General features: G+C 42.1%; 1 protein-coding gene across 1 annotated transcript in view; it reads left to right on the top strand.

The window, feature by feature from the left end:
• Positions 1–136,379: 136,379 nt before the first annotated feature.
• The window catches only part of LOC126298063 (nuclear factor interleukin-3-regulated protein), a 13,327-nt gene continuing 5,527 nt past the window's right edge, over positions 136,380–144,179 (top strand). The window contains exons 1-3 of the mRNA XM_049989382.1: positions 136,380–136,556; positions 138,462–138,931; positions 141,080–141,402. Of these exons, the coding sequence (XP_049845339.1) occupies positions 138,482–138,931; positions 141,080–141,402 (773 nt within the window). The 5' untranslated portion in view covers positions 136,380–136,556; positions 138,462–138,481. The remainder of the gene's footprint in view (positions 136,557–138,461; positions 138,932–141,079; positions 141,403–144,179) is intronic.

The raw sequence follows: 144,179 nt of genomic DNA, 5'->3' as shown, positions 1-144,179 counted from the left end.
TAGCAGCCATCCATACTGACGACCGCATCATCGCAGCACAAGGCAATACATTTGGACAGTGACCTAAACGCTGTTAACAGCCCTAGATGCCCTCTCTACGTGCTGTGGAAGGAACTAACTTAAAACGAACCAAATGAAAACACAAACATATGCTTTCCATGTGAGGAAGAGGGATGCAAGAACGTGCTTAAAATTTTCTGGGAAGGTAAAACACTGGAACACTGTGCTTCTCCAAAATACCCAGGAGTTACACTGAGCCGCACCTTGTCTTTCAAGCAGAAATGTCAGAACACCAGATGCAAGTGAATGTCAGAAAGAATATTAAGAGTAAATACACAGGGTGGACCTGCGTAGCCAGAAACTGTGAGAACTTCTGCATTAGCTTTTTGCTGCTCTAAAGGTGAATACGCGTGCTCTGTATCGTACAGATCCAACCATACGAAATCAGTGGATGTGGCTGTCAATGAGACATATCGTATCCTTACAGACTATTTACGGTTCAGTCAACTTGAGAAGCTATTTCGCTGAAACTGCTCCTATCAATATTCTACATACTGCAGCAACTATAAAACAGAAGACCAGAGCAACAGTATCCCAAGATCATCCTCTGTTCAGTAGCCAGTAAGCACGTCAACGATTTCTGTCGGAAAAGAGTTCCCTGAAGACAACTGAAGAACTCATAGCACCACCACAATAAATTACAAAAGCGACGGGCAAGATCTAATCATCTGGAAAAATGGACGATGCGCGAAGAAAGACTCTCCCTTAACCTGTCGGCATACGAAACACGCGTCCAAAAGTTGAGCGTTGAGCGTGCCGAGTTTCTGACGTCATAGCTTGGAACGGCGCGTTGGGAATTCTTTCCGAATGCACAGACCAATATCTAGCATATCTGATGTTTTGAACGTGCGTTGGAACGTTGATCAACGAGAGGGCATAACGCCACTGCGTCACATGCATGACATCTCCCTTCGGTACATAATTGTGAGGTGCGATATTGGTTTTCAGCTGAAACCCGAATCTATATTTGCCATTTCTGTGCACCAGGAGCTATCGAAATTGTGTAATTCATTGTAATGATACGGCGAGAAAGGTCAAATTCGAGGTAAAACAATTAAGCTGACTTGCGTATTATCGTATAATGAGAGAATGCTATTTGAATGTAACGGCATGCTGAGGATCAACTAGAACGCATCGTTCTTGGTACCGTTTGTTATAATTAAATTCCAGGTGGTAGTATAGCTACGATTGAAGCTTTCAGGACAAACTTAGGTATGGTCATTCGAGATTCATAATCACTTTGCCGGCTCGGTAGCTCAGTGTGCACGGTCAAAGGGTTAGCTGCCCTCTGTAATAAAAAATAAGTAAAAAATAAATAAAAATATAGAAATTGAGTGAGTAGGTCAACGACGAACTTGAACAGGTGTCATGGGACTTACGCTCCAAACAAATGCAGCGGACAATAACGAACAATATCGCATTAAAAAAAAACCAATGAATAGCGTAACAGGTTCATGGAGGAATGAATAGTGTATTGGTGGTTCGCGTCACGATACATCCAAATATTTTTGTCTAACTTTCGCATTTTTCATAGGTTCTGATACTTTATTATGAGCTGAATATAAGTATGTACCATAATACTCGATGTTATGTAAATATAAGTATGCTCTTTTTGAGTAGTGAGTTTGTTCGATTGGGTTAATTTACATGACACCTTGACTACTTGCAGTAAGATATTTTGCTCTTTTTTTAAGTTTTATAATTCACATATTGTAGAGATTCTCTACTAAGTAGTAACAGTGATCAAGTAAGAATGACCTTAGGGTTTTATTAAAAAGTGAAAATGATGACAAAATTTTCATTTTGTGTGGAGAACCACTGTAAATTTGTATCGCACTATTTGTAATGGAACTTTTATAAATCAGTTTCTTTACTGACTGGACGTGGTACTTTCCTGTCTCACGGATGTTGAAGTTTTTATTTATGTATACTACAGACAGCGCGCCCCCCCTCCCCTTCCATGAACCAAGGACCTTGCCGTTGGTAGGGAGGCTTGCGTGCCTCAGCGATACAGATAGCCGTACCGTAGGTGCAACCACAACGGAGGGGTATCTGTTGAGAGGCCAGACAAACGTGTGGTTCCTGAAGAGGGGCAGAAACCTTTTCAGTAATTGCAGGGACAACAGTCTGGATGATTGACTGATATGTCTTTGTAACATTAACGAAAGCGGCCTTGCTGTGCTGGTATTGCGAACGGCTGAAAGCAAGGGGAAACTACAGCCGTAATTTTTCCCGAGGGCATGCAGCTTTACTGTATGGTTAAATGATGATGGGGTCCTCTTGAGTAAAATATTCCGGAAGCAAAGTAGTCCCCCATTGGGATCTCCGGGCGGGAATTATTCAGAAGGATGTAGTATCAGGAGAAGGAAAAGAAAAATTCGGAGTAGGAATTAAAATCCATCGAGAAGAAATAAAAACTTTAAGGTTTGCCGATGACACTGTAATTCTGTCAGAGACAGCAAAGGACCTGCAAGAGCTGATGAACGGAATGGACAGTGTCTTGAAAGGTGGATATAAGATGAATGTCAACAAAAGCAAAACGAGGATAATGGAATGTAGTGGAATTAAATCGGGCGATGCTGAGGGAATTAGATTAGTAAATGAGATACTTAAAGTAGTAGATGAGTTTTACAAACTTCCGCATGCTAGAATATTTTTAGGTAAGCAAAATAACTGATGATGGTCGAAGTAGAGGGGATATAAAATGTAGACTGGCAATGGCAAGGAAGAAGTGAAATTTGTTAACATCGTGTATAGATTTAAGTGTCAGGAAGTCGTTTCTGAAAGTATTTGTATGAAGTGTAGCCATGCATCGAAGTGAAACACTCACTATAAATAGCTTAAACAAGAAGAGAATATAACCTTTGAACTGTGATGCTAAAGAAGAATTCTGAAGATTAGATGGGTAGGTCACATAACTTATGAGGAGGTGCTGAATAGAATTGGGGTGGAGAGAAATTTGTGGCGCAACTTGATTAGAAGAAGGGACATGTTCTGGGCTATAAGGGATTACCAATTTAGTATTGGAGAGCAGCGTGGAAGGTAAGATACGTTGATGGAGACCAAGAGATAAATACACTAAGCAAATTCAGAGGGATGTAGGTTGCAGTAGTTACTGGGAGATGAAAAAGCTTGCACAGAGTAGAGTAGCATGGAGAGCTGCATCAAACCAGTCTCTGGATTGAGGACCACAACTACAACAATAACAACAACAACGACAACAACAACAAAAGACAGAACAACATGACTAGCATATGGACATGGGTGGAAAGTTCGTTTCAATAGAGCTGGTATAGGAATTTCACGCCTATATATTTCGTACACGAATAGAGTGATTTAAGAGCCAGATACAGCCAACAACTGCCTCTGGAGCGGGTGCGATCGCGTAAACCACGTTGGGCCCACGTACCGTACGCACAAGTCCATTGTTTCTGAGCGATCAGGAGCACGTTGAACTCGGCACGCTCAACGTTGTCGTTCGACACCACAGCCCGTGTGCCGACGGCTTTAGCCACACGGAAGAACGGGCTAACCGGGAGTCACTCAACCAACTCTGCTCTTGTGTTAGAAGTAGCAGAGATGAAGTTACAGTGTAGAGTCTGTGTTGTGCGAACATGGAGCTGAGCAGACACCAGCACAGCACAGTCTCGTGCATCATGAAGGAGTCAGCGCAAACTACGATCAGTGTATCTGAGGTGGCAAATTTCCGGGCTTCTGTCATGTAATATTAGTAATGACTAAAGTTTGTTCTTAGTTTAGTTGAGCCTTATGTATCTATATGTTTTTTGGCTTGTGAGACGCTAAATGATAAATAAATGTTTGTGTGTTCTTTCTTTTTCTTATTTATCATCTTGTCTCAGTTTTGACAAATTTTCGTTCCTTTCCCTATTCGATTTCAAGATTCTTCTGCTATTTCTTCTTTTGTCCCGTATCAGCTAAGGTCGGAATGGTTATTTACAGATTTTTCATGATTAATTTAAGGGGAGGCCGGAGACCCTTCCTGTTGCCACCCTGTTACACCTCCTCCTCCTCCTCCTCCCACCCCCGCAACCACGCAGGATGGAATGTACGTATCTAAGCCGCGCGGGATTAGCCGAGCGGTCTATGGCGCTACAGTCATGGACTGTGTGGCTGGTCCCGGGGGGGGGGGGGGGGTCGAATCCTACCTCGGGCAAGGGTGTGTGTGTTTGTCCTTAGCATAATTTAGGTTAAGTAGTGTGTAAGCTTAGGGATTCATGACCTTAGCAGTTAAGTCCCATAAAATTTCACACACAAACACACGTATCTAAATCCCACTTTAATGTGAAAGTGAGCGAAAGTTTTCTAAACGTTTTTCAATAAGGTAAATGAGGCGAGAATCGATTGACAGCTCAGTATTCACCTAGTGGGATATGCGAAAGCACCTAAAAACCGCATCCGGGCTGCCGGTACAGTGGCCCTTGTGGTCAATCCTCCGGGCGATTCGATACGGGCTCAGCGCAACTCCCCGCCCCGGAAGCGGCGCTTAACACTCACGGCTGTCCGGGCGGGCCCTATTCGACTTGTGGATTGCTCCACAGGTGACTGGATTTGGATATTATTCTTCTGTGAGAACTCTCGCAAGTCATCTCCGTGTGTCTGTTTTAGTACCGCCATTATTTCGTTAATTTTTGTTCCCGTTTCATTTTGGTCTTGTAATTCAACATTCTGAAAATTATTCCATGTATACCTGCGAATCGTTGTTTCCTTCTGTGCTTCTGCCTTTCTCGTAAGTTATTTAATTCCTAATTACTTGAAGTTACAGAGTAAATGATCACTATTTTTGACTGAAACGCGTGTTTTTTCAAAGAATCTATGACACTGTTTTCGGACTGATATTTCTAAACCGTATTGTTTGACTTTTTATTACAATGTAAAATAAATAAAGAAGTAAACAGTTTCGTGAAATTTTCGACTTGGTATCCTGAGACCCCAACATGTTATTACTAATGATCTACTTGATTAATATTGGTCATAAATTAATCGCAAGCTGCGGAATCGTGAACTTCTACATTTTCCCCCTTGTTTCTATTTTTATTTTTCTCGACGTTTCTCTTGTAGATTTTCAGTGTATTGGAAATGTCACACCCTAATAAAATTCACGAAAAGCTATAGAAAGTGATTCTCCTCCCTGACATTCGAGGGAGAAAGTTGTGGTGTTGGTGCTTTGTTGCAAGTAGCGCGATGCTAATAGCGCAGCGCCTATTTCGAAAACATCGGCTCTGGATGCGCGCCAGCGCTGTGAAGGGCAACGGCCGGGCCAGCCAGCTGCTCGCCAGTCGGTACCCCAAACCCGGCTCCGTGCCCTTGACCACTCACCACCTACACATATAACTGAAGTTATGACGTCTGACAACACCATGACCGCTTTTAATATAATAAATCCCATTTTAGTAATTATTTGAAATCTTAAGACAAAATCCCAAGCGAAATGAGGATTAAAGATGCATATTTACGAACTTCCGCATGCTAGAATGTTTGTAGGTCAGCAACTTCTGTTAATCAGTAAAACGAAAACCACGCCAATGTTACAAAATTTCATATCTGTATGCGCTGTAACTGTTCGTTTGCACTAGTCTGACATGGTTTTTGCATTTTCAGGAATAACATTTTGATTATCTGCTACGATTTGCTAATGAGTTCAGGCCCGAAACTAGGCATCAAGTGATAAAGAAGAAGTGAAATTTGCGACTTTAGCTGGTGTTATGTTGTACTGAAAAAGCATATATTTAATTTTTAATATCTGTATAATTATTCTCAAGCTAAGTGTAATATTTTTCTTTAATACTAATTATTCTGTGCATATACTTCAGAGTGTTTACTTATTACGAAGGTGAACTTTGCTTAATGAGAACGCTGGAGTATGTTACCAGCCGTGTTGCAATATGAACATAGCTTTTGTTGAATTTCCAGTGACAACGTCCGTAGTTTTAACTGAATCTTTTCACTGATGACTCAGTGCTCCACTCAGTTATTAGTACTTTATTACTTCATGACGTTCTATGTATACTTTCTATTTGCCAACTGTCATTCTTCGCATTTTATTGTATCGCATTACTTTCAGCTTTGTACTACCCTATTTTTTTTCTTCTTTCACTAGGTACTGAATCTGTGTCTGAACTGTAATTCATTTCTAAACCAGTGACCTAAATAAAATGTGACCTAGACGGGGTCTGCCTCTTGTCTACATTTTACACTCATCACGCACAGAAGCTCTTGCTTGCTTATTATCTACCCTTATTCACGAATGTAGACAACTAAGCTCCAATATGTGTTTTTGAGAAGTGAAGACATTCACTAAAATCACTCTCAGACGATCGCTTGTTACTACGGAGAAGAAAGGTCTTAGAACTCCTCGACCTTTAACAATCTCTTCCTGTAGTCACATTTTGCTTTGAACAACGTAATCTGTGCATTCACTACCAGGTTACAGTACCTAATCCTCCATGCGATTGATCTAGTGTGCGATGTCGAAAAATGTAATTTTTTGACACGTATAGTGGACATCATTCATAGTTCCATAGGCCAGATTTTTAACTGGCTGTTCGTACTGTAAGTACGTCATCATAATTTCTAAACCCACTTGTTTATAGGCGTGACACACGCAAGGAAGAAAGGAATACTCCAGGATGTTGCTAACTGCTAATTCAGTTAAGCGTGGCACGTCTGCCCGAGAAAGAAGGGCAGTCTTATGATAATTGTATTGATAATTCAGAAACGACTACACCTTCAAAGATGTGTTATACAGAAAAGACCAGCAGATTGTTTGTGATTTTCTTTCAATTTCTGATAATTCAATGCAATAAACAGCTGTAACCATGATAAAAATGGTTCAAATGGCTCTGAGCACTATGGGGCTTAACCTCTAAGGACATAAGTCCCCTAGAACTTGTTGTTGTCGTTGTTGTCTTCAGTCCTGAGACTGGTTTGATGCAGCTCTCCATGCCACTCTATCCTGTGCAAGCCTCTTCATCTCCCAGAACCTACTGCAACCTACATTCTTCTGAATCTGCTTAGTGTATTCATCACTTGGTCTGCCTCTACGATTTTTACCCTCCACGCTGCCCTCCAATGCTAAATTTGTGATCCCTTGATGCCTCAGAACATGTCCTACCAACCGATCCCTACTTCTAGTTAAGTTGTGCCACAAACTTCTCTTCTCCCCAATCCTATTCAATACCTCCTCGTTAGTTATGTGATCTACCTATCTAATCTTCAGCATTCTTCTGTAGCACCACATTTCGAAAGCTTCTATTCTCTTCTTGTCCAAACTATTTATCGTCCATGTTTCACTTCCATACATGGCTACACTCCATACAAATACTTTCAGAAACGACTTCCTCATACATAAATCTAAATTCGATGTTAACAAATTTCTCTTCTTCATAAACGCTTTTCTTGCCATTGCCAGTCTACATTTTATATCCTCTCTACCATCATCAGTTATTTTGCTCCCCAAATAGCAAAACTCCTTTACTACTTAAAGTGTCTCATTTCCTAATCTAATTCCCTCAGCATCACCCGACTTAATTCGACTACATTCCATTATCCTTGTTTTGCTTTTGTTGATGTTCATCTTATATCCTCCTTTCAAGACACTGTCCATTCCGTTCACCTGCTCTTCCAAGTCCTTTGCCGTCTCTGACAGAATTACAATGTCATCGGCGAACCTCAAAGTTTTTACTTCTTCTCCATGTATTTTAATACCTACTCCAAATTTTTCTTTTGTTTCCTTTACTGCTTGCTCAATATACAGATTGAATAACATCGGGGAGAGGCTACAGCCCTGTCTCACTCCTTTCCCAATCAGTGCTTCCCTTTCATGCCCCTCGACTCTTATGACTGCCATCTGGTTTCTGTACAAATTGTAAGTAGAACTTAGAACTACTTAAACCTAACTAACCTAAGAACATCACACACATCCATGCCCGAGGAAGGATTCGAACCTGCAACAGCAGCGGTGGCACGGTTCCAGACTGAAGCACCTACAATCGCTCGGCCACCTCAGCCGGCGTAACCATGATATTCTGCTTTCTGTGGAGTTCTAAAGGCAACGCCATCTGAGGCCATGAAACAGAAAACACACTACAATATTGTCCGTCTCACGAATTTCGTCTAATCACTTTTAGATGAACTTTCAATAATTCATTATTATTCGGTACTCAAGAATTGATTCCTTGAAAACGGCGATGTGTTGAGTCAAATAAGATGATAAACAAAAGTCGGAATATTTTTTAAAAGAGTTTCGTGTTCCTTAGCACCACTGTGTGCAAAGAATTATCGTTTACACCTTGTCTATGGAAGGCGCTCCACCATTTTAAAAAGTCATTCAAACATAGTTTGTTCTTTCAGATAAGAATAATTTTATATGTTCCATTTCTTCATCTGTACACGGAAGTTCTGTGATCCGAATTAAAGTACATTTTAAAATCTGAAGTTCAACTTCAAATTGTTGTATTTTATATCTTACTAACTGAATGTTCTGATGAAAGATTGTTAGATCTGTATGAATTCTAGTGCTACTTTCCCTAGTGGCTCCTTACTGATTCTGGTGCCCAATAAGAATGCTTCTTGCTTACGCGGATCCTATTCGTTTTGACCTGACGGGAGAAGAGTCTACACTAATGAGGAGATATTTTAAGTAGGGGTACCTTTTGTCTGGGTTTGTTGTAAGAAACATCTAGTCCTCCTACTAATGACTATAAATGTACATCTACATTTAAACCCCGCAAGCCACCCAAAAGGTGTGTGGCGGAGGGCATTTTACGTGCCACTGTCATTACCCCCCTTTCCTGTCCCAATCGCGTATGGTTCGCGGGAAGAACGACTGACGGAAAGCCTGCGTGCGCATTCGAATCTCTCTAATTTTACGTCCCTGATCTCCTCGGGAGGTATAAGTAGGGGGAAGAAATATATTCGATACCTCATGCACAAACGCACCCTCTCGAAACCTGGACAGCAAGCTACACCGCGATGCAGAGCGCCTCTCTTGCAGAGTCTGCCACTTGAGTTTGCTAAACAACTCCGTAACGCTATCACGCTTACCAAATAACCCTGTGACGAAACGCGCCGCTATTCTTTGGATCTTTCTCCTCTGTCAACCCGACCTGGTTCTGATCCCACACTGATGATCAATACTCAAGTATAGGTTGAATGAATGTTTTGTAAGCCACCTCCTTTTCTGATGGACTACATTTTCTAGGGACTCTCCCAATGAATCTCAACCTGGCACCCGCCTTACCAACAGTTTATATGATCATTCCACTTCAAATCGTTCCGTACGCATACTCCCAGATATTTTACAGGAGTAACTGCTACCAGTTTTTGTTCCGCTATCATATAATCATACAATAAAGGATCCTTCTTCCTATGTATTCGCAATACATTACATTCGTCTATGTTAAGAGTCAGTTGCCACTCCCTGCACCAAGTGCCTATCCGCTGCAGATCTTCCTGCATTTCGCTACAACTATCTAATGCTGCAACTTCTATGTATACTACAGCATCACCCGCGAAAATCCGCATGGAACTTCCCACACTATCTACTAGGTCATTTGTATATATTGTGAAAATCAGTGGTCCCGTGACACTCCCATGTGGCACGCCAGAGGTTACTTTAACGTCTGTAGACGTCTCTCCATTGAGAACAACATGCTGTGTTCTGTTTGCTAAAAACTCTTCAATCCAGCCACGCAGCTGGTCTGATATTCCGTAGAAACAGTTTCAGGAAACAAGGAAAGAACTGCTAAGGTTAAGTAAGGTAACAAAAGGACAAGGTCTGAGAGTTTAATTGAGCACACACACTCACTCACACACACACACATACGCACACACACACACACACACACACACACACGAAACATGTTTCCGCTGGTGCCGAAGTTAAGTGTGGCCTGAGACCCACCCGCTATGCTTTCACTAATTAGCTAAACCAGCCTCCCCCTCACAGTCCTGTTTACGTGTATGCCTTGCATTGTGAAGTCCCATCTGTCATTAGGTGCAGCTCGTAGCAGTTCAAGATGCCTAAGTCAACCGTCATCAGCGCAATCCTCTTCTCTTCGTTAATACAATTTACAACACTATTAAGATTTGGCCGATCATGGCGCCGAAACAATTCAACAAAGTGCGCACTGCTGTCACAAGTGATGGAAGCGATATCGTTCGTGTCACCACCAGTATCACACGCCCAGTCCCTATCCAAACGGTCTCCTGCCCATCCCACGACTTATACCTCAGCCTACACAAACGCCATAAGTCCTCGGTCGCTTTACTCAGTCCTGTACTAGGTTTTGAAATGAAAGTGAACTGCTACTCTAACCCTAGCATTTCCAGTACAGTAGCTGAACGTCTATACCAAAGCAACGGCTACTATATAGTATCAGTATTTTCTTGTAACATTTTCCACACTCTTTGGCTTCCCAATCACTGCGTGTATCCTACAATTGCTTCTACCTGAGGCACCTCTACACTTAACTTCAGCACCTGCTGAATAATGTTTCGTGTCTGTCTGTCTGTCTGTGTGTGTGTGTGTGTGTGTGTGTGTGTGTGTGTGTGCACAACTAAACTCTCAGACCTTGTCCTTTTGTTCCCCGGCTTTGTACAGGGTGTTTCAAAAATGACTGGTATATTTGAAAGGGCAATACAAACTAAACGAGCAGCGATAGAAATACACCGTTTGTTGCAATATGCTTGGGACAACAGTACATTTTCAGGCAGACAAACTTTCGAAATTACAGTAGTTACAATTGTCAACAACAGATGGCGCTGCGGTCTGGGAAACTCTATAGTACGATATTTTCCACATATCCACCATACGTAGCAATAATATGGCGTAGTCTCTGAATGAAATTACCCGAAACCTTTGACAACGTGTCTGGCGGAATGACTTCACATCCAGATGAGATGTACTGCTTCAGCTGTTCAATTGTTTCTGGATTCTGGCGGTGCACCAGGTCTTTCAAGTGTCCCCACAGAAAGAAGTCACAGGGGTTCATGTCTGCCGAATAGGGAGGCCAATCCACGCCGCCTCCTGTATGTTTCGGATAGCCCACAGCAATCACACGATCATCGAAATATTCATTCAGGAAATTAAAGACGTCGGCCGTGCGATGTGACCGGGCACCGTCTTGCATAAACCACGAGGTGTTCGCAGTGTTGTCTAAGGCAGTTTGTACTGCCACAAATTCACGAAGAATGTCCAGATAGCGTGGTGCAGTAATCGTTTCGGATCTGAAAAATGGGCCAATGATTCCTTTGGAAGAAATGGCGGCGCAGACCAGTACTTTTTGAGGATGCAGGGACGATGGGACTGCTACATGGGGCTTTTCGGTTCCCCATATGCGCCAGTTCTGTTTGTTGACGAAGCCGACCAGGTAAAAATAAGCTTCGTCAGTAAACCAAATGCTGCCCACATGCATATCGCCGTCATCAATCCTGTGCACTATATCGTTAGCGAATGTCTCTCGTGCAGCAATGGTAGCGGCGCTGAGGGGTTGGCGCATTTGAATTTTGTATGGATAGAGGTGTAAACTCTGGCGCATGAGACTATACATGGACGTTGGCGTCATTTGGACCGCAGCTGCAACACGGCTAATGGAAACCCGAGGCCGCTGTCGGATCACCTGCTGCACTAGCTGCGCGTTGCTCTCTGTGTTTGCCGTACGTGGTCACCCTACCTTTCCAGCACGTTCATCCGTCACGTTCCCAGTCCGTTGAAATTTTTCAAACAGATCCTTTATTGTATCGCTTTTCGGTCCTTTGGTTACATTAAACCTCCGTTGAGAACTTCGTCTTGTTGCAACAACACTGTGTTCTAGGCGGTGGAATTCCAACACCAGAAAAATCCTCTGTTCTAAGGAATAAATCATGTTGTCCACAGCACACTTGCACGTTGTGAACAGCACACACTTACAGCAGAAAGACGTACAGAATGTTGTCCCAAGCATATTGCAACAAACGATGTATTTCTATCGCTGCTAGTTTAGTTTTTATTGCCGTTTCAAATATACCGGTCATTTTTGAAACACCCTGTATCTTACCTAACCTTAGCAGTTCTTTCCTTGTTTCCTGAAACTCTGCCGGAAGGAAGAAGATTTCCCTTCCTGTTCCTTAATCAAATTATTCCCACGGAAAATCGTTCAGTTCCAGAAGAGAAAGCCTCACTGGCATTCCTGATGATATCCCTGCTGTGTAAAATAATAATGCACCCCCATCCCCTCCTCATGCCACCACTTTCCCCAAGATACTCAGTAATTCCCATTTCTCACTACCCTACTATAGCTTCCGTATCTCCCACTCATGGTCACAGAGTTTAAAACCAAAAATCAAATAAACAAGAAACCGTGATCTCGCATCATCATGTAACTGAAAGAGTTCACGAGTTTAGTAATCGGCTGTATGTAAACAAATGACAATAACGGCACAAGAAATTCTTTTACCACCTTTTCTTTAGAAGCAGTATGACAACAGAATAAATTAGTGTTATTATTTTGAATTTATCACTCCGAAAGTCAAGCATAGATAGCAAGAATTGGAATACCCAAATGATATATTCCCAGACTAAAGCTTTGAGAACGGTCAGAAATGTACTTGTTTGATAATAATAGATACTAATGAGTATATTTGTTTCAAAATATACATTCTAATCAAGAACCAAAATCGCTTAAACAACTTATAATTATGCACGGCAGTACACCTATCCGTCTCTCTCGTCAGCAATCTAGAACAAAATAAATGTAAATTTTCTGTAACCGGATGCACATGCATTCGTAGTTCTGAAAATGAAAATGAAGAGTCAAGAAAAAAGGAAACAGTAGTAACTAAAAAAAATCCAATATTCCTAGAAGCGTATACATATGTTTTTAACACTGTAAATTCCCAAATTTGCAACAATATCAGCAACTGAGTCCGCCTTGATGCCAAACACATTGTTATTTGTTTACTGATCTATTTTCCCAAACTAGTTTTAGAGACAAATATCACAATCATCAGTCGGTCAATTTAAATGTAAAACATGCAGAAAATAGCACAGTTATACATATTCAGTAACACATTATTACATTTTTAATGTTCGTTTTTTGAAGTATAGTTTTCTTTAGATACTTTCATACTACCTTATTTATCGTATGTTATATTTTTCAAGACGTTTCCAATTCCATGTGATATTTTGTTACTGTGTGTTAGTGTGTACCATCTGTCTCTTTTTCCTGATGGAAAAAGACACAGATGGTGCACACGAACATACAATAACAAAATATGACACAGAATTGGAAACATCTTGAAAAAGCAAGCGATCCCATAACATTCAGAACAAACAACACAGTTCAGAGAAGACTAAGACCAGTCAGAAAAACCACAGACAAATTCAGGAACACTGGAATATATCAACTAACATGCAACTCCTGTCAGGCACAATAAATAGGAAAAACAAGCAGAAATTCCCGAACGAGGTACACAGAGTACATGAGAGCTGTAAAGAGTGACAGCACACATTCAACTTTCGCAGCACATCTAATGAACAAAAACCACCCCACTAATATTGAAAACGATCTACACATTCTGAAAAACAGCAACAGTTTGTATCGACAACTAAGAACAGAAGAAAATTACTACATACAAAAGGCTATAGTGAAAGGGAAAAATCTAATAAATGATGACACAACACTTCGAAACAACACACTGTTTACTGCTCTGAGAGAACTGACCAAGGACACAGAACAGAAAGCACACACGTGAAAGAACCACTTCCCCATCACACACAGACACATAAATAAGGAACACAAGTTGTCGTAATTCCTCTACAGTTTTCATAGCCTTCTCGTAACATTAGATACACTTCTCGCGACACACGCGAACAGCAAGTTGGCGTAATCTTCTTGATCATAAAGTACGAAAGTTTTATTTTTCTGTGTACAGAATCAGTTACATGCCGTCCAAATAACGTTAGTACCCAAATAAGAATTTTGCACAGAGCACAACTTAATCATAGCTAACACTTGGTTTAAGAATCATGAAAGAAGGTTGTATACGTGGAAGAACCCTGGAGATACTAAAAGGTATCAGATAGATTATATAATGGTAAGACAGAGATTTAGGAACCAGGTTTTAAGTTGTAAGACATTTCCAGGGGCAGATGTGGACTCTGACCACAATCTATTGGTTATGACCTGTAGATTAAAACTGAAGAAACTGCAAAAATGTGGGAAATTAAGGAGATGGGACCTGGATAAACTGAAAGAACCAGAGGTTGTACAGAGTTTTAGGGAGAGCATAAGGGAACAATTGACAGGAATAGGGGAAAGAAATACAGTAGAAGAAGAATGGGTAGCTCTGAGGGATGTAGTAGTGAAGGCAGCAGAGGATAAAGTAGGTACAAAGACGAGGGCTGCTAGAAATCCTTGGGTAACAGAAGAAATATTGAATTTAATTGATGAAAGGAGAAAATATAAAAATGCAGTAAATGAAGCAGGCAAAAAGGAATACAAACGTCTCAGAAATGAGATCGACAGGAAGTGCAAAATGGCTAAACAGGGATGGCTAGAGGACAAATGTAAGGATGTAGAAGCTTATCTCACTAGGGGTAAGATAGATACTGCCTACAGGAAAATTAAAGAGACCTTTGGAGAGAAGAGAACCACGTGTATGAACATCAAGAGCTCAGATGGCAGCCCAGTTCTAAGCAAAGAAGGGAAGGCAGAAAGGTGGAAGGAGTATATAGAAGGTTTATACAAGGGCGATGTACTTGAGGACAATATTATGGAAATAGAAGAGGATGTAGATGAAGACGAAATGGGAGATACGATACTGCGTGAAGAGTTTGACAGAGCACTGAAAGACCTGAGTCGAAACAAGGCCCCCGGAGTAGACAACATTCCATTAGAACTACTGACGGCCTTGGGAGAGCCAGTCATGACAAAACTCTACCAGCTGGTGAGCAAGATGTATGAGACAGGCGAAATACCCTCAGACTTCAAGAAGAATATAATAATTCCAATCCCAAAGAAAGCAGGTGCTGACAGATGTGAAAATTACCGAACTATCAGTTTAATAAGCCACGGCTGCAAAATACTAACGCGAATTCTTTACAGACGAATGGAAAAACTGGTAGATGCAGACCTCGGGGAGGATCAGTTTGGATTCCGTCGAAATGTTGGAACACGTGAGGCAATACTGACCTTACGACTTATCTTAGAAGAAAGATTAAGAAAAGGCAAACCTACGTTTCTAGCATTTGTAGACTTAGAGAAAGCTTTTGACAATGTTGACTGGAATACTCTTTTTCAAATTTTAAAGGTGGCAGGGGTAAAATACAGGGAGCGAAAGGCTATTTACAATTTGTACAGAAACCAGATGGCAGTAATAAGAGTCGAGGGGCATGAAAGAGAAGCAGTGGTTGGGAAAGGAGTGAGACAGGGTTGTAGCCTCTCCCCGATGTTATTCAATCTGTATATTGAGCAAGCAGTAAAGGAAAAAAAAGAAAAATTTGGAGTAGGTATTAAAATTCATGGAGACGAAGTAAAAACTTTGAGGTTCGCCGATGACATTGTAATTCTGTCAGAGACGGCAAAGGACTTGGAAGAGCAGTTGAACGGACTGGACAGTGTCTTGAAAGGAGGATATAAGATGAACATTAACAAAAGCAAAACGAGGATAATGGAATGTAGTCAAATTAAATCGGGTGATGCTGAGGGAATTAGATTAGGAAATGAGACACTTAAAGTAGTAAAGGAGTTTTGCTATTTAGGAAGTAAAATAACTGATGATGGTCGAAGTAGAGAGGATATAAAATGTAGACTGGCAATGGCAAGGAAAGCGTTTCTGAAGAAGAGAAATTTGTTAACTTCGAATATAGATTTATGTATCAGGAAGTCGTTTCTGAAAGTATTTGTTTGGAGTGTAGCCATGTATGGAAGTGAAACATGGACGATAACTAGTTTGGACAAGAAGAGAATAGAAGCTTTCGAAATGTGGTGCTACAGAAGAATACTGAAGATAAGGTGGATAGATCACGTAACTAATGAGGAGGTATTGAATAGGATTGGGGAGAAGAGAAGTTTGTGGCACAACTTGACTAGAAGAAGGGATCGGTTGGTAGGACATGTTTTGAGGCATCAAGGGATCACAAATTTAGTATTGGAGGGCAGCGTGGAGGGTAAAAATCGTAGAGGGAGACCGAGAGATGAGTACACTAAGCAGATTCAGAAGGATGTAGGTTGCAGTAGGTACTGGGAGATGAAGCAGCTTGCACAGGATAGAGTAGCATGGAGAGCTGCATCAAACCAGTCTCAGGACTGAAGACAACAACAACAACAACAACCCAAATAACTAAATTAACAGCCCAGTATACACCAAAATGGATTCCACAACACTATCGCAACCTCAAGTGTACATTGTTGGCATACTAAGCTCACCTTTTAGTGTTTGTTTACTAACAGTCGCTCACATAGTTTCAGAAGACATGATGTACGCTGAGAAAAAACGACAACAGAAAAAAGTACAGAAAATATGCCCCAAACAGTGAGAGTAACTCTTACAATCATGCCATAACATACAATAAATAAGGTAGTATGAAAGTATCCATAGAAAAATATTTTTCACAATACGAACAGTAAAAATGTAATAATGTGTTACAGTGTTTGTACGTATAACTATGCTATTTCTTGCATGTGTTAGATTTTAAAAACCCACTGATGCTGGTGATATTTGTCGCCGGAACTAGTTTGGAAAAATAAATAAGTAAACAAATAACGATGTGTTTTGCATCAAGGAGGACTCTGTTTCTGCTGTTGTTTTCTATGCAAACACGGACCAAATGGAAGAGTCCCAAGACAAAATTATTGTCTAAAATTTGCAATTACGAAAGTAAGAAGAACATCATTACCAATAAAATTTTACTTCTTTTCTTATTACTGTAGTAATAATTTCTTATTACTGTAGTAATAAGACAATCACAGACTACGTTACGTACAAAAAAAATGGTTCAGGTTTCTTAATAGAGCTATTCACTTTTGATGATGAAATTTTTGCGCCAATGGAGTCAAAATTTAATAAAACTGGAAATAATTATTAATATGGAAATCTTGATTTTTATCCGTAAACAAGCATTTTATTCTGTGTCTACAGCAGTTCCCTACAACAACGGACGTAACTCATATAAAGCATTTCATTATGATGTGAAAATGTATATACGTGGGTAAAGGAACTCCTAAAGAAATTGTTCCAAACTTTTATAAAGCACTGTTGTAAAATTTGTTCCTGTATATCTTTTTCTTATCTGAGGGTCATTTTCATTCATGAAGAGATTCAATAAATTGTATGAAAGTAATTACATTGTTTGAAGCTTACTTTAGTGACCGTCGACCCGCTTCAGTCAAGTTTACACTGTCATAGTCACCTTGCAGGCTGTTAGATGTATCAGACAATTCTTGAATGAAAATATGTTATTTGTTGGAGATGGGATAACGTTTTATCTGCCTTTTTTTGTACTGTAAGAGGTATTTACTTCACATATGTTATTTATGCATAATAGACGGAAAAAACATTTATAACATGTTTGTTGGTGTGCACTCCGTGTTGTTCTCACAGCTACATTATTATACTATTAGTATTTCATTTCCAAGCCAAGAGCTGCCCTAGGAAATTTTTCCATAGACCATTGATGAGTGGAAATATGGAAAATTTTGTTTCTTTGTTCCCGAGACCAGCAATTACCCTGAGAACAAAAGTTACCATACTTGGCTGTTAGAAAAGTATAGAAATATATTTTTATCTATAGTTTCAGTTGTCATCAATATGTGCATTCAAAACTTGGAACTCTCTGCCTTGTTCACTGACCTCTTTCTATCTGCTACTTTTATCGATGATCTTTTTTCCATGTGTTATACAGAACTGAATATACTGCATTTCTCTGTTAGTAATGGATAATCCCATTGCAGAGTGACACTAATTCTATGAAAAATGCTATAACGATTTTCTGGTTTTTCTCTATCTTAAAAGTATATGTTATAACTCTTGAGTAGCCCGCAAAACTTCTTATATGTGTTGCCCCTGTTTCATAGCTTCCATTGTCCATTAACGTACAGTGGCTCATCCGTCAAACAGTTATACAGAGCGAGGTGGCGCAGTGGTCAGCACACTCGACTAGCATTCTGGAGGATGACGGCTCATACCCGAGTTCAGCCATTCGGATTTAGATTTTCCATGATTTCCCTAAATCACTCCAGGCAAATGCCGGGACGGTTCGTTTGAAAGCACAGACGATTTCCCTCTTCATCCTTGATACAATCTGAGCTTGCGCTCCGTCTGTAATGATCTCTATGTCGAAGGGACTTTGGTATCCTTCCTTCTTACGAGTAGTCACGATGCCATACAGCCGGCCGGCGTGGCCGAGTGGTTCTAGGCGCTTCAGTCTGGAATCACGCGACCTTTACGGTCCCAAGTTCGAATCCTGCCTCGGGCATGGATGTGTGTGATATCATTAGGTTAGTTATGTTTAAGTAGTTCTTAATTCTAGGGGACTGATGACCTCAGATGTTAAGTCCCATAGCGCTCAGAGCCATTTGAACCATTTGATTCCATACATGGCTGAAAACTAGAAAGTAGTGTTTGTGATAAATGTCGCATCGATGTGAAGCTATTTTCAGACAGAACACTAGTTGAGTAGCCAGCCATGTTCACCTTCACAGGAATTGTCTTTCGCGTAAGGTAATGTAGAAAATTTCAGACAACTGTAAACTTCACCCATACCCCACTCACCTCAACTACAGCTAGTGTTTTAACAACTACACTATGATGGTTTCAATGTATAATTGCCCATTTTCATCAAACACTGCTTCGGCTTTCGACAGCATGTATTGAGCATTCCCTTACAGTTTCACTTCATTGTGAAATCGTGAATAGTGGAAGCGTTCGTTGTAGCCGGGCTGAAATCTACCACACCGATTTGCTACACCGAAGACACATAAATGTTTTGGAAGTCCTGAATTTCACCGAAGGACTCATTCCTATAATTGGTTCTTTGTTTTAACTGCGGATAACATCCATATGTACCTTATGACACAAAATGTAAAGCATGCTAATGACGTGCCGATAATCATTTTTGGGGTAGTAGTCGTGTGGATCGCTATTTGTGCTAAAAACACCACTTTTGCTTCAGTTAGGGGTGGAAAGAGATTTTCTGCTTTCCTAGGTACGAGAACACCTCATTTTTGCGTAAGACTAGACCGTCGCTTGCATTAGTGAATACACGTTTGGGAAACATTTCTGGCATCAACTTATTGCTGCTACTCCTTTGTCCTAGACAATTACAGTAAATTGTACCTCGAAAAGTCTGCGTGAAAGTAATATATTATTATAACTGCAACAGCGAACTGATTATCTAAATGAATTATCACTTTAAGTTGTCAAGTATCTCGAGATACAAGTAGCAGATCGCGGAACACGGAGCAGAGTTCATTGCGATAAGTAACTCACTTACGTGCAACAAGTAACGTACATGATGTGAGAAAATTATCACTTGGCTCAAATTTAAGGCATCTGCTGCGGTCATCATGTATTACGAAATTGGTGCTTGGTTTCCAGTAAACATGACGTAATGAAACTTTTAACGGTGGCAAGTATCTGATAAAAGAGAGAAATAGAATTTAATGATTTTCTTCTCAAATTGTCTTATTTTTGAGTAAAGCACACATCCTTGTCCGAAGAACCAAGATACTAATATTATTCTGTGAAATGGACGGTATAACAATAATGCGATGGATTTCCAGTAAGAAAGTTTCCCTGTTTTATATAAAAAAAATTACACACAGTTTATCATGTTGAAATAATTTTACTGACGTTGTAAAATGCTTCTGCTACTGTTCTCCATAGTCTCCATGTTTTTCCTAGCTTTTCGGTAAACTGACGCAAGTTTTTCCGGACTAGTGTTGCACAATGTCGGGTTCCGTGCTCGTCATGAAGAATCTGTGAGCTGCCATAGCAGAAAATCGCCCTGGGCTTTTGTCTCGCAAAATTCTCTTCCTCCATGACAACGCCCGGCCTCATATAGCTCGAATGAGTGTGTTTCCGCTTACTCCATATTCACCAGATATTGCCTAAAGTTATTTTCTCATGTTCCCTCAACTCAAAACTGATCTTGGAGGTAAGCACTTCAACACCGATGATGAAGTGGCATCAATAGTGGACAGCTGGTTACGAGCACAGGACCCGACCTGGTACAGCGTTGGTTTGAAAAAACTTGTGTGACGTTACCAAAAATGCTTGGAAAAACCTAAGAACTCTACAAAAAAGTAACAGAAGTAAATAAAATTATTTACCAATGATACATTTAGTATAACCTTTTTTATATAAAATAGGGTAACCTGCTTGCTGGACGCCATCATATTTTCAACCATGAAACTCATCGTAATTACACACATTGACTTCTTTCCGATACATCAAGAGGTAACTTGAGAACTAATCACAATGGGAGATTGAATTTCCCTCTTCTCTTTCTTGCCGCGCTGTCAAATTATACTTTGAAAGCATTCGTTTCTGTGAGTCAATGAACTCCACCGACAACCGACATGGACATCCATATCGCTCTCACGACGTATTTCACAGTGTGATGCAACAGCAAATAGCATCTTTCCAAAGCCGACATATTATTGCGACAACAGAATCTTTGTGTCATTTCTTGTGTTACGTGTATCCGAAGATAAAAGCCAAACTCTTGCTTGCGGTTACCACGTGTATGTTTTATATAGTAATGGATGATTATACGAGAGCTGCACCGATAGTAATGCAAAACTTGTTACAACTTCCCTATTGATTTACTCGAGTTGATGAAATTGCACATGTGGCTGGAGTAACTCCTTCTGTACAAAATAGTCTCTATACTTAACATTCTTTGCTGGAAGCTATACAATCGCTCTCTACAGAACCCAGCTCTCGAATCCTCTTTGAGAAAGTATTCTCTAAGTGCTTACGTATCATTCGCTATTGATAGGAATAATGCTGCTCTCATCTTAAAAATAATGTCACTACAACTGTCTGAGTTGATCAGTGTATCTTAAATTTCTTAGCCCTTTGAGAATAGATGTATCAGCGTTCGACGGATTCGTTCTTTGTTTGCAGATCACTACTATGATGCGTTGTTACCTCTTGTGTCACCAGACGCAAAGAGGTGCCTTACTGGCCTTGAACACTTCAAGTAAATCAGAACACCTTTAATTTCTTACCATTCAAATCTGTCGTCAGATGACATAACTTTGTTAAGAATTCCCATGCCCTAAGATTGCCACCACCTGTGCGGCACTGTGAGCACACTTTCCAAGGGGCGTTCTGTGAGTAATGCAAGACATTCTTACTCTGCCAGTTTCGGTTAACAAAATGCAGAATTTGTTGTGGGACATAGTGAAATATTCCCGCTTCAGCTCTTATAGAGACATGAACATCCGATAGGTGGCAGCGCTATACGTTGCCTTCAAAATTGCGTCTGTAACAGAGGTGCGTTCCAACCAGAGAGTTGACTTTATTTTGGCGGAAAACCGGTGCATCGCAAATATTTATAGGCGCCAGCAGAATGTCTACGGAAACCTGGCAGTGAACAAAAACACAATGAGTCGTTGGGCGAGGTGTCCGTCATCATCGTAACAAGGTTGCGCAAAACTATCTGCAGCGTTCCGGCGGGCCGCACACAGCTGTGACTACTGCAGTGTCGGAACATGAGGGCACTCTCATACGAGGTAATCGACGGATCACAAACAAACAACTTGCTACTTAACTGAACGTCTCTGTTGGTAGTACTGACATTCGTCCACTAAAAAGTGTGTGGCCGCTGGGTTCCTCGCGGAATTGCATCTGCGTTACGATGTTAATCATGACAATTTTTTGTCGAACATCGTCACAGACGATGAAACATGGGTCCGTCAGTTCGAACTAGAAAAAAACGGCAATACATGGAGTGGCGCCACACCACCTCTCAACATGTGGTCCAAATGGCTCTGAGCACTATGGGACTTAACATCTGAGGTCATCAGTCCCCTAGAACTTCGAACTACTTAAACCCCACATCACCTCTCCTCCGAAGAAAAAGGTCAAAGCTGCACCCTCAGCCGGTGTATTAATGGCGCGGTCTTCGGGGACGCAGAACGAGTTATTCTGTTTGATGTCCTCTTTTATGGTGCAACGACCAACTCTGAAGCGTATTCAGCTGCCCTCAGGAAATTGAATGAACTACTTCAGCGCTTTTGTCACGAACTTCTCCTTCTATATGACAATGCGAGTCCTCACATAAGTCTGTGCACCCAAGAGGAGGTCACAAAGCGTCACTGGACTGTTCTTCTTTATCTACCCTACAGCCCGGATCTCGTACCTTCCATCTGTTAGGCCAAGTGAAGGATGCAGTCTGTGAGAAGCGATACGTGGGTATGGGGGCTGTTACTGATGCAGCAAGACGTTGGCCAATCGACCAGCAGAGTTGTAACTCGCAGGAATAAAGGCCTGTCCAGTATTATGGCGTAAGGCCGTCACATTGATCGGAAATTGTTGAAAAATAGGGTTTTGTAGCCCAAAGAGTGGGGAATAATACGGAGTATTGGAATTCTGAATACAACCAACACACTTTCAGAAAAAAAGTGTTGCATTACTTATTCAACGCTCCTCGTAGGTGGGCAAATAGGTCACCAATTGTGACTTATCAGTCGGTGACAATCTATTCGCAGTCGATTTGTCTCCCCATGCACTGTTTCTATTTAAAGTTTTTTCTGTAAATTTTATCACCTACCTGTGCCTGTTACTCTTGTCGGTCGTGTTGACAGTGTATGCAGTCTGTAGGCTCCTGCGGACGTTGGACAATTTACGCCTCTCCTTCGACAAAATACAATGCCATTGCGCTGCTTATGTCTGGAGTCCATTACCAACCTCCACAAAAACAGAAACTATTGAAAGAACTGTTTAGAACAGGGGCAGTCACTCCATTCACAGATGCAATTTGCATTATGTGTATCAGTTAATAAACAGGCATGGCAAGTGTAGCTTTAATTTCAGAACATCTCACATAATAATAATAATAATAATAATAATAATGAAACACATAAAAATTTCGTTTAATGCCCGACTTATGACAATAATTTCAACTTGCCACGTTATCTTTGATCACACTCTGGGAAATGATGGTCACATGGAAAGCATCTCAAGGGCACTGGTCTAAATCTACAGTCCAGACAGAAGTGAGACTAGTCGGATAATGCTAGTCACCATATCTATATTACTGTGATGTGGGCAATATGGGACATCTTTAATTTTGCAGTATTGGTATTTTCCATGACATATTACGTATATAAAATATACGCTAGCCAAATACGCAAACAGACAAGGATACGCAACTAGAATTGCTCGAATACGGAAGGAGCCTAGATCAAATTTTCTTCCGGTCATCCTGATCGACATTTTCTATAATTTTGTTACATATGAACCTTTACTGTCTGTCTCATCAAAGATGATGTGATATCTATATTCGTCCTCAATGTACAAACACCACACACACACACACACACACACACACACACACACACACACACACACACACACACACACACACACATACGCACAATAGTAGTAGGAGTAATCCATCGAACTACAGACCTATATCATTGACGTCGGTTTGCAGTAGGGTTTTGGAGCATGTACTGTATTCAAACATTATTAATCACCTCGAAGGGAACGATCTATTGATACGTAATCAGCATGGCTTCAGAAAACATCGCTCTTGTGCATCGCAGCTAGCTCTTTATTCGCACGAAGTAATGGCCGATATCGACAGGGGATCTCAAGTTGATTCCGTATTTCTAGATTTCCGGAAAGCTTTTGACATCGTTCCTCACAAGCGACTTCTAATCAAGGTGCGGGCCTATGGGGTATCGTCTCAGTTGTGCGACTGGATTCGTGATTTCCAGTCAGGAAGGTCGCAGTTCGTAGTAATAGACGGCAACTCATCGAGTAAAACTGAAGTGATATCAGATGTTCCCCACGGAAGCGTCCTGGGACCTCTGCTGTTCCTGATCTACACTCCTGGAAATGGAAAAAAGAACACATTGACACCGGTGTGTCAGACCCACCATACTTGCTCCGGACACTGCGCGAGGGCTGTACAAGCAATGATCACACGCACGGCACAGCGGACACACCAGGAACCGCGGTGTTGGCCGTCGAATGGCGATAGCTGCGCAGCATTTGTGCACCGCCGCCGTCAGTGTCAGCCAGTTTGCCGTGGCATACGGAGCTCCATCGCAGTCTTTAACACTGGTAGCATGCCGCGACAGCGTGGACTTGAACCGTATGTGCAGTTGACGCACTTTGAGCGAGGGCGTATAGTGGGCATGCGGGAGGCCGGGTGGACGTACCGCCGAATTGCTCAACACGTGGGGCGTGAGGTCTCCACAGTACATCGATGTTGTAGCCAGTGGTCGGCGGAAGGTGCACGTGCCCGTCGACCTGGGACCTCACCGCAGCGACGCACGGATGCACGCCAAGATCGTAGGATCCTACGCAGTGCCGTAGGGGACCGCACCGCCACTTCCCAGCAAATTAGGGACACTGTTGCTCCTGGGGTATCGGCGAGGACCATTCGCAACCGTCTCCATGAAGCTGGGCTACGGTCCCGCACACCGTTAGGCCGTCTTCCGCTCACGCCCCAACATCGTGCAGTCCGCCTCCAGTGGTGTCGCGACAGGCGTGAATGGACGGACGAATGGAGACGTGTCGTCTTCAGCGATGAGAGTCGCTTCTGCCTTGGTGCCAATGATGGTCGTATGCGTGTTTGACGCCGTGCAGGTGAGCGCCACAATCAGGACTGCATACGACCGAGGCACACAGGGCCAACACCCGGCATCATGGTGTGGGGAGCGATCTCCTACACTGGCCGTACACCTCTGGTGATCGTCGAGGGGACACTGAATAGTGCACGGTACATCCAAACCGTCATCGAACCCATCGTTCTACCATTCCTAGACCGGCAAGGGAACTTGCTGTTCCAACAGGACAATGCACGTCCGCATGTATCCCGTGCCACCCAACGTGCTCTAGAAGGTGTAAGTCAACTACCCTGGCCAGCAAGATCTCCGTATCTGTCCCCCATTGAGCATGTTTGGGACTGGATGAAGCGTCGTCTCACGCGGTCTGCACGTCCAGCACGAACGCTGGTCCAACTGAGGCGCCAGGTGGAAATGGCATGGCAAGCCGTTCCACAGGACTACATCCAGCATCTCTACGATCGTCTCCATGAGAGAATAGCAGCCTGCATTGCTGCGAAAGGTGGATATACACTGTACTAGTGCCGACATTGTGCATGCTCTGTTGCCTGTGTCTATGTGCCTGTGGTTCTGTCAGTGTGATCATGTGATGTATCTGACCCCAGGAATGTGTCAATAAATTTTCCCCTTCCTGGGACAATGAATTCACGGTGTTCTTATTTCAGTTTCCAGGAGTGTATATAAATGACCTGGGTGACAATCTGAGCAGTTCTCTTAGACTGTTCGCAGATGATGCTGTAATTTACCGTCTAGTAAGGTCATCCGAAGACCAGTATCAGTTGCAAAGCGGTTTAGAAAAGATTGCTGTATGGTGTGGCAGGTGGCAGTTGACGCTAAATAACGAAAAGTGTGAGGTGATCCACATGAGTTCCAAAAGAAATCCGTTGGAATTCGATTACTCGAGAAATAGTTGAATTGACAGACTTGAGAATTGTACTAAGTACCTCGGTGTAAAAATTACGAACAACTTCAGTTGTAAGGACCACATAGATAATATTGTCGGGAAGGCGAGCCAAAGGTTGCGTTTCATTGGCAGGACACTTAGAATATGCAACAAGTCCACTAAAGAGACAGCTTGCACTACACTCGTTCGCCCTCTGTTAGAATATTGCTGTGCGGTGTGGGATCCTTACCAGGTGGGATTGACAGAGGACATCGAAAGGGTGCAAAAAAGGGCAGCTCGTTTTGTATTATCGCGTTATAGGGGAGAGAGTGTGGCAGATATGATACACGAGTTGGGATGGAAGTCATTACAGCATAGACGTTTTTCGTCGCGGCGAGACCTTTTTACGAAATTTCAGTCACCAACTTTCTCTTCCGAGTGCGAAAATATTTTGTTGAGCCCAACCTACATAGGTAGGAATGATCATCAAAATAAAATAAGAGAAATCAGAGCTCGAACAGAAAGGTTTAGGTGTTCGTTTTTCCCGCGCGCTGTTCAATGAAACCTCTGCCAAGCACTTAAATGTGAACTGCAGAGTAGTCATGTAGATGTAGATGTACAAGATATGCTACGTGGGGCAAAGCGAGCCTCAGTGCATTTAGTTAGTGTGAGTTGCCAACATTCAGAGGCAGGTATACATTCAGCAGCAAACCTATTGTTTCCTTTTAATTGACAGGTCCTTAACCTATTGTTCTGCTAAGTGGATTATAACCCCTGTGAGGATAATTATCTCTCTGAGAAATCTCCCCTGCCCCATCCCCCTCCTCCTCCTAACCCCTTACGAAAACTCCAAGTGTCCCCCCTTCGCCAGCCGCGGTGGTCTCGCGGTTCTAGGCGCGCAGTCCGGAACCGTGGGACTGCTACGGTCGCAGGTTCGAATTCTGCCTCGGGCATGGATGTGTGTGATGTCCTTAGGTTAGTTGGGTTTAAGTAGTTTTAAGTTCTAGGGGACTAATGACCACAGCAGTTGAGTCCCATAGTGCTCAGAGCCATTTGAACCATTTTTTGTCCCCCCTTCCCCTAGCTGATACAGGTACGCATTCAGGCCTGAGTTATTCGAATAGCCGCCTCCCATTATCAGTTTGACTGAGTAATTAGTTAAATTGATAAATTAATTAACCCTCCATCTGATAAACCCCCAACTCCCCCTTTCCCCGCCCAACTGCCAGGAAATTGGCGGCTCTTCGCTAGAGAGGAATGATCCCATGACAGGAAATTCAGTTTGTAGTGATTGGATCTCTCATGCTGATCATTCTCTGCTGTTTGGAAAGTTGCAGTTTATGTAAAATACATCGAAAAAAAGTAATTAAATCGATTGCTTTCTTTTATTCTGATCATGCCAGGTACATCGTCATGATACAGTCATCACATGTAATTACACTATTGAAAACCTTTCGATCGCAAAGCACACGCCGTGAGTCGTCAAGGATATGCTGGCCCACACACGCCATATGCACAGCTGCTTGGGATCCTGCAAAGTGACACATCTATCAGCAGCTGCGCCGCACACCAGTGTCCAGGAGTGTGCACTTGGGCCTGTGACTGACAGACCGGAGGTCACGCTAATCCTGAAACAATGCATCAGGTGGCGTCGACCCTTTGATATTGATAACTGAGAAATACCTGTCAAAACTCGTACTCTCTCTATCCCTCTCTCTTTCTCCTCCTGTAGCCTGCCAGTGCTGGACCTGCACGCACTGTCAGTTGTGGTCCAACCAAACCACAAACAAATTAGCGTTTACCTGGTAAGCTGCTGTGAAATACAGATGCATGGGAGAATTCCTACCAAGGCAAATGCCTAATTGGGAATCAAAATGGTTCAAATGGCTCTGACCACTATGGGACTCAACTGCTGTGGTCATTAGTCCCCTAGAACTTAGAACTACTTAAACCTAACTAACCTAAGGACATCACACACATCCATGCCCGAGGCAGGATTCGAACCTGCGGCCGTAGCAGTCGCACGGCTCCGGACTGCGCGCCTAGAACCGCGAGACCACCGCGGCCGGCAATTGGGAATCAGTCCAGAACTACTGATGAAGTCATAGAAGCTATTTACGACACATACACAGACACAGACATACGGAAACAGAGCAAATGCACTGCAGCTGTAGAATGTGTGGTTGGAGGTGGCTGGATGCATTAGTTTATATAGTGCTATACTATGCTACCCGACCAGAATAAATAGTGAATTAGCGCTAGATGTTGGCAACTGTACTACATTTAGAAGCAGTGGCATAAAAGCGACATTTCCAGATTAGTGTGACATCCGGTCTGTGTACCTGTGTCTGCAAGGGGGAAGGAGGAAGGTTGGACTTTTCCTGAGGAGTTGGAAGAAGGAGAGGGATGGTGGTGGTGGGGGGGGGGGGGTTGTTTCTCAGAAGGACACATTATCCCTAGGGGGGTCATAATCCACTTAGCAGAACAATAGGTTAAGGACCTGTCAGTGAAAAGAAAACAATACGTTTGTCTTTGAATACATACATCCCCCTGAATGTAGGTAACCTGCACTGAAAATACGAGCTAATGCCCACTTTGCCCCACTATTGGCTACGACAAACCACATCTAGGAAGGCTGACCAGAAACCCACAATCAACATCTGTAACTTTGTCATGAAAATCATTAGCATCGACAAGGGACAGCCATATCTCATCCACAGTTCACTGTTGGCGTACAATGTTCAATATTCGTCCTCAGTTTTTCACATGAACTATGCAGTGGACAGTTTCTAGATGCTTTACTGAACGGACTGTATGACATCAAGACAATCTGTTTTCAGATGTCTGTTTGGAGCACAAAGTTGCAGTTATTCCTATGTCCTCGCTATTCAGCAGCAATTCTCAGTGAATTTTTATCATCGGCGGGAAATCTAATTAACCCAGGGCCTACTCATAATCAACGAAACAAGTACAAACACTCTTATGACGAACGTTAGAATTTCGGAAGACGCACATTTATAAAAAACTGGGTGTTACTCATTCCATTTGCATTTCTGGATTCTGTTTGTAAAGAACCTACGTCGATACGTCGCATTCTGTGAATTCAGATACGAATGGTACATTTGAAGGTCTCATGCTAGTGGTGCTTAAAGATTATCAAGCAACAGCAGCATCATTTGACAGTAACCACGACGATTTCTATATCACTGGCATCAAATCAGTGTTGTAACATTTAAATTAAACAATATGTTGATTCAATCTTTACGAATTTTTCTGCAGTTAGCATTATCTGTCCTCGTTTCAAAGCAGCGCCTTCTCTTGGCTGCCAGGACGGCATGCAGCGTTTCTTGATAAAATTCATCGCATTCAGGAGCAGTGGGATTTGAAATTCCTTCCAGTCATTTTGACTGGGATTTATCGTGGTTTCTCTGAAACGTTTCAGACAATCTAGAAAGGGTCCTCTTGAAAATTCCTTACTAATTAGCAGCTCATCTTTGTTCACACTTAGAATCCGCCAACAAATAATGTTGGTGGTTTGTGAACTCACCTACGAAAAACGTAGAGGGAGATCTACACTGATGGTCAAAAACTGTATGACCATCTATTTAATAACGTGTTCGTCCACCTTTGAAAGGCGATACAACAGCAATTTTGCGTAACATGGTTTCGACAGTCCTTAGTATGTTTCCGGAGGTATGGGGCACCAATGAGTACTTCAGATATCGCAATTCCTGTAAATTGCGGTCCGATGTTTTGTGGTCGCGAAGTTGCCGCTCGGTATATGTCCAGACGTGAACTATCATATCAGGCGAATTTTGTGCTTAAGACATCAACGTGGGTTCTGTATGGTGCTCCTAGATCTACTGTAGCACAATTATGGCCTTGTGATACGGACAGTTATCCGGTTAGGAGATCCGATTACTGCCGTGGAAGACATCAAGCGTGATGGGAAGGGATGCAGGTGATCCACAATAACGTTCACATAGTCCACAGTTTACATGGTGCCTTTGATTACTGATATAGGTCCCACGGAAACCCAGGTGAATATCCTCCATAGTACAATACCGCTGCCAACCTGCTTCCTTCATGCGGTGAATATTTCGAGCAACAGTTCGCCTTGTTGTCGGCGTATTCAGACACAAACTTCGAATAAGTTTCCTTGAATTTACGTCTATGGTCACACACTCTTTGTTAACAGATTACCGGTTTCGATCTTTAATGACCATCATTATATCTGCAGAAAAAATTGAAAAAAAATCATATAAACATAAAGATTTGCTAAGTAGAGAAGGTTTCGAACTACATTTACAACTAAGTAACGAACTTTCTTGTAGCCAGTTTCAGTTTGTGTGGAAAGAGATTACTAGCAGAGTTAGGATTAATGTCGAGAAAATTACAGAGAGGCATAACAAGAAAAAAAATCTGAATTGATCAAACCTCGGAATGTACATATTGTAAAAAGCAACTATGGCATTGGGCTACGTCGTTTCCATCACAGCGTAGCTAGCCGGCCGCGGTGGTCTCGCGGTTCTAGGCGCTCAGTCCGGAGCCGCGCAACTGCTACGGTCGCAGGTTCGAATCCTGCCTCGGCCATGGATGTGTTTGATGTCCTTAGGTTAGTTAGGTTTAAGTAGTTCTAAGCTCTAGGGGACTGATGACCACAGCTGTTAAATCCCATAGAGCTCAGAGCCATTTGAACCATTTGAACAGCGTAGCTAATTTAACAAGTATTGTACTGAGTAGTGATGAAAATATGTTGCCGAATAAAGGTCTACAACGTAACATCACTCCACATGTTATTCAGGCAAATATTAAGCGACTAATAGTTGAAACTAAAATGACTTGCGATGCGGCTGGGATGACGAAATTAGAAATTGTGGACACATCTGTTAAGATCAATAAGGCGTTGTCTGTCCAAAATAGTTGTAATAATGTGGTTAATCACGAGAGCCGTATTTTAAAAGGTCTCAATACCAAGTTATAGAAGGAGAAAGCAATGGTCATTCGTGCTGACAAGGGGAACACGTCAGTTCTCATGTATAAAGATGATTACATTAGGAAAACAGAAGAATTTTTTGCAGAAAACGATATTATAGAAATTCTCAGAGACCCAACTGATAAGTTTCATATTAATTTGCGGCGAAAGATTGGCAGCTCCTAGTTTCTTCTTAACGATTATGAAAAGAAATCGCTTAAAATGATGACTGTCAGACTTCACCAGATCAGATCTCAAGTTAAGATTCACAAAGATGGAGATGCGGTTCGTCCGACTGTGAACAATATGTCATCACCATGCTATAAATTAAATAAGTTCCTTAATAATAAACTTAAATCAGTTTACACATTCGATAATTATTTTGGGGTCAAAAACAGTGCTGACCAAGCAAATATAATTAAGGGTATACATATACCAAATAATGCGACATTAGCATCCTTGGATGTATAAAATCTCCACAGTAATGTCCCAGTAAAAGAAACTATTGGCATTATTAGACGTATTCTCCTCTCCCACAACAAGGTTAGTACTGCAGAGTGTACTGAAGTAATTGAACTTCTAGATTTGGTCTTAGCTTATAATTTTTTTAACTTCAATTACAAAATTTATTGTCAAAAAGACGGGCTTGGGATGGGTAATAGCCTAGCTGGCACTTTAGCAGACATTTTTATCGATGATTTAGAACGTAAATTTTTTGCCAAGTATCCACAACTAAACGATTTATTACATACGATATGTCAATGACATTTTATTACTAATAGAAGGAGACACGAGTGAGGTCAACACATTTGCCCAAGCAATAGGTAGCATGCACCCAAAAATAACTTTTACTACTGAAACAGAAGAAGATGGCTTCATTAACTACCTTGACCTCACTATTAGGAAAGTTAATAACAAACATAAGTTTTCGATTTTTAGGAAACCAACTTGTACAGATATTGTCATCAATGCCTCCCCGATACAAAAAAGCTTTCTTCACTTCCATGGTTCACCGGCTCCTTCGTCTAACTTTGGACGAAAACGAAATACGTAAAGAACTTAGCATTTTAAAGCAGATTGCGGTAGCTAACGGCTTTTGTATAAATGACGTCACGCGGCCCTACTGTAGGCTAAAGAAACGTTTAACAAACAGCAGGCACACACACACACACACCCACACACAAAATAGAACCGGCAGAGATAGAATGAAAACCATTCCTATAGAATTTAACGGCAAAATGTCCCTGAGAATAGAAAAATGTTTTAAAAAGTATGATGACAGATGTGGCTTTCAGGTTAACAACAGCCTAAATTGCGAATAAAACATAAACTAAAAGGGAAGTATGATAAATTTGATGTCTCTGGAGTATACAGGATTGACTGCAGTAACTGTGACAAATATTATATCGGTCAAACAGGCCGCTCTTTTAAATTAAGGTTTAAAGAACACTCACAGCCACGAAACAAAACGGCTTTGGAACAGCATTTATCTGATAATGGTCATTCCATAGGGAGCATTGAGGATTGTATGCGAATTCTTCACAGAGTGGAAAAAGGCCGCGTTCTTAATTTATCAGACGAGCTTGAAATCTATAAAGCAAAAAAATAAAGAACCAACTAAACTGCTTAAGTGGCATCCCTGAAAAATGGATAAAAAAAGTTTTCGGAAGGTGGCTAGAAGCACAGAAAAAGGATACTCAAAAGTTGAATCAAATCAGTACAGTCATCTTATTTATATTATTTTATCTACATCTGCGAAACGTATAGTGTGTAACCTACAGAGCACTACACGAATCAGGATGATACTGATCATATAAACATGTGAAACAATAATTCTTGCGAAATACAACACATGCAATAAACGCTGACGTTTTGTGTGTGTATGGTTGTTTTCAGTGTGTCTATTGCAATACTAATTTATTGCATACAATTACAATACATTCATAAACGTTTCTCGGTCACCATACAGTGTCGTGGCGTAACATGAATATCTGTTGCTACAATTACGTGGGAATGGAAATAAAGTACTCGCAGGGAGATTCGATAGAGAGACCTCGCGCCTTGGGAATTAAGCACATACTCACTCGGCTACGGACCTCATGAATACTAGCGACTATATAAAGTACATAAGCGCGCCTAAAATTTTCAGACTCCTGTTTCTCGACGAGGTTGAGAGTAACGTCACGCTGTTTACATATGTTCAAGTCCAAGACGCGACCGATACAGCTTGTCAATACGAGTCAAATCGGTGAGGGGAAATTAATACGGTGTCCTTGCAAGACCATTATGCAACAAGAGTGGCGTGTCGTCAGACGATAGTAAATGTTCCTGGTTTCTATGAGACACAGTAATGCTGTGGTGCGGTTAACAGGTGCATCGCAATGTACGAAGGAAGTTGCATGGCAACTGTGTAAGTACTCGAAAGTTGAAGTACACGATACAGTATGATACTTGTGGGCAAAACGTCTAAGATGCACATAGGTGGACGATGCAAATCAAGTAGAATATTGACCACATGTAATGCTACATTCCGCAATAGTGAAATGGTGCCACCAATTTGAGAAAAGCCACACGGTCGTGGGTGTTCTGATGCATCATACAGCCCAGATCATTAACCACGCGAGTTCGATCTTTTCAGCCCGTTGACACGGCGTTTCTTGACTGTCTCTGTGACGAAAGAGCAGCTTGACGTCGTTGAGGGAATGAGCGACTGGCAGAACGTTCCGTCAGTTGTTTGCCGACTATGTTTTGGCTATGTTGAAAAATACAGTCATGCGTCTGCGTCACCTTGAAGTGTAGTGCAGCATTCAATAAAAATTGCTTGGCCTGTCCTGATACTGTGTAACTTACTGTTAGAAGTCACCTCGGATCTGTCAGTTACGCCACGTTAAGAACAACGTGTTGAGCTCTTTCTGCTAAGAATGCCAGAAACAATCAAAAGTCTTTTCCGGCAGTCGTTTAGCTTGTGCTGTTTTTCTAAAATATAATGTGGCGCTGTATAAATTCCTTATGAACCTACGTTTTTCCGCTCTGATTCTAAGGGTGAAGTTAAGTGGCTCTAGTTTTGACACTTCAAGGCCTCAAACCACATAAAATCCAAGAGACACAAATTATGTACGGTCCTGTAGTCCCGATCCTCTGTGTATTATCGTGTATGTTATATGTGGTATACAGTACATTTCAGTCATAGTTCCAACGTTCGGTAACGTCCGTGTATGTTTCTTGTAACAGTAAATTCCGCCACGCCAGTCTCACACTAAAAGCCGAACTCCGATTCGAACGAGCTCGTGGACAGAATATGTCCAGTTGTTCCTTTCGTTACATGTTGAGATGAGATGCGACACTAAGCAGAGGCGAGGCGGTGAGAATGCGAAACGAGGCTAGGTTCGCGCCGCTAGGGAAGTTCCGTTAGCGGGATCCGGGTCGCGCGCCGCTCTGCCCCAAATCCGGCGGCTAACGGTGCATCAGCTGCTGCCAACGCTGCTACCTTACATAACGCACCGCAAACACACACACACACCGCCAATCACACTACAATCGGTTGCGTCGTCCTCCGCATTAAGCGTTACCAAGAGCCAAGGACGCATCTGCCCGATTCCTACACCTACATTTGCGTACTCACCTCTAACCCAAACCTGCGCAGATTTCCTAAATCAGATCCAGTAAAACAAATGTTTTTCTTCACTTTGCTATCACAGATTTCACCTCGTATCAGGTATATCTCCTAAATGTGACACAAAAGAGTGGACGTTAACGGAGCAGTCCACAGCTCTTTCTCTCTCTCTCTCTCTCTCTCTCTCTCTCTCTCTCTCTCTCTCTCTGTATCTATTCATTGCTGAACACTTACATACCACAAGAAAACACACGTTATATTAACGTATACTGCCACAACTATAGTGGATGGTCACGGTATTGATTGTGACTACCATGGCAAAATACAAACTAATTCTGCAACTAAACACTGTAAAACTGTGTCACATAGCATCGGTATTACTCAGTCTATTGGTATACAATGACCTATGAGTATCGTGCTCTATGAGACCAAGGTTTCCCAATTGAAAGAGACCAATGTAAGTCATCTGGAGTCTCTGTAACTGTGGTTTCACTGGGGGATGGTAGTATTTCCATGGCTAGATGACGTTAGCTACGAACACGTACTGATATATCCACATTACAAAATAGAATTGTTGTTTACGTAAAATAATCGTCACATGAAAATGTGAACAGTAATTTAGAAAATATTATTGGAAGTCGTCGAGAACAGGAATGACGGAATATTAGAGTTGTATACCTCGTTCACAACGAGGCCATTAAAGACGGACCACAAGCTCAGATTAGTCAACAATAGGAAGTGTAATCGACTCATTTCAAAAGAACCATCCCAGTATCGGCATTCATGGATTTAAGGATATCACAGAAAGCTATATCTGGATGGTCGGATGAGGCTTCGAACCCGGTTTCTTGAGAATGAGAGTCTAGTTTCTTATCCGTTGCCCCACCTCAATAGATGAAAGTAGTTGTGGAGCAGGTTGAATAAGCATTCACGATCTATGGACATTTTAGCAAGTACATCGAACAAATCTATCACGTCGCTGAAGATCGACGAACACTGACCGTGACGATCACTCTTGCCTATATTATTGGGTACGACGAGCTGATGATGATGATGATTAAGAGGCAGGCAGTAAGCGTTCGAGCGTAGTCGGTATGAGATATGATTAATTCATAGATCATTGCCTTGCTGTGGCTTAGGCTCAAAATAGCATTCTCTAAATAGATTAAAGTAAGTGCTGGAATTAATCCTTTAACAAAGCAAAAGAGATTTCCTTGCCTCCACATACGCAGATCATTGATACTTTGTAGTGCAGGTGCTCAATTTGCTTTTATTTCTAGATAGAAAACCAGAGATATATGCCCATCTGAACTGCAGTCATATTGAAAATTCCAGTATAATTAAGAGATCCAACCATATTCCTGAATAGGCTATTCGAAGGGGTACAATTACAGATAAAGCTTAATCACATTTCTTTTCCCATATAACTGCTTGCAAAATACATCATTAGAAGCGTAATAAACTGAAAACGAATGACAGAATACGGAAATTTCTTCTATACCTAGAAAACAATTAACTGGTTATATGCCACAAATCTGTGGCAAAGATTTGGCGTATACTCTATAAGATGACTCATTAGTTTTATTGACCCTCAATACAAATTTTGAGAGAGTGCTGTAGTGTTTGAAAAAGTTAGGCGTGGTGTCTGATAGACGACTTAAGGCAGTCTTCCCACTGGATATCAGGCTTGATGTGTAGGATTCAGAATTGGAGACCTCTCAGATTCGTCAGCGTGGTAGATGCAGCCAGCGGTAAGAAACCCATTTACCACAGCATCTCAGTGTGGACGGGCATTATCTACAGGGAAGAGAAAGAGTAGACAAGTTGCACTTCTGAAAAGCTGATTTGTAATTACAAAACCTTATCTTTCTGTCTATGAAGATTAACAATATTCCTCTGCCTAACAAGAAATATGTGAAGATCCGCACTCCCACTAAACGCGAGACGGTACTTCTGGTTCCACTATATTTTTCCCCATCTTTGTGCCAGTCGCAAATGGTGCGCATAGAGAACGGTTGTCTAAATCCCTCCGTGTGAGCTCTAATTTCTCTGATTTCCTCGTCATGCACATTTCGTACGACAAATGTAGGAGTATTAATTTGTTTCCCACTCTTCCTGAAACGAACGACGTAAAAAATTTTAACAGTAGACATCTTCCTTATGCACAACGCATCTCTTGTAGCGTTTGCCACTCGAGTTTGTTGTGCATCACCGTAAAGCTGTCGCACCGGCTAAAGGATCCCGTGACGAAAATAACAGTTCTTGGTTGGATCTCCTCTATCTCATTTATTTATCCGACCAGCTTAGGACACAGACTTATGAGCAATACCCAAGAAACGATCTTACTACTTTCGTTGATGAATTAAATTTCCTAAAGTTTCATCCACTGTGGCTCAATCTGGCATCTGTTTTTCCTACAACTAGTATTATGTTGTCATTCCACTCAATGTAACTCCAGACCGTTAATTCCTAGGCAATTTACGAATGTCGTTCTTTCCAGTAATTCATGATGAATAGAGTAACAGAACAATAATGGACCTCTTCGCCTATCCATCCACAATAAGTTCCATTTATTTAGATCAGGCCAGTTGTCAGTCCCTGCATCAATCATCGACCCTACGAAGGTCTTCTTGCATATCCCTACACAATTCTGACGTAGCAACCACCCTATCGTCGTCTGCAAACAACGTCATGAAGCTTCAGACGGAACTGGGAAGATCCTCTATATATCGTTAACGGCAACGGCACTAACACTCCCTTGGCGCACTCCCGAAGTTTATTTTAAATCCGAGGATTCGACCCCTTTAAAAATTAAGTTCTGAATCCTGTTATAAATATGATTCAACATCGGTAAGCCAGTATTTTGTTCACTAAACGTCAGTGTCTAACAGTATCGAACACGTTACGCAACCCAAGCTATGCGGCATCCACCTGAACGCTTTTCTCTATGTCACTCTGAACTTCATGGACGAACAGAGCGAGCTTTATTTCGCAGGATCTCTATTTACGAAACTGATTATTGGGTTTCGTAAATGAGATTTTAGTTTTCTGAAAACGTTATAATGTCTTAGCATAAGACACGTTTCGTAATTCTAGAACAGGCTGAGGTCAGCATATAGGCCTGTAATTATGTGCACGTGTCCGATGACTCTTCTTGAAAACGGTAATGACCTTTGCCTTCTTGCAATCGCTTGGTACATTTCGTTGCTCTGCGATAAACTGCTGCTGTAAGTTGAACATAATCTATCAAATAATCTAAATAGTCTCACAGGTATTTCATCCGGTCCAGATGCGCTTCAACTGTTTGTGGTTTTAGTTGATTTTCTACCCTGAGATCACTTGCATCAGAGCCTATAGTTTCGATATTTGTACCCGTATACACCCTACGGTGGGTGAGTCCTACACTGTCGGAACCATGGAATAGGACAAATTGCAGTCAGTCTGTGAAATGCAGATAGTAAAGAAAATGCCACTCTAGACGTAGCTGCGTGCTCTTTAAAAAACTGCGTTACAGATATTGTTGGATTTCACTGTGCAGGTGATACCAGATTTTGGTCATGTAGTGTCATCTTAGGCGGCCTCGTACTGACATGGGAAGCAGAACAATTTGTGAGATGTAGAACCTTACTTAGTCTTTGGTCTGTATATGACAGTTTCAAGGTGGTTAAGGATCGAAAGGCATCTCTCTGGCATTGCATCACAAACTTCATCAACGTACTGGGTTTCACTCAGGGCAAAACGTACTACGACAGTAAAAGTCTGATGTCCTGTTCTTCGTTATCTTTGAATAAAGTGCCTATTCGAAGGAGGAATCACTCTTTCCCTAGACAGATAGCATAAATCTGACTAGTGGAGAAATGCTGATGGTCATTTCAAGCGATTGCTCCTATTTTCTCTTTCCATTTTCTTCTTTCTCTGATTATACGTAACATTGTGTTCTCTCTCCTCTGTATGTCGAAAAGGAGTAAAATTATAGTCAGCCTCCACTCCTTCCCTGACGAAAGTTCAGTATGTCGGAAGATTAACGACAAAAGCGACCGTCGAGCTTAGAAACTGGTAATGTGTAATAGTTGAGAAATGACGCAACAGTGGTGAATCAGCTGATTCCTTGCTATACTGAATATGCACCCCTACTAGAAACTGCATATTATTCTAGTAGACATCCTTTCTACTAATGGCGATACGTGTAGATTGGAGTTTATTCTCTCAGATCCACCTCAAATTTTGTACTTTTCTTAAATAGTCGATTGACGTGATTTGGCAGCTTTGTTGTACTCTGTTCTGTAGATGAGCGTTTATGGGCTTGGTGGTCCGTTCTGAGGAAATACAGATTTATCAAAGCTTTTATTAAAATTTAAAAAATCATAAATAAGGAGCATCAATGTAGTTACCAACAAAGAATCACAGAGGAACATTTTTAGGATCTTATAATCACGACTCTTCTAGGCTTATATGCATACGAATGCGCATGTCCTTTCTAATCTATCTGGAAATTTTCCACAGTAAACAGCCAGATTTTTAATTATGAAAGTCGAAGTAGAAATTATCCTCATACGGAAGTGTAAATGAAGCATCTGTATCAGAGAAGTGTGGTGTATCAATCTGATATTACCCTGAATGCTGCACCTGAAGAAATCATACACAGGAAAAATTAATCTCTACTTAACAAGAAAAAGATGGCATCTTTTACTTACTAAATCACTGAAGAGTATATCCCTTAATTGAACATTTTTTATTCCATGTATAATCAGTGTTACGAGTATTACAACACAAAGAAGAATACATGTGGCTAAAATGAAATTCATTTTACAGACTAGGTGCATGACACTACTCAAATGATTAAGACTACAGGATTATACATAATATCAGATCTCTTTATAGTGTGATACTCAATTTGTGCTATCACGCCATTCAACGTCATGCAAAGAACGAAACAGAGTCGATTTGTTCCTGACAAATTCCCCTTCACGGGGTTCATTTCCCAATCGAAAAAGCATCAGCAGTTCATGTAAGGTGTGGAAGAATAAATTCTTGACCAACAACTTCCCAGAGGAGTCTAACAGTCACCTTGTCGGACAAACGAGCAAGCCTGAAAAACATCGTTTCATCAAAAAACTTTCACATTTCTCACTATAAATATCTGGGCATTGCACTACTGTAAAGTGACACAGCGAGGTGGATGAAGTAGGGGCATTATCTTGGACTCAAACATCTCGCCGAGGTGGCTATTTGTGTTCAAAATGCACTCAGTAAGTAGCATTTGAGATAGCATGCTGTATTCAACACCAACTCAAACCATCATATTTGACACTCTGCAAAGACTGTCATTTCCAGATGATAAAATTCGGCAGAATGCATACCTTAGAAGTAAATGGCGTTTTACTGTCGACGTAGACAGGTGAACATCCATTACACAGCTCCAACGTCGATCCAATATTTGAGCAACACTAGCAGAGAGGCCTGCGATCATCTCATACGCTGGTCCAGTACATGCTCGTCGTTGGTTTTACCTGTTGATTTTATATCACTGCCTGAACAGTATGACGTAGAAGGACCCATGTATCACAACATGACCAATATTTTTAGATAAATCAGTCTGCAGTGTTAGAACTCACATATTGATACTGAACCCATTGACGTGGACATGCCATAATGGTGCTGTCATTCACATTCCCATTTCATTGGACTGCTCTTCAGTGCATATGCTGGCCGTGACACTGATCTTTACAATTCCATAAGGCATTAGCATAGAAAGCTTATCCCACCGGTGGTATACTGCTATTGTAATTAGAATTTCACCTTGCTGAAGTCATTAGCAGTATTATTTAGGAGAATTTCGATGATGCATGGTCGAAGTTGGATGGCTTAATAATTTTCTTGCTGTGAAAACTTCTACGTGACGCAACTTCTGCGGTCATTGGACGTTAGCTACAAAGATGAGTTCAGCTAATTGACGAAACGTAATGACTCGACGCGACGCATGCAGTAGTTTGCGCTAGTGTACACCAACTGCACTGCCGTATTACGTTCATACACGTGGCGGAAATGAACGTTACATCGATGAGGCTGTGCAAATGATCCCCGTGTTGAGGCGATTCGCTAGATAAGGCGTAGCCTTCCCGACATCTTGTATGGAGATTCTGCATGAGCTGGAGGTCACCTAGATTCCATGCTGGCCGTGCCTTCTGCAGCCAACATGTTTACAACCAGGAAAGAAGTCATAAAACATACTCAATGGAATTCCTCCTTCGAATACGAGGATTTCTTAGTCTGTGACCTTCAGCCATTTCATTTACTGTCCGCCGCGCGGGGCAGCCACGCGGTCTTAGGCGCCTTATCACCGTCTGCGCGATTCCCCTCGTGGGGGTTCAAGTCCTCCCTTGGGCATGGTGTGTGTGTTGTCCTTCGTGTAAGTTACTTTAAGTTAGATTAAGTAATGCGTAAGCTTAGGGCCCGATAACCTCAGCAGTTTGGTCCCACAAGACCTTAGGACAAATTTCCAAAATTTCCAATTTACTGTACGCGATTAGGAAAAAAGTTATGCGCGAGTAGATGCATGCAACGAAATTCTTAAGAAGAGAAAAATGAGTTATTACATATACACACTTGAAGTCTGTTCGTTCAAGTAGTAACGGCAATTACGGTAACGGTTACGAGGATTGAAAAATAAATGTACATATAACTGAGCGTAAACAAAGCATAATGAATGACGTTCAAAAAGTGGGAGGTAGTAGATCCACTTAACAGATTCTTCTCTTAATCAGCTGTTTATAGCATTCTGTGCGGAAATTTAGATAATTGTTGATAGCTAAGGAATGTGAAAGGGCATATAGAAATAGTTTTAAATTGGGTACTGAAAACCTATGTTAACGGATAAAACTTAAGTCCGACAGCTAGCAACAGAGACTACTTCACTACAAAGTTAAATAGAGTGCGGTGTCAGCTAATTAGCTTAAAAATGAATGCTACAAGCTTAGAGCTTTTATGTGTTGCTGCAGTGTTTAGTCCTATAATAAACAATAAAATTACATGTGTTATTGAACCAAAACACTATGACCACTGTTCGCCACGAGGCCCAATGTCTCCTGGTAGCTTTATGGGCACGTGACGTGGTAAGAAAAGTATGTAAGCGGAGAAGACACAAATGGGGAATCATCGTTCCAAAATTGTTCAAATGTCTCTGAGCACTACGGGACTTAACTTCTGAGATCATCAGTCCGCTAGAACTTAGAACAACTGAAACCTAATTAACCTAAGGACATCACACACATCCATGCCCGACGCAGGATTGGAACCTGCGAACGTAGCGGTCGTGCGGTTCCAGACTGAAGCGCCTAGAACCGCTCGGTCACAACGGCCGGCGGGAATCATCGTGGCGCCTGTGGTCGAGGGCGAACATTTATGGCCCGATGCCTGAAACCAGCATCACAGAAACGGCGAAATGGATGGCCGTCCACGTGTAACTGTCGTGAGCGTCTACGGAAAGTGGTTGAAGGACGATGAAACTACGATTAGGCGAAAGGCTTGCTGTTTCTGTAGAGCAGGATAGGTGGCGAATGGCGATTGTGGCACATTTGAAGGCGGAATATAATGTTACGCAGGCACAAGTGTTGCGGAACACATCGTTCAGAGATGTGTAGAACATGGGACTCCGCAGCAATCTCCACGTGCAATGGTCTCGCGGTTCTAGGCGCTGCAGTCTGGAACCGCGCGACCGCTACGGTCGCAGGTTCGAATCCTGCCTCGGGCATGGATGTGTGTGATGCCCTTAGGTTAGTTAGGTTTAAGTAGTTCTAAGTTCTAGGGGACTAATGACCACAGCAGTTGAGTCCCATAGTGCTCAGAGCCAATTGAACCATTTTTGAATCTCCAGGTTTTTCGATGTTGACACAAGGGCATCGTCAGTTACTATTGCAGTGAGCTCGGGATCATCGAGAGTGGACCTTGGATCAACAGAAATATGTAATGGGGTTGGATGAATCACGTTATTTGTTACCTCATGTCTATGGTCGTGTCCGTATACGTCATCATCAAGGCTAATGACAGCTGGAAAATGCACTGCACCATGCGCGCATGATTGTGGAGGCAGTATTATGCTATGAGGAACATTAACCGGAACATCTATGAGACGGCCGGCCGGTATGGCCAAGCGGTTCTAGGAGCTTCAGTATGGAACCGCATGACCGCTAGGTCGCAGGTTCGAATCCTGCCTCGGGAATGGATGTGTGTGATGTCGTTAGGTTAGTTAGGTTTAAGTAGTTCTATGTTCTAGGGGACTGATGACCTCAGATTTTATGTCCCACAGTGCTCAGAGCCGTAAGGGAAGACACGAAACATATAGCCATACAGGCTGTCCAAAATAACGTTCAAGGGCTCCACAGCTGTCATGGTGCCATCGGCTACCAGCATACATCTCATATACGGTTCAAATGGCTCTGAGCGCAATGGGACTTAACATCTGAGGTCATCAGTCCCCTAGAACTACTTAAACCTAACTAACCTAACGACATCACACACATCCATGCCCGAGGCAGGATTCGAACCTGCGACCGTAGCGGTCGCGCGGTTCCAGACTGCAGCGCCTAGAACCGCTCGGCCACCCCGGCCGGCCAGAATGGTGGTTCATTGGTTTCAGGAGCATGACATGGATATAGCGTGAACCAGAACTCCATCGACAAACTTTTAGAGATAGTAGCATGGACTGAAACAAGAAAAAATGACCACTAAAAATGCGTCTAAAATGTATATCTTAAGAGTTAAGGGCACTACTTCTTCGACCCTGCGAAACAAACGTATTGTACTAAAACCTTTATTGCTTCCTTATGCAGGAGTGGCAGTATGGGCCAAAACAAGAAAAATTACTCACTAAATACGGGCACTAAAATGCATACCTTAAGAGCTATGAGCAATCGTTTAGTGCAAGTGTTGCACAGTAGCAAGATGAACAAGTGCTGATAGTCCTTAAGGTATACATTTCAGAGCCCATGTTAACTAGTCATTTCTTTCTTCTTCTGGCCCATACTGTAGTAACTACAAGTGTTTAATGACAGCAACGACATACAATTATTAATTTTAGCGGCAAAGAGCCGGGCACCTTTATTACACAAGAATTAGAGAGCATTAACTGAAGAATACCAGTCAAAGTAGAGTCCAATCATATGCTATGAAGTCCTATAATGACACGTAACTTTCCAAATATGAGTTGAACTTCACTTAGGACGGCTGATGCAAGAGACAGCAAGGCCGCGGAAATGCTCGTCCGGCTGTGGCGCTGTCATCGAGCGAAGCAGGCCCCCTCGTATTGCCTTCTAGCGGGCGGTACCGAATACGTACATTGCGGTCGTGGTGGTGGTGGTGGTGGTGGTGGTGGTAATGGCGTATGTGGTGGTGGTGGCGTATGTGGGTGCGCCGCCATACAAAGCATCTCTGAAAGTCTTTCGGCAGACTTTTGGCTCACTCTATATACGCAGGATGTTAGGCGTACAAGTGCAGATGTTATTATTGGTCACTGAGGACAGTCTACTGAGTAACATTACATCAGTACTTTATTTTCAGACAAATAATTGTAGCTATTTGGAAAAGCATGTTTTTAGTTACTTAGTACGCTCAAATATATGTGGCAAGAGCAGGTCGTTGATGGTTATTTTTCCCTGGGGAGTAGGTCAGGTGCTGAAGTGTTAACACTTGGACAAAGGTCGGTAAGTCTATACAGACAAGCGTAGCAGTTATGACCGTACAGAAAACATCACGTGGTAAACTGTGTTGATGTGTGTGAGGGAAGACTGTTAGATGCTAAGAAAAAGCAACTAACTCTTTGAACTGTGTACGCATTTAGGTATCAATGTCCAATATGTGCACTTATACCCCTAACATCCTGTACATGTATACAGGGTGGATCTCCATTTTCTGTGATGTTTCCAAGGATAAATGCAATTTCATTTTTGCACTGTGTAACTGGATTTAGCCCAGATAAATACTGTACATCACGTCTTCCATACGACGCCCAGTGTCAACGAAAAGTGCCACTTTGATTCCCATTACAAACGAAGTTATTTGTAAAGCAGAATTTGACGTGTCTATTGGATAAAGCGGCGGCCAGTTAGTCTACTGGGATATATATTTTATCGATGTTTATTAACAGCGGCATTGAAACACAAAGAATAACCTGAACTTCAGCAGCGACTGATTGGCGCTGTAGCAGTCAGGGAGGGCTTCGCCGCACGTGAGTCGCTGCCGGAGTACTACATATTCTTCGTGTTTTAATGTACCTCTTACTACGTATCGATAAAATAAAAGTCCCACTATACTAATTGGGAACCACTCTATCGAGTGGGTGCGTAAAACTCCGCTTTAAGTATCATATTGTTCCTGAGAAAAAAATAAACGGACGCTTTCTATTCATATGGCGTGTTGCATAAAAGACGTGATGTGCAGTATGTGTGTAGGCTGACAGCCGAAACATCAGAGGAAATACGCCAGACGACTCTTATTAGGGACACCCAGTATGCGTTAGAAAACGATACCGACAAACTGCAAGGAGTCGTAGAGGCTGCCCTGAGGAACAAATAGAGGATAGAAACCCATGTCCGGAAACGTCATCCAACTACGCCACAGAGCCGTCAAGGTTATAGGCACCGGCGCATATACACTCCTGGAAATGGAAAAAAGAACACATTGACACCGGCGTGTCAGACCCACCATACTTGCTCCGGACACTGCGAGAGGGCTGTACAAGCAATGATCACACGCACGGCACAGCGGACACACCAGGAACCGCGGTGTTGGCCGTCGAATGGCGCTAGCTGCGCAGCATTTGTGCACCGCCGCCGTCAGTGTCAGCCAGTTTGCCGTGGCACACGGAACTCCATCGCAGTCTTTAACACTGGTAGCATGCCGCGACAGCGTGGACGTGAACCGTATGTGCAGTTGACGGACTTTGAGCGAGGGCGTATAGTGGGCATGCGGGAGGCCGGGTGGACGTACCGCCGAATTGCTCAACACGTGTGGCGTGAGGTCTCCACAGTACATCGATGTTGTCGCCAGTGGTCGGCGGAAGGTGCACGTGTCCGTCGACCTGGGACCGGACCGCAGCTACGCACGGATGAACGCCAAGACCGTAGGATTCTACGCAGTGCCGTAGGGGACCAAACCGCCCAGCAAATTAGGGACACTGTTGCTCCTGGGGTATCGGCGAGGACCATTCGCAACCGTCTCCATGAAGCTGGGCTACGGTCCCGCACACCGTTAGGCCGTCTTCCGCTCACGCCCCAACATCGTGCAGTCCGCCTCCAGTGGTGTCGCGACAGGCGTGAATGGACGGACGAATGGAGACGTGTCGTCTTCAGCGATGAGAGTCGCTTCTGCCTTGGTGCCAATGATGGTCGTATGCGTGTTTGGCGCCGTGCAGGTGAACGCCACAATCAGGACTGCATACGACAGAGGCACACAGGGCCAACACCCGGCATCATGGTGTGGGGAGCGATCTCCTACACTGGCCGTACACCTCTGGTGATCGTCGAGGGGACACTGAATAGTGCACGGTACATCCAAACCGTCATCGAACCCATCGTTCTACCATTCCTAGACCGGCAAGGGAACTTGCTGTTCCAACAGGACAATGCACGTCCGCATGTATCCCATGCCACCCAACGTGCTCTAGAAGGTGTAAGTCAACTACCCTGGCCAGCAAGATCCCCGGATCTGTCCCCCATTGAGCATGTATGGGACTGGATGAAGCGTCGTCTCACGCGGTCTGCACGTCCAGCACGAACGCTGGTCCAACTGAGGCGCCAGGTGGAAATGGCATGGCAAGCCGTTCCACAGGACTACATCCAGCATCTCTACGATCGTCTCCATGGGAGAATAGCAGCCTGCATTGCTGCGAAAGGTGGATATACACTGTACTAGTGCCGACATTGTGCATGCTCTGTTGCCTGTGTCTATGTGCCTGTGGTTCTGTCAGTGTGATCATGTGATGTATCCGACCACAGGAATGTGTCAATACAGTTTCCCCTTGCTGGGACAATGAATTCACGGTGTTCTTATTTCAATTTCCACGAGTGTATAAAACACGTGGGGTCGCAAGCGACGGGAAATAACCCTATAGTAAGTGACAACTAAACACTTGACGTCACCACATGACGTACTTAGTTGTAGGTGCAGCGTTTGAGCTTATCGGTCTGTTAGATCTGATGATCCCAGACCAAGTGAAGAATCCCGTCGGTGTGGCTCTGGAGCCACGTGGGGCTCAGGTTTCGTCTTGCGTCTGGCAGGCAATATTTATTTCATTGGGTTAAACAATTATGTGTTTACCTTAAGGTAAGATTTATTATTTTATTTACCGGTCTCGAGGTCTCCACTGGTTTACAGCAAAGTACAGCACAACAAAAACCTACCTTATTAGACACAAATAAATGAGTGTAAGTTTCAGAGTTGTGTGGTTGCCTGTAACCGATAACGTTTTCTTCACTAAATAATAACTGCAAACAAAGAAAAGCAGTAACAAAAGGAAAGAAGCACAAAATAAGAACAGCTTCTACCTGGTTACAGCGAGGACAGTAATTTTGCAACTTTTATGTTCACAGCAGATCACATTTACACAAGTTCAAAATATGCACTGTTTGCTCGAATACAACTATTCCATCGTTCAATCTTCGCTTCACGCTCAGGCCAAATTGCTGCATCTGCGGCGAGGTGCGTCAATTGGTGACATATGTTCAACATATCTCAACAATTTTTGGGGTATTTCTTGATATTTGCGACCCCATGTGTCTTATATCAAATTAGTTGTCTCAGCGACGTCTACGTCGCTTCCGGGGTTTTTAAACGTTAGTAAGAATCACGCTGTATACATGATTAATTAATTTTCTGTCACTGCTCGACAGAATACGATAATAATATATAAAAGGAGGGTAATCCCAAAAGTAAGGTCTCCTATTTTTTTTATAAGTACAGAACTCTGTGTGGCCGTTGGTCACTCTGTTACGAAGAGTGCTTCACGCGCTGTGTGTAAATATGCGCACGACGTGCTGCGCTGAGGCCCTCAGTCTTGGCTTGGCAGTTGTTGAGAATGAAGCTAACGTTGGATGTTACCGATAAGTACGAATTACGCACAGTTATTCGGTTTTTGAACGCAAAGGGCACTGCGCCGATTGAAATCCATCTCCAATTGACAGAAGTATATGGTGAGTCGTGAACGGATGTCAATAATGTTCGTAAGTGGTCTACAGAGTTTGCAGATGGTCGGAAACTCACGAGGAACAAAGGAGCGAGAGACAGTCAATTTCTGAGGAGAGAGTGTTGAAGGCTGAGCAAAGCATACGTGAAGACCGGCGGGTCACCCTGGATGATCTCTGCACGTTGGTTTCTGAAGTTTCCCAAAGCTCCGCTCACAGAATTTTATCTGCCACGCATGCTGACTGAGAACCACATGCGGCAACTAGTTGATGCTTCCAAGCATTTCTTCACCGCCTTGCAGCCGAGCAGGACGACTTTCTAGACTCAGTTGTCACGGGTGACGAAACCTGGGCATACCACTTTACACCTGAGACCAAACAACAATCACGCCAGTGGCGGCGTCCGTCTTCGCCAAAGCCGCGGAAATTCAAACAAACGCAGTCTGCAGGTAAAGTCATGACAACCGTTTTTTGCGATCGGGAAGGGGTATTGTTCATCCACTGGTACCACAGTTAACGCTGACAGGTACTGTGAGAATCTGAAAAAACTCAAATGGGCTATTCATAACCGGAGAAGAGGAATGTTGAGCAAGGGCGTACACATTCTCCATGACAACGCTCGCCCACACATCGTTCGGCAAACCGTTGCTCTCCTGCAGCAGTTTCAGTGGAACATAATGAGGCACCCACCCTATAGTCCTTACTTGGCGCCCAGTGACTATTTGGCCGGAAAGCGATTCAGTTCCGATGACGAGGTTAAAGAAAAGGTTCATAACTTTCTGAACAGTATGGCGGCGAGCTGCTATGACATGGGCATACAAAAACTGCCACGGTGTCTACAAAATTGCCTCGACAGAAATGGCGATTATGACGAAAAATAGCCAAACGTTAAAGCTGTAAACTGATGTAACCCATTGTAGAAATAAACAGGTCTATGTACGTATCAAAAAAGGAGACCTTACTTTTGGAATTACCCTCATATATATATATATATATATATATATATATATATATATATATATATATATATATATATGGAGCCAAAGAAACTGGTGCACCTGCCTAATATCGAGTAGGGCCCCCGTTGGCACGCATAAAGTACCGCAACGCAACGTCCAACGTGGCAACGACTCGGCTAACGTCTGAAGTAGCGGTGGATGGTACTGGCACCATGAATTCTGCAGGGATGTCATAAATCCGTAATAGTACGAGGGGGTGGTGATCTCTTCTGAACAGCACGTTGCAAAGCATCCCAGATATGTTCATTAATGTTCATATCTGGGGAGTTCGGGGGCCAGCGGAATTGTTTAAATTCTGAAAAGTGTTCTTGCAGCCACTCTGTAGCAATTCTGGAAGTGTTGGGTGTCGCATTGTATTGTTGGAATTGTCCAAGGCCATCGGAATCCACAATGGACATGAATGGATCCAGGTGACCAGACAGGATGCTTACGTACGTGTCACCTGTCAGAGTCCTATCCAGATGTTTCAGGGGTCCGAAATCACTCAAACTGCACACGCCCCACACCATTGCAGAGCCTCCAACAGCTTGAACAGTCCCCTGCTGACATGCAGGGTCCATGAGATTATCTGCATACCCGTACGCGTCCATGCGCTCGATACAATTTGAAACGAGACCCATCTGACCAGGTAACAAGTTTCCAGTTATCAATGATCCAGTGTCGGAGACGATGGGCCCAGGTGAGGCGTAAAGGTCGTGTCGTGCAGTCATCAACGGTTCACGAGTGGGCTTTCAGCTGCGGAAGTTCACATCGATTATGTTTCGTTGAATGGTTAGCATGCCGACACTTCTTGAGGTCCCAGCACTGAAATCTGCAGCAATTTGCGGAAGGGTGGCACTACTGTTGCGTCGCACGATTCTCTTCAGTCGTCGTTGGTCCAGTTCTTGCAGGATCACTTTCCGGCCGCAGCGACGTCGGAAATCTGAGGTTTTACAGGATTCCCCATATTCACGGTACACTCGTGAAATGGTCGTACTGGAAAATCCCCACTTCATCGCTACCTCGGAGATGCTGTGTCCCATCGCTCGAGCGTCGACTATAACACCACGTTCAAACTCACTTCAGTCTTGATAACCTACCTTCGTAGGAGCAGTAACCGATGTAACAACTGCGTCAAACACTTGTTGTCTTATGTAGGCGTTACCGACCGCTTCGCCGTATTCTGCCTGTTTAAATATCTCTGTATTTGAATACGCATGTCTATACCAGTTCTTTGGCGCTTCAGTGTGTATTTGTGTAGGGACAATCTGGTGAATTTTTTGCCGTAAGCAAGTGATGTTTAATATTTTTTGCTCCAGATTTACGACACTTAAGTGTCGTATAATTAAAAACGTTGTAATATTCAGTCTGTCTTGGACGAAATATCAGGAATATCCTAGGCCTGGAAACTCGCTGTAAGGAAATTTGATGTTATGGAAGACAAGAAAGGTAAAAGATTAGGAGCCTTTCACTAGATAATTAAAACTGCAGCCATACATGTCTTACCAATGTCTAGTAAAACCCTTTCTGAGATCTGTAACCATTACTCCACGAATATTGGACACAAATAAAACTCTAAGTTGTCAGTTAGCTAAGTTTAAGTACTGATATCAAAAGCCTATTAACGCGATACTGACATCCTGTCTGTAAAGGGGACATTAATTTATCACCTATGTCTTTCAACATATCTGATAAAAGTAATGGCCGAGCGGTTCTAGGTGCTACAGTCTGGAACCGCTACGGTCGCAGGTTCGAATCCTGCCTCGGACATGGATGTGTGTGGTGTCGTTAGGTTTAAGTAGTTCTAAGTTCTAGGTGACTGATGAGCTCAGAAGTTAAGTCCCATAGTGGTCAGAGCAATTTGAACTATATGATAAAAGTAAATACTGCTATTAGTTCAGGAGGGACCGAATGGTGCTTTCTGGGTGATTGCGGAACGATTCACTTTCAAAGCCACTGACGGAAAAGAAATTACAACACCAAAAAAGAATGAATGTAGGGAAAGAAATTTTGGGAATACATTTGTCTAGTTATATTTAAGTGATTAACATTGCAAGATCAAAGGTTAATGTAAGCCCGAGATTAGTCATTGGAAATTTCAAATTCTGGTACATTAATAACCGAGGTAAGTACCAGAATGTTGAATGCAAGCATACAAATGTGAATGCCTTGTGTTGCAGAGATGGCGGATGTCATTTTGTGGAATGATATTCCATGCCTGCTGCTGTTGTTTGGTCAATACAAGGACTGTTAATGCTGTTTGAGGATGACGCTGGGGTTTTCGTCCGACGATGTCCCATACGTGCTCGATTGGAGACAGATCTGGTGATCGAACAAGCCTAAGGAACATGTCGACACTGTAGAGCATGTTGGGTTATTACAACGGTATGTGGATGAGAGTTATCCTCTTGGAAAGCATTCCTTGGAATGCTGTTCATGAACGCTAGCACATCAGGTGAATCAACAGACTGACGTACAAATTTGTCTCAGAGTGCGTGCATTAAGCACAAGAGTGCTCCTGTCATACGAAATTATACCACAGACCATAAACACACTGTCGGTCCAATGTGTCTATCACGCAGACAGATTAGTTTCAGAACGTCAAGTGGCCCACTTCTAATCAATACACGGCTACCACTGGAACCCAGGCTGAACCAGTTTTTATCAGAAAATAGACTAGACCTTCACCTTGCCCTCCAATGAGCCCTCGCTTGATACTATTGAAGTCGCAAAGGGCGGTGGTTTGGGGTCCATGGAATGCACGTTATAGGTCGTCTAGCTCAGAGTTGCCTTGACGTAAACGAGTTGTATCAATGGTGTCTGTTCTTTCGATGACAGTTACTATCTTCATATATAGTTGAAGGCTACTCGGCCATTTACCTTCGTCTCTGCTAATACGCACAGGTTGCCCGAACTCTTACGGGAATCGTCACCTCAGATGGCGCGAGTAATGAGTAGATGGGCAAATATCTATTAGGAACATTATGAATGTACATTGTGGACAGTTGGGAATGTGGGTCTCACGTGAAGCGTGCAAGAGATAAGTCCGTGCAGTCGCGCTATTCATCTGTGTACTTGGCTTAAATGGACACCGGCACGGTAGCTCAGCGTATTCGGTCAGAGTGTTTAGCTACCCTCTGTAATAAAGAAACTGAGTGAACGGATTAACGAACAACCTGAACGAGTGTCATCCGAACGTCCGCCACGTACAAATTCAACGACCAATACAGAACAAAATACAACAAAAAATGGATGGTAGAGCACTTGCCCGCGAAAGGCAAAGGTCAGCCGGCACGGTAACTCAGTGTGTTTCGTCAGAGGGTTAGCTGCCCTCTGCAATAAAAAAAAACTGAGTTAATGGATCAACGACGAACTGAAACGGGTGTCTGGCAACGTCCACGCCGAGCAGATACAACGAACGAAAACGAACAAAATGATATTTTAAAGAAATGGATAGAGCGTCTGCCGTGTAAGTAGGAGATGCCGGGGGTTCGAGTTCCGGTCAGGGCACACATTTTCTGCTGTCCCAATTGAGGTATATCAACAACAACTGACAGCAGCTGAGGGTTTCAATTAATTATCATCTATTCTAGAGAAGCTGCACGGCCATCATTTGGTACCTGTTCTTTCGAGAACAGTTACTATCTTCATATAGAGTTGTATGTTCCCTCTCGGTAGCGCCACTTGACCGTCCAGAACCCGGTATTTTTGGGAAAGTACATTTTGGTGATCACCGTTGCTAACAATCTCGTACAGTGGCTACATTCCTGCCAAGTCTTTCTGCAGTATCGCAGAAGGAACAACTAGCTTCTTGTAGCCCTATTACACGAAATCGTTCAAATTCAGTAAGGTCATGGCACCATTTTCGCCTTAAAGGAATTGGTCACCCCTTCCGATCTCAAAGGTACCTAACGCTCACGACCCTTACAGCGTGTATTGATTTGCATCCTCATAGTGGCCTTGCTGGAGCTACTCTTATGTCACTGCCACTGAATGTGAATGGACATCAACTTTTAGATGCAGAACTTTTAGATGCAGAAACTACTTTCGTTAATGTCGCACAACTTCTTCATGGTGTTCCAATTGTTTTCCGTCTGTGTATTTCCGTGTGTTTTAATGTCCATTGGAGCGCTGAGGTTGTATACGGCATATTTCCGTTCACTTCGTAACAGGAGGCCGTATCTGTACCAGGGCTGCAGCCGGTTGAGGTGAGGCCGCGGCCGTGGCTATGTGTGCAGCCGGCACTTCCGACGCGGTTGCGGCCGTGCAAGGCGGACAACGTGAACTCCGTAACAGCCGACAGCGCCAGCGCCTTCTGGCCACTCTCTTGGCCTCACCCACTGCTGCAACTATTGATTTTCGCGCTCCCTATCAATAATTTCAGTGTACTGCTGGAAAAGAAAACTGGAATTATACAAAAAAGAAAATTTATTAGAGAACACTTGCTTGATCTGTCCCAAAAAAATGGTTCAAATGGCTCTGGGTGCTATGTTACTTAACATCTTAGGTCATCAGTCCCCTAGAACTTAAAACTACTGCAACCTAACTAACCTAAGGACATCACATACATCCATGCCCGAGGCAGGATTTGAACCTGCGACCGTAGCGGTCGCGCGGTTCCAGACTAACGCCTAGAACCGCTCGGCCACTCCGGCCGGCCCCAGATCTGTCCCTAACATTGGACGTAGTTGATATATTGTAGTTCAAGATTCCCGGCGGGGTCAGGGATTTTCTCTGCCTCGTGATGACTGGGTGTTGTGTGATGTCCTTAGGTTAGTTAGGTTTAAGTAGTTCTAAGTTCTAGGGGACTGATGACGAGAGATGTTAAGTCCCATAGTGCTCAGAGCCATTTGAACCATTTTTTGTATTTCAAGTAAATCTGTAATCGACCCAGAGACTGGTTTTTAACACCACACTTCTTTACTAGGGACGGTTGCAATGGAGGTGATGTGCCACTGGCTTCTTCCGATCTCCCAAATAACTTACCCCGCTATTTGAAGGAGGTTGTACAATTGAACGCAAACTACGAAGCACGTTGCAACTTGATATTTTTCACACTGAAAAGGTTTTTCCAGTGGAGAAAGAGGTGATTAGTGTCAGCTCTGGCTTACTGTATTTGTCATCTGGCACTTATGCCCCCCTCCGCACAATAATCGACCGCCAGCAGGCCCCTTCTATTTGTTTGTATAACACTTCTGGCGGCACGTGTTTTTCTGCGATCGGATAATGAAACTCATTAGACACGAAGGGCAAAAAAGCAATTCGAGTCACATTGTAAAAAGAGACTCCGTATAGGACGCTAGTGCGATCTATTCTTGAGTACTGGTCGAGTATTTGGAATGTGTACCAGGACGGACTACAGGAAGACATCGAAACTATTCAGAGGCGCGCCGCTAGATTTGTTGCTGGTAGATTTGAACAATACACAAGTGTTACGTACATGCCTCGTGAACTCAAATGGGAATCGTAAAATAAAATTGTCCTTGAGAACTAAAATGTTATTAATTCCAATGACCCACAGACGCACGCACATTGAAATAATAAATTGTACTACGGAGGCTGGGCATGATAGATTCGTTAAACTCATAATATTATCGGAAACTAATGTGTATTACTTCATTCATCAATAACGACACTATTTTGCCAACCCGTAATTCTCATGGTTCATGTAAGTCTCTCGACGCTATAGAGGAGATCCATATAAGTGAAAGAATAAAACTGAACCTTGACTGAAAGTTTACTCCAACTTCAGGGCGAAACGGACAGCGAGCTGTTTTGTTATTAAGGGTCACCTAAGTATTAGCTTGCTCACACATCTGCACTATTCGAAGAGGTTATATCAAGGTGCGCCATTCACATTTTTGATATACGTCTATTCGAAATAACATTCTCAAACACGTGGTAGAAATTCTATACCATATTGAACAGGGTATAAAAGCACAAGAAAGCCTTTTATAAGCCTTTAATTTTATTTAGTGATCAATATGCTGCGCAAACAATAAAACGTGTGTCATTCTTGCACAATCATTTTGAGCTACTTCAAGCACATACAGTCTTCTCCATGTCCTCTGACAAAACAAGAAACAATAGATTTATGCTTGTATACATTTTCTCGTTTTGTGACGAGAACAGTTTTACACATCTGAACATTTTAAGTAAGTTACCAATCTTTAAACTATTTTCAGATGTCATCAACAATATCTCTGAATATTTATTCTTCTGTTTTTAAGATAATACTTCAGTACAGATTATTGCAGCGTCTAAAAAAAGCCTGAGGTTGCAACCACTATTGTCTGCTACATCATTAATATGCAACTCGAAAACGAAAGGTCGCAATACACTTCCCTGGGATATGTCTAAAATCTTTTGAAAACGCTCCGTCCAGGAGATCGTTCTTTATCCTCCGCACAACGAAATCATTAACACAGTCACAAACTTCTTTTGATACTGCTCATGATGATATTTCCATTATCAACCGTTTGAGTGGTTGAGTCAAACGTTATTTAGAAGTCAAAAATACAGCACCTACTTGATTGCTTTGATCCACGGCTTTCAGGATGTCATGTGTCGCATGATTTCGGAATCCTCGCCGATTGACTTGTAGACGGTCACTCTGTTACGTCATTATGTTACCTCATTATATTACATTTCGGAATACTTTGTACTTTTCTGCAGCAGATTGTTGACAACGATATTGGACAATAGTTTTATGAATAACTTCTGGTGTCCTTGTAGACGAGAGGGACCTGTGCTTTCTTCCAGTCACTGAGCACTGTTTTCTGTTCGAGGAACCTTCGCAGTATTATAGTTAAATAGGGGCTAACTCAGCAACATATTCTATAAAGAGTCTGTTAAAGATTCCATCCGACTCTGAGATCTTATTAAAATTTAAGATTTCTGCAGCACTAACAGCTATATCACTGACCTTCGTAGTGGTTCCAGAGTTAAACTGAGGTAGTACTCTTTTGCCTTCCTGTGTAAATAACAAAAATACGAAAATGAAGTTCAGCTTCTCTGATGTGATTTTCTACTCTCAATTTAATTTCATGTGCTTTTCAATACTAGCGTGAGAACTCTGCCTATACTGTTGCGCTACGGTCGGCTTCATTCATTGCCCTTCTGATGGCCGATGCATTCCATTTATCATCTCTACATGTACAGCTCTACGCTTTGTTTTGCACCTTCTGTGCAATAGTGCAGTTTCTTTGAAAGTTTGTTTACGAAGACTTATGCCATGGATGGTCTTCATAACCAAGTTCATAACTATTTCCACTGACCAATATGAAAATAAGACCTAGTGTTCTGACGTAGCCGCTTCATTACACTAAATTTATGCCTTTTGTGAAGGAGGGTAATAACAGACATGTGGCGTTTGATTGTAAATACCACACACACACACACACACACACACACACACACACACACACACACACACACATCTTCGCATCGCATGTTGCACACGGCCTTGGACTGTGGTGCTCACGGCCTTGGGTTGTATTTATTCCTGTGCAAGTTTATACTTTCATTTATATTCGCAAAAATAACGTACTATAGCTAAGCAGACAACATGGACATTCATTTCACTTGTCATTCAGACAGGAAACACACTTAGACGTTTACTACTGTGTATATCTTTCGATGTATTTCCTGTTAAAGTCTGCATAGCTCTCATTCGAAAATACAAAATGAAACACATGGGAAAGGTACTTCTAAATAACAAATTGTGACAGTTACCATCTATTAACTACTCAGAAGATTTATACTAGATTTTTAACAATGTACACATGTATGTACGAGTGTGAGCATAGTCGCACTCGAGTGTCTGTCTCTGTGTATGTGTGTGTGTGTGTGTGTGTGTGTGTGTGTCGTTTCCCGTAAGTTCGCACACAGCTTCTGTTACGTGCTGATAATAAGGTAAACTCCCTCTTCTAAGGTGAGTCACGACAGTCTTATTATTATTATTATTATTTAATACAAACTTATGTAATCAAACATAAATAATAGTCAAATAAGCGTTTTAAAATTGAAATTCGGGGACAGTACTAACAAAATCTGTCAGTAATAAAAATTTATAGTTATTGTTATTTCCAAAATTTCGATAAACTTACGAACTTGGTAGTATAAAGCAAACAGAACCTACTTCAGATTTGGCTAGGAACAGATTTTGACGTGAGGTGGATTGCAGACTACAGATATAGCTGTAATGTGCTCTAATTAACTATCACCTATGGAGGCAGTGACGTATGTTAAACGATGTTATAATATTGCAAACGAATCAAAATGTTCGTTTTATCACACTAACAACTTGTCGAATCCTGTTTCCTTTGCGAGTGTTGACTGGAAAGAACAAGACCTCTGATGAAACAGCAGTGTAGCGACCTAAAGCCATAATCACCTTCATCATTATCATGGAAACAACGAATGTCGGCAGGGTTCCGTATGATCTATAATTTCTCAGATTTTTCCTTATGCGTCATCTTCCGATACGTATATTAGAGAAGTGATGGCTTAGTGTTATAAAACTGAAGATTAAAGTTTAATAAGGGGTCGCAAGATGTTTGCTGAGTAGCTGCGGCACAAATCATTTCTACTTACAGGGGCCAGACAGAACTATGGACACACCGCGAGAAATACATGCTTCAACATAAAAGCAGATGGTAGCCAAGCCTGTAAGTGGCGTTGTTGTATTTGAACACGAATGACACCTCTGCAATGCCATTAGCACTTTGCAAGTGACAATTGTGGTCAGAACAGTATTATGGATAGCTGTGAGTGCTTTATGTAGGAGCTAAATGAATTCGAACGTGGAATAGTGGTAGGCTCTCGTCTAGTGGATGCTTCCCGTAACAGATATAAGTGAAGTGTTTGATGTTTCAAGAGACAACGCATCGAAGATTAATACCGCATAGAGGAAAAACGGAAACACATTATCTGCTACGTCACAACCCGGACTAAAGGATGTGTTGAGTAATCGCTACAGACGGTCATTGAAGAAGACTGGGATGAAAAATAACAGGTCGACAGCTGCAAAAATCACTGCACAATGCAGCAGCTGCGAAAACCTGTCAGCGCAAAAGCAACACTAAGGGAGCTCCATGAGTGGGCAGTTGCAGGATGAGCTGAAATTCCAAACGCCACACATCAGTGATGCAAGCGCCCATAAATCGAAAACGTGTAGCCGAAGTCACAGAACATCGACCATGGTTCAATAGAAGAAAGCCATTCGGTCGGATGAGTCTTGTTGCACACTGTTTTCAACTTGCGGCTGATGATTTGGGCAGCCATATCGTGGTGTTCCATGAGTCCCATGCTTATTCTGCAAAGTCGCATTACTGTCAACGATTATATGACCACTGTGGCTGAACAGGTCCATCCCATGGTACAACGTTTGTTCCCGAACGTTGATACTGTGTGCCAAGGAGACGGAGCCCCTGTTCATACAGCTCGCATCGTCAAGAACTGGTTTTGTAAGCAAGAGGATGAATTGCCGCCACTTCCTTCGCCACCAGTCGCCATATCTCAGTATTACTAACAAGGGAACCTCCCCATCGCACCCCCCTCAGATTTAGTTATGAGTTGTCATAGTGGATAGGTTTCGAAAAAGTGAACACAAATCAATCGAGAAAACAGGAAGAAGTTGTATGGAACCATGAAAAAAAAAGCAAAATATACAAACTAAGTAGTCCATTTGCAAGATAGGCAACATCAAGGAAATTGAAGCTGTAGGAGCGACGTGGTCCCGTGGTTAGCGTGAGCATCTGCGGAAGGAGAGGGCCTTGGTTCAGATCTTTCCTCGAGGGAAAAGTTTAATATTTTATTTTCAGACAATATCTGTCCGTCCGTCCGATGCGAGGTAACTGCGCCGTAGTATGGAGACGCTACACCTAAACAAACATCGAAACACACGACGTCAGTCGACTACAGCTCACGGAAGAGACTGTATTCCTGCTAACGAGGCTCCCTGGCAGGCAGTTGACTGTTCGCTACTTTGGACTAGAGTGCATTAAATACGTGAGATGTATTCCGTGGGCAATATGAATCCAGCAAAACAAAGGCACTAAACTTATTACAGTGAACAGAGACGTCAATGAACAAACGGACAGATCATAACTTTGCGAAAATAAGGAATTAAAACTTTTTACTCGAGGGAAGACTTAAAGCTAGAATCTCTCGTGCCGTAGCTGCTCAAACTAACCACGGGACCACGGCGCTCCTGAGCTGTTATTGTCCTTGATGTTCCTATCTTTCGCATGGACTACTCAGTTTGTATATTTCGCTTATTTTTTTCATAGTTCCACACAACTTCCTGTTTTCTCGATAGATTTGTGTTCACTTTTTCAAGGCTTACCCACTGTGCCAACTTATAACTAAATCTGAGGGGGATGCGATGGGGAGGTTCCCTTGTAAGCATCTGTGGTCTACTTTGGAGAGAATGGGACGTGATCGCTATCCACACTCATCATCGTTTCCAGGAAGAATGGTACAGGATTCCCTCGAGAACCATACGGAACTCGTATCTACCCATTCCGAGATATCTGGCAGCTGTTTCGAGTGCCAAAGGTTTTCCAAAACCGTATTAGGCATGGAAATGTGTTTTAGATATTTCCATATTTTTGTCCAACTTCTGTATTTCCGTATGTTTCAATGCTCAGTGTGGCACTGAAGTAACCTAACTAAATAATTGGTTCCTTTGTGTCTCAGGGACTCCCTGGATGAATTTTATAATCGCCTGATTCTCTTTTATCTAGCATTTTCGTCGCTTATAACCGCTAGTGAATGATGTTCACTGTGGGACTGCATGCCTGACAGGAGCTTTGATATTGTCTGCATACTGTTCTACGAAGATCAGCAACGTCAAACAAAAGCTTAGGTCCACTGAAAAGAGATTCTGAGGCCACTGACAGATGTGCCATTGTAGGTTTTCCTTGCCCAACTTCTTCCAAGACATAGGTGCTGATAATCTGTGCTGTTGTTTCTTATGGACTCTTGGAAGACAAAGTGATTGTGAGAACTCAGGTACGTACATTCTGGTTTGACACAGTCCCCAACGTTGCCTCCAAAAGTGCAACGTGAAAATTTTAAGATTCTGCGCGGGATTCTACGATTTGTAATTCGTAGAAGTAGGGATCAATTAGTGTCATTGACTGCGGACGACCACTACGAAGCAGATGTTCAATGTTTCGCGTCTCACACCACAGATGAATGTTCGAATGATGCCGCTGCGGCATTCGCCAATGCAGCGAGCAACGTGCCGTGCTGACAACCCCTCTTACAGTAAAGTGACAATGTGAGCACAGTTTAAACTTTAAATGTCTTTTCGAAGTATTTTGATAAACTGAATAATGCACACAACCTGCGACTGTCTCTTTCAAAACTGGAGACACAGCAAGTTCTATTCAACTGCACTGAGAATAGACGTTCGCTTTCATCTCCAATATTTTTGCAGTCAGTTTTATGCAGAAGAATCGACTGTTAATCACGCCGTAAGGCTCTATCATGACTTACAAGAGCCTTACGGCGTGATTAACAGTCGATTCTTCTGCATAAAATTCTTTGAAACCCCTCACCCGTAGTGGGAAAATATTCATCTACTTACCAGTATGGACCCCGAACATAATCTACCACTCAGGTCATAACAGATGAAATTCCGTAACAGTCTTCGTTAGAGAGGTATTACAACGTGATTGTTAATACCAGTATTCTCTCTACTGATAGATGAGAAATTGTTGATGACCTTTAAGGCCAAAAGTCGTTCACGCGATCTGAAGTGCATCGTTGATAGCTCTTGCATGTGTAATTGAAAGGTATGTAAACTATCTGATGAAAAGCTTGGAGACATCCATAAGTAATGCTAAACTGACCACTACATGTCACGAGAAGCGGACTCGCCACTATAAAATCTGTCGTTTGATGTACAAATCCTATTTGGCCATTTGAACACTTCTAAGGCTAACCAAGTAGGTGATGAGATTGAGAAGTGGAAACGCGAAGGAACAACTGTAGCTAAACTAAGACCAGGTATTCCTCGTGTACTAACGGACAGGGACCGAGAATTACGGAGGGGTATCGTAAAAATCCGCATGGAATTAGCGGAAGGACTCGCTATACGATGTGGCAGTCCGATAGAATGGTTTGTGTTTCGTGAATGCATTTGTAATGCCACAAGCGAAGTACAGGAAAGGTGGTGTTACAATATGGGAATGTTTTATGTGGTCAGAGAACTCAAGATGGAGAAGGATAAGAACACATTTCACAACATTGTGAACTCAGAACGTTAAAGCAACAGTTCGGACACGATGGTTGAGTCAGCATGACAGTGCCACATGTCATAGAGCAATTTCTGTAAGACAATGGTTTGTGGACAACAATATTCATGAAATGGACTGGCCTGCCCAGAGTCCAGGCCTGAACCTAGTGGAACACATTTGGGATGACACAGAACGTAGACTGCTCTGCATATCCCAGCGTCCGACATAACAACCTTTTCTGGTTTGGGCCATCCAGGAGAAGTGCAATGTAATTCCTCCACATACTTTTAGGCACCATATTGAAAGTGTGGCCAGCAGAGTTCAAGCCATCATAAGGGCGAAGGGTGGACACACCCCATAATAATGTCCACTAATAGGTATTCTGGTACTTTTCATCAGATGGGGTATATATACTGACATTTTTTTAAACATTTATACCTCGATTGATTTCGTTGTAAGAGCTCCAGGAGCAAAATTTGCTAGTACAGGGTGACAAGACTACTCGGCATATTTCCATCTGCTCCTTTAGCTACGTCCTTCGCCGTCCAACTGCGCTTTTAGGGGCTGATTCTGCATAACTGATTAAATTTGAAGAACTGATCGAGATAGTATTCCCTAGTAACGCCGGAAAGTAGTAATTAAATATGTAGATTTCCTCACTTTGTATAGGTAACTTGTTTTGCTCTTCCATTACAGTGAAGTTCCTTATAGATGTAATGAACCATTGTAAATAAGAATTTATTAATCTAAATAATTTGAAGGATATCCATATTTCTACGTTATATCTGCTTTACCGTTTATCGACCTTGCTTTTATTTAATCCTATGTTTTCTGGCACTTTCAAAGTATTTCTTTTTTGATTTAGGTACTCTAATCAACGTGAAATATCTCTACTTAGATCGTTTATGGAAAAAACACATTAAACATACTGTGCTAGTGATAGAAATACCTACGTACGTTTGTCCAGTATTACGCGCATGCCTTAACATATTAACGTTTCCCTGTGAACGGTGAAATGGAGTTTCTCACCTTATCAGTTGTACCGTGTGTCCTGTTTACCGCCCCAGAAGGCCGTTAGTTCCGTTTAAGGTAACGCATGACATAGTAACAACACTTCGCAGAAACTTTCCGTAGGAAATACACACACAAGCGCGAGCGCGCCCCCACAGTAGTGTCATTCCTCAGATGTTACTGGCAAAAGTCGAGTATGCATAACTGAAGTAAACTGAGACTCTTTCCTTAGGATTTTGTTATTTATGTAATACCTTACGCAAACTTGCACCAGTTACTTATGGAAAACGTAATCAGATTTTCAGACTAGAGAACAGAAATATGTCTAAACTTCGTATAGCCAAGTGCAGGAATCTCTATTTCAGAATATCACAACATAAGATTTTCGCCTGCCGGTGTGGCCTTGCGGTTCTAGGCGATTCAGTCTGGAACCGCCAGACCGCTACGGTCGCAGGTTCGAATCCTGCCTCGGTCATGGATGTGTGTGATGTCCTTAGGTTAGTCAGGTTTAAGCAGTTCTAAGTTCTAGGGGACTAACGACCACAGATGTTAAGTCCCATAGTGCTCAGAGCCATTTGAACCATTTTTTAAAGATTTTCAATTAAAAAAGCACAGTACTTAATGTAACGAAAATGTTGAGAGAAATCAGTAGCAAAGAGCTAGGGAAACGAGGTAAGGCACTTTGTTTATACCTTTCTCTTAGCAAATGGTCTGTCTAAGGCCAAAGGTAAGTGATGGTGACTTTATGTTGTCATTCAGAAATTTATCTTTAGTTTACTCAAAACTTAAACTTGCAAAACCCCAGTACTTATGGATGACAAGATCGTCTTTTTAGCAAAACTTAGTTACTGACCCTCGCTTTACTTATTACCACAAAGAGACTTAGAATATTAATATCGTTAAATTTGTCTGAAAACATTTCCTTCAGTAATTAAGCAAAATTTCACATTAACTCTGTTGCTACGTAAATCATACAGTACTTTTACTTGCACTTTAAAAGTAGTCCACAACAATTATTTTCAGACATTTGTTCAAAGATGAAAATTAGTGTTTGTAGATACTGAATATAGCACTTCAAATAATTTTATAACAGGTTTGCTCATAATAATCAAACACAACGAAAAGCCCTATACAGGGTTGTTCATTGATAGTGACCGGGGCAAATATCTCACGAACTAAGCATCAAATGAAAAAACTACAAAGAACGAAGCTCGTCTAGCTTAAAGCGGAAACCAGATGACTATGGTTGGCCCGCTAGATGGCGCTGTCATAGGTCAAACGGATATCAACTGCGTTTTGTAAAATAGGAACCCCCAGTTTTTATTGCATATTTCTGAAAGTATTTGTATGGAGTGTAGCCATGTATGGAAGTGAAACATGGACGATAAATAGTTTGGACAAGAAGAGAGTAGAAGCTTTCGAAATGTGGTGCTACAGAAGAAAGCTGAAAGTTAGATGGGTAGATCACATAACTAATGAGGAAGTATTGAATAGGATTGGGGAGAAGAGAAGTTTGTGGCACAACTTGACCAGAAAAAGGGATCGGTTGGTAGGACATGTTCTGAGGCATCAAGGGATCACCAATTTAGTATTGGAGGGCAGTGTGGAGGGAGACCAAGAGATGAATACACTAAGCAGATTCAGAAGGATGTAGGTTGCAGTAGGTACTGGGAGATGAAGAAGCTTGCACAGGATAGAGTAGCATGGCGAGCTGCATCAAACCAGTCTCAGGACTGAAGACCACAACAACAACATTCGTGTAGTACGTAAAGAAATATAAATGTTTTAGTTGGACCACTTTTTTCGCTTTGTGATGGCGCTGTAGTAGTCACAAACGTATAAGTTCGTGGTATCACGTAACATTCCGCCAGTGCGGACAGTATTTGCTACGTGATACATTACCCGTGGTAAAATGGACCGTTTATCAATTGCGGAAAAGGTTGATATCGTGTTGATGTATGGCTATTGTGATCAAAATGCACAACGGGCGTGTACTATGTATGCTGCTCGGTATCCTGGACGATATAATCCAATTGTCCGGACGGTTCGCATGAAAGTTACGTTATTTAAAGAAACAGGAAGTGTTCAGCCACATGTGAAACGTCAACCACGACTTGCAACAAATGATGATGCCCAAGTAGGTGTTTCAGCTGATGTCGCCGCTAATCCGCACTTCAGTAGCAGACAAATTGAGCGAGAATCCGAAATCTCGAAATGTCGGTGTTGAGAATGCTACGTCAACGTCGATTGCACCCGTACCATATTTCTGTGCACCAGGAATTGCATGCCGACGACTTTGAGTGTCGTATGCGTTTCTGCCACGAGGTACAAGAGAAATTACGGGACGATGACAGGCTTTTTGCACGCGTTCTATTTTGCGACGAAGCTACATTCACCAACAGCGGTAACGTAAACTGGCAGAATATGCACTATTGGGCTGCGACAAGTGGAACATCAGCGCGTTGGTGGGTTAATGTATGGTGAGGCATTATGGGAGGAAGGATTATTGGCCCCCTTTTTTTTATGGCCATCTAAATGGTGCAATGTATGCTGATTTCCTACGTATTGTACTACCGATGATACTACAAGATGTTTCACTGTATGACAGAATGGCGATGTACTTCCAACATTATGGATGTCCGGCACAAAGCTCGCATGAGGTTGAAGCGGTATTGAACAGCATATTTCATGACAGGTGGATTGCTCGTCGAAGCCCCATACCATAGCCCGCACGTTCACCGGATCTGAGGTCCCCGGATTTCTTTCTGTGGGGAAAGTTGACAACATGCGTCAGCGTATTGTCAATGCATCTGCAAACATTACGGAAGGCGAACTACTCGCTGTTGAGAGGAATGTCGTTACACGTATTGCCAAATGCACTGAGGTTGACGGACATCATTTTGAACAGTTATTGCATTAATGTGGTATTTACGGGCAATCACGCTGTAACAGCATGCTTTCTCAGAAATGATACGTTCACAGAGGTACAACCGAAATAAAATGTTCAACCGTACCTACGTTATGTATTTTAATTTTAAAAAACCTACTTGTTACCAATTGTTTGTCTAAAATTGTGAGCTATATGTTTGTGACTATTACAGCGCCATCTATCACAAAGCGAAAAAAGTGGTCCAACTAAACCATTTATATTTCTTTACGTACTAAATGAATATGTAATAAAAAATGGGAATTCCTATTTTAAAAATAAACGCAGTTGATATCCGTTTGACCTATGGCAGCGCCATCTAGGGGGACAACCATAGCGCCATCTGGTTTCCCTCTACAAGCTAGACAAATTTCGTTGTTTGTAGTTTTTCGATTGGCGCTTATTTCGTGAGATACTTGGCCCGGTCACGATCAATGGACCACCCTGTATAGGTGAATAATAACGAATAAAACAACAGGGTGAACCAAAATTTATGTTTAATACAATAACTATTAAAAAAAGTTAATTTCGGATTAATTGTTCACGATTTTACACGTATAATTACAAGGTACGTAACCTGTTCACTATAGTAGTTGTGTGTGGCGTATAATTACGACGGCTACACTACCCATGGTACGGCGTACAAGTCTCTTGAAGTATGGACTAATTAATTCTCCTTGGAGTCGTTTAAGTGTCCTTAACATATACCAAGAACTTGAACTAAAGCTGTAATAATTCAGCAGTCGCCATCCGGGGCTATTGTGCAAGAATTTCCTGTCCAGGTATCACCTGCTCGGTCCGAGTGTTGCCTCTTTCACTGCTGCCTACCTGCGGACTGTATCCTCTTGTTTCCGCTCCCTATACAGGTAGCGCACCAAAAAAACCAAAGCTACGTTTTCTACGCTTTCTACAGTAACCTCTGTACAGTACAAAAGCACTGCATCTTTTACATGACAAATATTCTACACGTTCTCTCTAAGCGTGTGCCATTTTGTCCAAAAGACAACTTCCAAAAGTACATAAACCTGCATACACGAACATTTACATTTCATTAATCCATGTCAAAATATTACTTAATAAATTATATAGTTGACATATTTCTGTACATAAGTTACGAACATACATGACCAAAGCACTCTTAACATCACATATCACACTCTGCATAAAGTCTTTGAGTATCAAAGTTATATTACGACGAAAGGCGTAACATTTTTATAAATTAGATAAATAACTGAACGAAAAATCTCCAAGATTGGCGTTGTTTTACAGAAGCTCGTAATTTAGAGAGGTTTTCAATACGAGATGCTTATAATAATGCCCACAACGAAACTTTGTCTCGAAACCTGGCAGAAAATCCAAAGAGATTCAGGTCGTATGTAAAGTATGCTGGCGGCAAGACGCAGTCGATGCCTTCTCTGCGAGATACTACAACCATTCGCTAGTTGAAAGGTCCATACCCCAAAGACTGAGAAGTTGCATAGGTCACACCAATATTCAAGAATTGTAGTAGGAGTAACTCACTAAGTTATAGGCCCATATCATTAACGTCGAAACGTAGCAGGACTTTGGAACACATATTGTGTTCGAACATTATGAATTACCCCGAAGAGAACAGTCTATAGGCACATGGCCAACATGGATTTAGAAAACATCGTTTTTGTGAAACACTACTATGTCTCTATTCACACGAAAAGTTGACTGCTATTGACAAGGGATTTCAAATTGATTCCGTATTTCTAGATTTCCAGAAGATTTTTGACACTGTACCACATTAAAGGCTTGTAGTGAAATTGTATTCTTATGGAATATCGTTTCCGTTATGTGACTGGATACGTAATTTCCTGTAGAGGTCACAGTTAGTAGTAACTGAGGAAAATTCATCGTGTAAAACACAAGTGATTTCTGGTGTTCCCCAAGGTGGTGTTATAGGCCCTCCGCTGTTCCTTGTCTATATAAACGATGTAGGAGACAATCTGAGCAGCCGTCTTAGGTTGTTTGCAGATGATCCTGTCATTCATCGTCTTTTGAAGTCGTCAGAAGATTGAAACAAATTTCAAAACGATTTAGATAAGACATCTGTGTGGTGCGACAATTTGCAATTGACCCTAAGTAATGAAAAGTGTGAGATCATCCACATGAGTGCTAAAAGGAACGCGTTAAACTCCGGTCACACGATAAAGCACTGAAGTATAAAGGCCGTAAATTCAACTAAATACCTAGGAATTACAGATATGAACAACTTAAATTGGAAAGAATACATATAGAATGTTGTGGGGAAAGCAAACCAAGGGCTGCGGGTTTTTTATTATTATTATTATTATTATTGTTGGGCAGAACACAGATAATGTAAAGGATCTACTGAAAAGACTGCTTACACTACGCTTGTCCGTCCGCATTTGGAGTACTGCTACACGATGTAGGATCCTTACCAGATAGGATTAACGGAATACATCGAGAGTATTCAGAGAAGAAAAGCACGTTTTGCATTATCCCGAAGGGGAGAGAGTGTCATTGACTTGATATGGGGTGACCGTCATAAAAACAAAGGCTTTGTTGTTGGGCCGGAATCTTCTCACGAAATTTCAGTCACCAACTTTCTCCTTCGAATGCAGATGTATTTTGTTGACGCCGACCTACATAGAGAGAAACGACCATCATAATAAAATGATGGAGACCACAGCTCGCATGGAAAGATATAGGAGTTCGAGATTGAAATAATAGATAATTATTGCGAAGGTGGTCCTATAAACCCTATGCCAGACACTTAAGTGTGATTTGCCGAGTATCGATGTAAATGTAGAACAGGGTTACAAACCTCAGTACATTTACGAGATAAGTAGTTTAGGTAAATTCACTTAACAGTGAACATGAACAGATGTATATGATGTGGGTAAATCAATTTTAAAACGAAAACGATTTTCATCAGAGGTGTGGAAAGTCATTAATACCTTCTTTATGTTTATTTAGTACATTTATGTTCCTGTAGGGGTGTTACGATGTGAAAGATTGCTCATGCTGGCACAGGGACATCCATCTCTGTTTCATGAATTCATTGTCAACATATTATTAAGTCCTACCCTTCGCTCTTTTTTTTTTTTTTTACCAGTACGTCAACGTAATATTTTTACCTTTGAATCATCTGCATAATAGGTGAACTGTTGTACGTTGACAGATATAATGCAAAGTTCTATTTTGCTACATTGTTAATACACTGGTATTCTATCTCGTAAGGCAAAGATTTGTTTAGACCACACTTGTTCTCAGAACTTCCTTTGCTTTGACTTCGACATTGTATGTTAAGTGATTCCCTAAGTAAGAACTTTAGAAAGTACGTTACACATGTCCTCCCATAGTAAGACCACTTCATAACAAGACTATCGCATTTTCAGAGAAGTACATGTCCCGGGTTTCCTGCAGACACAGGTGTATCACAGTGAGGGAGTGAATTGGTAGGGTAACCGGAAACGTACTCTAAAGTTGAAGTACGCAAGACAATAGGATTCTTGTGAGTAAAACGTCTAAGTTCATCTAGGTTCACCACGTAAGTGTAGCTATGTATGGATCAACTGCAGTGTTGTGTCTAGCCGTAATGAAATGGCCTCAACAATTTGACCAACGGCTCACAAAAGTGAGTGATGCTGAACGTGAAGTACACATCTTGCACCAAGCTATTTTTTTTCGCAAGCTGAAAGAACATGTGGGGAAAACGAATTTTCCAACGATGAGAACATTCGCACTTCGTTTCTCCAGTAACTCCGTGACCAAGGAGTAGATTTCCATCGACAAGGAACTGTACGATTGGTAGAACGCTTCGACTGCTGTTTACAGAGACATTGTCAGTGCCTGTAGGTTGAAAAATAATGTCATGTATCTGCGCCACATTCAAGTGCAGCATTCAATCAAGATTAGTTGATATGCCATAATAACTTTTAACTCACGTTTTCACGTTCCCTCGTACATTGGAGACATCCAAAATGCGAACTAAATCAAAACAGTCTTATATTCAATGTTCCATTCGTTACGTCCATGATGCTGGGCGCAAGAATAAAATGTTGCAAATGTGACAAATTATCTAAATTTAAAACTGTTGTTATAAACAAAATTTTTTTCCATACTTCGATTGTCTCAAGGAAGAGCTAAGTTTATTAGAGCAGTTTCCTTAACAATATAACCAAAATTACTTAATTGTGTATTAATCTACAATACAGCTCCATGAAAGAATAACCCCAAAAAAGTGATTACTGCACATATTAGTTAAAGTGACACAATAAATAGATTCAATGTACTGATCGATGGAATAATTAAACACTACGATCGTAGCCATTATCTGGTGACTCCCCAAGCAGGTTTAACTGTCGCCTAGGCCTAGAAAACCTCCTGGACAAACGGTGAGTTAATTAGCTTCTACGGAATGACTCTACAAAGACAAGTTACCCTAATTATACATATAATGAGTAAATATATTGAGTTGCGGATATCGATAAGCTATAGCAGGCAATGTGACGAAGTGTCTGAGGTACGGCTACAGCTCTAGAATTACGATATCGAATTTGAATTATTAGTAGAACACGGGTGTGCGAAACTTAAGGACGAAAGTAACTTTTGCATTGTGTGTCACTGCCAAATAACGTAGTTTGATGAAACATGGACATCGTATAGAGAGAACCGCTACATTATAGGAAAGAAAGTAACTAAAATAAGTATTCAATGGGACGAACACATATAACCCTTTTCTTCAAAGATATTAATAACACTGAAGTCAACGTGATTTATGAAGCTTCTTGGACATTGCAAGAGGAGGGACATAGCTCTTAATACGGTTGTGATCACTGCGGACGGCAATGCATTCTCCCACTATAGGAACAAGATTGGTAAGAGTTCTTGTGGTAGGACGTTCCATTCCTCCATCAGCACGATTGACGGTTGCTGGATGGACACTGGTGCATGTGGACGTGCTACAATACGTCTCCCCAACGCATCAGACGTGTGTTCGATGGAATTTAAGTCTGGGGGAACGGGCAGGCCAGTCAATTCACTGAATATTTTCTCGTTGCAAGAGCTCCTCCACCTCGGCTGGTCAATGCGGTTCTACATTGTCATTCATAGAAATGAAGTCAGGGCCGAATGCACCCCTGAAAAGGCCCACATGGGGAAGGAGCACAGTGTCACGATAATACGATAACGTTGACTGGTGAGTGTATCGTGTTCGAAAATGTGGGAGTCATTACGCCCATGCAACTCTGATTCCCCACACCATAAGACATGGACAATCAAAACGATTAAGTTTCACAATTTACATGGGTGCAATACGTGCTCCCGTTTTAGGGGACGTCCAGAAGCATTACTTACAAGGAATTTGCTCTCATTTGAGAAGAGCACGCTACCCCTCTCCTCGTTAGTTTAGTTCATGAGCTCTTGGCACCAATGTAGACAGTGCCACGGATGTCCTGGTGTCAACGGAACGCTACGTAGTGGCAGTAGGGAAAAGTGACCACTCCAATACTGTCTCCATGCCACTGTGGAGCGTGAGATTGTGTGCCATGTAGCTATGTTAAATGTGGTTGTAATTGCACCCACTGTTTGATGTGGGTTCGTTCCTGACTTTTACACACTTTAGCACTCGTCTGCTGCTAAAGTTGACCGTCGTAGACAACCTCCTTTCCCTCGGGAAGTAGTGCCTGTAGTTCTTAACGCTCCTCATGCACGTGAAACAATGTTATGAGCAGTGCCAAACTCGTGGACTACACTCGTCACACTTAGTCCTTTTTCCAGTTTCCTGCCGATTCTTCCCCATGTGAATTGATCCATATGTTGCCTCCTGGGCATGTTTCAATGAAGAACACCATCACCGTAACTGCTCGTTGTTTGATACACATTGTCTTTCTCCCGTTCCTTCAATTGCATCATGTTGTGGCGCCGACCGCATTTGGTGCTATAGTTACGCTGACCTCACATCATGTGGCTTATAACTTTCTGTACACGCATGGGGGACCTCTGCCAACATTTTCCCGCACTTTCACTCATTTCCACCGAGATGCTAATATGCTACCTACTTCGACCGTTAAGTTTTTCAGAGCAATGTATGTTTTCTGTGGCACTGCAAAGAGCTACGAAGTGGAACTCGCTGACATATGTGTGGAGCTTCAAATGGTTCAAATAGCTCTGAGCACTATGGGACTCAACATCTATGGTCATAAGTCCCCTAGAACGTAGAACTACTTAAACCTAACTAACCTAAGGACATCACACAACACCCAGTCATCACTGTGTGGAGCTTCAGCAGATATTAACGAAATAGTAGTGCCGCAAGCCACTTTCAAGCCGTGAGGACATGAGTGCTGCAAAATGTTTGCCCCATTGTAAAAATGAAATGTAAGTGTGTCATTGTTGGTAGGGAGTCCCATTCGGGGCAATTCGTCCGTCTGGTGCAAGTCTTTATTTGACGCTACTTTAACGATGATATGATCATAAGGACAACAAACACACTCAGCCCCGAGCGGAGAAACTCCCCGACCCCTCCGGGAATCGAAACCAGGGTCCGTGATCGACAGTCAGCAACGCCAACCACAAGCCCACGAGATGACTGCATGTTGTAGCAAACATGTAACTCACGTGCAGTTCGTGTGTTTATATGTGTGCTTGAAGCCCTTCAGTCTATGTTTTGCTATTGTGATAATCAAAGAACTTATTCTTGAAGCTATTCAGAGTTTCAAAAAGTAAGCGACAGTCGAAAAAGTGGTTATGGTTTTCGGTTATCGTGAATTCGCTTAACTGTTCGAGTAGCACTGTGGGTGTATACTGAAAGGTATCCTGATCTAGCGAAGGCCTACGACCTTGGTACATACTATAAATATTTAGAAATTGGAAGTGTAGACAATAAAATCGGGCAACGAAAATTATCAGTATCTAATGAGATAAGTGCAGCTCGCTCTTCCGTATAGACAAAACACAATCTACATATCATTACGAGGAATCTTGAATGCCCAGGAAGGAACAGACAAAAGATTGCTCTGTTAATAACATATTACAGCAGCACCAGAACCAGCATCAAGCGAGAAGGTGCAGAAGGTAATGGATTCATATTCTGGAGGAAGCGGCCCAAATTGCCATTCGACCATCCACATATAGTCTTTTCGTGGTTTCGTTAAATATGTGACAGTTCCCGTGGAAAAATATGGCTCATATACTTCCTTAACTTTTCCCCGTCTGAGCTTGTGCTCCATCTCTAATGGTCTTGTCGTCCACCAGAAATTCAACCTTAATCTTCGTTCGTTCGTTTGGTAGTACACGTTGGAATAAAAACGCCTTTCAGAGTTTCACTCGTGTACTATATGAGTGGCGGTTCGAATATATGCTATTCTATTATTTGAATGAAAATGAAGTGGAAACATTGGTTACGTAGATCATGTTTGCTGTGGGACATGCCGAAGTTAATTTAAAGAATATTCTCCATTAAATAGCTTTCCTGCTGTAGAACTGTGGTATGTGCAACTGGACTAAACATCTGAACTGTCTTGTCAAGCTCAGGGTGTTGAACATACACCTGGCCCTGTAATGCAGATAACATTACGTGCAATTATAAATGCTGCTGTTACGTAACTAGAATGCATAAATTAATAAAAGTGAAAGGTTTAGATCTATTCTAGAAAGACAAAACAGCTATTCCCATTTTTATTCTACATATAATTTATCACTGTGCTTTCAGGGGTCATGAACGATCATGTTCAATTTGTTTCCAACACTCAGTCACAAAATATTTAACTCTTTGACATACTGAATTGGTGATTATTATATCTGTTATCTCTACATACGAAAGTTTTTATCACTGGCAAGAATGATTAAAAATTTTGATCAGCTAACTTACGTCTACGATGGCATAGCTGGTCAATGCACTGGGTTGGTGGAGAATAATTTTACTTTTTAAACCAATGAAAAACTCTCATGTACTCAATGTGAGAGTAGGTTAGTATCGTAGCTTTTGATATTCTATGGCCAAAACATACACAAGTACCTCTAACGCCGTGCTACGATACTGTAGCGCAAGGATGTCAACATGTATATCAGAACTGCTGACATATACCTGCGAACAAACAAACTAAAATTATTTAACTCTTATTTTTTCGTAGTGATAATTAAAACTTTACAACTACCCTCGTATTGTGTCTTCAAAACATTGGACAGCACATCACTATTTCTTTTCGAAATTCGTATCGTCTGGCCTCTTCACAAAGGAGGCATCATCGTGTGCATATCTCAGCTGTTAAGATGAATGTACGCTGAGCTAATTCGGCTGCAGTGATTACGCTGGTAATGGACCGCTGAATCTCACATAGAAAAAGAAAAAAAAAATCGTGTTATGACCGTGTGTTGACAAGAGAGCGAGAGAGAGAAAGATGTTAGGTGCAGCGTGGGTTGCAGACGTCGTAACATTATGCAAAGGCAGGGCGCGCCGCTGGCGGAAGACGGCGAGTAGCGCGGTCAAGGTGGCGCATGTGGGCCGAGGCGACCGGGAAGCGGTGGCGGCCACGCCGCGGCCTCGTCGGCGCTGGAGCTGGAGCTGCCGACATGGCCGCCATGCACATGTGTCTTCCCAATCCTGCCGTGTGCAATATTACAACATTTTACTTGCCACACATCTGCAAGTTCTCTTCCAAAATGGGACGTTGGAATTTATTCTTTCGTCGACGTCGAGGTGATAAATTGGTAGAGCACTAGCTCCGATGAGGATGAATGGGGAAAGAATGCGGCCGTCGTATTATCAGAGGCACCCTTTCTCCCTCCCCAACCGCAAGTGATTTAGGGAGACCATACGAAACCTTAATCTCGATGGCTGGAAGTTCTCTTGGCGTAAGCTCCGCGAAAATGACACGATTTACGTTAAATGAACGTGACTTCCGTACTGGATGGAAAGCTGCCGGAAATTATAACATCCTTAACAACCAAGTGATTTTTTACCACTGGGCTGAAAAGGTTTTAAAATATCATGAATACCAGCAAATTTTAAAGCAATTACAAAATCGAGCCAAATGTTGCAAGTCTGATTAAGGATGTAGTCACGTAATGCAACAATGCTATACGTGTACATCTAGATGTATACGTAAGTCACTGTACGGTTCATGGTGGAGGATACAATGTATCAATATTACGGTTCTAAATACTTCTTCAAATGGTCGTGCGTGTTAAAAGCGTCCCTTCTGCTACGGGGAGTTATCCACGTAGCGGATCGAATCCGTCGACGGATTAACGACAAAGGTCAGTGTCCCAGCCAGACTGGATGTGGGTTTTCGGTGGTTTCCACGTACCACTAGGCGAATACCGGGCTGTTACGCAAGTCCCGCCTCAATTATACTATTCTCAAAGACTTAGGAAAACTTTCGCTCACTTAAGCTTGATAACACTACACGCAGACACCTGGATTACATATGTTCAGTCCCGGGGCGTAACAGGGTGGCGACAGGAAAGGGATACATTCATCCCTTAAATTAACCATACCGAGTCCATTTCTACCCCTGCGTCGATGCGGGACAAAGCGACAAGAAAAATATGATGCAAGAATTCTTCGCAAGCAGGTTCTCTTAATTTTACCCAAAAGTTTGAGACCTATTCTTGTGATTCCAGTGATTCCTAACTAAGTTACACATTTGTATGGGCTGAATCGACTTATTAAGACCCTAGCTATCTCTGAATTCGTTAGATGTGTGTTACCATTTCTACTGGCTAAGAACTCCAGGCACTCCAACAATACTCTAGAATTGGTCGCAGTAAGGTTTTGTAGGCGATTTTCTTTACAAACACAACGCGGCTCCCATAATCCTTCCCACTAACTTCAGTTTTCAATTCGCCTTCCGGGACACGGATTTTACGTGATCTTCCCTTTTCGTAGCACTTCTATTTTTACCCTAAATAATTATACGACTGGCCGCGCTCGAGATGTTCACTACTTATCTTGTAATCAGATACTATCGGGTTGTTTCTCTTTGTTATTATTAGTATTATATTATGTTCATATATATTTAAAACGGTTGCTTTCATTACACAAGTCTAAATAGAATCTTTGTACAAACATTTCTGCAGTATCTGACGGTCGTCCAGTCATGGACTGTGCGGCTGGTCGCGGCGGAAGTTCGACTCCTCCCGAGGGCATGCGTGTGTGTGTTTGTCCTTAGGCTAATTTAGGTTAAGTAGTGTGTAAGCTTAGGGACTGATGACCTTAGCAGTTAAGTCCCATAAGATTTCACACACATTTGAATATTTTTGAACGGTCGTCCAACGGCGGTTCTTCCCTGCACACAACAGCATCGTTCTGCTAATCACATCTCACAAATCTTTGATGGATATTTAGGACGTTAGATGTCCTATTACACAGTCTTCCGGCTTATCCGATGTTACTCCCATTTCTGTATAACACTGGCTGTCTAGTGTAACATACAGGGTACTATTAGTCAAATATTGAGCCAACCACAATTAGCGAAGATAATCCGTTTGATTGTAGACTAGTTAGTTATCGACAATATAAAACAATGTATAGCGCCTTTTGGAAATTTACCTGCATCTGTTGTTAGCAATATGACGTGTTTGAATACATTCGACGCAGACCTGTGGCTACGAGTTATATGCTTTTTCGTTGCCTCGTCGTACTGCATGTCTCGGTGTGCAGGGTAGTGTTATCAAAATGCAGAATCTGATATGATATTATGAGAATTCATAGAATAACGTTAGTAATTATTTAGTTTTCTGCTTTTTAACATTGCACCCATAAAAATATGAGCTTATTCGCTAATAATCAGAGGCTTCATACCGCTTAGCACTCGGAATCAAATACCCGAATCAATCTCTCCCAGCTAAAACCTTCTGTTGCGTAATGTGCGTGCTATACGTAACAAGGAGTGTTCTGTTTGAAGGACGAGTACAATTTTACGTAAACGAACACTATATTTGAAGGCACATCAGTTATTACTGTTACAGGATTTGGTGAAGCGTGACGTAATTGCAACGAGTGTCTTGTATTTCTTATTAAATGACAAAAATCATAAGCTGTTCAGAAACTCTGAACGGCGTCAGCTGCTCACTGTAGGCATCACTTCGTTAAACGCACAACCTCGGATTACTGAGGCCACGCGCCAAGACAACATGTGGCCTCTGAATCCCGAGGTCGTCAGAGCTACGCATTTGATCTGACGATAGCTGCAATGGACAGTAGAAAACAGTTATAGTTTGCGAATAGCTTATGATTCTTGCCGTTTAGTAATCATTATAAAACGTTTCCATATTTAGCGCATACGAAATTTATTAATATACTACATGGGGCAATATTCGAAAAATATACAACAGTGTGGAAAAAGAAATGATATGTAATGAAATTTTGAAATTTTGCATGTTACTTGAAGTTCTCCGGATCACTTGGCGTGTTTAGATTATTTCCTGCGGCTTTGAGCAATATTTCCGGAGAGGGGCACGTTTAATTCCTTCGTGTATAATATCAATGGAGTTGATGGTTCGAAATTACATTCTAAGCTTGTTTGCATCGCATAATTCACTTTTATTGTGAAACCTGACACATTCAGTTCAGCTGTCTTAATCGCAATACAAAGAAGCATTTACACAATCGGCTTCAGTTGTTGAACAATCGTCTTCAGATCTGTAAAAAGTGAAGGGAAACGGTTATCAGTAACGGAAATCACAAGTACAACAGAAGAAATTACAGTAAGCATGACGATTAAAAAATGCAAGTAACTCCGTTTCTAAAGCGCTAATAGTGACAAACCTATTAGAATATTGCGTAACAAGTCACTCTCATAACGACATTTTTCACACATTAAAATATCAAGATTTGCAAGTCTACTATAAGAAAAGTTACCTGGCCGACCGGTGTGGCCGTGCGGTTCTAGGCGCTTCAGTCTGGAAGCGCGTGACCGCTACGGTCGCAGGTTCGAATCCTGCCTCGGGCATGGATGTGTGTGATGTCCTTAGGTTAGTTAGGTTTAAGTCGTTCTAAGTTCTAGGGGACTGATGACCAGAGATGTTAAGTCCCATAGTGCTCAGAGCCATTTGAACCAAAAGTTACCTAGGAAGAGGTAAAACATAAATGTTCAGTTGGTGAGGGTGCAAAAACGTACAACCTCAGACACTATTAAAAACTTAAATAGTAAAACTTATTACACACGCCAGGGTTCGAAAACTGCGTAACGTAACTGCAATTATTATAAAGTGTATATAACAAAAAAATTACGCAAGATGAAGCAAAATAAAATACTGGACTATAAGTGCCCTGAAAACAGACGTAAAAACACACAGAGGCATAATTGCTATAAAAATCATAAAGTAAGCTATCCTTAACGTCCAGACATCTTTCAAAGCAAGACACCTTCACCTCCTGTAACTAGGTCTTACCGTGGTGCAGTCATGCCAGAATGTTGATGGACCAACGGGAGACCAGTCTCGCTGTGTCAGCCTGACATGCCAAGACGTACAGCTCAAACGAGAACTTCGATCTAAAAGTTCGTTAACTAAATCAGACACACGAAAAGATGCATTAAACAGAGTTCTTCTTCACTACACGTTTTACGTAAATTGCCTGTTACGCCACTCCATCTCTTGTATGGACTTCCGACATGTCTTCTTCCAGTGTATCTGTAATTGCCAGCCTTTACTAGAAGTCTTTCTCCACCCAAACGATTTACATGTCCCTTCCATTTTCTTTTATTTTGCAGTTTGGGTTATACGAGTATATTCTTAAATCTTTGCTTATATCCTCATTCTTCTACGATCTTCCCTCGCAAATTCTTTCACTCTTCTTAGAATCTTAGTTTCTTGATTCTGTATGCCACTTTCTTGGTATCCTGTTGTCATCCGTGTTTCACTTCCATATGTAAGAGTTGTTACAGATATGATTTTGTAAAACTTCAGCTGTATTCTTTTTCTGGCTTTTTCTTGCAATATACTTTACACTCGTTCCACATATGAAAGTAAATTTATTTAATTTTTGGTATGCGTTATGGATGTATTCATATGTTATGTCGTATCCTATAGATGTAAAACATTTAACTGCCTCCAAGATTTTGTTGTTCGTGACTGCTTTTCATCTTACTGGTTGTATGACCTCAAATGTCAGCGCTTTCGCCTTATCTACATACAATTTTATGTTGTTTTTGAGGTTATCAGATGCAACTGCCACCTGAAGGTCATCTTCAGTCTCTGCAATCAGTTTTAGGTCATTTGCATATAGAATGGCGTTAGTATAGTGTCACAATCTAAAAATGTTTTTTTATTCACCAGTCTACATTTACCGATCACTTCATCTATAAATATATTGGAGAGTGTCGGGGAAATACAGCGTCCTTGTCTTACCACTTTGTATGTGTTTCCTGGCTTAGTCATTACGCTTTCCATACCTACAACAATTTTGGCGTTGTGCACACACTCGTAATAGCATGAGAAGCTCTGCAAGGTTTGCAGGAGAGTTTTGTAAAGTTTGGAAGGTAGGAGACGACGTACTGGCGGAAGTAAGGCTGTGGGTTGTGCTTTGGTAGCTTAGATGGTAGAAAGGCAAAGGTCCCGAGTTAGAGTCTCAGTCCGGCACACAGTTTTAATCTGCCAGGAAATTCCATATCACCGCAGACTCCGCTGCAGATTGCTAAGCCAGTGATACTTCAAATACAAGTACCAAATTCTCAGTTCTCTTAAATTCTGCTTCGTGAGTCGATGCTAGTAGAATTACGGCGAGAGCAAGTTTCTGACTTAAAACGAAGAAGTATAGGAAACCATAAGCAGACCTTCGCCATTCAGTTGGGAAACTATGCACCATAATCATGTGTTGTAAAATGTGTACATTATATAGTTGATATCCGCCTTTTTGAATTTCTGTCACTAAACTATCAGTTCCTCTGATAAGTAATGAATTTTTTTATAGTTAAGTTCGCAACTACATTACTATTTACAGCTTTACACACTGTTCATAAAGGCTGCAGGAGTTCTGGTGTATCCATAATATTAGTTTCTGTCCGACTGACCTTATTGTTTTTGAATTGTAATTCTTCAACATTGCATGGCTGTTCTGTCTGGTGCCTGTGCATATCTATGGTATTCAGTATATTAAAAATAACAGCCTTCGGTCACCTGTGCGCATTTTGGATCTCACTTTGAAAGTCATTTTAATTTCGGTTGAATTTTAGTCGAACGTTACTTAAGATTTTTTTCCGTTTTGTAGATACTTAGTTACATCGGGGTGTAATGTCCGCACTCTTATTTCGTAATTCTCATATCTCGGAAGTAGAGTGATTTCTCTGATAAAGATATTAGCGATTTATTTCAGTTCTCTCTCTGAAAATTCCACTCTCTGTTAGCCACCTCAGTGACATACTTAAGACCGTACTTGCAGCTAATTGCTCCATCTACTACTAAATGTGTCTTCATTGAAATTATTAACCATATTCTGATCCGTACTAACTACCAGGCTCCGTTGAATGAGCACACATTGTCCTCGGGGGCTGACGAAGACGCCCGGGCCCAGCTGCTCTCTAGTAACCGCCATCCCCACACGACACCAGACAGAGGAAAAAAAGGAACGACTAGCGATCTATTTCCGGGTGCTGGGGATGTTCGGTCACAGGAGAGCTGTCTCCGAGACGTTCAAAATCTCTGTCTCATTTTTCGCTTTTTCTCTGTTTAGTCTTTTCCAATTTAGTTCTACGTGACATTGTGCTTCCTTTTCGCTCGAAATATATCAAGACGAAGAACACGTTAACTACAAACAAAGAAAAATGACGCTCTTAACAAACCCCCTATGACCTTTCCTGTACTGCACAGGAGTCAGAGAGATTATTCATTTGGATGAGCGGTGGTACAAATTTCTATCCGGAAACCGAGATTTAAATTTTCTGTGATTTCCCTACTGCGTTTAAAACAAATGCAGGGACACTTCCAATGAAAAAGACCCGGCTAAATTCCTTCTCTGTTCCCAGTTTTTCTAGATCTTTAATGATCTCGTAGTCATCTGGACGATAAACACTGATCTCCCTTACTTTACATTTTGTAGTGAACCGATTATCACACTCAGACGTTCCACATCATCACATTTTCATGCTTGTAATCAGCGCACTACTCTCCTTCCAGTTACGGATCAGTACCACAGACAGTCGTATAGTCAACTTGTAAAATGAATGAAGATACTTATGATCAAAGTGCAAAGGAGAAGAACTCAGTGGGTGCCATTACAGGTGAGTATGATTATTAGAGAATAGTCTTGTACATTCAAACAAGCGCTGGTGCGACCGTCTGCTGAGCTGGCGTGTTATAGTACAAATTACTTCTGCTGGCTTGCGTCCCGTGAGTTTTTGTTTGAAATATTTAGCTAGTCTCATAAGGAGAACTTGTTAACATTTTCTAGTAACTGTTTGTCCCTTACACATAGAATCCGCCAACAGTACATGACAATAATTTTAAATAAAAGCCTCACACGATCTTTGCCAATGGTATCTGTGTTTTCGCCTCTTGTGGTTGTTACGATGCTGAATGTATTTCCTTCGTTCTCTTTTCCTTGGTCTTAGGGGTGTAATACTACGTATAACTTTCATTCATGCTAATCAAGCATCCTCGCGAAGTCATCATTATGGAGACGATGCACTATTTCCTCTGTTTTTTTTCCCTTGTACAGCGATTTCGATATATAAAAACATGGGATTGTAATCTTCCGATCAAAAGGTGACGAAGACCTTTGACACATCAAAAGCTAGTGATTGAGGTATGTCGCTAGCGCAGACTAACGTATATTTTCTCCAATAATTACTTGACAGAAATGCAACAGCCTTCAGCTGGGCACAAGGGCCTGCACTGGCGCGGAAATTTCCGGCTCCTAGCACAGAGATGGGCGACCATTTCTTAGTTCATCTTCCAGACTGTTTACTCAGTCCGCAAATGCCTATGCATGCTTTAGGGCACTGGTTCTCCATATCACAACAACTACATCATGATCTGCTTTCCTTCCAGAAAGGAAGATCGCATCAACACTATAGCTTCAATCTTCTCTTCTTGAGTTTGCACACTGGCTTCATTTAGTGAAGGTAGACATCGGTAAAATGTATGGGGGCATCACTGCAGGGTCATGCAATGGCTCTACAGTTCAAATCTTGACGTCCCTCTCCATTGTTTACCGTTTACAATACCAACTTTATGATCACTCCGAGTACAACGTGAAACTGTTGACGTATCACGTGGCATTAATTATGCGTATGTTTCACACATGGCCAGAGTTACATCACACGATATGAATATGCACAATTCACATACTCCTTACAGATTAAAATAACTATTTTTCGATTTATGAGCTTGTTGTCAGCAACAGCAAGAGATGATGAATGAGACTTCTATCTGCATAATTTGGAAGTCACGAAGACATCATCACACTCCTTAAACTAGCGCATCCTGACTGTGGAACTGTGCGCGAACTGTTTCCTCCAGCAGAATGGCACTTGCAGTGGAGGAGATTCAAGTTATGCAAACGTTCGTCAACAATATAGGCGACATTCATTCGTTAATTTTGAATTCTATTACCATCCCATGCTGCAAATGTATGGATTACTCTATCACAAGGAAGGTGAGATATGTTTACACGTCTATCAGCATGATGCAACAAGAATCGTGTACCTCCTTTAAATTCGTTGTTGACGATTCCATAGATTTGAAATTAAAGTATCTGTACATCATTCTTCGTAGATTTTCGTTTCCAACAACAAACCATAAAGGCTCTACTTCGCACATTTGTGCCTTCACAGCACTGAAATTCACTTCCACGTGCTCAGTGGATTACTACATGTATTCTTCTGTAAAGAGAGGCAGCCTCCAACGTACATTAGTAAGCGCGTCAAGCTGCTTCTTTACTACCGATTTCGTCATCACTTGTCTTCTTTCGGTTCGTAAATAATGACAGCGGCACGTAAAAACCCAAGGAGCCTCGCCAGTTCGCGGTATTTATTCGCAGACTGCCAGCCAGCGCAAACGAATCTTATTCTACGTCTTGTATATCAGAAGATTTCTCCGGTCTCTGCCCAAGGTGCCGGCCGAATGATATCTCCGTACCCCAGAAACCTGTTATATACCATTCTCAGTGCGTCACGTGCCCTTCAGTTGACCTACGCGTGTTGATTCCCAAGGTAGACGGGTAGCCGTAACGTCTGGCTGATGTGTGTGGGTCGTACGCTCAGCAAGCGTGGTGATGATCCCGCCGGACGCAGTGGAGATAGGTAAAATCAGGAAACCCAGCATCTGGCAGACGGTAACTGAGATATCAAGTGTAGAGAGAGACCGTTATCTAAAGATTTTCGAAGTACGTTCGGGCTTCGACAAGAAACAACCTGCTGAGTCCGAATAATTAACAAAGAAACTCCTGGGATCGAGTGCGCTCCTTGGCTTTGACCCTTCGCCATTTTTGGCTCTTTCCTAATGATGAAGTTAATGTTGTAAGAGTGGCAGTAAAAGCAGTTATACACCGAGAGTTGCTCAAAGCTGTTGCAGTTGACGTTCACGTCAGTGGTTAGTCTGGTAATACGATAGCACCACGGGACAATGCGTATTTAAGTAATCGGGTTCCATTAGTAGATGAAAATTAAGGTAGCTTAATTCACTCCGTTGTTTTTGGGCATCGCTGACCAGAGGTAACGTTTACATCCCATTATTTTTTTATAACATGGGTAAACCCACATCTGTAAATAGCCTATGTGTTACCATATCACCCATCACACTTACCAACAACATTATTATTGCGGAAACAGTAAAATCTATCATTCATGGAATAAATCCATCATGCAAATTAAAATCCTTTTGTTGCTATTATTTTCCAGTGCAGAACCGCACAATAGTTCACACTAAACACATTATTTCAAAGACCAGCTAAGTATCGTCAGTTGTTTCTGTTGCTACCTCATCGTTAAAGACTGGAACCTATGACACTATACGGAAGGCGAAGAAAATTTATTTATGTGTCCTGAATTATATAAAATCTTAGTAAATACACATCAGAAGATACTGCGAAGTACTACATTGTTCAGATCTCTTACATTACCATTATGCTCCTCGAACCCCAGGTCTCGTGCTTTGGATCTGTGGATCAACCATGTTGTTTACTCAATACATTAAAACAGCACAGTTTCATGAAGCCTGAGGGTCCCTTTTTACTTGTAGAATCTTCACCATTTTAGTAAGCTCTGGCGAACGCGCTATTGTCATCTCCAACAAAAGCCATTCAGGGTATGTGATCACAACGTCGATTTGATATAATGACCAACGTGCTGACAAATATAGCGATTAGACGAGGTAGCCCCACAACGGTAAACTTTTACTAGAAGACCGAAGGCCACAGTCTGCACAGTTCACGCCAAACAAGTGGTGATGACTGTTGAGACTGTTACCTGACCTTCGATATCTAAAGATTTTTAACGGATTATATTCAGCCTCTTCAGAGTAACAAAATTTTACAGAAAAAAAATAAGCATCGGTATTTAAACGTAAATCACGCGACATTTTAGTATGTAAGTTCTTGGAATATTTCATGAATACGGCAACATGCTGACCGATTGTCTCAAGCTATTTTTTACCTATGTTCAAGCTCTCTCTCTTTCTCCTTTCCTCCCTCCCCAACACACACACGATATTGTTACACATACAAAATTCTTCCATGGAGTAGAAGGAGTTGTCACGCATATGTTTGCATATGAATTTAGTTTCATCAAATATTAAATCGTTTTTATGAATTGATAGGTGGTCATAAAGTTCCACGGCTAGATACCGAATTGCTTTCTGCTCCACTACTAGACTGAGAGAAGGATAATGTAAATCATTTCTCCTTCTGGTATCATGTTCACTATAGTTATTGTTGTTGACTGTGATTGTTAACAAAAATTTCAAAGAGAGTAAACCTACTGCGAGGCTGTTGTGCGTAAACCAGACCGTTTGAAGAGTTGCCTACGAGAAGTTGTATATTGGATAACACATTATTTATAAACAAAAACGTTCCAACGTATGTGAAATCTTATGGGACTTAACTGCTAAGGTCATCAGTCCCTAAGCTTACACTCTTCTTAAACTAAATTATCCTAAGGACACACACACACACACACACACACACACACACACACACACACACACACACACACACACACACACACACACGCCCGAGGGAGGACTCGAACCTCCGCCGGGACCAGCCGCATAATCCATGACTACAGCGCCTTAGACCGCACGTCTAATCCCACGCGGCAAATAAGTTTTTCTCAGTGACGAGCTACCGTAAAACATGATGCCATAAGATATGAAGGAAAATATGGAAAGTAAACCTACATTTTTCTGACTGTTCCAACAACTCTTATGTGTTGATTCTAATATGCCTTTAATAACGTTTTTTAATTTGCACTTTATTTTCATGATTGCATGGACTTTCGTATATAATTCGTCCAAATGAGTGTGTTCCTAAACAAAACGTGGCCTACTGCATGCTTTTCCGCAAGGTTTGCCAGTGTGATTTGACACATTTTGTGTCAATAACATTTTTGAAGCCTATTTCGCTTCTTTTTTTTCAGCGAAAGAGGGTGCACCGGAATTCATTAAAGAATTTAGTGTTAAATCAAAATTAGCAAACAAATTTCGTGAAACTAACAAAAACGAAATATAAAATTAAATTTATTGGAGGCGTATGTCAGCAATTTAACAAATAATTAGTTTTAGACAGGGGGACTGTTTATCACATTTACTGTTTAACTACGTTATAGGAAAAAATTGTAATGATCAGTAAGTTGGATATAAAAAACACAAAACTTAACTAAGAATTTTGGACAGGAAAGCAAAGGGGATTAAGGTAAACTGCATGGATTTTGCAGACGGTTTTGCAATAGTCTGAAAAATTTGACAGAAGCAGTTACTTAAACAAACCTTCTGGACAAAATTGCGGATAGTCCTGGTCTCAAAATTTCAGCTGAAGAAAAATATTTAGTGACACATACAAGAAATATACAGCAAAATACATAGAAACATAAATTCGTACAATAGAACGAGAAATGAAATTTACATATCTTTAAGAAACTATGCAGTAGAATATTCTAGAAAAATTTGCATTTGATTTACGAATTAATAAAATAGAAAGAGCATATGGTTTGATAACATGTATGTACAACAAGAAATGCACATCTAGTGGTAAGACCAAAATGTTTACAAGCATGTGAATGATATAATAATAATGTCGTGTGGTTCAATGTCCTTCAGTTGTGTGCGGCTGGTCCCGGCGGAGGTTAGAGACCTCCCTCGGGTGTGTGTGTGTGTGTGTGTGTGTGTGTGTGTGTGTGTGTGTGTGTGTGTGTGTGTGTGTGTGTCCTTAGGATAATTTAGGCTAAGTAGTGTGTAAGCTTAGGGACTGATGACCTTAACAGTTAAGTCCCATAAGATTTCACACACATTTGAATATTTTTTCCTTCAGTTGAAAGTGACTTCGGCGACTTATGTGTCCTTTCACCTGCTCCGTTTATCCAACCGCGAAACATGAACCTACTGTTTAATGTGGAATCCGAACCACGTTTCGTTTCTTCCACATCGTTGAGCGGTAAAAGCTAGGTTCAAGGCAGATTGGAAAAATCAGTGATTGGACAGGGATCCGACTCCGCGACCTCTCGGTTTCAATAGCATGCACTTTACCGTTAGACTCCCAAACCGGTGAATTTTTAACGATGAACAATTAACTGGATATATTAGTGGTACTTGAAAGAAGGACAATTGGAAAAATAACAGATGCAGTATGAACTGTTGATAGAAAATGAGAAATTACGGGGAGACCAACGAAAATATAGAGAATATATCGTAATGGCAAAGCGAAGATTAATCTTCTTCGGACACCTTCGACAGACTAGCAAAACAAATATTCCAGTATTTGTGGGAACACAAAAGTAAGGAAACCAGCAAAAACAATCAAAGAATCAGAAAGAACAGAAACACACATTTGTAAGAATACAGTACTAAATTTAGATTGCTTTCAAATCAGAAGAAATAATAAATCGGGCACAATATGGGAAGAAAAAGAACGTTAGTAACAGCAAGGGCACAAAAGGAATTTAAGTTGTTACGTAACCTTAGTTGGTCACTACGGGAATTAAATGATGATGATAATAATAATAACGATAAGAATAACAATAACATATATCAATTAAGTGAATAATGTATTAACTCAGTTGTCGCTCCAGAACCAATATCGATTATTTTCTAATGATGAGATTTTTTGTTTAAGACATAACCCTTTCAATATCACTGTATCACTACTTCGAATGGTAGTCAGAAGTCATATGTATTCAATAGGTTCTTACTGCGAGATACTGACGTCAGATCCCAACTTTCCGTTAACCTACTGACTGACACTTACGAGGGAGTGCCAAAGAATAATATCTTATATTTTTTAATGTAAAAACTTCTAAAGATTTTAAAATAAAACTAATCTTATTAACTTTCTGCGTCTTTATTATTCAGTCCTCATATTTATTTCGGAACATAGTCATCCTAGCGATCAACACAGTTCTCACAACGACAGACTAGTTCATTGATACCGTCACTGTAGATGGTTTGACTTTGTTGACGGAGACAACCTCACCTCTGCTTGTACCGCTTCATCATTATCCAAGTGAAATAGTAGAAGAGGTTCTTTAAGTTCTGGAAACAGAGGAAAGTGGGATGGGGCCAAGTCAGTACTATATGGACGCTGTTTCTCAGGCACCGACATAGTCACGTTACACAACACCACGTTACACGCTACAATTCGGAGCTCTCTTGCGGAAGAGAGCTGCAAATACGTAGACTTGACGAATAAAGGTGTACAATGTGAATAACATTGGTTTTATTTGAAAAGACTTGAGTTTCACATAAAAAGTTCGGAGGCATTACTTTTCAGCACGCCATCGTATGTAAAAAATAGTTCTAATTATTCTTCAGTAAAACTGCAAAATTTCTTCTATGATTATAGATAGTACCTTTCCTAGAATACTATACAATGGGCTTAACAAGCATTAGTATCTACTAAGCCATACGGAATTATTTACTTCAGCTATCACGTTCGAATTGCGGCATGTGGTACTTTCAAAAGAATGTCCATTTTCAGGATGAAAGTTTAAAGAAAACTAAAGAACAGACTATTTCTTTTAACACGTCATAGTAGGACAACTCTTTGGTTGGAATCTAAAGGTTTATAATCATAGCTTTTGCGAAATATTTGCATAGTAATTTGTATGCAGAGTGTTTAAGGACTTTTCTGTCAAACTTTCAGGGGCAATAGGTCTTAGAGGTATCTTCCATGCGTACGAAATAACATACTGAGATTAAATAAAATACACACTGACGTTTGATATTGTAGGATAGTTAATTCACTTGGTTTTAGTTTATGCTTACATTGTCAATCAATTCACTGACATGGACACCAGATTGCTTATTGCGAGCCACTTAAATCATAACAGCGTGCATGCAATCCTGTAGGTGGAGGAGGGCATCCTGGATATTCTGGACTACTTTAACTGATGCGTACAAGCATTTTGGAGAGTGAAGGGCACTCAGAGAATCGGAACAGGCAAGAAACTTAGTACTGGAAGAAGTCTCATCTGCTCCTGTCCCCGCAAGATCGCATATAATTCAGCATCAAAGACAGTAAAGTCTTGTGGCAGTTTTATCTTGAGGACATGATACGAGAAAAGAACAAAACAACCAATGGAGCCCTCCTGTTTAGAATCGTCCATGAAGACAGCTGCATAGTTGTAGGTCTCATATAAAATGTCAGAAAATATCGCATTAAAACCAGGAGGAGGAGTGCAATCTCTCCTGTACTGAACCAAATCAAAAATTACTCTGGGCCTCTGCAGTAACAAGGGCGGCAGGCGGTTAAAACCCAGGATTTGTTTTAGTACTTGCTCCACACTGAGTGACTCCAGAATAGGTCGCAAGGGGGTCCTAAATGGCGAACAATATGGTATGCAGTTGAAGTCGGAGCAGCGAGGAACTTACATGCCTGTCGAACCACGAGGCGCTGTAACCGGCGTGAGCAGCGGTTCCCAGCCTCAGCACAGAGATAGGTTTTAGGACTGGTCCTGTAAGCACTCGTGGCCAGCCTAATCCCCTAACGGCGGAGAGCGTCAATAATTTTCAGGTAAGAAGGCCTCATAGACCCATACACTGTGCGTCCATAGTTCAGCCGTGAACGCACAGCAGCCCTATAAAACTTGAGCAGACGTGCCTTGTCTGCTCGCTAAGACCTGTGGCTAACGCACTCACGTCCCTCTGGTGTGGTAACCACAACTTGGAGTCTAAAATGAGGCCCAGGAACCTCACTGAGTCTCTAAAATGTAGAATGGTGTCCCTCAGATTGCTAACAAGAACGATTAAAATGGACACACTCACGCTTATATGAAAAAAACTGAAACCCATCTTTGTAGCCCACTCCCCTAATCTATACTCCGTAAGTTGCAACTAACAGGTCGCTATTGCAACACTGCAGGAGGAACAGAAAACAGCAAAATCGTCCACTAATAGGGGTCACTGTACAAGACTGCTTTCCGTAGTCATGATACTGTTTATGGCTACGGCAAAGACGCTAATACTTAAAACACTGAAAACTGTTACGTAATTGCATGTAAGTTATCGGTGTTGATGTGTTATTAGCATTTCTGTAACCGATTTTTTTTTCGTTGACATTCAGCATAGAACCGTAGCGCAACTCTGAAATTTTGACGCCACCTCCATCAACGAAAAACAATCCACGTTTTCGACATTCATTGTGTGAGTCTGAATAGGTTCATGACCTTGTTGTCTGATCACTAAAACAGCAGAGTACAGGTGGACAGACTTCAAGCGCACAGGTAAATACAGGAACTGACATGACTACGCGTTTACTTGCTATCAGTACGGTAGTGTAGACATTTGTGGGGCCTCTTCTCCTGACTTCTTGACAGTGATCCTCTTGCTTTTCGATGGAGCGTCACATATATTATGTTGCTGAAGTCCTCTTCGAAGCCTCCTTATAATGTCACAGTAAAAGGTACACAGTTCCATGTTTTAAAAGTTGGTGTCATAATTTGGCAGCTACTTTCTTAATTGCGCCAGAATATTAGCCACCTTGTCCGCTACAACTCAGTGGAAATCGTACCCCCTTACATTTAATGTTTCCGGATGTATCTGCGATGGTATGTCTTACGTTTCGCCCGCTGTATACAGACATATATATACACACGTGTTTAAAGAGAAGAGGACAGCTGATCATCGTAGTAGGAAGATCTATCCCGATATTTGTCAGAGGTGATTTAGGAAAACCGCCAAAGACCTTAACTACGGATGGCCGGCATGAGCCTCCATATTCCCGAATCTGACAACTGAGCCTCAACACAAACAAATGGAACGAATTGCGCATAAATAGACAAAAAACACACATTCAGGAATAATCACAGGCAGTGATGGACGACATGGAACACAGTGCATACGAAATAGAGGTGGAGTAGTATCTTCATAATGGAAAATAGTGCAAAATTCGCCACGTGGGAAAACAGGCAACAGACATAAATAACATTCATGTTTGACACAGGTCAGACTCCCAACATAACGATCAATATCGAACAATCAATGGGGTATATGCCTTCCTCAGGCACTAACGCTCGTTTTGCACCTGTTATTCGTGCTGGCTACCAAACTGTTTAGGAGTCCTTGGAGGATATTGTCCCATTCCTCTCTCAAGGCGTCTTTCAGTTCTTGCACTGTTCGGAGAGGGGGTGTCCGCTGAGAAATACGACTGCCAAGAGCATCTCAGGCATGCTCTAGAGCGTTTAGTTCCGGGGAGTATGCAGGCCATTCAATAAGTTTAATATCTTCACTTTCCAATGTGTCTGACACCACAGCAATCCAGTGTGGGCGGCCGTTATCGTCCATAAAGAGAAAGTCGGGACCGACCGCACCCATAAATAGACAGACATGATCAAGAATAATCTCCCTGCAACACAACACCGCTATGCTGTAACGGTAAAGAGTGCGAAGACATTCAGTGGAGTTCGGCCATAATTCCTGCACACGCCATAACGCCTAGGCCGTACCGATGACGTTCATGAACATTCTGCGGTGTGCAACGTGTTTCCCCATCTCTCCACACTAACTGGAGGCCAGAATCACTTGCCACAATGAAGCGGGATTCGTCGAAGAACATCACTTTTTACCACTGTTGCTGACCCCAACCGCCAAGCTCCCAACACCAATTAAATCTTTCTCTACGATGGCGTGGTTGACGTGGGAAGCATTTAACAGGCTTCCGAGAGTACAAATCAGCCTGATTTAATCGCTTCACAATGGTTCTGGTAGAGAGACGTGTACTGGTAGCGACTGCAAGGTTTGCCTATGCCTATGAGTGAGATGTCTGTTTAGCTACTAGGGCTATTTATCGATCCTATTGTAGGGTGGTGGTCTGTCTACGACGACTTACATGCATAGCATTACACCATCAGCGGCCTGTTGTAATCGTAAGATAACACTTTTCGACATCCCCATTACTGTGGTCACAGTAGTGACACTTTGACCGGCTACGAGCCGTCCCACTACTTATCCACGATCGTGAGTACGCAAATGATGTCTTGCAGACATGTTGCCGTACAACATGGGATGTCGCACTAATCGGTTTCACAACAAGCTTCGTCAAACACTGTACCGCATGTACTGTAGAATGCATACTGAGCGTCTGTAGGCCAGTTAAACAAGTGCGAATTTCGCTTTTATTTAAGTTCAGGAAAGGAAATGTTTGTTCACATATGTAAGTGCAGTCAAAGTTGCTAAATGCTATTATTGCTGCGTTTCTTAGGTTATTAGATTTATTTCAGCCCACGCTTTCATTCAAATCAAGAAGACTATATTCTCTGTGCTTGGTTTTATAGATTGGAGAACACTGAATTTCTATGATTTCCAGTTGTAAGTCCACAGATAACTCTTCTGGGATCACAGAAAAAGGATCTTCAACGACCTTGAACATGATCTCCTCCTCTTTTGACAACGCAAATCTCTTGTCGAATTCTTCAATTAGCCTGCCGTTGTGACCGAGCGGTTCTAGGCGCTTCAGTATAGAACCGCGCTGCTGCTAAGATAGCAGGTTCGAATCCTGCCTCGGGTATGGATGTGTGTTATGTCCTTAGGTTAGTTTGGTTTAAGTAGTTCCAAGTCCAGGGGACTGATGACCTCTGATGTTAAGTACCATAGTGCTTAGAGAGATTTGACCCAATTCTTCAATTAATTTATAAACGTCTCAAGAAAATTTCCTTCCTAGCACAACATGTTTATCTGAAAAAATTGTTTTGTAAATAGAAAAATGGGTTACATCTCTCCCAACAATTGGTTTTTGAAGAGTTCATGTTTTATACTGAAGGCAAGTACTGTTCCCCAAGGATGGAAAATAAACAGTGACTTTCCCTGTAGTTTTCAATTCAGCTCGTTTAAGTGAGGCGTCATATCAATGACAAAACGTAATTCATTGATCCAATCTTCATTTTTCAAAGCAGGGAAGTCCTTCGGATCATATTTAATAAAAATCGACTATTTCTTCTCTTATTGCAGAAAATATCTGCAGTACTTCCCCACGACTCAGGCAACGAAGTCCGTATGATACAATAAATCCCCGAATTCCGTGTCCTCTGTTTCTTCAAAAAATTTAAAAGTATTCGGTGTTTACGCCTTCTTCATTCGATGTAGTTGATAACAAATCACAGTGGCATTATATGGTCGTATCACAAAACTTAGCTGCATAACGCTTGTTGATGAACAGTACAGTGGAATTTGCTTATTGTTTTTCTGGAATATTCTTCTAGTACTGATACTGAATTAATCTTCTATCCACACATAGAAGGCGCTCCATCGGTGCAAATGACCACAATATTTTCAAAATTCAAATGCAGTTTCTTCATGACACATTCCTTCACTTTATTTGAGATGTTTCCGCCGATTGTTCACCCTTTCATGGAACGCAATCCTGCCAGTTCTTCTGTGATATTGAAGCTGTTACTGGGACACACGCACCTCCCTCCAATATTTAAACAATTAAATAATATGAGTTTAGGTTAACCAATGCGGAGATAGAAAATCATGGGAACAACTGAAATAGCGCATCATTTCACTGCAATTGGCATTTATTGTAACACTTTATAACACACCAAGAAATGTCGCGTGTTACACTTGACAGATAGTAGCACTAGAACAATACACCTGATTCAGTTTTTTGCACTTTAGTTAAGGTTCAACAGGGGAACACACATTAAGTTCTCCCATAAATAGACGCGTAGGCGCGTGAAGGAACTGGTTATGAGAGAGTCACTTATGACATCAATGCAGGCCCACTCCATGTAAAGAGAGAATAATTACCAAGTTTACACACTGACTAGAATATTAAAATGAATTATAGGAAAGTGCACTGTCCACAACACCTTACGGCGACAGTTAACCTCCAATAAGTTCCTTTCTTTACAATATGGCATTAAGCATAGCTCAATAAAAAAAATTTGATTCCACCCATATATATATATATATATATATATATATATATATATATATATATATATATAAGCGCATAAGCACAATTAAAAACTGGTGGAAAGACAATAAATTGGGAACTGACAAATCTATACTCAAAGGCGCCGCACTCCATCTAAACACCCCCAAAATGGCAACATAATGGCTACCAAGAGTACGAAATTAAGAGTAGCATGCTAATAGATAGACTAGGATAAAGGAATAAATAACAAATACACGGCTTCTGACGGCCGACAAACTGTGTTGGGCTATTGAGCAGTAATTAATTTAAATAGCCACAACATACGCTAACCAGGTTAGCGGCGTATTTAAAGAAAAGCGTCGAGCAAGGACCCTGGTCAGAAGGTAATCACAACTAGCAGGATTCCCTTACAAGGCAGACGTGCCAACACATCCGTTCATACCCCAGAATCAACTAAAGCAACATAAGTCATTGACACATTTCAGATCACCTTTAGAACAACGTACTTAAATACCTTTGTTTACCACTAGCCTTAATTAGTTAATGACAATAATTTTCTTGTTTTAGCAAAGGTATGTCAGCACTGTTAATTCCACAAGAGTACAACAAACACAGAGTTGTTTGTATGACTCACTTCTAACGGTAAGATGCAAACATTCGACAGAAACTAAATTCAAATATTGTGAGTCGACCTGTCCGCAAGACACAGACACTGTGGCTGTTTTTCAACAATCTTTAAACACTGTAAACATTTCACACGTCGCTTTAAAGCACAACAGTCTCCTGCAGTGTTTCCTTGTGTGTGTATGCAGCGCCGGCTTTAGGGTGGGGCGCTAATCTCACACATGCGCGATGAATTCGGGGTAACAGAAGAGAAATCATGCTGAATGCAATCTTCGTACTGTCTCCAACCATCCATGTTTGACGCGGGCTAGCACGGGCTCTACCAAAGCGCCTCTCTTATTTGTTTCAAGAACTGCAACAAGGAAGAGCCCATGCAGCCGCACCATCTCTCGTCCACAACAGAAACTACCGGTCGCTCCAAATAAAAGAAAATACAGACTGTGAAATATACATTACATTATGATTTAATTAATACGAATGTATTTATATCGAATATTTGTGACTTAATGGCTCATGTACATTAATTAATAGATCATGCAATGCGTGCACTGCATTCATAGAGAATTCTCCCCTAACGTACTGAAATAATACAGCGCCACACAATGTTTGTTAGACTGCATATGTTCGCAGCGCTACGATTTGCACCCGCATGTCAGTAATTGTCAGTAAGAGTCGGAGGCAGCGGTCATGTTTTCGTGGCTGAATAATTGTGAGTGAAAAGAGTGTCGCGACTGTGTCATCATTTTAATTTTCTGGTAAGTGCGAAAAACATTTTTATCTTTGAGTTCAGGTTTTTTTCTAGTTACGTCTACTGATAGGTGAATTTCTTTATTTGTTATAGATCGAATATTGTGGTCGCGAAATAGAGCAGTGTCCAAGCAATAATTTGTCAAATTATTAAATCATGCCAGAAGAGAAGGAAATGATTAAAAAAAAAAGCTTTCTGGTTCAGAAAATCGGAAAAGAAAAGCTGAAAAAGAAAAAGTTCTTGAAGAAACTAAAAAGCACATGAATATTTATAACTACCTTAAAGGAAATGCTAAGGCAAATACTTCAGATATTGAATCAAAAGTCCATGTATCAGCAAATACTTCTTCAGACTGAACAATTATACACAAAAAATATACAATCACCTATTGAAGGTGATCAAATTGACCAGCGCAGTACATCTTTGCATGAATCCTCTGATATTTCTCCAAGTCAAAATCAACACATGACATCTGTGGTCGTGAAAGTATCAACGTTCTTGCAATAAAAGAATACAATGTTTCTGATGTAGGTACGTGGCCAAAAGTACTTAATGCTAGAGATATAGATCGCATTATAATATGTGGCCCCTCACAAGTATGTCTAAATAACTTTCCAAAAGATGAAAATGGGCGTCATTTCTCTTCAACTCATTATACAAGAAAACTATCAAACGAAGAAACTATCAGACGACGGTGGCTAGTTTATTCTGTATCAAACGACAGTGTCTTTTGCTTTTGTTGTCGACTGTTTGATTTAAAGTCAACTACTAATTTGACTACCACTGTGGGTTTCAGAAATTGGAAACATTTAAGTGAAGCTCTGAAACTGCATGTAAATAGTCCTAACCACAAAAAAGCATTTACTCAATGGACTGAAGCTGAAATCAGGTTTAAAGCTGGATTAACTACTGACAAGGAAGAACAAAAGCTAATTTCTAAAGAAAGTTTACGATGGAGCAATGTGCTTCAAAGAAAATGGCTCTGAGCACTATGGGACTCAACTGCTGTGGTTATTAGTCCCCTAGAACTTAGAACTACTTAAACCTAACTAACCTAAGGACATCACACACATCCATGCCCGAGGCAGGATTCGAACCTGCGACCGTAGCAGTCGCTCGGTTCCGGACTGCGCGCCTAGAACCGTGAGACCACCGCGGTGTGCTTCAAAGATTGATGCACATTACTTTGTATTTGGCTGAAAATAATATGGCATTCAGAGGGTTATCATATAAATTATTTACCCCAAATAATGGAAAATTCTTAGGTCTTGTACAGTTATTGGCAAAGTTTGATCCAATCATGGAAGAGCACGTCAGACTGGCATTGAATGGTGATTTGGCTGACCATTATTGCGGCAAAAATATACAAAATGAATTAACAGAACTCATGGCATCACACGTTATGTCTACTATCGTACCCCGCATAAAGGGTTCAAAGTATTATGCAATCATAGCTGACTGTACTCCAGATATAAGCCACAAAGAACAACTTTCGATAACTTTAAGATGCGCCGACATAACAGAGGATGGCGTAAGTGTAAAAGAACATTTCATCTCATTTCTGCAAATAGATGATACAACCGGTGAAGGTCTCACAGAAAGCATTTTAAAGACATTGAGTGATCTTGACCTTAACATTAATGACTGCAGAGGACAGGGCTACGATAACGGCGCGAACATGAAGGGGAAAAATAAAGGCGTCCAGAACAGAATTAAGAAGTTAAATCCACTAGCTTTTTTTGTACCATGTGGATGCCATAGTTATAATTTGGTATTGTGTGATGATCAGTAAAATCTGTGACACTGTTCGGAATGTTACAAAAAATGTTTAATCTATTTGCTGGATCGGTAAATAGATGGAAAATTTTGACCGACCATTTGAAGATATACACCCTGAAAAATGTAAGTGACACACGCTGGGAAGCTCGAATTGGTAGCGTCAAAGCGGTTCGTTATCAATTATGCGAAATGCATGACGCTTTGGTTTCCTTGGCCGATGCTACTGAACAAAGCGATGCTGCGGTGTCACACGAAGCGACAACACTAGGAGGACAATTAAAAGACTTCAACTTCATTGTTTCTCTCGTGACATGGTATGATGTTCTGTTTCAAATTAACGTTGTGAGTAAAGCAAGTCAGTCACCCACAATCAACTTTGTCGAGTTTATGGGAATCCTTGACAAATGTTGCTCTTATTTGGAAACATATAGACAAACAGGTTTCGAACAAGCTATTGTAACAGCAGCTGAACTGGCTTCGGATCTTGATACGCAGCCATTATTTAAACCACAAATGCGATTAAGACGTATTAAACGCAGGCCGGGTGAAGAGGCTGTTGATGATCAAATAACTGACCCAAAAAAGAAGTTTAAAGTAGAGTTTTTCAATGCACTGTTGGACACCGTGCACATATCCATGAAAGAAAGATTTGAACAGATGCAAGAATTTTCTGCGACATGGAGTTTCTTGTTTGACATTAAAAAAATCAAAATAAAGAAGAACTAATATAATGCTGTTCTAAATTACAAGAAAAGTTCACTGTCAACATGAAATCAGATATTGATGGAAATTTGCTGTGCGACGAAATTTTAGGCCTGCAACACTATCTCGAAGACAGCCAGGCAACGCCTATTGAAGCCTTAAACTTCATAAAAAAGCATAATCTTCAAGAGTTATACCCCAACATCTGGATAACGTTACGTATTTTGCTAACAGTACCAGTGACTGTGGCAAGCGGCGAACGCAGTTTTTTTCAAACTGAAGTTGATAAAAACGTACTTGCGGTCTACAATGTCTCAAACAAGACTAACCAGTTTGGCCTCACTGTCCATTGAAAATGAAGTTGCAGAAAACCTGGACTTTGCTAATCTGATCAGAGACTTTGCCGACAGAAAAGCGAGAAAAGTAAAATTTTAGTTGTTTATAATTTTTTTCATTAGGCGTAATATGTTTTGTGTTCAGATGACTGACAGAAAATATAGGTTTATGGCTTACAGTTATATTAAATTCAATAAAAATATGGTACCCAATTCAAAATTAGTGTTTCTTCGTTATACATATTACCTCCTATATATAAAAATCAATTGTTGTGTGTTAGTCTCACCAAAACAAAGAAATGGCTTGACCAATTTGAATAATTTTTGTTTTGTTTTGTTCGCTTTAGTACAGGGGTGCTTCAGAAAAGAAAAGAAATATTTGGGATATACGAGCCTGTTTCAACCACATTTTACGCATCTTTTCTTTGTTTGGAACACGCAAAACCCATTTTCTAGAGTTTTTGTAGATGTACAGTGCAGTACTGCGCAATATTTTTAGACAATTTCCCAAAACGTGAATGTCCAAACAATATATCACTGCTATACTGACTGTTACGGCAGCGACAGCAGAATGCTGGACTGACGTCACAGGCTACACAAGACTCACATGGAGCGTGTTAGCGGGCTTTCAGATTATTTGGATTTCATTTCCATTTAAAAAAATAAAATACTCAAATTTACGATGGAAAAAACCATGTTATGATCATAAGATGACGCCATTTCTAGAAAACAGTCAAATACCGTGTTGCAAAGCACTGCCCGGTTCGCTATTTATACAATAAAGGGCGCCAACTGGACGACTCGCCCGGGGCACCTGGATGGCTAAGGCCGGCCCTGTGTGTATGAAATAACAAGCTGATAGCCGCCACTTTGTCCGCGTGTAACAGCAGCCGATCAAGCAGCTTCCCCCACCCTGAACCAACACCTGTACGCCACTTGGCGGGAGCGCATACCACCTGTTTAGTGGAGCGCATTAGCAGTGCATTTTTGTTCAACCGTGTTTAATGACAGTGCCACTGGACCCAAGCCCAGAATTTCCGTCTTGTCGCAAGCACTTCCATTACTACTAAGTTTCATAACGTAAACCTATTTTAACTTAGCTGTCGCAGAGACTACCATTGCTGATAACCCAAAGAATTTTTAAGTGACATCTAGATTTATTATCGTAATATATTCATCTAAAAATCATTGAATTATATTAAAAAATATGGAACTCAACGTTCCTTAAAGGTTCTTTCGCGGACCACAGCGAATGACGCATGTGGCCCGGATGCGATAATCAAACAGAGGCAGTACTTCAGTATCGTCCTTAGTAAAGGAACGTTTTAAGAGCGCATTCAGCACGTCGCCTGTGCTTTCCTACCATGTGTCTCATTTCTTGTGTCATCCATAAGTGTCTTGAAACTAACTTTGTAACAACTGACAGTTTTTACGTATTACCAGAATTTATCGCTTAATAGTTGTATTACGTGAAAGAGAGCAGGAAAGAGCTCACACTTTGAGTAAACTCGTTATCATGACGCGGACACTAATGTTATGACGTATGTGTTCGGATCACGTAATTATGATACAGGAATTACAGGTGAGATAAGCGATTTGAGTTCAATGGAAGTGCAGTGATAGTGTCTGAATGAGCTGACGATGCGTCAGACCTGCGTCACTCATGTTATCTCTAGCCCAGATTCCAGGTCTCGGAAGCGACAAACTTGTAACCCAATACTGTTTTATATTCGTGACGCAAATGTCCTATATGTATTCCCTGTATTTGTGTTACCTTGTTACAGAATCCTATGTAAATACACCAGACATCCTATCACAATTTGGAAGCAAGACTAATGTTGCTGTGTACTGGGCTTTTCCCCGTGAGGTATATGACTAAGTGGAACGTTATGGATCACAACCATCGGAGGAGACGAAAAAGATTTAAGTTCATGAAAGTTGGCTGTGTGAGTCAGTGTACACGAGATGTCTCCGGCACTGTGACCTGGAGGTTGCGCAATGCGGGCTAATTGCTGCTTTTTTTAAAACAATTTGTTTGCTTTTAGGTTGTGTCTATTCAGCCATTTCAGTAATGGAAAGACAATACGACAGCGTACTGAAGACAATTTTCTTGTCATATACGACGATACAAACGTAAGGACAACAACACCCAGTCTCTGAGCGGAGAAAATCTCTGACCAGGCCGGGAATCGAAGCCCGGGCCCTTCAGTTAGCACTGCTTGCCCTTTTTTCATACATCGAAGCGACATGTGTGCCTTAGCACAATACCTCGATTCTCACAGCTCTCATGACGCTGACGAGATGACTAACAGGTAGAGCCAAGGTGTTCCTAAGATTTTAGTCCTCTGTCCAAAAAGATTGGTTGGTACGACATGCATAAGTTTCAGTTATTTACCTTCTGTCGAATGCATTAGGCATTTTCAAATGTGAATACCAGAATAAAATGAACAGGAAGGGAGACTGCGGTTTAATGTTCCGTCGAAGCAATAGGTTGGATTAGAGAAGGATATTGAACATAACTGTCCGTCTACTTTTCAAACTAACTATCCCAACATTGCCCTCAGCTACTTAAGGGGACCTCGGAAGACACGAATGTGACTGCACGAAGGAGTATTTGAACCAAGCTCCTCCTGAGACCGAGTCCAGTGCGTTAAACCACTGCAACACCTCGTTGAGCATGGGTAGATCTCAAGCTGAGGAAAACATGATTCAGTGAAGTCAACATGTGGGCTGTGAAACGTAAATCTAATGGGGACTTGCTCATAGCAGCATGACCTTATCACATTTCATTTGCGTCAGTGTTGCACACCTGTGTCTACACTGCTGCTGATAAATAATTCTGCCGGCCAACAGAATAATGATACTGGAACATAAGCAACAACAGTAACAAAGCACGATCCTCCGGAGTTGCGTATCCTGTTGTGAAGCTGAAGCGCTTTCGTCAGCATAAGTTGGTTCTCCAGTAGAGAACCACAAACGGACAACAGTTTTTATCATCGTGTGTGAATTTACATGAGCAGTGAAAGATACTGAGTCAGTCATCGTGAATACGTTGAGTTAAAATACATGAATTACGAAATTACTAAAACATGGAACGATCTTTTTTGGTAACCAAAGATCTCCACATGAAGCGAGTTGAACTAACTCAAGAGAAATGTCGCATCATTGTATGATAAATGGATTCTCAGTTGGGAAACTGTTTCCGTATGTTACATAACAGCGTTGCTTGTCCATGTTGAGTTCCTCAAATGCTCAGGTCAGGAATGAAGGCTCTTAGATCATGCACTTTTCCGCTACTTTTTCATTGCGAGACAAAATTTGAAACTTCCCTTTACAATATTAATGATGTTTGGAACTATAAATAAGCAAGAAGAATTAGAAAATCCAAACCTTTATAATACACATTGTTATAAATATACGTAAAGTGAAAGAGAAATAAAAATATAATGACAATATCTGGGACTAAAAATGAGCAACAAAAACAGGAAAATCCAACAGTTTAGTACATATTATTGCAGCCATACGCAAAATAAAATAAAAGTAAAAAGATTTTTGTGTATTTCCATCCATTAAGGAGGTATGGATTTCTTTCTTTTTTGAAGGGGAGGGGGGACGGAGGGGTAACTCGAATTATAGAGAAAACATTTTGGTAAAACGAAAGTGTGTTATAAGAATTATATCTGGTGTTACTACTAGAACAATCAACAGAACTCTAATAAAAATTTTGTATTGACAACTGCCTCATAGTGCTTTTACTCAGTGCTCTCTTTGTCATTACCAATAATTCCCTTTTCTCAAAACTAGCACAAGGTATAACTGTAGAACTATACCTATAAAACTTCAAGTAATTAGCTTTAGTAAAGAAAGAATTTAAACGCATGGGAACTTATGTGCTATAGGTCATTTCATTCTACTTGACTGAAGAATACCTTCAAAACGATTTAAAAAAGACTGCTGTGTTTTGCTTCACTAAAATTTACATCTTTGTTCTATTTCCACATTCCATAAACTTTTTCTCTTACTTCAAAGTAATACGACTGATGTAAAACGTAAATATAAATGCACTAACACCGGTAAGAACACCGACACAGACGCTTGGCATAAAAAGTTTCAAAACAATGTGTCGGGCAGTAGCATCAACATTTTTGAATGCTGTTTGTATTATCCATATCCGTTTTGTACCAGCAGGGAACAAAATCAAGCTCATCTCGTTAAAGAGAGATACTCCGAGCTCTGCAAAAGGAACCGGAATGCACTGTTATCACATAATGACACTAGATCACACAAGACACACCTCCGTGCTGCAGACATAAGGAAACCGAAACTCTGCACGTCATCTCATTCATTATTGCGCCCAGATGCTTTTAGGTACCGGTATGACAGCAGTGTTGTAGCCGAAAATGTGACACGGTGTTTAAAACGTTAGATTCGCATACGAGACAACTGAGGTTTCATTTCCTTTTCAGGAAGCCTGAGTTAAGTTTTCTTTGGTTTCAGGTAAGGGTGACAAGCGAACTATGAATAATGCTTTCAGCAAGATCACTCGCAGTTCTCTCCTCCATTCATATCGAATCCTAGCTTACCTTTCTGTTGACTATGGAAACTTATGATCCTTTATCTTCTCTAATCTTCTCTTTATCATAGGACGAAGCACCGCGACAGCAAAATTGTTACTGATTAAAACTTTCTTTCTTGGGTAATATTTTGTCCACCAGACAATACTCTAACGGTGTTAAGTTACAGTGATCTGAGGGAGATTCCAGTTGACATCTATGTCTCATTTTGCCGGCCGTGTGGCCGAGCGGTTCTAGGCCCTTCAGTCTGGAACCGCGCTACCACTACGGTCTCAAGTTCGAATCCTGCCTGGGGCATGGATGTGTGTGATGTCCTCAGGTTAGTTAGGTTTAAGTAATTCTAAGTTCTAGGGGACTGATGACCTCAGATGTGGAGTCCCATAGTCCTCAGAGCCATTTGAACCATTTATGTCTCATTTTTCGACCCATGAAATACTGCGATGGAGATTAGTCACAAGCTAAAATTGAGGTCCAGACGAAGAATCGAAGAATGATTCTTCCTTTCACAGGAGGCGCTCTTTAAACTAACACCTGATGAAGTAATTCCGCGCTTCAACGTGCCTCCATATGTTCCAACTACACAGAGTTTCTGCTGCTGGATTAGCTCTCCGAGAAAAAGACTAAATTGTACTGCATTACTTGATCACAGCCTCAGGCGTAATTTGAAATGGCACTTTTATGCTATACAGGGTGTTCGAACCCCACACAAAAAAATTCGCAAGCTGTCCATTGATGTTAGCTGAATATTCTGGTGTAAGCGACCGGTGGCGTCCGGTGTCTCATAACAAAGTAATAACATAATTACGATTTATTAGGTTTGTTACCCCATTTGTCTTTTCATAAAAGTGAAAATGCCTGAAATACGCGGTCACTGAGGATCCGTTTTTCGACGAAATACATGTTTTAATGCAAAATTGCTGTGAGGTGGTTGCCGTCGCTGTGGGAACATCTCAACACAACGTGTTTGGATTTCTCTCCCATTATATTCCTGACCCCACCCACGAGGTGCATATCGGGTACCTCTTCGTCAATAAAGCTATCCATACTGCTGCGTAACGGTTTTATTTTACAACTAACATTGACAGAAAAACAAACACGAGATAGTACTCAATGAGGGCTTGAGGGCGAAGAATACTGCTCTTTTTCTGAAACCACCAAGATCAACATATCACCTGATAATCAATGACGCTATCATGTATCATTGTACACATCGCGTCCAATCTTCCTAATCTAAATTTTGCATTTATAGTTGACAGAAATACCTTATCTGCACATTCAACCGACACAAGACTGAAAAATTTTGCAAAACCAAGCTCCTCTTGGAACGATGTCCTGACGCAATTTAATACTTTCTGTCTGTCTCTCCCGTCGACTTACGCAAGAGTAAGGCAAAGTTTCCTGAGTAGCAATTCCCATCCGTCCTGTCGATACATCATTACACCAAAAAGAAAAACTCCATACATATCGCTCCTCCTGCTGAAGACATTACGTGTTTCGTTAGTACCTTTGCAACATTAGTTTAATACCATTAGTACTTGCTAAGCTATCTATCGTTTTCAAGTACCATTTACATTCTCCCTGCACAGCACATCAAGTTTAACGATTAAAATAATTAAGCTGGAAAAACGACAAGAGTATCCTTAGCCAGTTTTGATACGAAGGTACAGTGCTAACTCAGTGCTCAGCCTCCATCCACCATCAGCTACATCCTACCTTCTCATAACCAAACCAAATTTTCCTCTGAAAATATACAGGCAGAGATTAATATTGCTTAGTGACATCGTTGTCAACTGGGTCCAAGAGGTAATTAAATAATAAATCGAACAGCGTCTCACTAATTTGTTTAAACTGCTACCAAGAGTATACGCGTAAAAATGACACCGATATTCTACGATGTTTTGCTGCAGGCGTAGATTGTAGGTTTTAGTTTGCTGTGTGTGACATGCGACGCCGAAGGCTAAAGCAATGAGCCGTGACTCAATCGCTTTCTACGACCGTGGGCGTGCGAAAGGTTACGAAGTAACCTGCACTGTCTGCAGTGACGAACGAGGCCGATGTAGCTGACGTATGGTTCCAACGAAGGACGGGATCTGGCTGTCCCCAGATGAAGGCGTACACGGACTACGTGGCGTCACACAGCTCGGAATGAAAAGGCTCACTGAGGGGATTTTTCACTGCAACGAGAAAGGCCTGTGTTAAGTAACACAGAGTAGCCCGATACAATCCTCTTTTCGTACCAAGAAATCCACCTTCTTACTGTAGCACGCTTATCATTATATTTGTCTCGCAGAACAAAAGCTTATTGCACAAAAAAATCCTGGAGTTGAGAGAACTGTTCAACAGGAATTGTAACGCTGATGACCGCGCTATTGGGCGCCCCACAAACCAAACAAACAGGAAATGGAAGTCAGCAAGTCTTCAAATACACTGCACAAAATTGCTTGTAAAGGAAGTGAAGAGATGCGTCGCCGGCCGCTGTGGTCTAGCGGTTCTAGGCGCGCAGTCCGGAATCGCGCGACTCCTACGGTCGCAGGTTGGAATCCTGCCTCGGGCATAAATGTGTGTGATGTCCTTAGGTTAGTTAAGGTTTAAGTAGTTCTAAGTTCTAGGGGACTGATGATCACAGATGTTAAGTCCCATAGTGCTCAGAGCCATTCGAACCATTGGAAGAGATGCGTCGATCATAGAGAGGCGATTAATGCATTCAACTATCTGAAGCACTTGATTTGTGCCACATAACTACAGCTCTCTATTCGTCAACTCAGGCATTAGACTAAGACAGAATTCCGAAAGATGACAGAAACTACTGAAGGCTCTGTGACCTGATACGGTTTCGAACTGTGAAATTCGCAACTGATTTACAGACAAGCATACACCGCAGTTAATTGTATAATGGGCATTGGAGGTATTTTGTATCATTAAAAATTATTCAAGTGCAGGTGCTTTTGCCATTGGAGCGGAACGGTCACTATTCTATGACTTTGTAACCTCCATAATCGTTTTTATCGACATACACTGATAGCAGTGGAACTGTTTTACAGTCTACTTGAACGTTGTTTCTCTAAATTTGACTTGCACGATTTCGCGAAAATAACGTAGCAGCCTCGTTCTTGAAATCTATGAGCAGTTTCGTGGTAGTAATATACTGAGATTGTCAGCTGCAAATCAAGCTGTACGGCTTTGAATCTTACGATGTGACCTATTGAGAATTCCCTTCACTTAACAAGTATTAAAAATATGTCAGACGAAAGAGTCATATAAGCCACCTCGTGTGCATCTAGTCGCAAAGTAATGCCAGATCTAGTAAAAGCATCAGAGGATGTGAAACTATGAGGGTCAAAAAAGCCTCTGATAACGAAGCAACGAGTTACAGAAATTCTATTATCTGTGTGGCACAATCAAACTGCATTTTAAAAACTGCAGAAGATATACATCGTTTAATTTATATAAAAATTACCGTTTTATCATGATTGTGCAGATCTCAAAGCCGGACACATATCAAAGGACTCATCGAAAGCACAGAAAGTGCAGAGGTGAAATTTTTCAGCAATGGATGGCTACACAACAACTGATAGGAAGAAAAATAAAGATACCAGGAAAGAATAAAACGCATTCAATCTGAATAAAGAAATAGTGAAGTACAGTAAAGAATGAAAAGACCCTGCAGCATGAATGCAAGAAATTGGAGCAGCAAACTCACTACTGAAACTTGTAACGAAACAAGGAAGAAGGAAACGGGTCGAGCATAGTAAAGTTGGACAGAACAGGCTATTGTGCGCGGGACAAACCAGAGACGGCTGAACCTTCTTCTTGTTGATATTTTTCATGAAGGTAAGTTTTACTGATGGCAGAAGCTTAATGGAGATTCCGTAAGTTTTTAATAGTTGCAATTGTGAAAATTCCTGTATATTAGTAGATTCCCAAAATTATCACTACAAAACTAAATGTCCCACTTGCGCAACTACACCTAATTTTATGTTTCCAACACAGTGGTCCTGAACATTCAGTCACTGTACGACGCTATCCCACTGTTACATTAATTCTGTAATTATGTCTGTCGTTTCGAGATTTTAATACAGTTTTTTGGTTCTGTTACATGATTTCTGTAACACAGTACAAAAAGTTACTTAACGTTAGATGTCAGAAGTGAAATACCAAATTCTTAGTTTACGAGTAGCAGTATTTTTTGACGGTGGAGAATAATAATTATTCCGTGAAGAGGCAGAGGACGGAAACGAATATCGGAATTACAGTACAAAAGTCTGGGAGGAAGTTACAGTAATCTATTAGAGTTACAAAATAATAGCTTCCTTAACATCCGTATATTAAATTATTTAACATCCAAAATCAATCACTGACCTAATAATCCCATAGGAAATTGAATCGAGATTGAATACAACAGGCACTATGCGGACTTTTCTCCATGGTAGTAATGTCTCAAACTGTCTACGCTTTGATCGATTCCTGGAAGACCAGTAGTAGTTTCCGAAGCACATCTGGAGGCATTCTGTAATCTGTGGACCTTCAGAGTGTTGATGAAACACAGAAATTGCATTGGGACGCATGGTTCCAGACTGTAGCGCCTAGAACCGCTCGGCCACCTCAGCCGGCTCCCAACCAGTACAACTTCGTAACATTACGCGAAATTGCCTCGCAACTCGACTGATTCCAGCTAAATTCATGCCCCACTAGGAAACAAAATTTAAGGATATTCATACTAACGGAACTAAATAATCCAACGGAAAATTCTGCTCAGTGGATCACAGAAGAAATTATCCTTCAGTATACAAGGACGAAGTTATAACCGGTGGAGTTGCCGTCGCGCATGTTTTTTCCAACCAGTACAAAAAAAAAAGGTTCAAATGGCTCTGAGCACTATGGGACTTAACATCTAAGGTCATCAGTCTCCTAGAACTTAGAACTATTTAAACCTGACTAACCTAAAGACATCACACACATCCATGCCCGAAGCAGAATTCGAACCAGCGCCGTAGCGGACGCATGGTTCCAGACTGTAGCGCCTAGAACCGCTCAACCACCCCAGCCGGCTCCCAAGCAGTACAGCTTCGTAACATTACGCCTAGACACTTAATCGTGTGATTGTGTTCAGTGGCATGCCACTAACACTATTCAAAGTTTACCTAACGATTCTTCCTCTTGTGCTAATTATCTCGTGCAGTATTTAAACCATCAAGAACGGTGCACGAATATCTAAGCAAAGGACATTCAACTGAAGCAATTATTACTTACACGAAGTGGCTATGTCGTTCGTAATTAATCTCCAGCTGTTCATGACGACATTTTTCTGTACAACAGTGTATCGCCAACAAGCAGGTTGAGTGGGCTATTAGCATTGTTTGTATGTGAGAGTAAATAAAAAAGAAAAGGAATTTTACAAGCTGCACTTGAACGTATCCCACACAGAGGTTTGCTCATACCTACCCATGAAGACAATGTAATTAATCTTTTAATTTTTCCCCACACTGACATTCACGTCTAGCTTTGACATCTGTGTAGAATATATTAGACACAGATGACTTCGTACTTTGCTTGTTTCTGATCATTTATGAGACTTACGTTTTGGGGGTAATGATTTATTTGATGAGTATTTGATGCATTTAAACTTAAGGTACAGTCGGTTGGAGGCCAGTTGTCTGCAGATATGAGCGGAAGTGTAACGCGCCAGATCCCTCAGTTGCAACATATCAAACAGGTTATAGAAATATTGTGAACGCTAGTATCAGGGGTTCGATCATTTAAGAAATGATTTCTCAAAGAAACGGATACTTTAACGAAGAGAGAACTTTGGCACAACACCCGAAAAGACAAAATCTCACTCCTCGAAATGTCCATGAGCTCATAATGCCTAAAACGAGTTATAGTCCAAAAAAAGAACCAAGCAAAAATGAGCCTAAAGGCTTCCGTGGTTTCATACCTAAAGAACTCATAACGACAGTAGCAAAAATACAAATTTACTTTACAAAAACTTTAGATTTACTTACTTTCAATGTCATTGGTTTTCTCGATATGATCACTGTAAACAACGAACTTCACAATCTCTTACAATCACGTAGCACAATCTCCGCGTTGACTGTTTCATGGAAAGCTGTAAGTCACTGCTACATTTCACTACATTCGTAGAAATACCTCAGTGTGCCACCAGATGTCTCTGTTTTGCAATAACATCTGTGTTTTCAATGTGAAAGAAACTGGTACTTATAAAAAATTTATAAATTTCGGACAGAAATCATTCGTATTCGAAGTATCATGGAACACAGGAGCTATTTTCGCCTGGGAAACTCGGATAAATCAGCAGTAGCAGATCATGCGCTGGGACCAGGATGCATCCAAATTCGTACTCGATAAATATTGTTCTATCGATATCCTGTCGTTACTATACTAGGGTGTACAGAGAGGCAAAGAATTTCAAAAGCGCAATAATGGCTTTAACGGAGAGGGTAAGAATCGAAATTAGTCTGGATATGGGCCTTTGTGCTGAATAATGTGTTCCCTTCTGCGAGCTCCTTAACACAAGTCAGCCCTACTCCGTGATCTTAGGTAGCGGTCTGATGACATCAAGGACGACCGTTGCGTAGGTACATATAAACAGCTCGACTTGCTGAGCTTGTTTCAATTTGAAACTGTTGGTCAGAGAAATACGCTTTGCATAAAACAATAATCACCAAGGACGTGAGACTCTGTCTGTGAGCTAAGGTTTGAAGTGTAGAGTGCAGACGATCCTCTGAGACGTTATAACAATTTTACTGGGACTGATCTACCGCTTCTATGCTGAAATTATAAGACTTAAGGTATTAACCCTTTAACAACTTGTGATGTACGAGGACTTGCTGAAAAGTAATGACGCCGATTTTTAATGTGAAAACTCTTAAATATTTTAAATAAAACAAACGTTATTGATATTCTACATCTTTATGCTTCATGTCTACATATTTATTTCTCAACATACCCCTCTTCCTAACGACTGACCAGTTAGTTGATAGTGTCAGTGTAGAGTATTTTACTTTGTTGACGGAGCCATAACCTTACCACTGCTTGCAGCGTTTCATCACCATTAAAGTGAAGTCCACGAAGGTGTTTTTTAAATTTTGAAACAGCTGAAATCGGATAGTGCCAAGTACCGTGCGGTATGGAGGATGACCCATGGACGACAGTGAACGCAAGGTGACGGATTGTTGCAGATGTCGCAGCGCTCTTGTGTGGTGTGGTATCGCCATACCGAAGGAGGTGATCCATTTGTGGACGAACTCTTCAAATTCGAAACTCGATTACAGCACGTTTTTTCTCGCGCACCGAATAATTTATTTTACACGCCGCCATGTTACACGCTACAATTTGGAGCCCTGCAGTGGCAGAGGCACGCTCAAATATGCAAACATGATGAAGATGTAGAACGTCAGTAGCGTTAGTATTATTTAAAAATCACCTAAAAAACTCGGAGGCTCTGCTTTTCAACACGAGCTTCTAAATATCCGACGGAGGATCTGTGATAACGACATACTCGGAGGTGACAAAAGTCATGAGATAGCGATACGCACATACAGGGTGTTTCAAAAATGATCGGTATATTTGAAACGGCAATAAAAACTAACGAGCAGCTATAGAAATACACCGTTTGTTGCAATATGCTTGGGACAACAGTACATTTTCAGGCGGACAAACTTTCAAAATTACAGTAGTTACAATTTTCAACAACAGATGGCGCTGCAAGTGATGTGAAAGATATAGAAGACAACGCAGTCTGTGGGTGCGCCATTCTGTACGTCGTCTTTCTGCTGTAAGCGTGTGCTGTTCACAACGTGCAAGTGTGCTGTGGACAACATGGTTTATTCCTTAGAACAGAGGATTTTTCTGGTGTTGGAATTCCACCGCCTAGAACACAGTGTTGTTGCAACAAGACGAAGTTTTCAACGGAGGTTTAATGTTACCAAAGGACCGTAAAGCGATACAATAAAGGATCTGTTTGAAAAATTTCAACGGACTGGGAACGTGACGGATGAATGTGCTGGAAAGGTAGGGCGACCGCGTACGGCAATCACAGAGGGCAACGCGGAGCTAGTGCAGAAGGTGATCCAACAGCGGCCTCGGGTTTCCGTTCGCCGTGTTGCAGCTGCGGTCCAAATGACGCCAACGTCCACGTCTCGTCTCTTGCGCCAGAGTTTACACCTTTATCCATACAAAATTCAAACGCGGCAACCCCTCAGCGCCGCTTCCATTGCTTCACGAGAGACATTCGCTAACGATATAGTGCAAAGGATTGATGACGGCAATATGCATGTGGGCAGCATTTGGTTTACTGACGAAGCTCATTTTTACCAGGACGACTTCGTCAATAAACAGAACTGGCGCATATGCGGAACCGAAAACCCCCATGTGGCAGTCCCATCGTCCCTGCATCCTCAAAAAGTACTGGTCTGGGCCACCATTTCTTCCAAAGGAATCATTGTCCCGTTTTTCAGATCCGAAACGATTACTGCACCACGCTATCTGGACATTCTCCGTGAATTTGTGGCGGTACAAACTGCCTTAGACGACACTACGAACACCTCGTGGCTTATGCAAGATGGTGCCCGGCCACATCGCACGCCCGACGTCTTTAATTTCCTGAATGAATATTTCGATGATCGTGTGATTGCTTTGGGCTATGCGAAACATACAGGAGGCGGCGTGGATTGGCCTCCCTATTCGCCAGACATGAACCCCTGTGACTTCTTTCTGTGAGGACACTTGAAAGACCAGGTGTACCGGCAGAATCCAGAAACAATTGAACAGCTGAAGCAGTACATCTCATCTGCACGTGAAGCCATTCCGCCAGACACGTTGTCAAAGGTTTCGGGTAATTTCATTCAGAGATTACGCCATATTATTGCTACGCATGGTGAATATGTGGAAAGTATCGTACTATAGAGTTTCCTAGACCGCAGCGCCATCTGTTGTTGACCATTGTAACTACTGTAATTTCGAAAGTTTGTCTGCCTGAAAATGTACTGTTGTCCCAAGCATATTGCAACAAACGGTGTATTTCTATCGCTGCTCGTTTAGTTTGTATTGCCGCTTCAAATATACCGGTCATTTTTGAAACACCCTGTATATAGATGGTGATAGTATCACGTGTTCAAGGTATCGGCAGTTCATTGGTAGAGCTGTCATTTGTAATAAGATGATATACGTGAAAAGGTTTCCGTCCTAATTATGGCCACACGAAGGGAATCTACAACCTTTAAAACGCGGAATGGTACTTGCTGTTAGACGCATTGGACACTCTGTTTCGGAAATCGTTGCGGAATTCAGTACTCCGAGATCCATAATTTTAAGACTCATTAACTATCACCACGGACAACGCAGTGGCCGGTGGCCTTCACTTAACGACCAAGAACAGTGACGTTTGCGTAGTGTTGTCAGTGCCAAAAGACAAGCAACATTGAGTGAAATAACCGTAGAAATCAATGTGGGATATATGACTAGCGTATTCGTTACGGCGGTGTGGCGAAATGTGCCTTTGCTAACACCACAACATCGGCTGCAAGACTCGCCAGGCTTTGTGAGCATATCCATTGGACTCTACTCATCTGGTCAGATAAGTCCGGATTTCAGTTGATGAGATCTGAAGGCAGGGTTCGAATGTGATGCAGACCCTACTAATCCATGGACCCAAGTTGTCAGCAAATGACTGTGCAAGCCGCTGGTGGCTCCATAATGGTATGGGCTGTGTTTACATGGAATGTAATGGGTTCTCTGATCCCGCTCATCCGATCGTTGACCGGAAATGGTTATGTTCGGCTACTTAGAGTACATCTGCTGCAATTCATAGATTTCATGTTCCCAAAAAACGATGTAATGTCACCGTACCACAACCGTTCGCGACTGGTTTGAAGAACGTTCTGGACAGTTAGAGAAACTGATTTGGCTACTTAGATTGCCCGACATGAATCCCATCGAAGATTTATGAGGCATAAACGAAAGGTCAGTTCGTGCACAACCATCCTGCACAGGCAACACTTTTGCAATAATGGACGACAATCGAGGCATCGTGACTCAGTATTTCTGCAGGGTCTTCCAGCGATTTGCTGAGCCCATGCCACATCGAGCAGCTGCATTACACCGGGAAAAAGGAGGTCCGACACGACATTACGAGGTACTGCATGACTTTTGTCACCTCGGTGAATACATACACTCCTGGAAATGGAAAAAAGAACACATTGACACCGGTGTGTCAGACCCACCATACTTGCTCCGGACACTGCGAGAGGGCTGTACGAGCAATGATCACACGCACGGCACAGTGGACACACCAGGAACCGCGGTGTTGGCCGTCGAATGGCGCTAGCTGTCCAGCATTTGTGCACCGCCGCCGTCAGTGTCAGCCAGTTTGCCGTGGCATACGGAGCTCCATCGCAGTCTTTAACACTGGTAGCATGCCGCGACAGCGTGGACGTGAACCGTATGTGCAGTTGACGGACTTTGAGCGAGGGCGTATAGTGGGCATGCGGGAGGCCGGGCGGACGTGCCGCCGAATTGCTCAACACGTGGGGCGTGAGGTCTCCACAGTATATCGATGTTGTCGCCAGTGGTCGGCGGAAGGTGCACGTGCCCGTCGACCTGGGACCGGACCGCAGCGACGCACGGATGCACGCCAAGACCGTAGGATCCCACGCAGTGCCGTAGGGGACCGCACCGCCACTTCCCAGCAAATTAGGGACACTGTTGATCCTGGGGTATCGGCGAGGATCATTCGCAACCGTATCCGTGAAGCTGGGCTACGGTCCCGCACACCGTTAGGCCGTCTTCCGCTCACGCCCCAACATCGTGCAGCCCGCCTCGAGTGGTGTCGCGACAGGCGTGAATGGAGGGACGAATTGAGACGTGTCGTCTTCAGCGATGAGAGTCGCTTCTGCCTTGGTGCCAATGATGGTCGTATACGTGTTTGGCGCCGCGCAGGTGAGCGCCACAATCAGGACTGCATACGACCGAGGCACACAGGGCCAACACCCGGTATCATGGTGTGGGGAACGATCTCCTACACTGGCCGTACACCTCTGGTGATCGTCGAGGGGACACTGAATAGTGCACGGTACATCCAAACCGTCATCGAACCCATCGTTCTACCATTCCTAGACCGGCAAGGGAACTTGCTGTTCCAACAGGACAATGCACGTCCGCATGTATCCCGTGCCACCCAACGTGCTCTAGAAGGTGTAACTCAACTACCCATGCCAGCAAGATCTCCGGATCTGTCCCCCATTGAGCATGTTTGGGACTGGATGAAGCGTCGTCTCACGCGGTCTGCACGTCCAGCACGAACGCTGGTCCAACTGAGGCGCCAGGTGGAAATGTCATGGCAAGCCGTTCCACAGGACTACATCCAGCATCTCTACGATCGTCTCCATGGGAGAATAGCAGCCTGCATTGCTGCGAAAGGTGGATATACACTGTAATAGTGCCGACATTGTGCATGCTCTGTTGCCTGTGTCTATGTGCCTGTGGTTCTGTCATTGTGATCATGTGATGTATCTGACCCCAGGAATGTGTCAATAAAGTTTCCCCTTCCTAGGACAATGAATTCACGGTGTTCTTATTTCAATTTCCAGGAGTGTATATTCCACTGGAGTCCAAATGTCGGATGTAAAGGTTTCGATGTTCTAATGCAACATGAATAAACAATTTTACTTACAGCGATTCGTGCAGTTGTCACAAATTCTCGTAACTGTATTAGCATTACTCACAGGTATCAGAAGAAGCTTTATTAGTTGTCTTTCGCACCATTTGGTGGGATTACATTGTAAGGGCATGCTGTGAAATCATTTGAACGTGTGCAGGAGCGGATTATTAAACATGGAGAGACCAGGCTGTTTATGAATAGTAACTGTGAGGTTGAATTTGATTTTTCTTTATCTTTGAATTAAGATATTGTGGCAGTTATTGATCCAGTTGTTTCAGCATCTCAGGGCCGAGAAAATTCTTCTTCGCTTTCCCTGGACCCGCATACGCAGAGTGAAACTGATGACGATCGTGACGAAGAAGATGACGACATGGAGACTTCGCCTCCGGTGTGTGGGCAGTTTTCAGCTGCAATGAAAGGAATTCAGCGGCCAGCACACCTGGACGGCCACTTTCGCGTGAGGTGCGCCCCACCTCACAATGCAAGCACGCTTTTGGCATTAACTTAGCCACAAAGGGGTTACAAAGTCAATGAGTGCAAGCAGTCACACATGCAGTCATTGTATCCAATTAAAAACTTCGAATAATCCATGGTCGAAGTGCAGAATAAATGAAAAGGTCTTACGTAATTGAGAGCTGTGGATCTAGACCATAAGTATGCTCGGGGCAATTTTAGGAAGATGCTTCTCTTGTTTCCCCTCAGTACTTTTATGTACCCTATTATATCGGCAACATGATTTATAACTCTATTTTAATAGTGAAAGACGGAGATTGAGTCCATATTATTATATGAAAAAGGACCCTCATTCAACACATTCAAGCTAATGATCACCAGCGTTTCGAAGACAGGTTAATAGGCCCGTATCTGCTTCCTTACCACCAGACTTGCAGCTCACAGTCGTACACAGTGTTTCAGACAAAATTACTTCCCACGTTGTTGGAAGATATTCAATTTATCTTCATGCACGTATTTGGTTCCAACACGGTGCACTACCTGCTCAGTTTGCACACTGATCGTGAACATTTGCATTAGAATTCTCCTGAAAGATGAATCGGAAGATAAGGGCTCGTTTGGTGGCTAGCTCGATCGCCTCGTCTTAGGTGGCCCAGGCACTCGGACGTGTCGGGAGCACAGCGGTTCGCATCAACGGCCAGCTCTCCAGTTTTAGGTTTCCGTGACATACCTGCATCACTTAAGTCAAATGCCGGAAAGGATCCTTTAAAAGTGCATAGTCGATTTCGTTCCCTGTCCGTCCGCAAACCCATTTTATACTCCATACCTATTCTACATCTACATCTGCATAATTACTCTGCAGCTCGTAGTTAAATAACCGGCATAGAGTTCATCGAACCTCTTTCAATCTATTTCTCTACCGCTGCTCTCTCGAAAGACGTGCAGGAAAAACGGGCATTTCATTCTTTCTGTTCGAGCACTGATTTCTCTTACTTTATCATGATGATCATTTCTCCGTATTTAGGTGGGTGCCAACAGGATATTTTAGCAATCGAAGGAAAATGGAAATGAGCTTACGGCATTGTGAGCCGGGAGACCCCCATTCGAGCAAGTTCGGCTGCCGAGGGCAAATACTTACTGCATTCGACGCCGTTGGGATGAAATGATGATGACAACACGACACCCAGTCCCTGAGCGGAGAAAATCTCCTGCTCCAGCCGGGAAACGAACCTGGGCTCCTTGGCGTGGCATTCCGCCACGCTGAGCACTCAGCTAACTGGGGCGCACGCAATCGAAGGAGAAATTTTGTGATTGAAGTTTCACGAGAAGATCCTACAGCAGCACTAACGCCTTCATCTTAATGATTGCCACTCCTATTTAACGTCTCATGTCGGTGGCACTTTACGCCCTATAACCCCTATACCAAACGATCTGCCCTTCTTCGAGCTTTTTCGAAGACCTCCTTCAGTCTCATCTGATGCTACTCCCAACCGCAAAGCAATACTCCATATGAGAGCGGACAAGCGTAGTTGAAGCACCCTCTTTAGTAGACTTTCTAAGTGTTCAGCCAGTAAATCGCAGTCTTTGATTTGCTTTACCGATAACGTCATTTATGTGATCTTTTCAATTTAAGTTACACGTAATTGTAATCTCTGAGTAATTAATTGAATTTACAGCCTTTAGACTTTAATAGCACTTGGGGAACGCCAGATCTTACTTCTGTTTTACTCGATGACTTTCCGTTAGTCACTACGAACTGTGAGCTTTCTCACAGGAACTCACTAATTCAGTCACACATCTCATTCATTATGACTATTTTTAGTAAAGCCAGCTCTTATAGCTTAAAGTGTTGTGCGAAAAATTGAGAAATTCGGAGGTGAACGAGATCCGGACCGAATCCGCATACTATACAAACAACCATTGTTCTAGTCTATTGGCCAACTTGTACGTAGCTTCAGAAAGCTTCCCTCACTGTTGTAAGCTGAAGTCCAAGCTCCTTCCTAATATCATCGTAAGAAAAGTAACGCAGACAGATGAAATACGGAAAAATACTGAACAATATTTACAAAATTTGAAGATAGAGGCCACAAACTATTACTCTGCCATCTTCGAGTAAATGGTGTTATGACGATATAAATAGCCTCCTGTCACAGGAATATAATAATAATCATAACTTTACTCTCAGGGTTCGTCGATTATGCGTTATTGAACGATGTCGGTGTTATTCATTACCCCAAGACATCATTAGTCCGAGGAGCCCGCATCTCGTGGTCGTGCGGTACTGTTCTCGCTTCCTACGCCAGGGTTCCCGGGTTCGATTCCCGGTGGGGTCAGGGATTTTCTCTGCCTCGTGATGGTTGGGTGTTGTGTGTTGTCCTTAGGTTAGTTATGTTTAAGTAGTTCTAAGTTCTAGGGGACTGATGACCATAGATCTTAAGTCCCATAGTGCTCAGATCCATTTTGAACCATTTTTTGAACCGAGGCGTCTGGTTATCATGGTTATGACATATCTCTGTTCCTGTTGTTAATCTGAGTTTTCCTAAACCGCAGCCCGTTACTCTCCTTCACATAGCCTCTCATCTGTCTTTAATAGCTCGAGAGGAATCTCTTCCAAACGCTTCACCAAAGAAACACTTGGCAGTTGCAGGAATTGAACCCTAGTCCGCAACCTGGTAGTCAACTTTAGGCAATGGGGTCGAGCCATCATATACACTGAAGAGCCTAGGAAACTGGTACACTTGCCTAATACCGTTAGAACCCCCGTGAGAGAAGTGCAGCAACACGACATGGCAGGGACTCGACTAATGTCTGAAGTAGTGCTGGAGGGAACTGACACCATGAATCCTCCAGGGCTGTCCATAAATAAGCAAGAATATGATGGGGTGGAGATCTCTTCTGAACGTCACGTTACAAGACATCCACGATATGATCAATATTGTTCACGGATGGGGAGTTTGGTGGCCAGCGGAAGTATTAAAACTTCGAAGAGTGCTCCTGGAGCCACTATGTAGCAGTTCTGGACATGTGGGGCGTCGCATTATCTTTTTGGAATTGCCCAAGTTCGTCAGAAAGCACAATGGACACGAACGGGTGCAGGAGATCAGATAGGATGCTTACGTATGTGTCACGTGTCAGAATCGTATGTAGACGTATCAGAGGTCCCATTAACTCCAACGTCACACGCCGTACACCATTACAGAGCCTCCACCAGCTTGAACAGTCCTCTGTCGACATGCAGGGTCCATGGATTCATGAGGATGTCTCCATACCCTTACACATCCATCCATTCGATACAATTTGATACAAGACTCATCCGACCAAGCAACATGTTTCCAGTCAATAATGTTGAAGGACCCAGGCGAGGCGAAAGGCTTTATGTCGTTCAGTCATCAAGGGTAAACGTGTGACCCTTCAGCTCCGAAAGCTCATGCCGATGTTGTTTCTTTGAATGGTTCGAATGCTGACACTTCTTGATGGCCCAGCATTGAAGTCTGCAGCAACATGCGGAAGGGCTGCGCTTCTGTCACTTTTAACGATTATCTTCAGTCGTCGTTGGTCCCGTTCTTGCAGGATCTTTTTCCGGCCGCAGCGATGTCGGAGATCTGATGTTTTAAAAAAATGGTTCAAATGGCTCGCCGGCCGCTGGTGGCAGAGCGGTTCTAGGCGCTTCAGTGTCGAACCGCGCGACCGGTACGGTCGCAGGTTTGAATCCTGCCTCGGGCATGGATGTGTGTGATGTCCTTAGGTTAGTTAGGTTTAAGTAGATCTAAGTTCTCGGGGACTGATGACCTGAGATGTTAAGTCCCATAGTGCTCTGAGCCATTTGAACCTTTTTTTTTTTTTCAAATGGCTCTGAGCACTATGGGACTTAATATATGAGGGCACCAGTCCCCTAGATCTTAGAACTACTTAAACCTAACTAACCTAAAGACATCACACACATCCATGCCCGAGGCAGGATTTGAACATGCGACCGTAGCGATCGCGCGGTTCCAGACTGTAGCGCCTAAAACTGCTCGGCCACTCTCGCCGGCCGACTACAACACCAAACTGACTTAATTCTTGATAACTTGCCATTGTAGCATCAGTATCCGATCTAACAACAGCACCAGACACTTGTTGTCTTATATAGGCGTTACCGACCGCAGCGCCGTATTCCGCCTGGTTACATATCTCTGAATTTGAATACGCATGCCTATACCAGTTTCTTTGGCGCCTCAGTATATGTCAAGTACACGGACCTCACAAACCGGAATATCGACAGGAAAATGACGGAATCCCCAATAAGAAAAATTTACAAACAACTGTAAGTTTGTAAGAGCGGTGAAACCCCTGATTTTCATAAATCAGATTAATTTTGATTTCAGGATGAAATGTACGATCTCTTGCCTTATCGTTATGTGACTTGAGTGAATGGTGTTCAATAGACAGCCATACATGGATAAAGAGATCGTTATATACGAAATGAAGTACTGTAACTGATAATCTTATGATACAAGTATTAGTTTCTTCCGAAGAATATGAGGTCCGATTACATATGTTTAGTAGCAGCATGAAAAGGATGGTGGTCAGGACTCTTAACAGTAACTATTGTGTCTGGAATTTGGGCCAATGTGACTCAGCCGTCCGCGAGCCGACCTCTTATCTCACGCACTCTAATCTAAAGCTGTTCTCTGCTGTCTCTCTCGGATGCATTACAGAGCTGTCTCCTCTCTGTCTTTATCCGAACGGTTCGAATCGGCGCTAGCTTCCCCCTCTGTTTAAGAATAGTCAAGAGGCCGGGAGAGCTTCGACCCGACGCGCTTTTCTGGGTCGAGGAAAGGCGTGTAACGGACAACAAAGCTGGACTATCAGGCGCCCGGCGCATGACACCCAGAGAAACTGTTCCTTGGTTGCGTCCTGCGCTTTTTATATAACTGTGAAACCTCTCATTTACCGTAAGCTGACCCTCATCGTAGAGTGGAAAACGTGAAATGTTTAACGTTAGTTCGTCAATGAAGATGTAAGAACGCAACTTTTGCATTATTTACGCCGATCAGATGTGTTCATATTAATTCAACGTTTTACAACTGGTTACCCTATAGCCATCAACATTTTTCAAGCAGTTAACTGACCTTGATGTCATTTATACTTTGTGGGTGTGGAAAACGCCAGATCTCATTTTCATCCGGATTCTATGCGTTTAGATGTGGTTAGGTGGTTTTAAAATACCAGACAATGGAGTCTAAGTTCTTGGTTTCGCTCCACGGCCTGTTATAGAATTTAATCTATAACTCATCACTTATTTAAAGCAATGTTTGTTAACGTGAAAAATGCTGAGATGTACCGTGGTTCGGAGACCACGTTAGACTGGCTAGCTAATTCAGTTCAACGGCTGTAGGAAGGCAACGGGAAACCTCCTCCAGTAGGAGCACATCTAGGAAAGCACCGTGTTGAAAGCAACATAATGGCTGACGATATCGTTACTTACATGAATTGCGTCTCTCTCTGCTATTGAATGTTTGAAGAAAGACCTAACATATTCACAATAACTTTCGTATTGCCAACTGCTGTCATTGCTTACGTGTAGCAAATAGACAAAAAAAGTGCATTGACGTGCAATAGTCCTCCCTCAGAGGTTAAAATTAAGAAAAGTGAGATGATATTTTTGGATATTGAGCTAGGTTTCTCACATGCAAAATATTGTAGTTGGTGGGATTATTAAATATTTATCAATTAAAAACTTAGACAGTGATGCACGCCAAAACAGCTTTGAAACCCAAATTACAGCATGACAACCTGTATTTATTTCCTGCCTTTCATCCTTTTTTCTCTGTTACCTTTGACTCTGTGCTGTGTTACGGGTCGTGCTTTAGCAATAATGGTAACCATTGGAACTATTAGGATGCTGTTGTCTTAGGTAACTTTTATTTACTTTAGTCTGTTTCCTTGGCTGATATTTTCTTGAGCTGGTACATCTAATACCGTTGTCTCATTGGAATGTCGCTTTGCCTACTTCCTGGCGCACAATACAACGTTAAAACATCGTCTCTGTAAGACATTGTTACCCAATTTCGGACCTAAGAAATGACAACAAACAGCAACTTGCAAAGATCCTAGAAATTTTTTTTATCTATTTGCACTCTTCAATCGAATTCACCTTCACAATTTCTGAATTTATTCATATATATAGTATACTGAAGTGCACTTCATGGTACCTCTCCAACTTCATTTATCCTTTGCAAAACTAAAGTACAAAAAATATTTTATATTCTTTGTGTACTTCTGTTCTTATATATTGTCAGTGGCCCTAAAAACATTACTTGACCCTGCTTGTGCTGAACGTTTTGGATCACCTAAGGTTTCAATGCTCGTATAATTTAACGGAGATTTCAAGGCAATCTCGCTCTGATACGACGCGGTTGGCACATAAAAATACAACCGAAGTTGTGGGTCAGTCAAACAACCCTCTGTATCCTTTCTTCCGGAGTCCTAGCAATAGAACTTCCGCGGAGCTGCTAAGAAGTGGAAAGAAACAAGTGACACGTTGAATTTTGAATCGATACATGAGGCATGCTCCAACTACGCAATTAATAACGCCCTATCTGCAACAAGTATGGATTCGATTTCGGGTAGTATTCCTATTTTAACTGGTCATAAATATTTATCGTTCGTCATCTAAAAGGTAGGGTGATTTCATCTGTGTCAGGTTTTTTCATCTGAGAAAGTTTTAATTTACAATACACCACTCTATTTATTTTCTTCTTCGCCTATGAACCTTTGGTTTAAAAAAAAATCTGCGAAATCACTACGTAGTAAGTGCTATGTAACCTAGTGCATCCTTCCTCACATTCGCAACATTCTTTATACATCATGTGCTCATTAATTTTAGTAATGGCAGGTAACAATTTACATTATACACATAATTACGAAAGTTACGTGCCGCTTCAATTTCAAGTGAACTTTCAATGATAATTTTCAGGAACGGCCGACAAGAAGACACGTCGGAAAACGCGATGTAGTGAATGACAATTGGGATTAGGCTTCCTGTAACTTCCTTATCCACAATGGGATCAATACTTAGAAGTGGTAGTCATACGTGTGGAGTTCGGTTTCTTCCTAGATGTAAATTTTTGCTGAATACATCTCGTTCCACTGTGTTATTTAGGCATGGAGCTTCTTTCCTACTTACTGTAGATCACATTACGAAGCACGCATAAAAAAGATAGCAAATAAATTCCTCTGCTTTTGTATGCATGTTTGTCCCTTTTATCAATCGCTGAGTGCCATTTGTCTCTCTCCCTCTCTCTCTCTTTCTCTCTCCGTCTCGCCCCCCCCCCTCACTCTTACTCACTCCCACTCTTTCTCCCACTCGTCATTTCTCATCTATAATGGCAGTACTCACAGAGAAAGCAGATAAGCAACTTCCTTCTTTCTCGATGCTGTGTGAGTTGAGTAGAGTGTCATAAAAGTTTCCATTGAGGTGCTTAATCATCTGCAAAATATAAATCAATCTGCTCATGATATTTCTTACTGCAAATAACATATATTTGTGGTGTCTTCTGTCCGTGTAGTCCAATGTAGCTCCACGCTTTGATCTTCCTTATGATATAAAAAACGGTTTTCTATAGCGAAGACAAGACTAAAAATCACAGCTCTCTCTCCGAATGCTAGTATTCGTTTTTTTCTAATTTTTCATTCCTCTAGAGAATTATAATAGAAGAGGTTAACCCTCTTCTGCGCTTGCGTTAACATATTTGTCAGCGGAAATACAACGTTATTGGAAGAATATCTCCGGTTCTAGTTACACATTCACAAATCGTCAATAATTTAACACTTGCCTGCGACTACGAAGGTGGAGAGATATGGCAATAAAATACTCCACGTCCCTCGTTACTAGCTCTACTGCTTCTAGGTCGTGCAGCAGTTCATACATCTAAATCTCGTTTCATTAACTGCTGTAAGTTAGAGAAAACACAACATTTTGTAAATGACGCCTTTGCTAGGACTCATTTGTCCTCTTGTGATCGACAAGTTCCCACTGCCTAGCAGATAAGTAGCGGCCGCACACAATAGCTATTGTTCGGATGAGGTGGCACGTAGGCGGGTTCTGCGCATGTTACATCTACCACGCACGTTGTTATTCTTCTCCTGATTACGGCAGCAGGGTTGCACAACGCGATCACATGCTGGTGATACGGTGTCACATTCCTGAAGGACATAATGAGCTTGCCCGTGAACAAATTATTTCAAAACTTGTCTTATCAGATTTCGATCTGGACTGTTCACTTGCGCAATATATTCTTGCACGTAGAGACTGAGAGCGTTTCCTACGCCGCATGATGAGATTACGTTTTCCCTACACTCATGAAACTGATATTTTGGTTTCTAGTATCTAATCAACACTCTTAGATACTGATGGAATGTTATATCTCCTTTCAAAGTAGTGAAATGCATGTCGGAGATTATTGTACCTCTCACACACGAACTCAACGACAGCAACAACTACTTAGAAAACACTAATCTGGTACTTCATGTCAGTCTCACCCTTTGTGTTGAAAATCGTCTAAGTATTATTGCACATGATTTCAGTTGGTGGGTACCATTCGTATCATTTTGTCAATCTCGGAAGGCTAAATTCTATGTTAAGCAACTGTTTTACACCAGCGTTTAAGACAATCGTAACACAAAAAAGAAAACATATTATTGCAATGAGGTTTATGCTTCGGTTGTGTGCACGACAAGACGCAAATAATTAGGATTACACAACTACATATGAACTGTGACGTGGAAAATTCCGTTTAGTGTGAAGCGATCAGAGATAAACATCGTCGGATGGAATCAAAAAGCACTTGGATATACTCCTGCAGCATCTGCCTTCACTTGCGTTGTGTGCGAACCCACAAAGGACCAACAGAGTGTGAAGACCGTAATAAACGAGTTATGGACCAAAATGTCCGCGGGAAATATTACGTGTCAAATGCTGCCGAGAAACACACTGATAGCTGTAGTTCTTCGAAGAAGGCCTGTGTATTCTTGGGTCAGCATTGTCCTGCTGAATTATGGTTTGTGATGTTGACTGATCGACTGGCAGCTCCTATGACTCTAAAATCTTCCCGAAGTAACCGTTGGCGTGCAAACTGCCTTCAGAACATTTGGTTGTAGTATGCAAAGTTAGAGACGAAAGATCGCGGTGAGACAATCATATTTTCCACAAATCGATCAATTCAGTCATGTTACACAAGAGAGAGTCTGGGTGGGGGGTGGAGGAGATACTGAAAAAAACACAGAGAGAGAAGAGAGAGAGAGCGGCGGGGGGAGGGAGAGAGAGAGAGAGAGAGAGAGAGAGAGAGAGAGAGAGACAGACAGACAGAGACAGAGAGAGAGAGACAGAGAGAAAGAGAAAGAGAAAGAGAGACAGAGACAGAGAGAGAACAGGGGAGAGCGAATTTCGATCTACGTGTTATTGCTAGTAGACACCTTTACACATTCTTTGGGTGTGGACTCATTCGTGTCATCCTTAGAGGTTGCTGAAATTTCTGCCTCCGTTGCTGTATTAAAGTAATCTCAATGAAACAGCTATTTCCTCTCGTTGTGAGCGACATTTAAAATGATACTTTTAACAAATGCTGGAATACAATTATGAGGACAGCATACTGGAGGGTGCTGCAGTCGGAAAAGTAACTAAGGAATTAAGTCTCCTTCAAGTGGCTCATAGCACTCTGCGACTTAACTTCTGAGGTCGTCAGTCGCCTAGAGCTCAGTACTAATTAAACCTAACTAACCTATGGACATCACACACATCCATGCTCGAGGCAGGATTCAAACCTGCGACCGGAGCGGTCACTCGGCTCCAGACTGTAGCGCCTAGAACCGCACGGCCACTCCGGCCGCAAGTTTCCTTCAATCGGAATTGTATCGTTTCGGTAGTATATAGTAGTCAAGTTATTCTCTTTATCTTCTTGCTAACACTTTTTCTTCTCTCTTTTTTTTTAAAAAAAAAGTATAGTGGGTTCTGTTACTGGTACTTATACAGGGCTAAACGAATGGAAAACTTTTTCGACGCCACAATAGTCTACAGGAACCGAAACTTCATATAAATTACCGTCCGATGACACACTTAAAATAAATTGGCCAAAATTAGACTGAAAGGAACTTGAAGTTCACGTAATGAAGCATCTAAAGACTGTATGTATGCTGGAGACTCCAGAACAGTGTGTCTGCACGGCTTGTGTAACTCCTCAGGAACTTGTTGGAATATTCGAATGAGTGGGGCAACTCGTGACGTAACATATAGATGCTTGTATTTCTGCACACAGAGGTCACTTGACATTACGCCATGTAATATGCCACGCACACTGGACAGGCACCAACCACAAATTGTATATTTTTGTGGCAGCTGTTCTCGCACTTCGTATTCATAAGATGCGATAATATTCGTTTTGATACATAATATTCAGAACACTACGCAGTTATAATTTACTGACACAGAAAAATTAACGTCTTACTAATTTTGAACAACTTGCACCATTTCTTTTCAGTTATAAAGCCATTTCTGATGTTATGTACGGTATTCAGCCCGTGCTTTCACTTTCAGTGGAATCACGATGACCACATTAATACAAAGTCTTTGCACTTTTCAACACAACATCGTTTAGTGATTAGGGCCATCAAAAACAGTCTGACGGAAGCTGGATTTCGTTCTGACAGTGTTACCAAATTAAATCTTATATCATAGTAAAGGAATATAGTGCTGCGAATAGAGAAACTCGTCATAAAGAAAGCCTCACTCTGAGATTAACCATATTAATTGTTGAACTTTGCTACATAAATTCACTTCTGTAACTGAAAATAACTGTGCTTGAAGGGAGTCATCAATTTACAGTAAAATAAGTAACACAAAAATCTGCTAAGTACTGAAATGTAATTCCAAAGAATGATTTAATTTTTCAGTTATTATCGAAAATCGCCGAAGGCACATATGGTGTGCTTCCGATAATATGGACACTGCTGATTTTCTCCCTCATCCTATCCGAGTTAAAGCTTCATGCCATCTCTAACGACTTCATCGTCAACATAATTTCAAAACCCAACCTTCCTTAAATACAAAAGCTACAATGAAGCAGAAATCGGCAGCCTTCACGCATACAGTATTATGTGGCATGATAACTGCACTAACAGGAAACAAAGAAATACTGATCTAAAGACTTTACTTACGAATTCCATATGTGCATACGTGTCTGACACATGGTAATATTTTGAAACACATGCTGTGATTGCAGTAGGAGCGACGTACCGACAATGAACAAGAAAACGTTGTACGCGTGAGAACTACTTTTGTCCGACTGTAAGAGAGTGTTGTTGTTTTGAGCAATGCACTCACTGAATCAAAATGACAGTCATGCCAGAATCGCTTCAGTTAGCGCAGTATCTGGAATTAACCGAATCCCAGCAAGGTAGTTCAATGGTCCTGTACGATGAGGAATTAATGAGAAATTACATAGCACTGCGGATGTGATGTGTCAGCTGTATTAGTAATGGTACCGGTGATCCAAGGAAGGAGGTCAAAATTTCACACAAACACACGCACACACACACACACACACACACACACTTCTGCCATAGGAAAGTAGGTATTGATTACTCTAGGTTACATTCAGAGCACCATCTAAGATCATTAGAAACACTTTTTTTGGAACTTGGTTTCAAGGAAGTGTGCCGATGGTCGGTCGTGACTGAGACACCGACCAGGAGAACGTTATGCGAAGCCATAGCCTACAATGACTGTTCAGCTGTTGAGTGAATAACGAAACGTGTACCATATATTCAGAACATCATCTGACGCATTCTTTTACCATTCCTACAACTGGGTAATACCCAGGGACACACTTTCCGTGTTATCTGATGAAATTTACAACACGAATATGAACTTCCCTCGCAGTCACGATCATCATACATACTCTTCTTGAACACAGTCGGCATCTCGGTCCGTCTGTACTGTTGATAACATATAATTATTAACTGTGAAAATAGGTGAAAGAAGCGTTGTAAACTGTCTACCGTTAAGGCATCCTATACGACAACTCTATGCCAAATTCGGTCTTGAAATGGGAATCTTGCCTTCGAGAATAATGCTCTCACTGTCTGTATTTTACTATTTGATCAAAGGTAGCTGATATCACTACGTAATGCGGAACTGACAACTACATGTCACGAGAAGTGGACACGCAACTATAAAAGGAGGTGGGGAGTATTGTGTTATCTGTTGAGAAACAGTAGCAGCTCTGATCAGGACAGCTCTGTGACGCGGACGAGTCATTGGACATCACCTAAGTAACAGATCCATCAGGGAAAGTTTAGCCCTCCTAAAGCTTCCCAAGTTTACAGTTTCTGCTGTGGTTGTGATGTGCCAACGCTAACTAACAGTTACATCAAGACCAGGTAGACATCATCTACTCACGGACAGGAACAGTTCAGCATTGCAGAGGGTGGTTGTAGAAAAACGCGTGAAAGCAACGGAAGGACTTAAAAAGAACAGGATAGAATGGTAGATCAGGTCCTCATATGCCACATTTTTCTGTAGTCAATGCGAAGCGGTGTTTGAGATGGAGTAAATAGCGACTAGACAGTAAATGGCAGGAATCGAGTTATTTGGAGGGGTGAGTCACGGTATACTCTCTAGAAATACGATGGAAGGGTTTAGGTTTGGCGAATGTCGGAAGGACAAATGGTTCAAATGGCTCTGAGCACTATGGGACTTACCATCTGAGGACATCAGTCCCCTAGAACTTAGAACTACTTAAACCTAACTAACCTAAGGACATCACACACATCCATGCCCGAGGCAGGATTCGAACCTGCGACCGTAGCAGTCGCTCGGTTCCTAACCTTAGCGCCTAGAACCTCTCGGCCATTCTGGCCGACTCGGAAGTACATTACATGCCATCACGTGTAATGCCAACAGTAAAGTACAGACGAGTTGTTGTTATAGGATGTTTTTCGTGGTTAAGGTATTTCCCATTCTGCACTTAAGAAAACGTTAAATGCTGAGGGATATGAACACACTTTACAACACTGTGTATTGCGTTCTAAGACGATGACTTTCTGTATCAACCTGACAATCCACCCTGTCATATAGCAGCATCTGTGAGCCAATGATTTGTGGTCGATAACATTCCCGAATGGACTGACCTGCCCAGAGTCCCTACCTTCTGCCGGCCGCAGTGTTCTAGCAGTTCTAGGCGCTCAGTCCGGAACCGCGGGACCGCTACGGTCGCAGGTTCAAATCCTGCCTCGGGCATGGATGAGTGTGATGTCCTTCGGTTAGTTAGGTTTAAGTAGTTCTAAGTTCTAGGGGACCGATGACCACAGATGTTAAGTCCCATAGTGCTCAGAGCCATTTGAACCATTTTTTGAAGTCCCTACCTTAACCAATTGTACACCTTTGGGATGAGTTAGAACTGAGATTTCTGTCCAGGACCAGCGTCCATCGTCACTACCTTCTGCGATTGCGGATCTCGAGGAAGAATGGACTCCCACTTCTCCACAGACAATTGGACATCTCACTAAAAGTGTCTGCAGCAGAGCTGAAGCCATCACAAAGGCGAAGGGAGGAAACATCTCATTTTAATGTCCGATAATAGGTATCCGGGTGTTTTTGACTAATAGTATGTACACGCCTGGCCCATGATGCGCCATCAACTTCATTCCTGCCAGTAGCTCTCCCCTGCTTTCTAAGTTTCACTAACACTCTACTTCATGCCTTGCCTGACTGTCACTCCTGCACGAAACATGTTGCGGAGAAGTGACTTACCCACAGCCTATGATGTTTCCTGTGTAGTGGAGTCACGATATAGGGCTCTTCAGGAACAGTCTCACGTTTTAGGATGTAATTTCTACAGCAATTTCTTCAATGCAACATTGTGTACCGGTCAATAGAGAGGGCTCTTCAGGAACAGTCTCACGTTTTAGGATGTAATTTCTACAGCAATTTCTTCAATGCAACATTGTGTACCGGTTCGCGCGGCTCCCCCCACCGAAGGTTCGAGTCCTCCCTCGGGAATCGGTGTGTTTGTTGTTCTTAGTGTAAGTAAGTTTAAGTTAGATTAAGTAGTGCGTACGCCTAGGGACCAGAAATTCCATAGTTTCCGTAAATCGGATAAGGCATGTGACGACAGACTACGTTTGTAAAAACACGAGCGAGTTCTTTCCGCCAATCTGAGCTTGTACTTCATCTCCAATGATTTTATCGTCAACGGACTTGCTAAACGCTTATAGTCCTTGATTCTTTATAAATAATAAGCTGTAAAATAGCAAATGTGTTTTAGTAGATCGGACAGAGCGATTGTCTTATTAGAAAAATGACTTCTACTCAAAGAAGAACAGAAGTATCCATTGAACGATACTGGATGAAACGCACCATTTTCTGAAATCGAAACTGGTATTCAGTTGATATTTGGTCCCATAGATAACAGTCACAATTAAATTTATGGTATGCAACGTGCCATTTGCATAAAAATTACATATATTTATTTTCTTTAAGTATTTGTGTTAATACATACAGGACATTCACAAGTTTGGAATCGTCTGAAGTAGAATTATTAACGTTGTGTGGCTTGCGTGCTGCGTCGATTACAAGTAGCAAGCTAACAGTGAACAGCAGGTCACTACTTTAACCAGTATATCTTTCTTTTATGGGCAGCGTGTCACTACGTAGACGCAGAATTTTGTAGCTGTGGAGTTCACACAGTTTCTGAGAAAACTGGTGATTCATTAGAGCGTAGTGAACGTAATACATTCCTACATCATCGTATTTCTTAGATTAAACAATACTCTTAAACTCAACTGAAGTCAATGGTTGATAACAAATTTCATATGCGGAGAAACTTACTGTGTGGCTGATGTCAGGATTCGACATCGGTCAAACGAATTTCTGGAAGACATACGTGTTTGAGTACGACACGAAATTCGAGTTATTTATTGATTGCCATGAGTATATAAGTTATGGGCTACGCAAAAATATATATCAAGACATCATTGAATGAATATATGTAAAATCTATTCCTTCTGTTTTCCTTAAGCATTTTTCTCAACTGTGGCCAGTTCCCATAATTCTAAGCAACCACCCAGCAACGGTTTGGCAATAATTTTGTATTATTTCTGTAGCTGTATGCCCATTATTGCAATAAAAATGTCAGTGTCCCTAAGGGTGGAGACTTGGTGTGCATCAGCTTGTCACTTAAGCTGTTCTTTCTGTGCGTATTCGTGTTTTAAATGAATTTCTATTGTGTTTCTGAAGTTAAGATAGGGAGCCATTCCGATTATTGCAAAGATTATCGTAGAAAATTACCTTAAGTACACGCTAAGATTTGTTATTCCATCAATCGTCGACAATAATCCAATGTGGTTATTCGCGTCGGGCCTTTATTACTTCCCTGTCTCGCAAGCCACAGCACAAAGCCGTAAGCTATATCTGCAAATCAGATAGACTTACTAATATACGTAGAATTCACCAGAGGTGATAGTCATTCATGTTGTGTAAGTACAAACACCGAGAAACTTCACTTTGTAGTCCAACCAATAATTAATTCTTCTAGTTTTAGATTGTAAATTTACAAGAGCTGCAAATAGAATTTATCGTGGAAACCTGTTATATTCTTCGGAGGAAAGTTATCGTTATTTGCGATTTCAGAATAAAATGCAGCTACATCCCAAGTAAAAAATGTCACGACTAAAACACAAGATACATTAACCGATCAAATTTACAGTTTCTGCTTTATTTTTGATGAAAAGTACTTAAGTTTTAAGAATTTCTGATGCATAACTGGTTATTAAATTACCTTCATTGATTATGGACGTATACAAAACTCTGTGATAGTTAAACGAGATTTTAGATACTCATATAATTATTGCAATAAGTTATTTTGTTTTCAGTTGTTACCTACATGAAACAGACAATTAGTTTCGAATGCGTAATCATTCACCTTCAGATGTGTCGTCAAATATGTTCAACAGCACATTCTAATAGACATAAACATTAGCATAAGCAAAATTTATAAAGAAAATATGGCTATAGAGGACAAACACTATTAAGAATACTTACATGTAATCGTTTTATTTAACTTTTACATCTGCATGGATACTCGGCAAATCACACTTAAGTGCCTGGCATAGGGTTTATCGGAACACCTTCACAATAATTCTTTATTATTTCAATCTCGAACAGCACGCGGAAAAAACTAACACCTATGTCTTTTCGTGTCAGCTCTGATTTCCCTTAATTTATTATAATGATCGTTTCTTCCTACGTACGTCGAAGTCAACAAAATATTTTCGCATTCGGAGGAGAAAGATGGCGATTGAAATTTCGTGAGAAGATTCCGCCGCAATGAAAAACGCCTTTGTTTTAATGTTGTTCACCTCAAATTCTGTATCATTTCAGTGACGCTCTCTTCCATAATTCGCAATAATACAAAACGTGCTTCTCTTCTTTATTCTTTCTCGATGTTTTCCGTTAATCCTGTGTGGTAAGGATCCCACAACGCGCAGCAGTGCTTTAAAAGAGCGCAGACAAGCGTAATGTAGGCAGTCCCTCTAGGAAATCTGTCACATTTTCTATGTGTCCTGCCAATAAGACGCAGTCTTTGGTTTGCCTTCCCCACAACATTTTCTGTGTGATCTTTCAAATTTAAGTTATACTTAATAGTAATTCCTAGGTATTTAGTTGAATTTACGGCCTTCATATTGGGCTGATTTATCATATAACTGAAGTTTACCGAATTCCTTTTTTTGTTAAATAACGGAGAAAGCTCCATAAGAAGAAATTGAAAAAGACATGTTTTTGGTCACTGAGTAGATTACATTGTGTTGTGTGATAGCATGCGCGTACACCTAAATGTTAAAGTTGATTCATTTTCTTGGTCATCTCAGCAACATGGGGAAACTGTAACTACCTTCTATGCCTTTCACTCCGTGGCCGTTTCCAGCATTTTAGTTGGAAATATTTTATTTATTATTATTACTTTTTAGCTGTACATCTCTACAGATGTTGCCTATGTAGAAGGAAGTACACTTGATACATGTGAGTATTTAAATGCGGTTTTTCCTTTTGTTTTAGATATTCCACGCGGCGTTGGATATTGGGAATGATCGTGTTGTATACTTTGTTACTGCATTGATCTGAATAGGTTCGCGAACTGTTGATATATATTCCCTAAGACGAAAGAACATAGCTAACCTAATTACTAAGTTGCAAGTCTTTCAGATACCTCTATCAACAGAATTTTCACCGATCAACATTGCCAGCCCTTACACTAACGCACATATAGACCAAAATATCCTATCTTTCAGGAGTGCTAGTTCTGCAAGGTTCGCAGGAGAGCTTCTGTAAAGTTTGGAAAGTAGGAGACGAGGTAATGGCAGAAGTATAGCTGTGAGGACGGGGCGTGAGTCATTCTTGCGTAGCTCAGGTGGTAGAGCACTTGCCCGCGAATGGCAAAGGTCCCGAGTTCGAGTCTAGGTCCGGTACACAGTTTTAATCTCCAGGAAGCTTCATATCACCGCACACTCCACTGCAGAGTGAAAATCTCATTCTGCAGAGATAGACCAGTTCAGACTAATTATGTGCAGCCAACTGGCACACAAAATAAATTATGATAAATAGAGAATTATCGATTTACAGAATTACTGGAACCGATTATGTTATTTAATTACTTCAAATTCAGTGACAAATTTTTAGACTAGAAAAGTAGATTGTGCTCATGAGTTAGTTGCGTAATTGTAACTTCCGAGAATTACCATTTAAAGTACAGGATGATTATAATTGAAGTTCAACTTTCAAACAGTTGTACAAATAACACCACTGGGCAGCGGAATATTATCGGAAAAGGAGGAAACCTTACGGCAGAATAAAAATAAATAATTACAATTTTAATTTTAATTCGTGGTAAGGTCTGTGGGAGCAAACTGCTAAGATCATCGGTCCCTAAGCTTACACACTACTTAATCTGACTTAAACTAACTTAGGCTAAGGACAACACACACCCATGCCCTAGGGAGGATTCGAGCCTCCGACAGGGGAAGCCCCGCGAACCGTGAAAAGGCGTCTCAGACTGCGGGGCTACCCCACGTGGCTTAAATAGTTACAAAATGTAGCAACAGATTGTGCTGTAAGCATAATCATTTAATAGTGGTAGACTACAAATGACGAATGAATCATACGGCATTGCCTAAGGTGTACGTTTGACGTTAAACAAACCGAGCTACTCAGTGTGCATAGGTTTGCAGGTGTGATATTGTTAGTTACGTAAGCCCATCCACGATGACAAGGTCATCTCACATCGGATGGGAAGAATCAGTTTTTAAGTGTCCGGAGGCCCAAAATCGCATAAAAAGCATCAATCACATCGGTTTTTAATTGTCCTGAGGCCAAAAACCGCATAAAAAGCATCACTCAAAATCAAATCGAATTATTAATATCCGTGTCACTCGCGCAAAACATGTTGAATATGCTGTCCACAGTTTCCTGCAACACGTTGAAATCGAGAAACAGCATGTTCCACAACTGATCAAAGTGTTTCCGGGGTCACAATGTGTTGCGCAATGCTTTCCTTCAATGCAGCTAAATTCACAGTCGGAACACTGAACACAACATCTTTCAGATAGCCCCACAGCCAGAAGTTACGCGGATTAAGATCAGGTGACCGGGACGGACAGGCTCTAGGGAAATGCCGGCTGATAATTCTAGCATTTCCGAAATGGCGCTTCAGCAGCTGCTTAACTGGATTTGCAACGTGCGGATGTGCGCCACCTCGCATAAAATTGATCCCATCCACACATCCAAGTGCTTCCGGTCCTGTTACCTGTACCGTCACTGGTAAGCATTACGAGTGTCTTTTACGCAACCACGTTATTCCAGCTCTCCAACAGCGCGGATGTGTGGATGGGAACATTTTCATGAAAGATGGCTGGCGCACCTCCGCACGTCGCAAATCCAGTTAAGCAGCTGCCGAAACGCCATTTCGGAAATGCTAGAATTATCATCCGTCATTTCCCTACAGCCTGACCGTCACGATCACCTGATCTTAACCCGCCTGACTTCTGGCTGTGAGGCTATCTGAAAGATGTTGTGTTCAGTGTTCCGATTGCGAACTTAGCTGCACTGAAGGCAATCATTGCACAACACATTCTGAATGTGAGCCCGGTAACACTTTGATCAGTTGTGGAACATGCTGTTTCTCGATTTCAACGTGCTGCAGGAGACAGTGGACAGCATACTGAACATTTTTTTGCGGCAGTGACACGGAAGTTAATAATGCTTTTTATGCGGTTTTTGGCCTCAGGACAATTAAAAACCGATGTGATTGATGCTTTTAATGCAGTTTTTTTGCCTCAGGACAATTAAAAACTGATTCTTCCCATCCGATGTGAGATGACCTTACCGTAGTGGATGGGCTTACGTAGCTAACAGTATCACACCTGTACCCCCATGCACACTGAGTAGCTCGGTTTGTTTAACGTGAAACGTACACCTGAGTCATTGTTGTATGACTCATTTGTCATTTGTAGTCGACCACTATTACATAATGATGCTTACAGCGCCATCTATTGCTACGTTTTGTAACCATTTAAGCCACGTGGGGTAGCCGCGCTGTCTAGACGCCTTTTCACGGTTCACGCGGCTTCACCCGTGGGAGGTTCGAATCCTCCTTCGGGCATGGGTGAGTGTGTTGTCTTTAGCCTAAGTTAGTTTAAGTCAGATTAAGTAGTGTGTAAGCTTAGCGACCGATGATGTCAGCAATTTAGTCCCATAGACCTTACCACAAATTAAAATAGTAACTATTTATTTCTATTCTGCCATAAGGTTTCCCCCTTCTCCGATAATATTTCATTGCAACTTGACGTCATTCGGACCAGTGGTGTTACTTCTACAGCGATTTGAAAGTTTAACATTAATTTAATCACCCAGTATATAAATGTATACACCACGTCGTTTTCTCTCTCGAGTCACTGAAGACACGATCGGTTATCCTGTCTGCCGGCGGGTCTCTGATAAGTACCCAGCAACAGTCAGCTTACGTTGACACACTCTATTATGACTGTTTGATCTGTTACAGCTTCGATTTTTTTGGCGAAAGCAAAAGATGTGGTTCAAATGGCTCTGAACACTATGGGACTTAACATCTGAGGTCATCAGTTCCCTAGAACTTGGAACAACCTAACTAACCTAAAGACATCACACACATCCATGCCGGTGGCAGGATTCGAACCTGCGACCGTAGCGGTCGCGTGGTTCCGGACTGAAGCGCCTAGAACCGCTCGGCCAGCGCAGAAGGTAGGCGAAAGCATTCAGTAAGTTCTCAAAATATCATAGACATTCTTATGACAATGCAACAAGATTGACTTGAAGGACATGTTACATTGCAGTACCTCACACCACTTCGCATAGTTCCTTCTACTGGTCCCGGCGGAGGTTCGAGTCCTCCCTCGGGCGTGGATGTGTGTGCTTGTCCTTAGAATAATTTAGGTTAAGTAGTGTGTAAACTTAGGGACTGATGACATTAGCAGTTTAGTCCCATAAGATTTCACACATATTTGAACATTTTTGTGCTCCTGCTAAATCCTTATACTTCGATGCCATTGTACTTCCTAGGAAGGTAGTGGACATCTGATCAAAGGAACTCCCTTTTCCTCGTAGCTCGCGACAATGTTTGGTCCAAGGAACACTTCTCCATTATTTTGACTTCAGTGTCACGTTTAAATGTCTTATGTAGAACAAAACGTTTTATGTGGTCCAGATTTACATGAAGAACAGGGAAAAGAGCTTTGATGGATTTTGAAAGTGGTTAGTTACTTATCTTATGTGTTTTACGTTGACTTTATTGTCGCGCAAAGGAACAGAATGTGCTCTTGAGTGCTCCAACTAACGCATCCACCACAGGCCGCGTGCTATGCCTCTCTTTTCCACGCTTCTGTTAATGCATATACAGGCTAAAAGTACACTAAAACTGCAGCAGTACACCCTGCAGCTTTTCTCGAAGGGATGTTAAACAGTTTAGCAATCGCAGTGTAGATCAAAACAATATTTATCATTGGCTGATATTGATGCACCTCTCTCCCCCTCTCCCACCCATTCAACAGGATATCCAAGTACCGCCCCTCTTCCCATCCCTCCCCCCACCCTCCCCCCTCACACACACATAAAACAACATAGCATCTTTAAAAGTCGAGATAACGGCAGATTCTCATGGCTGTTTACGTGGTTGGTTTGGTAGGGAACGATGTATGTCTTCAATGTCAATTTGTGATGCATATCCCGCCCCACTTTGGAGCTACTGCCGCATGTTTGGTGTTAAGACTATCAGTGTTGGTCCTTTCAGGTCTTCTATCGGCCGCAGAAGCACGAGAGAAAACGACTTTACGGCTAACTCCGTTGACGCACAACGCGAGAGTGGACGTGCTATGGGACACGCAAGTCATTAGGGGTTGTGTTACGCAACGCCGGAGAGTCGAACGAACCAGCGCAGCGGCGGTCTCGGATCACGTGGCCGACTCACGATGTGATTACGTGCACACCACACATGCTGCCACCGTGAAAATAAAAAAGCTTCATTCATCAAGTTCAACAGTTGACCACCATTCATTTAATCTGCTGGTTTCTTTGTGTTATATTCATGTATTGCGTAAGCGCTGTTACAGTCTGATTGCTCAATTAAATCAAGGGGAACATTTTAAACAAAAGCTGTCGTCTTCTGTTGCACAATGTTTCTGATAGGTTACATTCTATCAGTACCTGCAGTTTGGAAGAAGTGTCGGATTGTAAAAAGCGTCGACTACGTCTTGACTGCTATATATATATGAATTAACACGTCGTTATCGAAGCTAATTCATGGAAATAAAATGAGATAATATTACTTCAGTATGGGGATGTTTTGCAATCTCAAAATTTATCGTATTACAAGGAAAGAAAGTCTCGAATGAAGATACTATATTGCGTCATAAAACACTCTCCACGTAAAACGTAATAATAACGTATTCTCAAATATCTAAAAGCATCTGTTTTCTCAGTCCCCTCCCCCCCCCCCTTTTTGCACATTCCCTCCGGCAGACATAGCAAAACACGTTAGTTCTCACGAAACTTTCGAATTTAACGCCACGTTAAACGTACGGCAAACGATGAACAAGTGAGCACCGACAACAATATAGCATCTCTCAATGCGTATGGAGACAGAAGTGTCTGTTCAAATTACATTTAGTGGAAAATACGTCTGAAGTAAAGTTGTGCCCGCATCTCGTGGTCGTGCGGTAGCGTTCTCGCTTCCCACGCCCGGGTTCCCGGGTTCGATTCCCGGCGGGGTCAGTGATTTTCTCTGCCTCGTGATGGCTGGGTGTTGTGTGATGTCCTTAGGTTAGTTAGGTTTAAGTAGTTCTAAGTTCTAGGGGACTGATGACCATAGATGTTAAGTCCCATAGTGCTCAGAGCCATTTGACCCAATTTGAAGTAAAGTTGTAAGCGAAATTTTATTAATAACACTGTGGAAGGAGCGTACTAATATCAGCAAAAAGAGATATCCACCAGAGATACGCAACGGGAAGGAAAACTCAAATACGTTAACATACGTAACCACTACCCACGAAATATTACTTCACAAATGCACTAAGAATTTTCTTCGTGACTACTTTGCAGACTAATGCTGTGAAAAACGACAAAAAGGGCATAAAATGCATATATAATAATGCAGTTTCACTAGCAATGTGATTTTTAGGTGAGCACTCGAAACAAACCAGACAAAATGCACATGTTATAATTTTTCGACATACATTAGATAAATGATTTAAGCTTTACATTATGCTTTATAGAAGTAAAATTTGACGCATAGAAGGTGACACATAGGCTAGGTGTCGAAACATATCTAGGCGAATAAAAAGAAATAAACAGAGTTAGCTTAAGGCGGATTTTCAAAACAACCCAGATTTTAACGTACTACTATTTTAATTTAACCTTCCAACTATTCATTGTTGGGCGCGTGGGACACGTCTCGAGGCAACGACTAACGCATTCGTTCGGCGCGCCAGCAACGTGCTTGGAGCTCACATCGCAGCGAATAGCGTGCTCAACAAGAGCTTTCGGCCATCTCCGGCCGCCCGAGTGGCACCATGTGCCTGCCGAGGGGAGAACGGTATCGTGCTTACGTAATAAACCCACGCTGCCGTTACGTAATGTGAAGGTGACCTATCGCGGCTGTGATTGGTGAGTCAGAAAGGGTGTTGTCCTCGGTTCGGGGCCGCTTCCCCCACCACCGCCGCCAGCCGAGCGACATTGAGCAGCGCCGCACTCGGGCGCGCAGTTCGCCAAGTTCCGTGAGCGGTGACAGTTCTCTCGCGTTCTTAGCAGTGTGCTCGCAGCTTCGCTAGTGTTTGCATCACTTTGTCGTCATCTTGGATTATACGGCACAACTCCATCGCAGGACGCTTGGTAAGTATTTTCCATTCTTTTCCGTTTTGTTAGTGAATTCACGCAGTTCTTGCGTCAATTCGCCGTTTACAAAATTTATGAAGGTTTTGTTATTAGCGAACAAATCGCAACATTTCATCCCTGTTTGTCATAAAGTGTATTAGTTTTCCAGAAAATTTGTCATGTGTCAGAACATCTTCACAATCGCGGTAACGAAAATAATAATAATAATAATAATAATATGCGAAGACTGTGCACGTCTGTTTCCACGTTTCGTTTCTGTTCTGAGGTCACACTGCATTATTTCCATCTTTTTCAGTTGCTGAATTTATTCTTCTCATACCTGATATTTTTCTTTGTGTAACTGACAATCTAGTGTGTAGTTAGGTAAAGTATTTGAGCGTTTGTAAGGATAGCGAATGTGTCCACCCTTTAAGTAACTATACAACTCAGTGGGCTAAGCAGGTATTCTTCATATCAGGCAGTTTTACGTAGTATTTGACTATTGTTGAAAGGTGTGTGATGATTAGGTATAGCAGTAGTGTCATCTGGATGAAATTTTGTATGGTCTGGATGACTCACGCAAGTTTGCATCATTCTTTCAGAGAAATCATTTGAGTCTGTTGAATGATGCTGACGGCGGTAGACTCCTAGGACCTCGGATGTGGCAAAATATCTGGTTCTTGTGATGTAATGAGTAAGCTTCGAGGGGATGATCAGTGTTTACGCCAAGTGACGCAAAACTTTGGTGTCGTTGGAAATCCTATGTGACAGCTGAGCTGCGGCAATGTGATAGGTTGGCGTTAGCTGAGTCTTTTGTCATCGTTCAGCTCATTGTGCAATTGTCGGTTAGAGTGAAGAGTACGTTGCTCCGGGCTTCCCAGGTTTCGCACAGGTAGCTGTTTGCCGCGTGACGTGCGCCTCACGTGGACTCCTGACGTCATGTATGTGCAATGTTATAACGGTGTGTTGCCATCCTGCACAAGTGTTTCACCTGTTGACAATTTGACATTTATAGACTATACGTCGCTGTGGTTGCACATTTTGCAATGTAAGTAGGTTCAATAGTGCGCGAAAACGCGTGGTGGGTGCACTTACGCGATCTGCTCTTTGTTCGTGAGGCGCGTGGATAACAATGAAAGATCATCTCTTTTAGACGACAGCGAACACAAATTTTGCGCTCCTCTGTGTGTGCTTAATTAATTGTTGCCAAATACAAATATTTTGCAAGATAGCAAATGTAAACGCTGTTTTGAACGCATTATGAAGCATCATAACATTTATCAGTTTGTGATACAGTTGTATGGATAGTCACTCGCAGAAGTTTTCTGAATTCTCTATGGTCGGTAAACTGAGCTTTTTAGGACATTAATAGTCTAATTTTAGTTGTCTGTTAATAATATCTGATAGTCTCTTTCATGATAATGTACTGCCCTGGACATTTTCCTTTGTACATTCCGTCGTTACTGATATTAATCTCTGGCATATGAAAATGCCATTTTCGTCTGATCCAAACTATGGTCAGAGATCTTTCTTGCGCAGGAACGTGAAACATATTTAATTCATATCATTCGACAGAATCTAGCTTCTCACGCATTTACTATGTTATTTTGTAAACAGACATACAGTTAGTTGATTTGTATCGAGTCATAGGAGCTTCTGTTTTAGAAATTACGTCACTGAATTCCGTCCTTTGTGTTATATTGGGTTTCTTAGTGAAACGTAGAAGCAACTGCGTTTCCACGTGCAACTTGTTCTATTTGTTTTACTAACAAATGTTCAATTATTTAGTATTCACGTAATCTCTCTTTTTCTCCTCACAGTGAATATTACTTTCGTAAGTTGCCAAATAACACTTTCTGGCTTTGACGGATGAGCGTATTTGATATAACTCTTTGCTAATGGATGTTGTGGAACTCGTTGCAGATGCTCTGAGGCACCGAATTATGGTGGCAGAATTTGTCGCCCGCCAAAGTGGATCGCCGATCAATGGTGAGACTCCGTCGCTAAACTGCACGATGCCAGGCAGCAACTCCTATTCTGAGCACGTGATGGTGGACTCTCCCGAGCCCGAACCGCCGTATTCGGCGGCACCAACGAATGGGACGCCCCCGAACTTTGATCTGTCGTCGCACGTCAAGCGCAAAGAGCTGTTCACGCAGCGCAAGCAGCGCGAGTTCATCCCCGACAACAAGAAGGATGAGAGCTACTGGGATAGGCGCCGACGCAATAACGAGGCGGCCAAGAGGTCACGCGAGAAGAGGCGCTTCAACGACATGATCCTCGAGACCAGGGTTGTCGAGCTTACCAAGGAGAACCACGTCCTCAAGGCCCAGCTGGCCGCCTTCAAGGACAAGTTCGGGGTTTGCGGAGAAAGTCTCATCAGCGTTGAGCAGGTAAGCATCTCACCTTCCCATAATACTGTTTTCTACTTTTCTTTTGCAATATTTTCCTTAAACGTACAATATATGTCTACAAATAGAAAATCTCTGATATTTCATAGATATAACTTTATACTGGACATTTTCATGATGCACTGATATCTTTTAATGGTATGATATTTTCATTACCACTTACAGAACATTTCCATCCCATATATTACTTACATAACATATGACCAGCTCTGTTATGTGTTCTACATGAGTGATCTCCATGCCTTGTACAAGGGGTTCCCTACAGATTTACGTATCAAAATTCATCTCTACGAAAACTATACTTCAGAACATCCACTGTACAGATTATGAAAAGCAGCACACTTCATATCAACGCCCCTACATCCGAGAAACAAAAGGGGGCTGAAATGAAATCCGCTGAGTTAATTCTGACGTATTAGCTCTTCTAAGTAGTTTCATATCAATCTACAGCCTTGATTGCCGCGAGAGATTCCGTTACTTTTTTATGGTAAGCGGAAGAAGTGTAGGATGGCGCTCCAGGCCAAGGGAGCGCCTGGAAGTATGTGACACGCAGCACGTCGAAGCCCGGTGGCTTGTGTAACGGGGCAGGCGCTGGCAAATTCTGCGCGGCGACCCTGTAGACGTGTTTCCTATTTCTGCGCGCTCAGATCTGTGTCATTGCCGACGTCTCTCGCAGTATCCTTAAGGCGCCACGCATATAATTTTTGTCAGGTCGGTACGGTACGTGAGGAGCGGAGGCGTCCTCGTGACTTCCGCGACCAGAAGGAGGTAAGTAGGTCACAGCCGCCTCCGCTACTCCTACAATAGCCAGCACCGTCCTCCGGGTTGACGGATTTTTCGCGAAACCTGTTCCTCTTTTTCGGACAAAGGCGTTATTTTTCTCATGAATACCTCATTTTGGTATCAGCACTATTTAATTACTTCGAGCCATTTTACTGTAATCCTCGGGCTTCCCTGGTAGCTTTTGCTTCACATACAATCAATCTCAAACTTATAAAGTATAATCGCACGAAGAAAAAATTAATGAAGATTGTAATTTTCTTCTATACCACCATTGGTACGCATTTTATTCCCTAATTTCTGATTTGCGCTGTGTCTGGAGACGTTCATGAAGTTTTAAATAAAACTATTTGTTTTTTAGTGGGAGAAATTTGTATTATTCCGTCGTTGATATCTTCAGTTTTACCTCGAAAATCAATTTGGTATAAGGATAGTTCAAATTTTATCGCTATTACGAAGTAGTGCACTTAATTATTTCCTTTTGTCATTTGTTACGCATTCATGTCGTTGAAACAAATGGTACAGGCCTGTAGTGGAGAAGGAAGGGTGCATAGTTCACAAAACGTGTAACCGTTTACGTTATGGACTTTGGGAAAAAACAGTCTGTATGGATCAAAGTTTCATATTAAACGCGCGCTCCCTTACTACCAACAACCTTGTCTCGTTCGTTTGTTTCCTAAGTCTCGAAGTCTCTACTCACACGAATACAAACAACTGTTTCTTATCAGAGGCCCTGGACAGGCATTCGGAGGCATTGGAATTCAAGGTCCCAAGCATCCCTTCAGGACAGGTTTTCCATGGTTTCAGTTCATGTAGCACGTCGGATTTTCTGCGCCCCCTTGTATGTTCCGAGCTCGTTCTCTGTCCCTGATGACTTTATCATGCGTCATTAATCTTTATTCTACCTTGCCGCTAGTTTTCTCGACCTCTTCCTCTAACGCACAAACGCTTGTGGGACGGAGAGGTATGCCGGCTGCAGATCGAATTTGTCAGGTGTGCCTACCAGTCTGAATGTGAATTTTAGGCAGTTTCCAACATCCCACTAGCTGCATACGGGGCTGGTCCCCGTGTTTCCCCCTCAGATACACGCTACACAACCATTTCGAACACTTTTTTTACACTTGTACACAGAATTTACACTATACTTCTTATGTTCTTAGGGACTTGACCTCCGCTCTTTCGTGTCCTTGCACCTTAAAGACTTACTCAACATCAACATTTTTCACCCTCTATTTTCGTCAGCAACTATGTGACACGTCAAATTGACAGACTAATTTATTATCAACGTAGTTTTATTGCGTGCTTTGAAAGGACTCAGGAGATTCCTAACATGAATTGTGTCTGTGGCAGGTGATGGCTACGCTGCCCACGACGGAGCAGGTGCTGAGCTTCACGAAGAGGCCGAAGCTGTCGTCGGCCGGGTCTGTGGGGATGCCGGTGGGGCCGCCGCTGCTGTACACGCCGGGGCCCGCCCCCGCGCCCGCCCCCACACCCTCGGCGGCACCCGCCCCCGCGCCCGCGCCCAGCCCCATCCCCACGTCGGTGATCCACCAGCCCGTCAGCGTGCAGCCACTACACCCTCTCCAGCACGCCCAGCCGCCCACGCTCGCCTTCCCGCCTCCTCCACCGCCACACCACGACGCCTACCCTGAGCCCGACGCGTACCCCTACAGGTAAGCATCAGCCTCATCTCTCGCTTCCAGTTCCCCCTGGAATGGCACTTGCACTAATACCGCAACCTGCTGGAGAAAGGTTTGTAATTGACGTTCGTTACTTACCTTGACGACTGCAGGGTTGATAAGGGATCCTGGCTTTACAGAATATCTTAGTCACAGTGAGCCATCTCCAGAGGTGCACGTATTAATTCAACTGCCAATTGAATGATGAACTGTAGGTGTAGAACAATTCCTAACTTGGCGACTGTACCAAAAAGTCAAAGCTTACCTAAAGTCAGGGATTGGAGAAGGATTACTAAATTTAACACAAACCTATTTGAGGGTCACAGCCTCTTTCGTCAATCGTTTTATCACAAAGCTGGTGGTTGGACACATTCTGCTTTGTTATTACGCAGTGTACTCAATATACTAGATGTAGAAGATAAGACATGCAATTATCTCGTATGAAACAGTACTTTTTTGTTGATAGTCTCTCTCTCTCTCTCTCTCTCTGTCTGTCTGTGTGTGTGTGTGTGTGTGTGTGTGTGTGTGTGTGTGTCGATTTGCAGGTGGAGTTATAGACTTACAGGTGGGCAGGTTTACTTAAAGGTGGTATTGTAACAAAGTAATATAATTTAAGGGAATTAGAGATCAACTTTTGTCATTTCAGTATTTTAGAAGCGTAAACGTGAAGATTCTTCAACACCGATCCTCAATGATTATGATCAAGCCAGACTCGCATTCTAGATGCGGGGGATTCAAATACTCTCTTGCCTTCTATACTTTGATTTCAATAAATCGAGTGATGCGAAAGCAGGTATAGTTCTGTTGAGCCACTGCCGCTTTCCCTCCCCATATTGAAATTGTCGAACTTTTACTCCGTCTCAATCTTTCTAAAGAGTCGCTGAGCCGTCAAACTCAAACGTTTAGTCAATTCTCTGAACTCGGCGTCGTTCTCTATGAAGATCACATAATTTTTTTGTGGTCCAGTCACCGTAGGAATCACACTTGTCTGTGTTAATATCAATACTGAGCCAGTTAAACCATGTATGCGTAGGAGAATATAATGAGTGAGCAATGAATCTAACGCTAAGTTTTCAGGACCTTTCTGAGATTGCTCCGTTTCAGTACAGCACACACATTATAGATAAGAGTATTTTAGTTTCGGAGGGGGCGTTGTAAAGGGGATGGATTTTTTATCGGTTGGGTTCCAGTGAAGGTATCAGTGAGAAGGTTATGGAGAGCACCTGTTATGCCAGTCATGGTAATGAGTTGATCTGGTTTCTTTGGGCTGCGGATGAAAGCCGGCCCTGTTACTCGATATCGAGTTCGCCATCTCCGAACTGATACGCCCGCCGCGAACGAGGACCTCGCACGTGGGAGGAGGGGAAGAAAGTCGGTGAGAGAATGTGGCTTTCTGGGTTAGGAGGTCGGCTTTCTCCGCGCCGGGAGCGCTGCACTCGGCCGGACGCGAAAGCTGCGCCCGACTTCGGCAGTCACACGCGCGCCCGTTTGAACAACCACCCCACCTCCGGGTCATTAACCGTGAAATTAAAAGGACACTGCGCGCGGTGCTGCAGCGTCAGCACTCTGCAATGAGTATGTATGTTAATGCTGAGGACGTATTATTCGAAACAGCGAGAACAGACTGCCACAGAGTGAAGAATTTGGGACACATACCGATTAGGCAGATATTTCTTCGCAAATAAATAGTTATTTAAGGGAGAAGTAATAGACGCCAAAGAAAGATACTGACAACGTGGAACAAAGACGAGGAAGAGTTGGAGTGGGAAAATTATTCTTCTCTGACGTAGCTTTTTGTTCGATCCCACCAACAACAACTTCTATACGGTTAAGAATACTGTTTTGTAGAAAGCTAGTAACAAACGGGATGTAACTTTCAGCCTACTATGTGGGACACGCAATATTCAAGCGCCTGCCGATGTTGATGTAATTCTCTTTCAGCAGGGACGCTAGTGCACAGGCAACGGTGCACTCCGTCTGTATTTCAGGCTTGTAGGGAGACATCTGGAGCAAGGAAGACGATGCAACGTTTTTGTGCCTGAGAAGCTGTGCTCACTCCTGACAATAGCAGGATTTTGCTAGTAGCGCCGGGCAGTGCTTTTGTGTTTCATTCTGAGAGCAACTTTCGAAGACATACTCTCAGCGAATCCGCCCGAGTGACATTCTTTTTCAGTCTTGTGTCAAGTGAAGTCTGTGAGGTTTAATATTATCACATGTAACAGTGTATCTAGGTCCTGCAGTTATGGCTTCAAGTAAAATCTGATGCAGAGTAAGTCTTTAAGGGAACCGAACAGCTAAGGTCCGCTTCACCCCCCTCCTCCCCCCTCCCCCCCTCCCCCCGTGGCCCGCACACACACACACACACACACACACACACACACACACACACACACACACACAACACACACACACACACACACACACACACTTACACACACACACACACACACACACACACACCAGGCTAGAAGCAGTATACCCAATATCTGTAAATTCTGTGTTCAGCTGTGAGAAAGTGTACTAAATGTCTGAGTATCGCGTAACATGGGAACCACCCCTGTAATCATTCACATAGTGGAACGTGGGAAACTTCCTAAAAACCATATCCACGCTGGGCGGCACTTCGACCTCACGTCGATCCGGTGCCGGCATACCTCCCCGTCCTGGAGGTGGTCGCGTTAATGCGCGAGACTACCCGGCCGGATAAATAAACTTTGATATCTATTTGTCGAATTTTCGTTCAGAGCAAATGATCGATCAAAGACATTTAT

Source organism: Schistocerca gregaria, chromosome X (assembly GCF_023897955.1).
Source record: "Schistocerca gregaria isolate iqSchGreg1 chromosome X, iqSchGreg1.2, whole genome shotgun sequence".
NCBI classification, from domain to species: domain Eukaryota; kingdom Metazoa; phylum Arthropoda; class Insecta; order Orthoptera; family Acrididae; genus Schistocerca; species Schistocerca gregaria.
This window is presented reverse-complemented; position numbering and strand designations above follow the sequence as displayed.